At 45.2% G+C, this 135,043-nt stretch overlaps 3 protein-coding genes across 10 annotated transcripts; 1 reads left to right on the top strand and 2 right to left on the bottom strand.

The window, feature by feature from the left end:
- Positions 1–13,626: 13,626 nt before the first annotated feature.
- HLF (HLF transcription factor, PAR bZIP family member) lies at positions 13,627–49,328 on the top strand. 2 transcript variants are annotated; one of them, XM_075110947.1, is made up of 4 exons: positions 13,627–13,974; positions 15,365–15,700; positions 43,607–43,827; positions 46,908–49,328. In XM_075110947.1, exons 1-4 carry the CDS (start codon positions 13,869–13,871, stop codon positions 47,121–47,123), a joined length of 879 nt encoding a protein of 292 aa, XP_074967048.1. In that variant the 5' UTR covers positions 13,627–13,868; the 3' UTR covers positions 47,124–49,328. The 2 variants fall into 2 exon arrangements, with proteins under 2 accessions (XP_074967048.1, XP_074967047.1); XM_075110946.1 differs by having other exon boundaries at positions 13,659–13,974; positions 46,905–49,328.
- A 14,234-nt stretch (positions 49,329–63,562) lies between these two features.
- Positions 63,563–111,001, bottom strand: MMD (monocyte to macrophage differentiation associated). 7 transcript variants are annotated; one of them, XR_012663423.1, is made up of 8 exons: positions 110,880–110,998; positions 75,348–75,429; positions 69,229–69,389; positions 68,330–68,404; positions 67,822–67,923; positions 67,134–67,203; positions 64,113–65,840; positions 63,563–64,010 (listed from the first exon to the last, which is right to left on the bottom strand). XR_012663423.1 is itself a non-coding variant. In XM_075111616.1 (8 exons), exons 1-7 carry the CDS (start codon positions 110,918–110,920, stop codon positions 64,127–64,129), a joined length of 579 nt encoding a protein of 192 aa, XP_074967717.1. In that variant the 5' UTR covers positions 110,921–111,001; the 3' UTR covers positions 63,563–64,010; positions 64,113–64,126. The 7 variants fall into 7 exon arrangements, 6 of the variants coding, with proteins under 6 accessions (XP_074967717.1, XP_074967719.1, XP_074967716.1 ...); XM_075111616.1 differs by having other exon boundaries at positions 64,113–64,174; positions 110,880–111,001; XM_075111618.1 differs by lacking the exon at positions 110,880–110,998 and adding an exon at positions 81,734–82,037 and having other exon boundaries at positions 64,113–64,174.
- SMIM36 (small integral membrane protein 36) lies at positions 110,974–111,273 on the bottom strand. The gene has a single exon (XM_075111619.1). It carries the CDS (start codon positions 111,256–111,258, stop codon positions 110,974–110,976), a length of 285 nt encoding a protein of 94 aa, XP_074967720.1. The 5' UTR covers positions 111,259–111,273.
- Positions 111,274–135,043: the final 23,770 nt, after the last annotated feature.

The following is a 135,043-nucleotide window of genomic DNA, read 5'->3' as shown; positions in this document are numbered from 1 at the left end:
GCCGGAGCTGCTTCAGCACGCGGGTGCAGTGGGCTGCTCTGCCTCCCTTTGGGGCGACACCGAAACACCTGCTAAAATACTGGATAGCCCAGAGAGGAGCCAATTATAGCTAATGCCTGGGAAGATCCCCAGCTCTACAGCGACATGGGTCCTAGCTGCTTTTCATCTAGCTCTCTCTCCCGATGTTTATTCATGAGGCAGGGTGCAGGGAAGATGAAAAGGCAGCTAGCAGACTTCTGCCTGGAGTCACCCCTTGAAATGGCACCACATTTCCAGGGAAGCCCTGCCTGCGTTCACAAGACTGAGACTCCTGGGAATGCAGCTCTCAAGGCAAGCAAACGTTATCCCTGTTGTCCAAGCACTGAGGCACAAGGAGAAGTCACTAACCCTAATCTACTTTGGTAAGATCCAGAGCTAGAGATAATGTAACCTCTATTGAAAAACCCAATGGCAACATTGCAACGGCTTTGCTTGGTGCCAGGCTGTTCTTCCAGTCTTTATGGCAGCCACATGAACAGCTGTTAAATAGTACCTAAAAACCAAGGGACAGGGCAACGCGGACTACTTCCACACAGGGCTCGAGCAGAGCAAAATGCTGCTGCAGGAAACCTGTCTGACACCTTTTTCTGCAACAGGGAATGGCAGCTATTGGAGCAGAAGAAAAACTGTGCCTGAACGAAAGCAAAGAGACCTTGGGGAGGCACAAGCTCGGAAGAGCTGCTGCCGTCCTTTGTGCCACCCTCGTTCAGTGAGCGGGGATGGCCAGGAACAGGCTGTCAGGGTGCGCGGTTCTCTGTACACACCATCCCCTTGCTAAGGATAGCAGTTCCTCCCCTGGAGCACCCGCAACCTGGAAAAAAGCTAAATTAGGCTGATTTTTTTTTTTATTTTGAGGGGAACTGTTACAAATATTGAAAAGAAACCACACCTGTTATCTATTATACAACTGGAAAGCTTAAAATTTTTTTTTTTTCTCAGCTGATTTGCAAGCTCTCATTAGTGCTGTCCGTGCTGATGCCTTACCATCAGGGCGTCTCTGAGTGCCGAAATGCGTAGTCTCTAAATGAACCAAAAGCGCAACATTTTGTGTCTGTAACTGCAATATTTGTTAGAGCTGCCGAATCCTCTCACACGAACTCACGCATATTTTACTTTTTGTTAAAATTCACACGCACCCTCAGATGACAGCAAATCTTACCTTTATAACAAAGCCAGCGTTACCGTTTCAGAACAGACGGAGGCAGGGACCACGACGGGCCCTTTCCTGACCCCTTTGCCAGAAATGCAGTGCTTCCACAGATTTCTTTGATTTTAAAAACCAGTCTATGTGGCAGTGAGATACAGCACCTGGGACATTTCAACAGCCTAGTGAGAGTGAGTTGTTTTAGTAGAGATTACTCGTGAGCTACTAATCTTAGCATTATAAAGCCTTTGACTGACTTCCAAAGGACCTCAGCGCAACTCATAAGTAAATGAGTCTTGCCTAAAAAGTAACCCAGAGTAACCAAGGGGTTTTCTGTGGGTCAGTCTCTTGCACAGGCTCCCTGTCCAAGCCAGACTGGAGCTGCAGCACACAGAGCCTTTGCCTCCCCTGATGTGCTAAGGATGGCCCGGCTCTCAGCAAGCACTCAGTGCCTGGCAGGATCAAACGCTCCAAATCTAACCAGGATCTGGGCAGTTCAGATGTCTTACGATGAGTAATATTAGACTGTCTGTGCTAGCAAAGTGCAGAAATCTGCAATAACCGAGATCACGACCGACTCTGTTACTAAGCAGATGCCATCTCCCAGCCTCTGAGCAGCTCATTAACAGGGCTTGAGAGAGCAACAAGAGGATATTACTGCGAGGTTCAGGGAAATATAATGTGCTGCTAAAGGCCTTATTACAGGAAACAAGTACCTGGCTGACATGTACAAGAGGTTTGCAATCTGTCAATGTCATAATAGACCTCATTACCTTATTTATATATGAAAACACACAGCCAATCCCTGCAAATATTCATCTGGGATACAGATGTTACTCTCTCAAGATCCTCCTACCTGCTCCTACAGGAAACAGGGACAAACAATGAGAGCAACAACACTGATAGAAACGGAGTGACTTGTCCGAGGTCATGCAGCAAGTGGTGGCAGAGGCTGGAGAGATGAGCACTGGTCACTAGCCTGGTGCTTCAACCCCTGTACTGAACTGTCTTGACAAGGGAAGGCTGCAGATCAGGTGTAAAGGTTTAAGTGAGATGAAAATTTTATTATTCAAACACAGTATTAAAAAAATGTTTCTGAACTTTTCCATCTGCTAACACAGAGAAGATCATTTCCAGTGATGAAAACTCTTGGACCGCATGTAAGAAAATCATCAGCTTCAGCTCTGTGCCTTTCAGTGTTGTTGCATGGCTCTTCCCACCCAGTTCAGGCCTCGGTCTCGAGGTGCCCTGTAGCTTAAAACCCAATTATAAGGGATTTTAAGCAGACCGAGAGTGAATGCATTTCTCAGGTCTGTGGCCAGGAGTACGGGACGCAGACAGCTGCGAGAGCCTGGCGCTCCAGTATCTCAGGGATCCCTGGGTCTGGCACCTACTGCTCAAGGAAAGTCAAATAAGGGGACAATACGGCACTGCTTGCAGAAGTGACAGTTTTTCCAAGGAAGACCCCACATAATATGACAGTTGACAATTTGGTTAGATAATGACCAAGCTAAAATAATGGCGCTGGACATCTGAGCAAAGCGTCAGAGAAACGTTCCAAGAATCTCGTCTAAATGTCTACAGCAGTTCAAGTTTTGTTTCTGTTGCATGGAAGCTTCTTGGCCGTAGAGGCATTTTGATGCTCGCTGGCTCCAGTTCTCGCCAGGAGAGAGAGGAAGGAGTGCCCCGAGGAGCAAAACAGTCATTCGGTTGTGCAAGTGCAAGTGCAAAATATTGTGAAAAGCTGATTGGACTTAATGGAGTTAGCGGATGAAATGCTGTATCCATGGTATCTAAGAAGGTGACTCATGTCACCGCTATAAATACTAACTTGCTTGCAAAGAGTATATTCCAGTAAAATCTGCATTTGCACAAGCAGCCTGTACTGAGGCTCCACTTCTTCCAATGTTAATAGCACGTGTCTCGGGATGAGATGCTGGTGTAAAATAGCTGAGGCTGAAAGAGAAGCCATGCTCCATATGCTCTCCCTCTCCTTTCCTCAGCTGCCAGCACGGAGGGCTGGCCAGCAGGCAGTCCTCCCCAGGCTGAGCATATTGTTGAGTGCATCGAAACGATGAGGAAACATCTCTGTGTACATCTTCTCTAAGAGCTTAATGCAGCAACTGTAATTCAAAAGGTTTGTTTCACACAGAAACAAGTCACTGGCTCCCTTCTGACGTTGGTTGTGCTTTCAGCGTTAAGAATATAGTGATGCCACCTGGAAAGAAAGGTAGCTGCAAACGGGGTAACCATTAAATAGCCGCATGCCATCTTATTGGGCTCTTTCCTGGGAAGCAAGAACATTGCAGCAGAGCCTCTGAAAGTTCCTAGAAAAAACAACAGATCTCATAAGGTAAAGACATCAGGCAGAGCTCCACTGGCAGTCTGGAATTCGCATCAGCAAATAGCTTTGGATGCTTGCATTTGGAGACCGTAACTTGCCTCCCTGGGACAAAAAAAAAAAAAAGAGGGGAAAAAGGCAGCCTCCCCAAGCTGACAGAAGCGCTGTTCACTTCTGAGCTCAGGAGCGCAGCTCCCCTGAGGCGAATGCAAAGATGGCTGTGGATTTCAGAACATGCTGCTCCCCCAGCAAATTTAATGAGCCCAGAGATGCACTCCCGCTCCTTTTCTGGCGAAATGTTGAGGGACGTGAGTAAATCAGTGGGGAAGAGAGAACTGTATTTGTGGCTGCTTTGTAGTCAAGGGTCTCAAAGTGAGAGAAATAGGACTTTTTTAAAATAACATACTGAATTCTTAATGATTTTTAGAAGATACAAATAACTTTCTCATTACAAGAACCTTCTTTGCTCCCCTTGTTTAAATATTCCCTAGCTGGAAAAGTGGAAGAAAGTCAGAAAGCTGAGTTGGTTCAACACAACACTACAAGGCTTTGAAAAAAATATAGACAAGCACTTCCCCTCCATCCACGGTCCCAAACCAGATGAAATCTAAGTTCTTTGGTAGGTTTTTGCATGTGTTATTGTATGTCTTGAGATTCTGATAAAATAGATAATCAGATTGGAATCCTATTATTCTTTACCTTTTGTAAGATTAGTAATTTCACAGTGTATTGTTTCCTAGATTAGTTTAAATGTGTAACAGCACTTCATTTAACAGCGGAGCATGGGTAGACAGTATTCCAACACTGCTGTCAACATCTGTTCTGAGTTACCAGAATTCCAGCTGAAAAACAAATATTTCCACTATAAATCAAATAAAACATTATCCTGAGTGTTGTAACAGATGCAAAACGATTCTGGCTCCCTCTGCCCTGTGGTTTGGCTTTTTCCGTAAAATTGTTGTGAATATATTTATTTACATGCTTCAAGAAACACACATTTGACATGGCTATTTAAGCTTACTTAGAATGAGACTGATGTTAGTTCAAAGCTGATGGTCAGTTGATAGACTATCTTATTAACTACAGATGCTACCAATTAGCATAAGCTCTAGTCACAGCCTTCCAGATAAACCTGGTATAGAGCTACACTTAAAGTCCTGCTCAAGTGTTCTGATTACTGTAACCCAAGGCTACTAGAAATGGTGACTTGGAGTTTGTGCAAGGGGGAGTATTTGTTTTGGGGTTTATTATCCTGTTCTGATGCACTTTGGTGGGTTTTTTTAATCCCCATTGTTACTGCTGGTATTCATCTTCAGTTTCATGAACTAAAACATTCAGAAGAGATATTGATTTAGCTGGAATAAACAAATGATATTTATTTACTAAACAGTGTGGAAGAAGGCTTTGCAAGAGACTGCCCAGTTTATGGTTGCAGTGGGTGAATAAAATGGTTTGTTTAGGCAGAAGAAGCTGTAATTCCATACTTTGAGGTGTTTAATTGCATTAAGCTGCATCTGAGCAACTCTGATTAAAGAGGCTTTCCTTTTTTGAAATATTCCATATGTAACGGATAAGCCAGACAAGGAGAGAACTGAACTATGGTAACGTAAACAACAACAAAATCTTGCAGGGGGGAAAGAGAAAAGTCCTTTCGGTTTACCCCTCTTTGCAGAAAATATACTTTGGGGGAAGAGGCAACGCTGTGTTTTGAGGATGACGCTTTGTAGTTGTTACTCAGATTCTGTCTTAAGTGCTTGGACAAAAACAGCGTGTGTAGACTAAATATAACCGTGCCTTTTGTGATGGTTGGGAAATGGGAGCTGCAGGCTAGTTATCCAGCCCACAAACAATAGGAACACATGGTCCCTCCAAAGACATGATGATGGCAAAAGGAGCTCTTAGGGGAAGGCCAAGGGCCCAGCTCAGGCTCCCACTGCGATAGCGGTGTGTGGCGCGCTGGGGTTTTCGGGCATCGGTGACCAAGTGAACAGAAATCGTGCAGGGGGTTCAGCCATAAGCACATGCGTTATTCCCCATCAGAGGTGCCAACGTTATAAAAGTCTAGGACCCCATTTTCTAAAGGTAATCTGTTAATTAAGGCATAACAGTAAAAAACCCAACGCTACGTATATTTAAAACTGTATACGAATGTGTTTTTTGTTCAATATTTCTATTTGCAAAGCGATTGAAACATTCTGTATGCAGTAGGCTGCATCCCTTTTATGGCATTAAGCATTTGCTGTATATATTGTTAATTAGACCTAATTTAGGCCTCAAAAAGAAAAAAAAAACTCATTAAAATTCTGATTAGTGGTGTTGGCAAGCAGCCATCTAAAAAGCCTCCATTTCTTCCTTTGATAAGTTTGAAACCGCTATAGCAAACAGTAAAAATAAGATCACAGCTTGCTTTCTCATGCCAATCAACATAATATGTTCTCCAGGTCAAAGCCATTTAAGGGAAAATACAGGAGGAGGACATCTTTATTGCCTTGCATACGTGCTGTCAGATGGCTATAGAAAGCTGTAAGTATGTTTATGCCCTTTGGAGGTTTAAAAAACAAAACCAAAACAAACCTGTCTATGAGAATGCTAGTTGGGAGCCTTCAAAAACAACTTGCTCTACAAGGAAATGAATTAAAAATTAATGGGAATGAAAATAATGCAAAGCTGGTTTAATATTAAACTAGTTATGTCTGATGTTTTCAGTATAACTTTCTGCCTGATGCTTTCAGTATAGTTTATACTCGAAATGCCTGGCCAGGAAAACATACGGACAAGAATATCTTTAGTCCAAATACAGTCAATTTTACACCCACGTTACTGCAGACCAGGGCAGATAACTTTAAAAGAAAACATGACGTTTAAAAAAAAATAGTCAAAGGCAGAATAAAGCAACAAACAATAGCAATGCTTCTACGCTTCCTTCTGTCTGCAAGTATAGCGAAGGGTTATTGTGATCCAGCTGCCAGCTATCATTGTATCCATCCCAATTAACTTAAACATTTCGCTTCAATGCATAAAAACGACTTTACAAGGCTGACGGCACAAAGCTGAACGCTGTTTGACGTGGCAAATACTACTCATCTCTTTTAGTGTACATCTTTTCTGTACACATCTGTCCTCAGAGGAGACGCTGGCAATCAGTCTACTCTTTCCAAAGATAAAACGGGGAGCAGGACTTCTGCAGAGCTGCTGACTCCAGCGGAAAGGGGAGGTAGGAGGACCCATGGTTTGAACGCTCCAAATGTGTTCCTTTCCCTGGGAGCACAATCCCCACGTGCAGCTGCTCCATCCTGCGTCACAGCACACGGCGGCCCTGGACGCTGGTAAGACAAAGCCAACGTACGATTATGGGAAAATACCTCCTTTTCCTTTTGATAAACACAGAGCCATACGCCTGAAATCAGCTTTGGGATGCTCTGTATCAGTAAAGCTGATCCCATGCTTGAATATACATTTTTAAAAATCCAAGTTACTTATACTCTGTTTTTTTCCAAGCCCTTTAAAATGTAATCTTTAGCGATCTAATCAGACTTTCTGTATCAAATAAAGCAGGGAGACAGACGCACGGAATCCAGGGTACATTTGCCTCTAGAGACAGCGCTCGCTGTTACTGTCTCTATGTTACATTACGATATTTGCATAAGGAGGTTTCCAAAAACCTGGGAAGCCTGGTACGCTGGTATTTAACATATTCAATGTGCGTACTGTGATACTGAGACAGCAACTAGTTTCCAGCTGAAATTTCTGATGAGAGATTTAAAGAGAATAGAATGGGCCGCAAGAGAGATGATAATTTAGCAGAATCCCCCCGGCTGGGCTAAGGAAGGGTGCTGCAGGCTGACACGGGTATCGGGAACCTGTTCTGCTGCTGCGTATAACTGGAAGTGGGAGTACATTGAAAAGGGGGGGAGGGGGGCAGGAACCAAACCAGTCTCATCTGCAAGATTTAATGAATCTAAACCTACAGCGTAAACTGCATATAGATCAATAATGTGTGTTTCTGCACTACTTGCTGCTCTTTTAAACTATGTGCAGTTGCAATGACTCTTTCATAACAAGACATACCATGACTTTAATCCCTTTATGTTTAGAAGCCTGATTTTTCTGTCTGTAGGAATTTTCCCAGTTTTCCGCAGAAGGTCAGGCTTTCTTACCAAAGATCAGAGGGGTTTACCATGTTTTCGGGTTCTTAATAATCTAGGCCCATGCGATTAAAAATTAGTTTGGGTTTTCTGCAATTTTTTTAAATTTCCCAGGGAAACCTGGGAGCAAGGTGGATGTCACAGAACTGATCACAGAGGTACGGGACAGAAAGAAATCCCACGCTCGGGGCAGCCTTGCAAGACGGAAGCCCAGGGCACTAGTCACTTCAGTGACTTTCACAGACCTCCTTGAAGAATGTGGGTTTTCAGTATCAAGTTCTACGGATCCAGATCTGATGAGCCTATGCATTCAGAATACTCCAGGCTAAATTCTGCCTGACCTTCCCCAGCACCATGCCTCCAAGCTCCCTGAAAACAGCCATTTGAAGTCAGAGAAATGTGGGTCATTGACTTCAATAGAAGCTCTGAATGAGGAGGAGATGCTCAGCTCCTGCACCTTTCACTCCTCCCTTCTGTCACAGCTCTGCCTGGGGATGGGCTGTTTCATTCCACGCTCGTGGGTGCTCTTCTATCTCCGGTAAAACCAATGCCAACTTCCAAAATCAAACAGCCTGAGCATGTAAGAACAGCTATTTCTAACTGTCTTTCTGCAGCATGCAAGCCAAAAGTGAGAAAGGGAGAGGAATGGAGTGCAGAGGAATAAATGGAAGGATCAGGTTGTTTCTCCCATTGGCACCAGCTGGGAGTTGCCCTTATTCAGGGGAAAGTCTGACGGCAGAACAGGCCAGCTACCCCCTTATCGCTTGTCTCAGTCCAGCTCTGTCACCTGGCTGGTTACACCTACTGGGTCTAAATACTTTGCCAAGGCACCGAGGGCACTATGTGCTTGAAATGGGCTCGAGAGGCTGGTTAATGCTTTACAAGGTTAAGGGCGCTTTAATAAGCACAGCAGAGTATGTGTTCCAAAAATGCAGTCATCGCTGAGAGTAACACTTGCGGAGTTCAAACCAGGTCAGCTGCCCAGGCAAGTACATGTATTTGATCTACTGTCATGGTAAAGGCTGACTGTAAACTCTGGCAGAGAAAATTACTAATCTTTCAACCCGTAGCATATAAGCAATGCCTAGTAATACCTATTTTTCTGAGAACTGGAATGCCTTTTGGAACCACCTCAGATTACTTAAGAGAAGTTCCTCTGCCATCACCCAAAAGCAGTTCCAAACCTGTCTCTCCCACATTCAATTAAACCTAAGAAAAAAATTAATTGGAAAAAAAAAAAATCAAGGCGGGGGCAGATCATGGTTCATTCAACAAGCATTTTTCCTCTTGCGAGGAGCCACAGCAGCTCGCTCAGCTGCACACCACGTGGACAATAAACATCAATTTTTAAGTAATTCAGTGCTGTTGGTAGCGGTTTTCACTCGGAAAGCCAAGCCAAGCTACTTCCAGAACCTCTGTATCTTCAAGTTCTCTCCTCTGTGGTTTTTTTGTCCATCTCACTCGATCCTTTCATCCTTTCTTTTGGCTCCGAAAGGCCTGAGGCAGGGATTGCTCTGCCGATAAACCTGTAGGTATTTAAGGTACTGTAACCATTTGCTTTTCCAATGTCCTGTGCCTTGACCCAAAAGCCTGTTCTCCTGCATTATTTATCCTCTCTCTTCACCTCAGTGCTTGATATCCTTCCCCCCTACTTTCGCAATTCTTGTTTCCAGACAGAACGTACTTAAAAGAAAACAACCCACTGGAGGAATTAAGCGAGGCTGGCCGTCCAGCTGCAACCTGCTCAGGGGAAGTTTTGCTCAAGTTCAGGAGAGTTCTCAAACTGCACGTGCAGTCTGGCTCCGATTTAACCCCAAGACAGAACGAGATGGTGAACGAGCTGGATTCCTCAGACCAATCTGCATGGAGACGCGTAGGGAGCTCTGGATCACCAGCCAGGCATGGTACACCTGCCTTCCAGCACGGGCCTGCCTATCTTGCCATCTATCGGCATCGATGTTTATGCTGAGCTGTGACCATTGCACGGTCCCCCCGGCCCGCTTTTATCTGTGTTTATGGAGGAAGTACAAGCAGGTCCCAGGGACGACACTGGTTAGGTGGATCCCCAGAGAAAACTCACTCAAGCTTTTGGTGTGGGGAAGAAAAACCGCAATCTTGTTACCAGATGCCATATCAGAACAGAATTCCCAATTACCATTACGAGCAACGCAAACGCAATAAATAAGAGAACGGGACCTGCAGCAGAACAGTGGGGAAAACACATTTATCCACTAAAGACTTTTTTTTTTTTTTTCACTTAAACCAAGCAGTACCTCCTTTGTGAAGTGTGTTTAAAGTAACTTTAGTGGGAAAAAAAAATCCCAAACCTCTATTCAGGTTTAAAAGCACGGGTAGGAGCAGGTTTAGAACCGAGCGCAGGCTCAGCCGCCCGCCGCCAGCGGTTCCCGCCGCCCCAGGGCGGGGCGCCCACGCCGCGACCCCGGTGTCGGAGCCCCCGGGTGCGCACCCTGCGGGCCGGGGGGGGGGGGGGCCGCCGCCCGAGCACCGGCGCGTGCGGGCTCGACGTGGCTGCCCGGGGCATTCGGTACCCCCGGGTCCGGGGCCCGCCGCTAGCCCCGCCCAGCACCGGGCAGCGCGCGGGGAGGGCGCGAGCCGCCCGCGCCCCGCCATTGGCCCAAAGTAGGTCAGCCGGCGCGCTCACGTGACGGCCCTCGCGCTTCTGCCCCGTGACGCGGGGGGGGGGGGCTGCGTAGGTTCCCCCCGCCGTGCGCGGCCCCGCTCGGCCCCGGAGCGTGGCGGGCGGGGAGGGGTGCTCGGGGCCGCCGCGGCCCATCCCTGCCGCCGGCGGTGCCCGGGCCGGCCCTTCGCAGGTGCCGGACCCTGCTGCGGTGGGTGTGTGTCCCCCTCCCGGGGACAGAGCGGGAGGGGCCCGGTCGGTCACGCAGCGCGCCCAGCACCCCGGGCCTTTCCGCCCTGAGCCGCCGGGCGGGGCGCGGTGCGGGGGTGAAGCCTTGCAGGTGCCTCTGCGTAAGGCTCCTACGCAAAAAAGAAAACTCAGTCTGTGAACTGCTGTGCGTTCGTCGTCGCAGCCCGGTGGTGCTCGGGGCGCTGCTGTGAGCTACGGAGGGGACGCCCGCCTTGGCCGGGCGACCCCCCCGGGGTTGGGATACGCTGCTGGTCCCAAGCCCGGCAGCGCGGTCCTGTGCTGCCACAGGGGCCTCTGGTGCTGGCACGCCTGGCCTGGACGTGGAAGAACCCCTTAAAAATGTAAAGGCTTTTTTGAGTTTAAAACTGTCTTTACTGAAGAAAAGAATTGCATTTAAAAAAAAAAAAAAGGATGAACTTGGAAAATGGTCTGTTGTGTCATGTACTTGGTTTGCAAAAAATAGGATCTTTGGGCCATAAAACTGATCAGATTTCTGGGATGGAAACACCAGGGGCAGAAACACAAACGGTGGCTGAGATACTTTTTTTTAATGGGGGACCAATCAAGATGTTTTCTATAGAGAAAAGAAGCTGTCATAGCCCTTTATGAGCCATAACACAAACGTTTTCAGGGGGACTGCTAAACTAAGAATACACACCAACAAATGCTACTTTCGTCAGAAAAGGTAGAAACCCAGTTAGTGAATCATCCGCTCTGCTTTGGTGTGTGAGCCTCACCTGTGGGGTCAGCCGGCAGCTGGAACAGTGTGAAGGAACTGGGGACACCACCACAAAAGCGTAGCAGTAAAGATCGGTAACGCGTAGGTACACACAACGCTCCTCTTCAGAAACAGCGTGGTGTCCTGACAGCCGGGCAATTTGGGCTACTTGGTACAAAACCCGCCTGCGCGGCAAGGCTGGGCTTAAGCTGGGGCTCCCGTTGCAGCATGAGACTGGAAACAGCAGCCTGAGCACTGCACTCGGGTCCTTCGCTCAGCTTTTCTGGCTGGTCTGGGTGGCAGGAAGAGCCAGTTCGGCTCTCTCGGCCAGGAGGTCTCCAGCTCCTGCGCCTCGGGAGTGCTGGGTCTGTAACTGTAAGCAGTCCTCAGTGGCTGGGTGCTTCACTTGGTTCCATGCCTGCACAGATCGACACGTAACAAATCCTGTTCCATGGCCAGCAGTGAAACGGTGCAGTTTTCTGGTCATTCTGCGGCACTGAAAATGCTGTTTCTTTCTGTCGAGTATATTTTGTCTGTAATGGTCAACAACCATAAAAACCTGCGCTTTCATTACATCTCCAACCGATCCGGTTTGTGACTGGTGTTTCCCAATATCCCCTTTACTTTTACATCTCTCTACCCTCCTTTGTGGCTTCCTAAATCTCCTAAACATATCTTTATCTTTTCTTTATACTGCATAGCAAAAACGTTCTGTACCCCATCTGCATAGGGGTTGCCAATCGTTGCCCTAACCTTTACGTCACTCGCTCTGTACCTCTGTAATTAAAGGTTTCCAGTAACTAGCAATTTGTCCGTCTGAGGCAACGTTGGTCTGTGTACGATCATTTAATAATCCAGTGCTTTTTTTTTCCTGGTTAGGTGACTTTAAAACTGCTGTGCTGCCACTAACGCCCCCCTGCTGGAAGCCCCCCCCCGGCACGAACCCTGCTGCCTCACTGGCCTTTGCAGGTTCTCCTGGGACCCCTCCTCAGTCGTGCGTAAATACGTTAACATTGTGCTGTCTCTGGTTCCAAAGGGCCTGACAATTACAGCTGTTGGCCTTTGGGTTTTGGTTGTGCCAGAGCCATTTTATTGATTTGAATGTACTTTGGGCTTTGATTAGTTGCTTGTTTTAGACGGATCATTTGACCAGTTACTGCTCAGTGTTCTTAATCATGGATATGTAAGGGGAGAACCTAACTGCTCAGGGCAGATTTCTGTGCCTCAGGCAGCTTTTATTTCTAAATACTGGGCACTCCAGCTAAAAGTTTATGCGCATCATTTACCTTTATTTGCTTACAGTGAGTATTTATGATTATTTATATTTGTTAATGGTAAAAACCTGACTTCTGAAGAAAGAGTAACAACTAAATATGGACGGTAAAGCTTTGCAAAATGCCATCAAAAAAAAAAAAAAAGACAAGAGGCAGGGAGATACAAATGCCTACAAGCACCTGAAGGGTGGAAGTCACTACAGCAAGACTGCACTTCTTGGCCGGACTATGCAGGTAGGGCTCAGTACCTGAGAGGGTGGCTGAAGGCCTAAGCAGGGCGAACATCAGTCGTACTTCCAACGAGGAGCTTCGCCAGTAGAGAGAAAAGCTCCCTCACACAAACTGGGACAAGATACTGGGACCCTGCTAGCGGTGACAGCTATCTTGATAACTGGTGAGAGAAGCAATCTGCTTATGGCAATGAGGCCTATCAAAGATCTGCCGTGGCTCTGGAACTAAGTGCTCACAAGCCCAATAACCGGTTCCCTCAGAATTGTATAAGGATACCATTAGTCTCGACTCCTTTGGGCACCAGGGTAGTTCCCCACCGGGCTCCCCCGCCACCATCCTCAGTGCTCCCGGGTGGGCCAGGTGGGACCCGCCTCCCCTAACAGAGCGGCACAGCCCTGGTCCCTCGGACTGGCGGTGGTGGGTGCCCACACTGTTCCTGCCCCCCTGAGGGGTGCCACCCTGCCCCCCTGAGGGGTGCCACACACTTCCGCTCCCCTGAGGGGTGCAGCCCCGCTCCCCGCTGCCCTCACGCTCGGATGCACCGAGCGAGGTCAAACATTCAAACTCATTAACATTCCTCCCGGTTACCGGGACGACAGCTCCCGGCCGGGCCTCGCCAGACGCGGCTCCAGGCGGGCGGGGGGAACAGCAGAACAGCGCTCCCCGCCGCCCCCCCCGGCTCCTCACGTCCCGACCCGGGTAACGGCGGCCGCGCGTGCCGGCGGGGGGGGGGGCGCGCGGCGGGAGACTCCCCCTCGGCGGGGCGGGCAGGGGGCGTGGCCGCCCGCCGCTCTCCCCTCGCCAATGGCGGTGCCGCGCTGCGCCTGACGTCAGCGCCGGCAGCGCCTGCACATGGGCGCGCGGCCGAGGCGCGCGGCGCAGAGCGGAGCGGCGCTGGGCAGAGCGGGCGGCGTAGCTGCGCGGCGGAGGGGCCTCTCCCGCTCCCCTGCTCCGGCGGCCTCCAGGCGCCCCTCGCCAGCGGGGCGCGCCTCGCCTCTGCCCCCGTCTCACCGCGCTTCGTAGCGGCGCCGCCGCGAGAGGAAGGGGAAGGAACCGCTGCCGCGCAGCTGCCCCGAGGGAGAGCCCACCATGTCGCGGCCGCTCCCGCTGAACCCCACCTTCCTACCTCCCACCTACGGGGTGCTGAAGTCCCTGCTGGAAAACCCGCTCAAGCTGCCGCTCGCTCATGACGACGGTGAGGCTTCCCCGGGCAGCCCCCTACCCCGCCCCCCCCCCCCCCGGGATGGCTCTGCCCCCCGTGCCCTCTCCAGACCCCCTCACAGCCGGCCCGGTGAGGGCAGGCGCCCCGAAATGGCGGCCCGGTCCTGCCGTCACTTCAGGGACCGCTGCCTTGCTTTCCCTTTCCCCCGCTCCCTCCGACCCCCTACCCCCGCTTCCCCAAGGCGATTATTTAATGGGACGGCTTCGGCCCGGGCGTGAGGCGGGGGTCGCCGCCGGCCTGACCTAACAGAAGGCGTCTGGGTTTTCCATCGCCGCGGCGGAGCCACCGTGGGGTCGGCTCGGCCGCCTGCAAACATCAACGGAAAGGGCGCGATTCGCCTCAGGGCGAAGCGGTGGGTAGAGGCGGGGCGCCCGGGGTCCCCCCAGCCTGAGCTGGGGTGCCGCCGCCCCCTCCCCATCCTTTCACGCCCTTCCTAGAAACCCGCTCCCTTGTAACTGAAAAGCGTTTCGACAGTAGAAAGTTGCAACTTTTCTGGAAAGCTGAGGTAGTGCGGACGTAATTGCACCTTGTATTTCCAATTAATCAAACGCACATTAAAAATCAAAAGCCTATGAAAGGTCTTGCAGAGCCAGAGCTTTTTGTATCCTCAGCTTTCCGAGTTTCGTTGCAAAGCGACTCGCAGGATTTTGCCGGGGTTGTTGCATGCTGTTAAATAGAAAATGTTAAGGAGGCATGGTAGTTTACAGAAAGCTTTATCGGTTCAGATTGCTGCAAATCTTTTGGAGAAACCAAGTGTCTCCCTTCAAAAATGTGTTGAAATCACTGCGTATTGTAGGAATGAGTAGGAAGCATAATTTTAACTTTATTTTTTGCTTTGCTTTGCTTCTACTTTTGGGTTTTTTGTTAGCTCTTCCCCGCATCAAAATACGTATTCTGTCAGACTTCACCATCGCTTTAAGTTAGTAACATTAAGAAGTACTGAATTTGAGGACTTACTTTCCGTGTGTAAGGACCAGCAAGACGAGCCTTAATTTATAAGTATGAAAGGATAATAAATTACAGACATTTTAGGTTAAGATCATTCAGCAGAACACAACAATATCTTCCAGTTTGCTGTAAGTTAAATACTCACTTTTAAGTCTGAGTACTTATTGAAACTGACATTCAAAGCCATGCATGCAGTGGATTTGTTACCTAAAAATAGAGGAAAATCTGAAAAACATGGTTGGATCCAGCAAGGCTGCTCAGTTGGCTTGACCCGTCAATTAGCTACCAAACTGAGTGAATCAAAGGAGTTATTTTCATGAAGGCAATATGTGTTTGTTACAACCACAAGTGCAGCAGAATTAGCTAATATTTTAATTACTGAGCTCTTATATCTTTATTATGTGTTTTGTTAAAGCATTCGGTAAAGAAAAAGACAAAGAGAAGAAGTTAGACGATGACAGCACCAGTACCACAGTCCCTCAGTCAGCTTTCTTGGGCCCAACATTGTGGGACAAGACACTGCCATACGATGGAGACACTTTCCAGTTGGAATACATGGACCTGGAAGAATTCCTCTCAGAAAACGGCATTCCACCCAGCCCAAACCAGCATGAGCATAGCCCGCACCAGTCAGGTCTCCAGCAAGCTACCTCAGCATCACCTTCTGTCATGGACCTCAGCAGCAGGGCTTCTACTTCAGTCCATCCAGGCATGGTGTCACAGAACTGCATGCAGAGCCCGGTCAGACCAGGTAAATCAGACCTAAGAACTTCCTATGGATTTGGGCATGAGCCCTTCTCTCCACTGTAAATAATGACTTCTTCCTGTGTGGTTGACAGGCAGCTTAGAGAAGAGCCAGTATGACCGAAGTCACTCACACTCCAAAAAATAAAAATAATAGCTCTAGTTATTGCTAAGTTGCTCCACAGGGATTTTTGTTTTAATTATGTAAGGAAACAGTGGGAATTCCAAGGAAACTTGCCTGTCTTCTTTTTTTGTTGATAGCCTAGCTATATTAGCAAGTAAAAAGACCACAAACACAATGGTAGTGCACAGATGCCATGGTGTTAGATGCAAGGGAGAAGGACTGTGAAAGAGAATATTCCTTTGGCCAATATTTGATATGAGAACGCAGGAGTGGGCAATCATTTTGAAGTTAAAGACAATACTTCCTGTCTGAAATTTTGGCTGTAATCTTATTTCTTACTGAGCAAAGTAAAATTTGCCACAGTACACAGGGCAGGAACTAAATTTTAAAGCTGCATTATAGTCTTGCTTATGTTAGCATGAACTGAGTGTAACTCTGACCTGAGTTGATAAATTACATCTATAGTCACCCTAAGCTGTAGGCAAAGAAAACATCATGGAATCCAAGGTCTGATTGTAATGCGTGATTCTAAGCCGTTTGATGTCAGTGGAAGTCTTCTATTAGTTTCTTATCACTGGAAGTCATCCCTTTAAAGACACTAGTATGAATCCAGAATAACTGCGCTGGCTTGACACCAGCATTGCTGAGATCATGGTCAGTGGAATAGTGTCAACATTGAAGTTTGGAAAATGTGGATCTTTGCCTTTTTTCTTTAAAAAAAAAAGCCAAAACAAAACAAAAAAAAACCAAACCCAAACAACAAAAAAACCCAAGGGTGACTTCTTTATTGTGCTTTTCTGCTCACACAAGGTTTGCTAGAGCAAAGTGTGCTCTTTGGAGCAGGAAACCACTCCTCTCCCTTCTGCTTGATCGTTTGCCATGCTCAGTGTGCGAAGTCATTGTCAGAATCATCTGATAAGGCGGCAAAATAAATAAATAGAAGGTCAAAAGTTGTGGAGCAGGGTGAAGTAGAAAAGTCTTACAAGTCTGCAATGTTCCTTTCTCATTAAAAAGAAGTAAAACACCTCCCAAGACGCCCCAAACCTGTCAACAGACTCGTTGGCCCCGAGTCAGAAGTGTGTGTTTAGTCGTGGATTTCATTTACTTGCTTTTACTTTATGTGGATTTGACTTTGATTTGTATTTCAGTTTCAAGACATTTGGTAGTTAACTAATAACTTATAAACGTTTCCAAAGTTAAAATATATTTGGAGCTGGCAAGAATATAAAAAACCCTTGCTTTTTCTGAGCCAGTTTTTAAAAATAGTGCGTATGTGCTACAGCATTTTCTGTTGTGTATGCACATGTACAATTAAAAGCAGATAATCTGTCCTCATTCCTTTTCAGAGGAGCTTGGTTATGAGCCGGGCTTTTAATGATCACCTGTCAGAATTTATTTGTAATCAGCTGTCTGCATGACTTTTCAACTCATTGATTTTTTTTTTTTGAGCTTTTCCTGAGCCATTTGCAGCTCAGGGTTACAAACTTTTCTCACTAGAAACTCTATACTTTTTTACTGTTGTAAAAGAAGTCATGGTTCTTGGGGTGCGATAAAACATCAAATTTGCAGGTACTTTTTCCCCCCACCATCTTGCCTTAAGAATAATATAATTTTTTTGCGAAATGTGTTGTTTAAAAGGGAGTTCATTCCATTTCTTAAAATAGTATTTTCTTTTTCTCCCCTATTACAGATAGGTATTATAACTTAGTTCACAGTAGTCTGATTTATCATGAGGTTGTTGTAATTTTTACGTGCTGTTGTGTTAAAATCTTAGTTTGACAATCTGTTTGGAAGAGAAGATAAAGTTTAGCATTTGAGCAAGTTTTAAAAGAAGACAGTATATACTTTAAAAAAAATTTTTTTAGTAAAAGTAAAAATGAGTATTTAAGGTTGTCATAAAAGTGCCAAGGCAAATGTGCTGCTCTAAAATATGGAAGTTGGTCTGGAGGTAAATGTTAAAATCATTGTAATGGAGCCTTTTGGTTAATGTATCTTCAGACTTTTAAAATACATTTTTCTTCAAACTGTCACATGAAGAAAGTTGTCTTTTTAATTGGTGTGAGGTACCATTTCGGTAGCCTCTGCTGTGGTGATTTGTATTCTTGTAAGAAACCCAAGAACAAATCGTATGAATTATGTAATTCCAATAAAATTAATTCCATTTGATCTTACTATTTTTAGGGAAACCGAATTGTTCAGGTGATAGTAGTTGTCCCAAAAGTATTTCGTTGTTGTGTCCTCTGAATCTTGTTTTACAATGGAAGCCTGCTTTAGCGTGTGGACTCAGGCAGTGCAGGATTTGACCCTGTCTTTGGCCAACATCCCTACTTTAAGTGCCTCCGCAGCATTTAGCATCAGCGTATTGTGTGCAGTTGGTCAAAACTCCTGTACCTGCATGTGCCGTGTACGGGGGAGGATGTGCACGTGGAAGGCCAAACGTGATTCACATAAGTGCACAGTCTATCTTCGACATAGAGGGTCTACAGAAGAGTGGCATAAGCAGATTTAATTTTGTGCGTGTGTTGAAATATAAGCTTTATCTGTCTTTAGAATTATTGCCCAAATACGTATTTTATACCATCTCTGGATGAGATCGGGAAGTCTGCCTCGGCATTCACCGAGAAGTGTCATCAGGCTCGGCAAAGCCGAGCTGACCCTGACTGCAAACATGACATTACAAAATCCTCATGATTATTTTTTTTTCTTAAAAGTAAAAAAAATAACAACAAAATAAAGTTTCCTTATAGATTTAACTTAGTTCTGTATTTCCAGCTTGGATTGTCTGGCTGATGGAAAAATGTTTAGGCTCACCAGTTTACCATATGTTCTCTGGACTATAACAAAGATCAAAGCAAGCACCTACTTTCCCACAAATTCCTGTTCAGGCAATGTACATATAGCAAATACTGGCTCTGTTTTTGAAGAGCAGGAACACAGGGCAATGGCTCTTGTGAGACTGGAATCTGATGTATTTCTTTTTCACAGTACCAATTTTGTTACGAAAAAATAGTATTTTTATTTTAGCATTGCAGACCACTGTTCATTATAATGTGCAGATGCATCTGAAACTCCTTTTCTCTCCATGTATTGGAGGCTGGTTAGTTGGTTGAAATCTCTCGTCTCCCTCAGAGAAACAGATTTTATAAAGCCGGCTTTTAAAGTAACCTGTTACTGCAATCACATCATCTTCGTTATTAATCTGTTGCAGACCTTGTGTTGTCTTCTGCCATTTTTTGGTGGAACATAAATCTCCATTTAACTGTGGAATCCTTGAAGGAAATGGGGAGTATTTGTAGCTGTTTGTATGTAAAGGGGGGCTCATATTTTGCAGGTAACTAGCTGGTGGTTGCTTTTGCCTGGCTCTTTTCCCTGTGTAGCCCTTATTTGAGTGAATGGTGCAGCTACTGTAAAGGATTTGAATAGAGTGAATTGGAGTTCAGAAGCGTCAGCTAAGTCTGGTGGAAGACCCTAATTAGAAGGTTTTGGGGATTCTGTGGTTTAGATCTGAATTTTCTGCTGGCCCTCAAAACCTTGGATGTAGGGCTGTGTCACGGGGATGCTGCTGATACAGTGATACCCCATGTTTTGTTACCACCCTGCTCCTTAAGCAGGGTAGGGCTGTCAGAGGCTTTGAAAAGACTCTCTCATTCTTTGTGTTCCTGTGACAGTGGTTTTCAGTCTGTTGCCTGGACGGCTGGTGTCTTAGGCTACTTGCAAAGATCTGCCAAAGATTATTTAAGGGAAGAATAAAAGAAAAAACAAGCTTTGTAATCTGCTGTGGAAATACATATACGTGCAATATCTGCGAGTCTTCACTTCGTTGAAAAAAAAAAAAAAAAATTTAGGGGTATGTTAATCAAAAAGCTGAAAACTGTTTCCGTGTAAATTGTACTTATACCTCCTATCCCCCAAGAACACAAAGATTTTATTAAATGCCATGTTTTCTTTATTCAGCCAAGATACTTCATCTACAGTACAGTATCCATTACCTTTTACTTCTTACATAGATACTGAACTGTAATGATTCACACTAGGCGTGATTGGGTTGTTTTCAGCATTTTCTTTTTACTCTTGTTTGTGATAGGCACGGCAGCCAACTGGGAGAGGTTTGTTCTTGCTCCATCCAGCTCTCAATCACATACTGGGGATGACTTGATGAAGGGGGCAGCCCACAGAAGGGTGTGTGTGCAACACTCCCTTATTGCAGTCTTCCTTCCCCTGTGTTTCTTAATGTGACCTCCTCTTCCACCACAGCCTTTGTAGTGTGAAAGGCAGCATTCCCAGCTGCCAGCTTGTATGTGGAATCCTTTCCTAAGCTTTAATCATTGCTTACAAGCAGTTACTAGGTGTTGCACGAGCCACAGCGTGAGCCCCCTCTCTTAGAGTCAAAGGACTCTACCTGCAGCACTGAGAGGAGCTGGGAGTTTCCTGACCTCTGTTCTCTCACGTGACAACATGGGAATGACCAGCTAAACAGTCAGGCAGGCTGGTACCGAGAGCTGCTCTTCACATTGACTCTCACGTGAGGCTCTGGGTGGCTGTTGCCTGCATGACCATGTGCTTTAGGCACGTGGCAGTCCCCTGTGCAGCCTGCTCAGCATGGCTTTTGCTAGAGCAGCAGGCACGCACGCACGGCTGTGTGCTCCTGCCATCACCAGCCGATGCCGAAATTGCAGTGAAATGGAAAAGCCTCGCTCCTGACTGCAATGGCAAGGGAAATGCAATATGCAGACAAGCCTCACAAAACTGCTTTCTGGATCAAAGGAAGATGCAAAATATATTCAGGCAAATATTAAAAATAGCCTGTCACATGGTAACGGGAAAAAAGTGCTGAACGCACAAGTCTTGTTAATGCTAGAAGCAAGAACACCGTGTCTCCTTCGAGAGATCTGATTTTAATATTCACTGTTAAATGTTGATTATTGGTTAAATAATTGCTTGACTGCATGAAAGAACTTGATGTTAATTCCGAGTGCAAACAATAAACAGCAGGAAACATCTTGGGTTTTATGTGATACTTTTAAAATATACTTAGCCTGACTCTTCAGTTCTCATTGAGAATAGTCCTTTCCACACAGATAGAGCTACTTAAGCAGGTAAGGGCTATCCAGTGTTAGGAAGAGGATACACAGAGGAAACAAGTAGGTTTTTTTTTTTGGTCCACTTAGAAAGACATTTCAAGGGTGTCTGAGTGTCAAACTTGTTGCAATTACCTAGAAAAAGTACAGTGTCTTTCTCGGAGCCTTGCTTCCCATCTCAAATTGTATTGGAGAGTATTTGATTGAATGATTCTAGTGCAGTGATTTGATTTTTAAGAAGCAAGTACACCCTGAAGTCTTTCATAAAACAATATGTTATAGTTAAGAGAGGAGATGTCATCAGGAGATGTATACAAAGAAGACATTGGTGTTATCTGATTAGATGAATGCAGTAGGAAACACATTAAATTGTTTCAATCTCTAAATATTTAGATGACAGTAAATTGGCAATTGTGGGAGCTAGTAGTGGCTAGATTCTGCCCAATTAATCTCAGCAATTACTTTACTCCTCATGCGGTCTTACTGATTTCAGTATTGCTCAGCAAGAGAGCAGCTTGGTGACTGCTCTCCAGGTGGAGGAGCAAAATGTCGCCATTCACTCTCTTGTCATTCATCTTTCTGGATTTTTTTTTTAAGGCGATGAGGGCTCTCAGTGCACCAGTGGAGTTTTCTCAGGATGAAAGGATATATTCTTCATCAGTAAAGAGGACTTTAGAGCATTAGGAAATCAGAAGCTTGGTTGGCTGGTAGTACGCTAAAGAGCTGTTTGGTGTTTGTGCAGACATGATCGTAAGTTTCCTTTTTTTTGAAGTCTCACTTCCATAACAAATAAATTATGTTTTCAGTATTTTGTTTGAATGCCATAGAAGGCTGGTGTGATCAGACAAGAGTATTTCAACCAAGTAATATCCAAGAAAACTGGTTTGATCTATTCTACATTAAGTAGATAATGAAAGCTCTGGAAAAAAAAACATTTACTTAAAGCTCAAATCTATTCCATTTAATGGAGTAAGTTATACATAATGAGTTAGTGTAGAAAATGAATGTAAAATGCATGACTGTCAAAATGAATGTATGACAAACACATTTTGTAGCTTGTGGTGTTTTGTGTTTTTTTTTTGTTATGAACAAATGTCATTAAAGAAGCTGGCTGTTTATCACAAAGCTGAATTTGGTCCTGAGAGCTTGAGAGCTGACATGGGTAGGTAAGGCAGCATGTGTTGCAACATTTCTGGTTTTTTAGTTTTGTTTGTTTGTTTCTTTTCTGCTAGGGCTCTTCATAGCACTTCAGCTTTGCATAACTGAGGTGCTATCCATCAAGTTTTAAACTAATACAAGTTATTGTTCAACTTCTCATTTCTGACACACTTGAAGCTGTTGTACAGTTACAATTCCTTGTCCTGGCCTCTGAACTGAATCTTGCCAGGACTAAATTTGGCCCATCTTTTCACTGTACACCATCCAACACCATTGCTTTGCTTCTCTGATGTGACATGCTCTTGCTTCAGGGTGCTCTGCTCAACTTTAAACAGCTCTAGCTCTTCATCTTACCAGTAGTGTTATCTTGTTCATATTATTTGTCATTTAATGAAATGTATTGAGGATCTTAGAATCATGGAATGGTTTGGGTTGGAAGGGACCTTTACAGGCCATCTAGTCCAACCCCCCTGCAGGGAGCAGAGACATTGTTAACTAAATCAGGTTGCTCAGAGCCCCGTCCAACCTGACCTTGAATGTTTCCAGGGATGAGGCATTGACCACCTCTCTGGGCAACCTGTGCCGGTGTTTCACCACCCTCATTGTAAAAAATTTCTTCCTTATATCCAGTCTAAATCTACCTCCTTTAGTTTAAAACCATCACCCTGTGTCCTATTGCAACAGGTCCTGCTAAAAAGTTTGTCTTGAAGCTCTTTGCTTGTGTTTTGGTGTATGGCTGTTTTTAGGAGGAGATAAAAAATCCAAATTGCATTAGGGTCCTAGAAAACTCAGGTCCTTATTAACTGGAATGCAAATCTAGATTATTATTGAAACAGACCTGACAGGAACCCACAGATGGATGTATTAGCATGCATTTACTACAAGCAGAAGCTAGAGTGAACTACAGTAGTAACTCGTCTGTAACAAAATGTCATCCTTAGATATGTAGGTGTATAAGTGGAGAGGCGAAAATACATAGTTTGGCAAAGATTTGTTGAGGATGGAGAGTGGTTTAAATAAAAAAAGTGTTCTTTTCCAATTAGCCTTAGGGAGCTCAGCTTGCCGTAAATTCTTTGTTCTGGAACATGGTTGTGGACAATAGGTCAAAGATTAAGTAATTCATTACAGAACTGGTTGGTACTCCTGAATTTAATAAACAAATGAATGAACAGGGTTCTCCATCCACAGCAAGATCCATTACTTTGTATGGCAATGGTTGGATCTTCACATTTTTTTAAACCGCTTGCAAGGCTCCCCACTTACTTAATTCTAGTATGTGGACATTGCTATATTTGAGGTAACCTGGTAACTTAGCAATCATGATACAGGTGAAAGCACTCAAAACAGAAATTAAATGTGGTCCCACAGGTAACTGCTCATAATTTGAGATTCTAAGGAGGTGAGGAAGGAAACTGTAAATTGCATTTTGAAAAACTGAAGGAAAAATGTCAAATGTCTAACCAGAATACTCCTGCAGAACTCGTTTGATGGGGCAATCAATATTTTTAGCACAGCAAGATTACTGAAATAATAGCACTAAATCTTGTTGGAAGAGTATATTATTCAAGGCTGCAGAATATAAAACACAGGCACAAAAAAGTGAGAGGTCTGCACTGAAACAGAGGAGGTGACTTAAAACAACTTAGTAATTTTTACAAACTTTTAATTTCAACATTTGGAAATGAGCCCTTCTCCAGCAAGATGGCTGCTTAAAATACAGCTGTGTGCTTGGCTTCTAATACTTAGTAAGTAGAAACTAGGCGCTCAAAACGAAATCCTGTTCCTCATCAAAACAGAGAGGGTTAAACTGACTTAATTCAAAGGACCCTGCAGCAATCAGACATACCACTGTTCCCTCTTCCTTTGTGCTGCATGGTGGAAATAGAGATGTTACTGACGTCTGTAATCCCTGCAGCTGCGGCCCCTCATTGCAGCGTGGGGCATGCAGCCGTTTTATGTATGTAGCTCTGGCAGCTCTGTTGCTTGCTGTAATAGATGACAATCGGGGTTTTTTTTTTTTTTGCCAGGTTTACTATGAAAAGAAACCATATCCAGTCATGCTGGGTATGTGGCCTCTTGCATGTTCCTGATTCATGATTTTTTAGTATAGTGGCTGATTTTAACCAAATGTGACAAGAAAGTTGTGATTCTGAAAGAATAATTACATTCCTAAAATCTCATGAAAACAGATGAGGGGATAGGAAGGGAATAAGTTACTGAGCAGGAAGACCTGTAATGTAAATGTGCGTTTTCTGCATCAGAGAATTTACATGGGACCTTTAAAATGCCTGATCTGTGTGAAATGCCTCTGGGAAAGCTGACGCCTTTCTAGACACCGTGAGATGTCAGTTCACTCTGAGAAATGAATCTACAAGAAACCAGGTTTAATTGGTTTAGTGTGTGTTGAGGGGGGATGTCACAAACTTTTTTCCAACACTAGTCTTTTAAAATCCCCAGCTCCTGGATTCTTGTGATTATATGAGACTCCAAAGTTTCATTTTAAAAAGACAAGTTAGAAACCCCCCTGTAAGGTTTGTAGGCAAGGTCTTGAATGCACTGAACCCAGGCAATGGAACGGTCCCAATCATGTCCGAAGTCAAGCACAATTATTTTACATAAAAATTTTCTAAACTTCTACAGAACCTTGTTACATGCTGTTCCTCTTGTGCTGCAGAAGCAGCCCAGCTCTGCTGCCCTGTTTGAAACTACCTTGCAGTGAGCCAGCTTCAAATTTGAGGCCCGTTATCTTATCACAATTATTGCAGTATCACATGAGGGCAAGCGTCCAAGTGACCTTGTGTATGTGTCTTGCCATTCATTCTTCACAGCGCGTTTCAGTCGGGGTGCTGTGCACAAAGCTGCCTTTTGCGGCTTGCTCTCGTCGGCGTAACTTTCCACTCTGCCACCAGGGTCTGGGGTGGGGGCAGGTCAGAAGTGAATGAGAAGCAACGGGGCAGAGAGAGTGGGCTAAAAATGTTGAGGGATCAAAGAGGAAAAGTAGGTCGTGGCAGGGTGTTTCTGTTGGGATGAGGAATAGGGGGAGCACAAGCTAGGGGAAGGCTTGTTTTCCTATTGGCTTTTCAAAGTTGTGCAATTTAAGAATTGGATTAACCTGATATGACTTAGTTTTTCTGCCAGATTAGATATGTGGAGTTCCTTGGCATTGTGAATTGTACAGTACATTGTGTGCTGTAAATATGGGTGTGTCGGGATAAAGCTGTAATGACACAACATGCTCGCAGTATAATGCAGCACGGCTAGGTGGACTCCCCTGCTGCCTTCGTGTCCCGTTCCTTCTACCCCTGAATGCACATACTTGTTAGGGCATTTAGAAGTTTGTTAGAACCTCTCTACCTTCCTATGTTCTGTTTCCAGCACAGTATCAAGACGTTTTGATACTCTCTGTGGTAAGGTAATGCTTATCTGAGGCCCGAAAGCCTGTTTGGTCTGGTAGTGGCATGTGCTATATGAAGTGTCTTTGTAAAGAAAAAAAACAAACAACAAAGAAAACCCAAACCAACCCCCACATGTATGTATGTATGAAAAGACACTTAAGAGTTTCTTCCTGCTTTCTCAGGATTAAGTTGGAGAAAGTTTACTGGGAAATGTCGCAATTTAGTTTTTCTTTGCCCTTTTTTTTTTTTTTCCAGACTGCTTGTAAGACACTGCCTTGAGCTTAACTTTGGAAGGATAAAAAAAAAATTGGGTACAGATCTGAAATGGCTGCAGGTGCTGAGCTCACTGCGGCCTGAAGCACACCACGGTGGCATATGGATGACAAAGTAAAATTTTCACAGCAGCATATATTTGCTTGCTGGTGGCTTTTTTGGGGTTACATACATCCTGAGATAATTTAATTTGGTGTATCCATTTTAAATGCTGGTCTAGCCCCACAGAGTAGCCCAGTTCTCTTTGCTTAGTGCAGAGTGAGGGTGGAGTAATGAGTGACTCCAACTAGGTAGCTAAAGAAAGGTGGCCAAGAATCAAAGCCCTGTTGAGCTCGGTTGTCGCTGCTCTAAAGACTAGTAAAGAGTGTGCAGACTTTGGAGAGTGAAACTAAGGATACGTTAGGGCACCTTTCTTTAATTCCCACTCTTGATTTCCAGGCTTCTCCAGGGACCACATCTACCCAAGCAGGATAGTCACAAGGGGTTGACCATAGTATGGCCTTTGTCACCAGCTGTCTAGGGGCCTGCCCTCTGTATCCATATATCTACACTGAAAAATGAGGAATTAATTCCCCTGCCTGTAGTGAAGATTGTTTTTCTCAGAAGAGCATAAATAACAGATAAGGTTAATCCGGCAGGTATCAGCATTGTGTCATGTTCCTTAGCCATATGTTGTTACAATGCCTTGCTGACATTCACATAAACAAAAAAATGAGGCCTGCTCATTAGATGAAGGTTTTTCTGAAGTGGTGGTAGTCTGACAATTGTGCTGTTTTTTGAGAGTAACACAAATTGATTAAAATGGAGCAGGAGGTTGACCTTGTGAACACCTGCGTCATTCAACTGTATACTTAAATGAGAGAATTGGGAAAGTGCGGCATATTTGAAGTTAACCTGCATATCTACCTTTTGAGGTTAAACCACAAGCCTTCAGGTACAAATATTGGACAGCTGTGGTTGGGCATCTACTTGAAAGACACCTTAGCTGTTGGTGTCTCAGCACTTAAAAAATCAGGGCATGGCTTGTCCAGACTCCAAGATTTGACATTAATGCATTCGTAATCACATGGCTGCTCTCTGAAAGGCTGATCTTTCTGTTGGACTGGACTCATCACCAGATTTAAGAAGCACTTTTCCAAACTCTCTTATCTGTTCAATTTTCCCAGTGCAGCATGGTCGAAGTCATCGTTGAAAATTGTAGTCTCTGCTTGGAAGCTGTCCTGAACATGTGAAAAGAAATCATTAGGCAAATAGAACAAAAGAACTGCAGGTGTAATTGTCAACTCGTGTGTGTGTCTGATTTCACCAGCTGCTGCACGTGTCTAGGTTATAAATTTATTTCTGTTAGAAAGTAAACAAATCTCACTTTTCTCATGTGCTCTCATGACTGTTTCATCTGAGTTGCTCTTATCTGTAGTGGGGATGTACTTCTGAGGTCTTCTGTTTGGAGGCTTTTCTTTCTGCTGCCACATGTAACATGCTCTGACTAGGCACGTGCACCTCTGATGCTGGCCATGGATGCTGTTTGTCTCTTCCTAAGTCAGTTATTCAAAAGCATCATTATCACTACTATCAAAATATAGTGTCTTATCATCAGGGCAGTTTTTATCCCATTAGATCCTGCATGTTTTTGGATTGAATCCTTTGGCCAAATTCTGTCTCACTTCATGAATGTTTCTCTGTGTTCAGCAGTGCTACTTGGTGGCTATTTAAGTAGCATCAGCAGAATCTGAGCCATAGGGGATATATACCACCATCAGAGTCATACCCTTCCTGTACTGGGCCACATCCTGAGAGGCCTAGTATCTCTAATTCTCCTGAATATAGAATTTGAAGTAGTTGAGTGTTTTGCATTTTTGAGCCACTGATGGGAAGACCTCATAATCCCCTACAATGAAGAATTTGCAGTGCCTTTTCCAAATCTGGTCCTTTCTGCATCCCTGAAGAAACTGATGGGATATAACTCCAGCTGAAATCCAGGTGAATGCCCAGTGCCCAGCACCCTTGCCGAAGGCGCTCAGCCCTGTGACCCCAGTTAACACCTTGTAAAAACACAGCATTGGCAACACTAGCATTTAAGCAAATTCCTTAAGTAATTTTTTTGCTGACCTTCAGTTTATAGCCCGTGGCTTGTTGTTTCCCACTTTCTCACGTTTTCCCAAAGCCGCTGGTGTGTACAGTCTGAAGATCACATTTAACCAACACAAGGAAATCAGCTTGGCCCGACGGGCTGCTTTATCACGTGGCTGAGAATGTGTTCACTCTGTTCTGCCAGACTATGGCTAGCTGAGCAAAATACAGTGAAGCTCTGGGCTTCTGGCCAAGCTTTTATTTCAGTTTGGAGCTTACAGCCACATGTTTGCTATTTGGCAGGACATCCACTGGGGTATATTTGGATAGTAATCTAGCATTGTTTTGCTGCTTTTTTTCTTCTCTCTTTTTTTTTTTTTTTTCTTTAAATGCACACAGATCGTATAATCCCAACACTTACTTTGGCCAGTCTATACAAGATTTCTCAGTGTGCACCGTTATGTATGTGCACTCAGAACTTGTAGCCATGACCTTTAATAAATAAAAGTCAAAGCAATTAACTTACTTTTATTGAAAAATTCTGGATGTCCTACTCTTTGCCCCCTATGTGCTGATAACAGAGCTATGTTGTTACTCTTTCCAAGATCAAAAGCTTTGTTAGGGTTTGATTGAAGTCCAATTATGGAAGGAAGTAGCTGTGCTGGAGCTCTGAAAATAGCAATAATTGTTAAAATAATAAAGTGTGTCCTTGTGTGTCTTTATAATCTTTAAAACTTCTTTTGGGGGGAAGCGGGTGGCTTTCCTCTACTTTTAAAATGAAAATATTAGCAAACGTCTTGGGAAAATAGGAGTATGCTGTTAGAAATCCAGAGAGGGATACTTGTTCCTCTTTCTTCAGTTCTATTCTCCACCCCAAGTTTGCCTTCCTCTGAAGCTGTTTGCATGCAGCCTGACTCATGCAGGAAAATAAAGCTGGATTTGATTTTTAACTGTATGGGAAGCTTTGGGTTTGGGGGGATAAAGACTTTATGATGCAAACTTATTTATTTCTCTGTGAAACAAAAATGGGCTTTTTAAAATGAGCATGTTTCGGAAAGTTGGCTCTGGGTTTGAAACCCCAACATTTCTGAGGGCACCCTTGTATGAAAAAATAGTACAAAAAGACAATATGCTTGGGGAGGGGGTTCAAAACAAGCAAGCAGTAGTGTGTGAGGAGCAGTTCCTGTTATTTATGAAGGGACATCTCTTGAAACATGGGGAGGGATTGGCTGGTTTGTTCTATATGGACAGTACTGAGCCTGGAAGTCTGTTTTTACGGTAACTTTATCAGACACTTCAAGCTGTGTCTGAGCAGATCAGTACTGGCAAAAGCTGAGATACTTTTCCCCAAATCTGTACGTAGTTCTTTAGGATTTAAATTTACAGTTGCCTTCTCTTAGTCTCTCCTGCATCCTCAGAGAGAAGAGAACCCGGGAGAAAGAGGCTCCTGGCTGGTGTCGACTGACAGAGCTTGAGGAAGGCAGAGCTTGGTTCTTGATGTTAAAACTCAGCATGTATAAACATCCATTTGTCATTTGCAGTGTTTAGTTGATCGAAACGTCAAGTTGAATAAATAGGAATGAAGATACCAGTATGGGCAGTGTTAAGTAAATATTTTCCAATATTGATTGCTATAGGTGCTGCTTTGGTGACTATACAGTTGTGGCTGGTTTGAATTTATAGCAAGATTTTACTGGGGTTTGTCCTTGTTTTTCCTTCTTTTCTGTTTTAAGCTCATGTGCTTGCACACACGTCTGATATGGGACAAGATAATCCCTGTGTGAAAATCAACCCTTGTGTTCATTCTTTTTAGCCAGCTGGACTCAAAATCACTAATTACTTGAGTGAAATCTTTGCATTATAGATAAATGGTATCAAGTAATAAGCCCAGAGGATTGTACAGATCCAGTGAAGCCCTTTGATTTGTCACATGAACCTTCAGAACTAGAATTTTCTTTGCCCCTTAAATTAAATTAAATTACCCGTTATTTATTCATTTGAATCTTAATGTTATGCTTTCTCCATTGCAGTGAGAATTATTTAGTCTTTCTTCATTCTCTTAAACGTTTTTTAAATAATCTATTTATTCTGACCATAAGACAGCTTTATGTATATAACATCTATAATATACTCTGCCTAAAATAGTTCAGTTCCGTGCTCTTACTGGGTTTGGATGGATCTTCGGTGTACAAACTGCTTCATTGCCTTCTGGAAATGTTAGCTGTCAAAAAAACAACCTTAGCGAGGGGTACCCTGTTGGTCGGCTTAAAGATGTTTATACAGTCGGCAGCTTTAGCTGCTCTCAGGAACAGCCTTGCCTGATCTCTAGGAGCCGCTGAAACTCATCAAGCAGGTTCCTGCTAACCAATTATCCACTTAAGCAGAAAGAGGAAAGGTGTTTCTCTTGCTTGTTTTTTCTTTGCTAACTTTAACCCATTCTTCCCCAAGCTTCGGTAATTGTGGGCGTTAGTGACACTGGAATAACATCAGTGGGAGTAAGAAGGAAGAGGGTTGGAAGGGATCTCTGATCTTGCAAATACGGATCTGCGTGTTAGTGTGTATTCCTCAAGTGGGCAGAGACAGGCAGTTACCAGCATAAATGTAGAGCACTCTAATTCTTAGCTATGAGTCCTAGCCAGTGTTCCTCACCTAGCTTTTTGTCCTGCATTTTGACAAAATCTTTTTTAAAAAAAAAAAATAAAATTCCCCCTTCCAACCAAACCCCTCCCTAACCTAAAGCCAGTAATGAATGTTTCATTGCTCCCAGAGCAAATTTGTTGATTCCCAAACACTCCTACTGTGTCTTGGTTGGAAGACTTAATTTACTTGCATAATAAATGCTGTGGATAAGAGAAAAAAGCTCTTTCTAGTAGAGCTCTGGTTTTCACTACATATTATAAGAATAAATAAATGCTCAGATGATACCAGACAGCTGGCTTGTCCACATCTGACTTTTCTACATTGATTTTTAAGACAGCACGTGTGCATGACTCTTTTAATGGCTATCAATACCAGATGTGTCTGTGTGAAATTCAGAGAGATTGTCAAGTGGCAGTGCAGTTGTCAAACAGTTTTGCTTGTGATTACTGGAAATAGTAAATGAGTGGGTGGGATAAGGTGAAAAGATATTCTCAATTCCAGTAGAGAACAAGAGGATTAAGTGTCTTTCCTGACTGCTGTAACAAATAATAACTTGGTGAATACTTTCCTTTTTTCCTTCCTACTACCTGCCCGAGGAATCGCTTCCATGAGCAGCAAAATCTCAGTGGGTTCTCTGATGTGCAATAAGGTTCCTGCAGCCTTCCTTCAGCCACAGAGTTAAGAGCTTCATTCATTTACATTGTTTTCACAAAGGTTGTTAGTAATACATGTCCATACCTCTCTGCCAAATTTGTTCAAAATCGGCCAACAGTTTCAAAAGTTGTTGGGAGAGGGCTAGACAGACATGAGGGCAGCAGGATTGCACAAAACTAATTTCTCTAGGAAATTGAACTAAAGAATAACTGTCAAGTACTGGGGCGCTGACATGAAGTTTGCAAAGTCGTTGAAAGAACTGAAAGGCCACTTGGTATCTTAATTGCATGCACAGCCTTTAACCAGGTTCACAGCATACAGTTCTTGCCCACAGATTAGATCTGTGCGGGCAGATTTCCATCTGCCCAGGGCCTGTCTTTGTGAAGTGTAGTTTGGTGACTGCATTGATTGTTTTGGAAGTGACTGGAAATGCTTAGGAAGAAGCAGATAAAAATATTTACCAGCTTAGGCTGTAGCAGTTCTCGATCTGGTGGTCTGAGCTGTGCTAGCAGCTGAGTGGTCTGTGCAATAACCTTAGACTACAGATAGGGCTTTCTCTCCTTTCCTGAGTAGCCTGAGGGTGTAACTGAATATTTACTACTGTTCTGCATTTTTTTTTTAAATTTTTTTTAAGGAAGATCTGTGAGTACACGAGTTGGAATGCATGTTAATAACAAAAACGTAATAGAGCTTTTACATCATCAGGATTTTACCAAGTTTTGCATGCGCATGGAGTCCTCAAAGACCTTATCCAGGCAGCAAAATGGAGGCAAAGGAGGTAGAGCCAAGTTCTCGGGTTACTGACTAAGGGAGCGGCAAAGCCGGGTGGCAACCTCATCCCTAGCAGCTAGGACAAACCTGCTGAAACAGCTAAAGATGGGCTGAGGCTTCTACTGCTTCAGTAGATGCTTCTGCAAGGCTGCAGGTTAAGCGGGTGAGGTACGAGGTTGAACAGCATGTTGAGTGCGGTGGATGGGCAGCATCATGTAAGCTGGGTGTGAATTGTGTGGAATGTATGTAGATAAATGGCCTGGGCATGAGGAAGCAAGATGTTTTCACCTGTGAATAGATGAGTTACTTCTGGTGAAGTGCACCAGAACACAGGGATAGCTTCTGTAGGAAGAACACATCAGGTGCCACATAAAGGTGGCACGAAGCATCTTTATTGTGAGACCAGTTCTTAATTTATTTCTGAAACTCTGGCTTACCATAAATCTTGTCAATGCCGTTTTCTTTATTCCTTCTGCATTTGTAAAAGGAGAACAAATAAAAGTGCTCTGTAAGCTTTGCTACCTGTTTAAAAAATATCATTTATAGGGCATGGCTCTATTTGGTGTAATTTTTTATAACCAAAAGATAGAGGGCTTCAGAACAGAAGAAGAAAAGCTGCATATCTGAGTTTAAGATAAAATAAGATGATCTTTGTGACAGAGACAGCAGAAATGATGTGATATGACAGTTGCTGTAGCAACACCACCTACTTCATGAAAATCAGAGTTAACAAGAGTGTAAAAGGTAAAGCCCACATAATTTTCCAAGCCTGTGAATTGTTGCTGCCCTCAGCTTGCCGTGCTTTCCAACTCTGCAGTGTTTCTCCTTTCATTTGGGCACAGATACACCTTTTTCTGCCTTCTTGCAGACCTGATGCTGTATTCAGCAGGGGCAGTGAAGGCTGCAGTGTCTTTGCTTACAGGTGACCTGCTGAATAACAGGAAAATAACACGAAGGATTGTGTCATGTCCCATCTTCCCCCCAGATCCTCTCAAAAGCCTTGGATGGTAAAATACTAAAAGGCATGTACTGTCTCACAGGTATCCCATATAGAGAATGGGATGACCACTGTTGTAAAAAGGCAGCCAGACCAGTCAATTTACTTCTGTGGGAATCAGCTTTTAGTAAAGCACTGTTACATTTAATATGAATTGCAAGTGCTGTAGAAACGGAAGGTGTCAAAGGTAAGTACATTGGCACTTCATCCCCCCCTCCCAGGTAAACCTGAAATAGCGGTGCTGCATACCAGTGATACATTACCTATGAAAGTAGGAAAACACATTGTTCATGATCAGAGTGGTGCTGAGCTGGTTGTCTGGCTGCTGGGAAGTGCCGGGTGCAGTGCAGCACGCAGAGGGCTTTGTTCCTGGGTGGGCAGAGCCTTCTACGAAATTTACTGTATTCAAAGGGGTAGAAAGGTCTCTGTTCAAGAAATGCTTCAGTGCCGAGATATTGTTTGAAGGTTACTTGGTATGTCTGGATTGGCAATGAATTTTGAAATGTGCAGCTATGGTTACTGGAACAAAAATACCCTATTAAAAAATACAGTTACTGTATGCTGGCTGCCATTGGCTTACACTTTTCTTAATAATAATTTTCAGTGAACAGAGTCCTCTGTGTTTATGTACATTTATAAAATGCAGACAGGTATGTTTAAAAGCTCCCAGATGCAGTGAATTGATAAGTGGTGATTTGCCAGTTCGTGTTGGTCTCGAGGTTACACTCAAATATATTTTTGTTTAATGTATTGAAATTTTTATTTTTAACATATTGACTTAATTTGTTGATAATACTTTTAACGTTGATTGGCAGTGGAGAGCCATGCTGTGTATGATAGTAAAAGTAAAACCTCTATTACTTGCGAATTGGGGGAAGAGAGTTGGAAAGAAATAGCAATCTCAAATGGCAGTCAAGTTTTATCGATCCAGTTTGCTGAGGTGCCTCCTGAAGCCATCACAATAAATGCACTACTCAGTAAATGGAAGGAGGTTTGACTTTGTGTCATGAGGCATTTTAATTTCATTTTTTGACATCGTTCAAGATCATCTCAGGTTCTGCATGTCTGTTGTATCCAGAACATGCATATGTAGGGTGTTCAGAGTTTCAGTTCAGGGCTATGGACAGTTTGCAGAGGAGGTCACAAGAAGGAAAATAAGTGTTAAGATTCCAGGATTTCATCAAGAAATATTCCATGGCCCGCGTTTTTCACTGCTACTATTTTTAAAAGATAAAAACTTGAAGATTTTGGGATAGGTTGCTTTTTCTGGTCACTTTTCCCTGAGATTTTTTGCTCACTTTACCTTCGTCTTTCTATATAAAGATGTGACTACTGTTCATAGGTGCAGAAATCTCTGCAGGGATTAGTTTGGTTTTTGAGACTCCTCAGCATAGTAGTTTCTTGTAATTTTCTGGTGCTCGATGGCTCTCATGTTTGGAAGTGAATTTATAAGACAATGTCTTGCCTAGTGTTCAGTGTCATCATTTCTTTTAATCAGGAACTTGCTTTTGAAGTTCCCAAGTTCCCTGTTTTTGTCTGTGCCTGATGCGCCATGAAAACCTGTATTATGCAGCAGCTGTAAAGAAGGAGTTACGGATACACGGGTAACGTCCGTATGCAACAGTTCGTTCTCCTGGAATTTTCCCTGAGCTGCAGTTATATCTTCCCTTCCTCCTCTGACCCATTTTTCAGACTACCCGAGACTGATGTCTTTGTATACCTTGTAAATGAATATATTGATAGAGAAAAAGATACAACCACACACCCTTGTACTTTCTTTGTGTGCACTCATTGAGAATAAAACTACTATCTAGGAGGATATCAGACCTTTGCAGAGATTGGGCTGTAACAAACCAAGTACAAGTTTTGGGGTTTTGCTATTTTTGTTTCCCCCAAAACATGTTAGAGGGTCCTAATTTAAGTCCGAAAAGAGAATGTACTGAGTCTCAGAAAGTTATGGGAACAGTGTGTCCCCATTCTGGCATCTCTACTTCTTAAAATGTGATTGTTTATACAAATCATCCTCTATAAAGCATCAATTTAGTTTTGTCACATAAAGAGTGGGCTTTGTTTTAGTGAACAAAGAATGTAAAGTAAAAATAAAAGCTACTTCAGCAGATAGTTCAGATTTGCGTGTACAGAACAGATCAAAAGAGAAGGCAAGATTTGCAAGCTCCTGTAACTCTGCCCAGTGACCCCTTTTTGTTATATCCAGAGAGCAGCTGATAGCATCTGTTGTCTGTCTCTCAGGCTTGCCATTAGCTACTGATTGGGAGGTAGAGGAAATGTACCTGTTTCACGTGGCTTTTCCATGCCTGTTTGAAATCTCCCTTGGCTGTGTTTTGATAACACACCCAAGCAAGATAGGCTTGGGTACCAGAACTGGGTGATAGCTACATGAGTCATGGGTGGCACATGCATTCAGGATTACACGATGGCTTTTTGCAAGACCTGTTGACTGACTGTCCTGGATGTTCATTAGCCAAAGAAATAGAAAATGTGAGAGGAACTTCCTTGGTCTGGAGTCTGGCAGAGGGCATTGGCAGTGGCATGAATACATTCTGAAGACAAGTGTTGTCTTTATTTTGCATGGTATTCCACATGAAGGCATGTGTCTGGATGCCGTATGAGGCTGTTACCTAAAGCAGGGGCTTTATCTAAAATCTACTGTTTGAGATTGGTTTATTAAAGCTGGGTATGTAATTGTCCAAGGAAAGAAAAATGGATCTTCTTGTCTCCTTCAAAACAGGTTAACAATTCTGATGCTTCTCTGGAACCCTCCCTTTAAGAAAAGAAAGGAGGATTGTACTAGTTGAGGAACCTTACTGTATGTGAATTGCCAGTTAACAAAAATATACACAGATATGTGAAAGGATGCCAGGAAGCTCTCATGCACCAGAGACTATCAGCATCCTGAAGTGAAATGTACTTCTGAGCCAAGTGTAAATCAAAATACCTGTCTGAACATTCCTCCCTGCAGCATCTCTTCAGGCCCTGTCCCCACTGAACGCTATCTGGTCTGCCTTTGTGCGGAAAGCAGCACCCTATTAAAAAAAAACAGAAGAGAATTTAAGAGGTCTGTGGATTTCATGCTTTTCAAGAATTCTAAAATCCTTCTGCAGTGTCCCCAGGAGCAGGTTAAACCTGTCACTTTCCGCATGTAGCACAGCTGCAAGGGAAACGTTCAAAACAGGAACAACTCCTTTTGGGCCTCTTGCAGTTTGGTTGTCAGGGGCTGGTTTGATTTCCTGGTGGCTTTCAGAAATGGGGCCTCACTGAGCCAAGTGATGCCTTCACACAGGCGAAAGGCAGGGTAAGGTTTTCAGAGTGGGATTTTACAGAAGAGTAGACAGTCTTAGTAGTAGGCAGTCTTAAGTCCAGTAGACATAGTGGAAAATTTTAACTGGTGTCTCCTCATATTTGTTTGTTTATTGCTTTTGAAGGGCAGAATGTTACTGGCACAGCAGGCATAGCATATTACATGTACGTTATGCTAACCACATGCAGGAGTTGCAAAGTCAAGCTCTCAAAAGCCTGCACTCAACTGAAGGCCACGTGTGCAGCTTCGGATAGCACACCCCGCTCCCTTGTCTGCTTGGAGATGCGGGCTTTAATTACATTATATCCTCTTTTTCCCCTTTTTGAATGCAGAGGTCAGACCAGCTCTGGGTTGAATCAGGGCTGTATCAGGAAGGAAGCTGTTGTCTGTAGGATCTTGGATCTTGACCTCATTTACTGCAGATGTGAGAGGATGCGGAGAACGGTAGGAGGAGAAGGGAAAATCTGGCAGGAAGGACGGAACGATTTTGTCTAGAGAGACTGGATTTTGCCAGAAAGTTTCAGCAGAATTATGAGCAAGTCACTTGATTATGTGAGCTTGTCACACTGCATGTTTGCTTGCCTTTTTGCGAGGAGCCCAGTTTGATACTTCGGGTGGTCCTCACTTGTGTCGGCGTACAGCCCCCAACTTGCAACAGAAGTCAGTAAGAGTTGATTTGAAAGGCAGACAATGCCTATAATGTTAGCTAACCCTAGAGGCTGCTGCGTACTTTGGATTTAAAATGTCTGTACTTCTGTCCATCAACCTGCAAAAAGGAAGTGCTGCCCCTTCTTTCATGGAGTTCTTGTGGGGAAAAGAAGTTGTTTCTGTGAAGCACGCAGATACAGTTGTCATCAATGCTGGAGGGAACTCCTGAAAAGTTGCTAATGTGTCTCTACAGGAGGTTGGAATAGTTTGTGGCAGGTAATGTATGGGTCCATTTGGGTAAGTTAAAATGGGTGAAACAAGTGAGTGAGGAAAGAATCTGGAAAAAGTAGGATGTGGTTGAAACTTTAAAGATTGTTGCAACCATGATAGTGCTTTTTAAAACAACTCTTGCATTTAATTTTAAAAACAAATTGAAAAGTCAGCCTGGATTCTCTCATGGGCCACCCCTACAACACGCGCATTGGAAATGAGTAGGAATGGACCTGAAGCACCCCACAGCATCCTGCTGCTTGGACTGAGTAGAGAGCGACAACTTATTCTCACCGTAAGGACCCTGAAGGGGGAAACAGAGCTTTGCCAGTGCACTTCATTATTTGCTGATAGCAGTGGACCTGTGGGACTGAGGAATCTGGAGCTGCACCTGTACCATCAGCACAGGCACCCGCCTGCCCTGTTGCCTTCAACAATGTTGTTCTGCTGAACACCTTCATTCCAGCCTTTGCTGAAGCAGCCTTCCTCTTCTACACACTGCTGCTCGCCCTTCATCTCTGTCTCTCTCATCCTCATCTTCCCCACTTCCTTGCCCCCTTCTCAGCTTTCAATCCTAATCACTTAGTCAAATTGCCCCTGTCTCACCCAGCCTTAGCATGCTTGCAGTAGCTAGATTTTAAGGTGGCAAACGAAAGGGAAATGACACTGATTCAGGAGCTGCCCTCTCTGCCAGTGCACCAGCCACTAGCACAGTTGAGTGAAAAGTTTGCCAGAAATTTTTTAACAGGTTCAAAACAAAGTATTTTTGCTGAACCTTTTTCAGGAAACTGTAGAACCGTTTTGGCAGAAACTTAATTAGTGCATACAAATCCAAACAGAATGGTTGAAACCTGGCAAAGGTCTAAGGAACTGGAGACAGCATCCTCTGATGGGAAGTGTCAGGCAATCTAATAAGACTACCAGTCCTGCCTGTAATAATACTGTAGAGGCCCAGAGCAGGAGGCACACAATGCTGAGAGGGGAAATGACAATTCTTTTGTAATTAAATGCACAAGGTTTGTAAACAATGCTGGTATCTTTTAAAAATACACTTTTAAAAAACACTTTTGTGTGCCAGTCTTTTAGTGTGTGTTAAGAGCAGCTAACATGTCGTAGTTGCATTGGATTAAGATCCTTCTTCCCGCAGGAAGTGTTTGCAGTCACCCCATGTTCAGCAGCATCGAGTTTGTGTAAGATAAGAAATAGAGGAATGTCTGTGCCAGGGTGGAGCACTGGTCAAAATACACTAGTCTCTTGTTGCTTCAGAAGAAAATAAAGCTCCTCTAATAGATGCTTACATAAATACACCAGGGAGTGCAGTGTCACCTTCACCCCCAGACAGAGAGCGGTTGGTTTTGTCTTGCCATGTAAGGGCTAGAAGATCATACAGCGTGGCTTGTCACTCCCTGTAGTGCTAGATTGTGGTCTTACTATTCATGTAAATGTTTCAGTTTCTGGAAAACACTGAAATCCTCATAGTAGGGCAATTAGATGATGTTTGTAATATTGTAACTGAGAAGTTATAACCTGACAAGATACTGTCCTTAGATAAATCTTGGCTTCCAGAATACGCCTTTTACTTTACTGCCTGTGGGGATTTTTGCCTGTATGGATTCCTGTGCTGAGATAACTTTTCCTAGAGGCTGAAGGAGTTAATGCAGAAATAGATGACAGATTAGTCTGGGACAGGCTGTGATTTAGAGTAAGAGCTATCGTAACGAGCTGGCCAGCCGCCAAGCAGATAGATGATTCGGAAGACCTATCGGCAGAGCCATGGAGTTCTCTGGAGCAGCTCTGGGTGAGGATTACCTATCAATTTAACTGCTGTACTGTATAGTCTGACATACCCAAAGTGCCTGTAGCTCATATAAAGGAAAATGATTAGCAAGCACATATTTTATCTCTGGGCTGCTAATAAATTGAATAAGAAACTCCTCTTTTCTTTCCCCTCCAACATATGTGTATAAAATAGGGGAAAATATTTTTATTAGAACACTTCCAATCCCTTTCTTTTCTTTTTCTTGTCACTGTTCTCCAGCCAGCTGTTGAGCTGATGAAAGTGTGGAAGGGCTGTGTAAAGGGAGATTTTCTGAAAATGAGGCACATTTCTATGGGAGTTGAATAATTCAAAATTGAGTTCCACATAATTCACCAGGGATCTCTTGCAATATAAATAAGAAGTCTGTCAAGCAGCAGTGCAGTTGAAGAGGTTATTTCCATCTTAACTCTCCTGGGCACAGCTGGTGGGTGGGATGTTTCAGAAGGGGGAAATTAAGAGTCGGGATATGGTGACTGAGCTCCCCACAACAGCAGGCCAGCATTTTGGTTTTTGTAGGTACACAAAACACATAGGCTACTATACTTTTTAATAGTGTGTTTTAATTATTGCAAGTAATTAAAAGCTGCTATTTTTTTTACCAGCCGTTTGGTGACCTAGATGACACAAGTGAATGGCCTCAGTCCATTTCTCTTTGAACAAGGAACCACACTGAAAATTACTGCCATTACGTTGGACTTCCTCACTGGCAGTCTCTGCTGGGAGGAGGAGGAGGACCAAAAGGGTTAGAACAGCCAACTTTCTTTCAAGTCCTTCTTTCTGGAAAATTTTCTGCTATTGCTAATGTCTGCCAGAGCAACAGCAAGAGCATTAGCTAAGGCAAGATGTTGGGGCAGCCCTAACTGCTGGGGTTGTCAAAACCTGCTGATTCCTTTGCCAGGAGACACCTGGAGCTGTGTCTGTCCTGGCGTACTCGAGCGTTGCTTGAGTGGAGCTCTACAAGTGGGAAAGCCTCCAGACAAAAGGCCAGTGTTGACATAGTTGTGGTCTCTCCAGGCCATGGTTGAGACACATCACTGGGGTGGTATGAGGGGAAGTTTCCATTAACCATTGTTCCCAGCTTGCATCCACCACGGCTGTGGAGTTCTGCAGCTGGATTTCCAAAAGAGCTTAATGCTCAAGAGCTCCCATTTCAGCAGCTTAAATAGAGGGGCTAAGTTCTTTCCAAAACACTTGGCAATCTTCAGCCCCCATTGAGAACAAAGCTAAGCACATTAAACAGTCCAGCCACTTCACTGTTGTGAAAATTTGGCTGCTGTTGTGAGTGCAGAGTGTTTAAATAATAGAGAGACTTGTAACAAAGGCGTCTGGCTCCTGATGCTGAGCGGTGAGGTGCTTTATCTTCACCTGGCCTTGGCAGCTGGTGCTGTCGGCTTCCTCCTTGGCCGATGCCTTGTGCATTGCAGCCTCTGACCAGCTCTTTCTCGGGATGTTGTGACAGCTGTGAAGCTTGCTGATGTGAGGATTAGTCGGCTGCTGGGCACATGGCGTTCAGATTGCTGTGCTTATTTGATCTACCTCTGATTGTGAGGAATTTAGTGCATAAAAATAACACCCTGAACAAATCTGGCAGAAGGATGCGCAGCTAAAGTGCCATGCACACGCGGGGAGAGGAGCTTGGAGAGCAATGTAACGTGAGGCCACATACTGTACTCTTGCAGTAATAGCAGTGCCAAGTCCAGCGCAGCCCACGCTGTCGTCTTGGGTTACGATGAGCTCCAGTACCACAGAGATGTAATGGCCATTAGCCAGTAAACTAATGAAGACAGGTTCCTGGCTTGTATTATTGGCAAAACTTGATAGAATAAATAAAAAGGTACCATGTGCCAGGAGTTGCCTAACGTAAAATGCTGGACAAGGAAGTACTGTTTTTTCTGCCTGGGGTTTTAGACACCCTCATTAACTCTGTTATTCTCAGTGGAGCTCCTGATCACTTACAGGAACGTGACCGCAGGGAGAGTCAGCCTGTGTAGACTGATAGAGGTGTGCGTGTAGGAATATCTTACAGGGCAATAGTCTTCAGGCTCCTAGGTGATAACGCTTAGCTGTGTGCATGATTTGTTCAGGCTTTGCATTAGTGGTAGCATTCACCTCGAATGAGCTTTGCATTGGTACCAGGGGCATCTTATGTTTGCTGAAGGGCCAGGTCTTAAGTGGAGAGAGCATCTTAGACCAGGAGTAGTGAAATGTGTGCATGGAGGGAACAAGGCGGGATCTTGATTGCTGTAGATTGTCTTCTGAGGTCACCTTGGAGAGATGCATTGCTCTTTCCTTTATTTTGCTATTGCATTGGTAAGAGGTAATACCTCAGTTTCCTGTGTTTAAAAGGAGAATTTTTAGCCTTTCAGAGAGATTTTTAGCCTTTCCTTTTCAGAGAGATATTGTAAAATTTCTTGAGGCCAGTGATTACAAAGTTCATGTAATGGTGTAATATAGCATATTACAGATAAATGATACTTGAACTGATGTCATGTATCTAGAACTTCAGCAATATTTAAATATAGGCTCTTTTGGTTAGGACAATTAGAAAGCTGGGGCAGATTTCACAGTCCACTTGACTTTTACAAACAACCTGCATGCTCCCCAGAAATATTATACAAGTATTCAGAGCTAGTGTCTTGCTTCATTTTTATCTGTATTACAGAATTTGGAAGATTTGTACAGGCATATGTCTATGTACTTGTCTGCATTAAAAAAATATCTGGCTGCTCTGGTACAAGCGTACTCACATCAAAGGAAGCTTTCCCGCATTTAATCCTTTAAATAAGCCTGTTTCTGCCAGCCCACATATCTGAAATGAGATTAGCCATCCATTTAAAGCAAGGCCACGGGAATGCCTTGGTGCATTGAGCCGTTTGGGCTGGCTTTAAATCAGCCACTAGCCTGGGTTTCCCCCACCACCTTTACAGACATCGGAACGTTTTAAACACATGTGCATTAATCACGGGTATCTCCAGGGAGAGCTGAAGCGCCTGCTTGTGAAAACCTGCCACGCAAACAAAGCCGAGCAGGCTGTGTCCCTTCCCGCAGCCTTTCCCTGTGGTTCCGTTTGGCTCTGCTTGCTGGAGCACACGGGGCGTGGGCTGGGGAATGCAGCCCCCCACGACCCGCGTCCCACGCTGGTGCTGCAGCAGTCGGGCAGGCCGTGGTTTCTGATTTTATTAATGAGGCATAGCAGGAAACATCAAGTTTTCAGTAACCAGCTCTTGGCTGTCGGGTCCGGAGGCGGGGAGGAAGCGCTCTGCTGTTCGTGCGACGCAGGTAGCAGGAGCCTTTCCTCTTGCTCGCTCGCCTATAGATGTATATATATTTTAATAACTTTGATCCTCCTTTTCTCCCAGGCCCTTATTAGCCTTTCCTGGAAGCTGATTCTATCAGTGCTGTTTTAAAATATGAGTTACAAAAGACAAGCTCTCTGTTAGCAAGCCCTGGTTTGCGCAATGCAATTCCCCAGTGCATTTTCTATGCAGTTCCAATATTGTTGCCACGATCTTCTAGCTTAAAATAGAAGCTACATTGTTAACACCGGCCTTGGCTTGGAATTAGAAATGACATTTAAAGTTTACCATTTTGCACCCTAAATATTGCAGAAGTGGGCACAAATAAGGAAATATTATGCAGTCACAGGATGTTTGTGTAGTTGTTATGAAAGCTGTCATATCTCTAAAGTCAAAGTGAATTAGCTAATAGCCAAAATTATTAAAGAATATCTGGTTCAATCAGAAGTCCTCCCTCTGAAGTCTGAGGCTTGTAATTCTGAGGCATGTGAAAACTTCTGAAAATTCTATCCCCAGGGATAGCCCATGTTTAGGCAGCTGACTTTAGGATCCTATTTTTGGAACCTTTGGCTGAGATTTGAAGTTGGATTTTTAGTGGGAACGGTGCCTGAATTGGTGCTGTAGGGTCTTGAAGGCTGTATCTAAGATTAAAAAGGAAAAATGGGGGAGGGGAGGGGATATAGATAGACTCCTTTTAGTTAGATTTTATATACCATAAAAGAAAAATGTGGCATAAATAAGTGTTCTTTCATTTTTGCAGAGCATCTTTAAGTAGTCATTGTAGTCTTTCAGGTTGCTAGTTTCATCCACTGTCTTTTAGAACACCACCGGTAGGATTTCATAGAAAATAGCAGTCTCCTTAGCTGAGCGCTTCAGCACACCTTGAAGGTACATTGTCATGACGTTGTACATTGTACAATGCTGTACATTGTACATTGATTGTAAACTAAACATACCCTCAACACCATATATGAAGAAATCTGTGTATGAGAAAACTGGGAAGGATGACAGTGTGGTGGATAAATTGGAGCTAAATGACAGTGCTTGTGATTTGTTCCTGAAGGCATGATAATGAAGTAGCACGGGTTGGAGCAACATGTGTCCTGCCTGCAGCCTAGTGCAACTCAGTGTTGGATTCAGTGATCTTACGCGGGCATCCAAGATTAGCAACCAGAATTAGGAACCAATTCTGAATTTAACAGCATAAGCATGTTGGGATCTGAATATGCACCCCACAAAACGGCAAATCTAATATTTAGCAAGGGTAGATACCAAATTTACAGTGAAAGCTTAAAGAATTGTTGCTTGTAAAGTAATCAGAGATCTTTTAAAATCCATGTTCAGTGATATTATTTACATATTTTCTTCTAACGTGGCTGAATTTATCCTTTATTTCTGTAGGTCAAATCTTGCCAGCAACCCGAAACACACCAAGCCCCATTGATCCTGAGACTATCCAAGTTCCTGTCGGCTATGAACCTGACCCTGCAGATCTTGCTCTTTCCAGTATTCCTGGCCAGGAGATGTTTGACCCTCGTAAGCGCAAATTCTCTGAAGAAGAGCTGAAACCACAGCCGATGATTAAGAAGGCTCGCAAAGTCTTCATTCCCGATGACCTGAAGGTAAATTGGAACTGGTGACGAGGTTGTTCGTACAGACTCTATGAGATTAGTCTCTGAGATCTAGGTTTGGAGCATGGATCTGTTTTCTCATGTAGGGTCAATATGCCAAACTAAACATGACTTCGTTGTAGGATAAAACCGTTAACGGTTCTGAATGGGACAGAGGGGAGGAGGTCCCTTATTAGTTATGCAGCAGCTGAAATTCATGAGATCAATATTCATTTCCTTTGTATGCCAGAAACTTCCTGCGTGACCTTGGACAAGCTTACTTTGTCCCATATTTCCCACTTATGAAACAGCCTGATTATGTTTCCTTCTCCTCCATCCTCTGTCTGTCTCACCAGCATAGACTGTGAATTCTTCAAGGAAGAATCCATCTCTTACAGGGTCCATGGAGGTCCCTGATAATGACAGAAGGAAGTATATTGTATCTCATTTGGAAGTCGCTTTAGCTCTGTGTTTATTAATGAATGGAAACGTTATAGTAAACACTGCTAATCTAGGTGAAAGAATCTAGTTGTAGAAAAACAGAACAAAATTATTCTGCTGAGAATTGTATTTTAATACAATATTTAAAATATAATAATAATACAGTATTTAAAAAGAAAGGCCCCCCTTGTCTGTGCCTCTCAGTGCTTCTGAGATGTGAAGAGCAAAGTGCATGAAGAGAACAGAATAAATTGATCAACTGCTTCAGCTGTCAAACAACTGAAAATTGTCGTTATTTGCAAAATTCTATCCCCAGTCTGTCATTTCCAAGAAGACCTTTTTTATCAGAGGCAGTCAGTGCAGAATTTCATTCTGCTGTGGCTGTTGCCCCTCAAGACAGAGACTGAAAGCTTTTGAGTTGGCGGGAATCTCTGGCTGCTATCATTTGTGCATGCAAAGAGACTGGGATGCGATGTGTTTACACCAGATCAGAAGCATTAGGGAGAGAAGCTGATGCTGTTTGCTATTTTTATCCCTAAGGATAGTGTTGTGCAAGCCAAAAGCACAGAAATCACAATTCCATTAGCGTTCGGGTGGTACGTTGCTGTCACTTGGTCTGTGGTATCCTCAGCTTTCATTTAGAAAGGTTTATCTGCACCATACCATTACTTAACTGGGCAAATTTTACTACCAATGATGCTGTGTTGGCATTGCAGCGTGCCGAGAGGTCTGCCTGAAGAGAGGCGTTCGATGCAGAGATGGCTCTGCGGGCATGGGGAGGCTGGAGTTTGCCCTTTAGGGCCATTTGTCATTTTGTGGTATCCTTATTTGTCAAAGCAAACTTTTGCCGAAGATGCCCTTGGACTGCTTCATGTTAGAAGTGAAAAATGCCAGTGTCTTGCATGCAGCAGTGGGGGTCATAAGTTTTCAGCCTAAAGCTGAACTGGGAGCTCAGGGTCTCTCGTTTCACATTGGTTGCCCTTGACTCATTTCAGAGCGCTTGACCCAAGAGCTGCTTCTGCCCTGGCATGTGGAATGGCTGCTGAGGTCTGAGGGAGGGTAAGCAGATTAGACCAGTCAATCATCTCTGGGCTGCATGTGATTTTGAAATGCCAGCCTTACCTCTTTCAGGCCTGGATTAAGGGATTTGCCATAGCAATTTGTTAAAATAAAGATGGTTGAAGCCTAGGTGGCACACTAATAAATTGCTTAAAGCTGATTTTTATAGAGTGGAATGAGATGGGAAATTATAAACAAGATTTGGGTCACAGCTTTTTGCTTGGTTTTAAGAGGATTTTTGGGGGTCCCATCTAAGTACAGGTGAAGCAATTTAGAGATACACTAGCTCCAAATCATGGGTGCTGCGTGCCTCATTAAGCTAAACTAATACAAAGCAGTTGTAGAGTACTTCCAGCAGTTGTTTTGCTCTTGCTTTGCCTTTGTGCAAGCAGCAGGAGAAGATGCAGGGCGGTGGTGTTAGGTCTGGTGTGCTTCGTGCTGAAAGGCAGAGGAGAGGAGGGGTGGGGTGCCTGTTCAGTGCAGCGTAGGAACGGATGGCTCCCGGTCCTTGTGGTGGATATGGAACTGTGCTACCGTGCTTGGTGGAAAAAGAAAGGCACACAAGCAAGTGTAAGCATGTAAAAACGGAGGGATGACTGGGAGGGGAAGTTTGAGCTATATGACTTGACCTGGCACTTTGAGGGTTGAATGGCTGCATCACTCTTATTCTGCAGGGGACTGAATTTCACGTTTCATGAGAGATTCTGCCTACTTTTTATTTACTGAGTTGTTCCAAGTTTCTGGAACTCTAATTCAGTTTCAAAGTAACATTGAAGCTGCCATTTCAACGAAGGCTGCTTCATGTGAAGTTACGTCATGACTTTAGAGCCATTGATGCACCAATGCAATAAGGTGATCTCCTAGAGGCAAGTGGTTAGGGATGATGCTTTGGGAATGTGTTAACTTATAAAACTTCAGCGGTTAGTGGACCTGTTTCTGGCAAAGGCTTTTTTCCCACAGTCAAAGCCTACTGTACTAATCTCTTGGCGGACGGTACCAAAGCAGCCATGCTGGTTGTGCCAAGGAGCCCTCTTACAGTGACTTGCCGTGGCAGGGTGCAAACGGGAATGCTTTGGGGCTCTGTGGAGAAAGAGCTTTTAAACAGAGAAAAAGAGCCAAACCATAGATGAAATGGATGATACCAACAGGCAGAGCGAGCCGGGTGTTGGCTGGCAAAGATAAGCGGGGACATACAAGAGGTAATTAGTACTGCTCCAGCAACCGGTAAAGAGTGAGTCATCGCATGCGAAGGTGGATGTGCTAACTAGGTCAGCATAGATGTGAGATGAATTGTGCCACTGGAATACTGCTTTGTTTTTCCTTGGAGGAATTCACAGTCAAGAGGATGAGGGAGTTAGCGTAAACATTTTGACACAAACATGTACAGGCATCTGTGTTCCCTGGGTGCATTATGCCACGGAAATCAGTAACTTCTGTCCCAGCACTGTCAGGGCTCGCTGGGCCAGGCAAGCAAACCATGCGGAGTTAAGTCAATCCCAGCCCGGAGGCTGCGGCTAAGAGCACATCCTGGTGGCCGTTCAGTTTACTGAAATCTAATATCATGTTCGTTTCTTTCTGTGTTTAATGAGCAGGATGACAAATACTGGGCAAGGCGCAGAAAGAACAACATGGCTGCTAAGCGATCGAGGGATGCCCGCCGGCTGAAGGAGAACCAGATCGCCATCCGCGCCTCGTTTCTGGAGAAGGAGAACTCGGCTCTCCGCCAAGAGGTGGCTGACTTACGGAAAGAGCTGGGCAAATGCAAGAACGTCCTGGCAAAGTACGAAGCTCGACACGGCCCCCTGTAAATTCAGGGCGGGGGAGTGGGTTTTTTTTTTTCTTTTTTCTTTCTTCTTTTCTTTTTTTTTTTTTGTTGCGGGTTGGCATTTGACTAGATGGACAATGTGTTTCCTGTTTGATAGCACCACACCCAAACCAACCTTTCTGTCTTCAGCACTTTACCAGAAGCAGAAACAAAACTGACTTACGTTATTTTTGTTGTTGTTGTTGTTTGCGTATGCGTGTCCCTGCGTACGTGTGCGCATGTGTGCTCGCGCGGCTGTGTATGTGTGTGCGCGCTTGTGGGTGTGCATGTGCGTGGGTGGGTGTGCGTGCGCACGCATCTCGGCACTTCCCATTTTTAGGAAGCCCTCTTCAAAGGGTGCCACATTTTTACCTGGACTGTTGAGAAACCGCCATAGTAAGCTTTTTATTATATTTTTTTCAGTGCTGCTTCAGAGTAGGGTTTTTGTTATTGTAACCAGTTCCATCCTCCTGATTTACTTGGAAAGATCCCAGTATAAATTATAAAAAAAAAAAAAAAAGGGAAAAAAAAAAAGAAAAAAGAAAAAAAGTAGATCTCAGTTTTCTCGAGAGTAACAAGCTATTGTTTAAGTATGTCTAATCAGAAAAGTTAACATGCTAATAAAGTGCACAAATAATAATTTAGTACTACACTGCAGAAATATTAATTTATAGATTGCTTTTGTTGTATTTTAAGTTTTGGTGATAATTGTCTTCAGATTTAAAGTGCTGTTAGACTGAGTTAGCTATACTCATCATAGATCCCCTGATGGCTTCTCTAGCTGTTAAGGTTCCTTTCACTCGCACAGACCCCAGGTAGGAGTACTGTTGCTAGACCACAGAGTGTGTATTTTGCACTGTCCGTACCTGAAGCAATAATCCTGTTGTACGCTAGCGCGCATGCTGCCCGGGTGTTCCTAGTGGACGTAGGATGGTTTCCCTACCCGACAGGAGTTTTGATGTCTTTAACAAAGAGTTAAAAAGTAAAAGACACGTTAACGTGAGCATGCTAATTGTATCCCTGCTATAGGGAGCGCATGTATAAGAAGCAGGATAATTAGTTGAAACGAGAACAAAATTAATAGTATCGAATCAGATCCGATGTCGAAACCAGAGGGGCTTTTCTGTTTTCAGTTAGTTATGCATTTCTTCAAGTTCCATTTTGTGACTACAAATGAAATAAATACCTACATTCAGTTGGTTTTTTCCCATGTTCTGTAATATATTTTCTGTGGATTATATCTTGCTGTTTTAAAAATCACTTTTATTCAGTTAGAAGTTGTCACTGGTTTGCAAAGCCCATTTTTCCTAGTGATTGTTGTTCTGAGTGTGACATGAACTGATGGTTCTGAACTTTGTTGTTTTAAACTCTATTTGCTTTTGAACACGTATGTTCTAATATAAAGTGGACTTCTGAAAAAATGAATGTAAGAGACACTGGTGTATTTCAGAAGGGGATGGTGTTGTCATATACTGTGGTTAATCCAATCAATCTAAGTGTTTACTATAGACCAAAAGAATAGATATTATAAAATGTATAAAGTTTATACAGAATAATTATAGTATGTTCGTTTTGTACAGTATTTTTCAAGTACAAATACTGACAATGTATTTTGAAAGACATATATATAGCAAAAAGAAAAAGCTATTCCATGTTTAAAATATATAGCAAAGATATATATTCTCCATTATTGTACAGAAAGGAAATGCTTAGGGGTTTGTTGGTTGTTGTTTTGGGTTTGTTTTTTTTAAAGAAAACTTTAATATTTTAAGGCTACCACTGGCACACCGGCATGTTCTGTGCTTTAAATTAAATCTTTATGGAGGTAATATGGCTTTCCAGGATGTTCCATATTACTGAAAAAGAGCCTATTATTTTCCATCAGAAACACACAAAGAAACTGTTTAATAGGGACAAAGCACAACATGGATTTTAATCAACTCTTGATTGGACAATACAATATTTTGTAAAGGCAGAAAAATAATATATAACACAAAAAAAAACTCATCGTCATTTCTAATCTGCTGCTGCTGCTAGAACCTGTTTCCAGCTGAAAATCTTTTATAAATAGCTCTGTTCATGTATACAGTTGTACGTACTGCATACGGTTATTAACGTGTGAGGAAAATATGGTGCTACATGTCTTGCTCACAGTTTTCTACGTGTTTTGACGTTATTTTCAAATAAAAAGGTTGTTCATTCCATTAAATCATCATTCATGCTTCAGGAGATCGTTACAAAGGACTCAACATTTTGTGCAGCATTAAAAATATCCTCGCATCAGTGGCATTTTTCCAGTATTTTTCCTCAAAAATACCCACCTTGTCAGCGTCCCTTACCGTGCAGTACTTGCCTGTGGACCATTTATTCAGCAAATTGAATTTCCATGTGCTGCAGCAAAGTTTAAAGCATAGTAAGGTATTTTCTAAAGGTCAGTATAAGCACTGGATGCATGGGTAGAGAAATTAGACTGACCGACTGGCACCAGTCGGGGCATCTGCTATAGCCACTATGAAATAAACTCTACTTTTTTTTTTTTGCCTTTGGAAGAAGCGTGACTGTGGCAGGGCTCGGCCAGCCATTGCTGTGGATACACTTTTAGCAGCAACACAGCAAACCGCAACAGCTAATTGCCCTCAGGATGATTAATCTCGGGGTGACACCTGACCAGCAGGAACGGTGCGTAAGAGACCAGCCGGTACGTACCTAGCCAGGGCTGTCGCCGCGTTGCTTGGTGACCACAAAACTTTCTCTGAAATGGGAAAGGCAGCTTGGAAAAAAAATACAGATAATTCTTTTGTTTCTTTTGGGCAGGGAAGGGGGGGAGACGCTAATTTTTGTAGGATGTCACAGATTTATTGTCACGGCCGCAGGGGAGCGCAGCGGTTCCCAGCAGCTACCTCGTCCAGCAGCCCCAAAGGTGCCCAGATGCCTCCTCGCCCCGTCCGGCCGCGAGCAGGGCCTGCGGCTGCCCCGGGGCTGGAAGCGTGCCGGGCCGAGCGGGAAGGGCAGCTCAGCGGCAGCCGGCTCAGCGCGGGCTGCCCTCTTCCCGATCGGGGCAAGGGCTTTCCGGGGAGCCTGCGGGGCTCGGGCACTCACCGCTCGCCGTGGGAGCTGGGTACCCTGGCTCCTCTGAAAAGCTCGCCCCTAAGAAAATTTAAGAGAGGAGAGAAAAATAAAAGGCAAAACATGTGGGCTAAATCTTGGTGGGGTAAAAACCCAACAGGTTCTCAAACCAGGCTGTCTCCCCAAAATAGCAAATAAATAAATGAAAGCTTAGCTCATTTTCAGTTCCTGAGGACAGCGTAGCTGGGCGCGTCACACCTCTGATGGCTTTGTTGCTCATGAAGGAGCTTGTAGGTATATGAAATTGTACTTTTATAAAAATAGAAATATATATTTGCAGAATAATTAATAGTGTGTCTAAATAATTCACTGACCTCTATTAAACCGTAAGCATTGGTAAAATGCTTCTTTTTTTTTGTTGTTTCGCTGTTTTTGCTGAAACTCGGAAGCAAATTCTTTCTTTTTAAAAAAGAAATTTAAAAAAGAATGCCCTCTAAAAAGAAACCAAATTTCAGACACGTTTGTGAATACGAGCACCTTGGGGCTCTCCGGGGGAAGCCTGTGGCGGCGGGGGGCGGGGGGCAGATTATTTTTTTTTCTCTTTTGAACGGCGCTGAAGTCACCAAACCCAGCGCCATGGAAATAGAGTTCTGACTTGAATCCACACAAGCAAGAAATTCAAAATGCAAGGAAGGCGCGGGCGCGCGGCCCCCGCTCGGCTGCGCAGCTGTGCTGCGCGGGCGAGCCCACCGCGCTCCGTCGCCGCGGGGCGGTTCGGTAGTGCCGCAGGACCCCGGCCTTGGAGCATCTTGCCTCTGTGGGTTTGTAATGACCCCGGTTACTGCTTTAAACCGATCTTTGCGTGTAGTTTCCACTAGAGCTGTGCAGTTTATTTTTATGTCATTGACTTTTTTTATGTGAAGGAAAAAAATTGTATTAAAACTTACAAGTGATCAACCATCGTATTTCTGGCAACACCACGGGACAGCATCTGTTTAAATACAAGTCTAACAAATAAGATCAAATTAGCTGTATGACACGAGATGGATTGCAGCCTGTATGCTCTTCAGCCCAAATCGTTTGCTTTTGGTTTTTTTTTTTGTCTGTTATTAATGTTTAATAAACTTTTAAATTTTTCTTCTCTCACCTGCGTGCTTACTTTGGTGTCGCGGGGGTTGGGCCCAGGGCTTTCGGGAGGGTGTATTTCCGTGTCTCTCCCCGGCACGCGGGTGCGGGGGGGCCCGGCCGGGGCTGTGTCCCCCCGGGGGGGCCGGACCCCAGGTACCGGGGCTGCAGCTGCCCCCCAGCCTGCCCCAGCCGCTGCCAGGGCTGCGAGCGGTGTCTGCTGGGTGAACCCATTCCAAGGGCGTACTTAGGTTAGCTATTTCTGGGTGCAGGACGTTTAGAACGTATTTATATGTATTTTGCTTAATAAATATTGCAATTGTAGTGTATGTTGTGCATCATTTACGTACTTACACTTGATTTATCATAAGATGTGATCAGTTATTAACATACAGTGCACAGGGAGTAATACAGCCATTAAAATTCTGTATATTAGGGAGTGTTTTCTTCTTGTTTACAAAATAACGCGTTACTGTTAATCACCATTAGCCTTAATATTTTGTATGGAGGCGATGGCAGCTACTGCACGCTTTTAGGCAGTTGGTACACAACACGTACAGCGAGCGGGAGAAATCCAGTAACATTTAGACAAGTTAGTCATTGAACTATGTGACTGCGTGTCTCTATAGGTACAGGTATAGCGAGTTCATTGTGGTAAATGGCTGTTTTTAATAGTTATGTTATGCATTTTGCAGAAAGCGTGTGTGCGCGCGGGGTCACTCGCGCTCTGCACCAGCGCGGCCGGGCGCTCGCGGCAGGGTGCGCCGCACACGCACAGGGCAGGGGGGTTCGTGTAGGGTACAGCCGACGCACAAAAATGGACTTTTAAGAACAGGGCTAGATACAGGCACTTGCTCACTCTTCCCCTCCCCCCCACGTGCGTGTGTGCGTGTGTACGTACACACATTCCTGCCTTAGGGTGTTTTCTAGCGATAGATCGATATATGACGCAATATCAATGGCTACATTTTATACGCTTACACATGGCCATATACCCAAAATATATGTGTATATAGAAAAAAGTTTTAAAATTAAGTTTTATATACCATATTTAGCAGAATTTCTTTTTAAAAGCTAGTTTTATAGTTCAATATTTATTTGTAAATAGATATAAAGTAAAGGCCTGTCTTCTAATATCTGAGACACAAAGTGTATTAGTTTTAATACCCACATTTACTCTCCCCCCCGCCGTGTGTACCTGCACGTGCGTATGTAGCGCTGCGTGGCTGTATGGCTCGCTAGCTCCCTACAGCTATAACCCGAATAATTACACTTTCAGAGCACATAATGCGATTAATAGAGGTAGCTTGTCTCACACCCCTGTGTACACACGCTTCATGGCTGTAAAGGGCCTTTTTTAACGATATGTGTAATAGCGACACGCACATGTGCACACACACACGCACATGGACACACAGACACCACCGCCCACACAGACACCCACTCTCCCCTCCCCGCCCGGGTGTCAGCGCGCGCCCCTGCCCTGCGGGCGCTTTGCTCTGTCTCACGCCATATGCCTACATAGCTATCAATTTAATAATTCTATTTCCTATAGTCCGTTGATCAGAATTTACTGCTTAATGTACCTTTTTAGCAAATACATGTAAAAATAGATTTAATTGTTGTAAAGCTCTTGTACAATAAATGCTGCGTGGGCTGCCCATTTGGCACGCAGGACATGGGCATCGGTGTGCGCGCGCGCATGTAGCTCTGGGTGTGTCGGTGCCGCTGGACGCACAGCGCGAGGCACGGCTAGTGCCATGGAGCCTATGTAGCAGCATTTAATAAGCTAGGTTGATACCTTATTGATCTGTAATTATCTATTGCTATAAAGGTCTGGTTTAACTATACAGTACATCTTGTGCTCAAAGTACATTAGTAGGTTATAACACACACGCACACAGAGACATGCACCCGCACCCTCACTCTCGCTATCCATATCGAAATTTAATAATTATATTTTTTGTATAATATATGTAATAGTATTTACAGAAGGTTTCTTTTATTTTCATAGAAAGGGACATACAACGATAGTCATCACTGATATATAAAGGTCTGTGTTTAAATATATAGCACATATTATGCACAAAAATGTATGTTTTATTAACATATAAACACACCATTCTGTGTGTGCCCACGTGCACTCGTGAGAGAGATTTTTAAAACAGTATATTACATAAATGTTTTAAGAGTATATTTTCATACAGCATATTTAGCAGCTTTTAATGTTAAAAGCTAGTTTTATACTTTTATATTTATTTATAAATGTAGACAGTTTTATTAACATAAAAGTCTTTTTTTTAATATATGTTATATTAGGCATAAAGTATATTCATTCTAATACAACCCCCGTGTGTGTGTGCGCACAAGCGCGCATGTAGCTATATATCTACATAGCCAGCTATAGCTATAAATTTAATAATTATACTTTCATGTACCATATTTAATAGCATTTACATAATTAATATCGCTTTAGATCTTTTTGTATACACACGTGCGCACACATTTCATTGGTAAAGGTCTGGTTTTTTTTGTTTGTTTGTTTATTTATTTATAAAAACATGCACTAACTGTATTTGCCGTACTACACAGGCACACTTGCTCGCCTCCCCCAGCCTGTGCCTGTGCGTGCACGTGCGCCGTCGTATTGCGCAGTCTCTCGCTCTCTACCTATATAGATATAGCTACGAATGTAATAATTATATTTCATATATTTATAACTATTTACTCACAATATAGCATTGTAAATTTTTTAACATAGCTATAAAGGCGGAGTTTTGTGACCTCTGCTATATATTATGCGCAAACTAGATGGCTCATGAGCGACGCGCCCCTCGACGCCCGTGCACTGCCGCTTTCGCGCGTGTGCCGGCGTAGGGCTAGCGCTGCGGCGTGCGGCCGTACACAGAGACACACGCTCAGCTAGGGGTTCATTCAGCATATTTAGCAGAATTTAACTGTGGTTGTATTTATGGCTCCGTAGTTATATAGCCTGTGTTTAATACACATTCGAGGTTACGCAGGAAGCGTGTATGTGCCAGGGCACGAGCGCACACTCCGTGCGTGTGCAGCTCTAGCGGTAAGTAGCTATTAATGCAATGGTTTTTCAGCAAGCATATGTAACAGGCTATTTTTAATAAATTCATTTGCTATGTCTTTATATTAAAAAAACACATTTCAGTGATATATAAAGGCAAGCTTACACGAAAATAATTTTTTAAAATTTTCCTGAGGCCGTGCACCTTCGTCAGCGTTACCCCCCGCCCCGCGCCCCGAGGGACCCAAGCTGTGCGGGGCACCAGCCCCCGCCGTACGCTAAGCTCAGTCTAAGCACACAGTGCACGTGTGTGCTGTGTTAGCTGGTCCTTGGTTAGGTGTAGTATTAGCTGCTTTTTATTATTATATTTTATATAACATAAAATGGATAATATGCACTTTTGGAGATATTTGTATTTTTTATATACAGTAATAGTTGAGACAAGATTTTCACATACATTAGTCATTATCATACACCTGTACATATAAAATCTAAGAATTATTACAATATACTATACTAAGTAGCATTTAAACATAACATGTAAGTACATAATCTATTTTAGGTATATGATGTAGCTTATGGTAATAGAACTTTTCAATATGTGTGTGCATATATATGCATAAAATTGTATATAGAGCTGTGTTTAGCAATATACACGTACAAGTATTGGTATTTACACACATCAGTACCTATGCACATACACACATGCGTGCGTACATATATATGTGTGTGCACTTTTAAAGCAGACCTGCTGCAGGCCACGAATGGGGGGTGGGGGGGGTGGGTGTGTGTGGTGTGTATGTATGTCTGTCTGTCTGTGGCCGGTGCCCACCTCGCTGGCTGTGGTGTCGCTCCCCCCCGCCGGTGCCCGTTCGCGCCCCCACCCTCTGGCAGGCTGAAGCCCCGTCCAAGGGCCGCCGGCCCCGCGCACCCTTGGTGGCGTCGATGACATGGCACAGGCCGAAATGAGGCGGGGGTGTCGGTGCGCGTGGCTCCGTGTGGGGCTCACCCGCCATCAGCCCAGCTCTTGGGGCGTGATGAGCCGAGACGTCCCCCCCATGCTTCCGAGAGAGACCCCCGTGTGCCCAGCTCTGAGCCGAGCATCACCATGAGGAGGAAGACCCGGGGGGGGGGTGGTGTGGTGGGGTGTGTGTGTGTGTGTGTGTGTGTTTCTCCACTCGTGTGTGCAGTTGTGCTTGTGCACCACGGGCTGCAGCCCGCCGGGCTCGCCCTTTTCGGCTGCAGCAGCCCAGCTTTATCTTCTTCCCCCTCCCAGGCCTGCGTGCAAGGCGCTGCCGGGGCCCCGCGCACACCGGCTCCGCCATGGCGTACGCTTGGGCTGACGCCAGCCCACAGCCTGGGCCCGTGTCCCCCCCTCCCGCAGCCCCCTTGGGGCAGGTCGGGGCACGCCGCTGCCAACATTAAATAAAGGACAGCATTAAACAGGCACAATCCCTCTCCCCAGACCATGAAAACAAAGTTGACAGTAACCCCCACCAGTGACAGACGCTGACCGGATCCATGCACCCACCCGGGGGCCCAACATCACCCCTTTGCTCAGCAGGGCCCAAAGTGGGGTTCAGCCCCCTCAAAACTCAGCACACGACCATGACCCCACCCCACCCCCGGGCCACGCTGCCCCCAGACACCACAGGTGCCAGCCCGGACTGCACCAGAGCCAGGGGACACCGGTGCCCAGCAAGGCGCAGCTGCCTGTGCTGACCATAACCCAGCCCCAGCTCAGTTAAGGCAGCTTTTAATTGAGTTTTTAATCCGCCGGTGCCTGGTGCCCTCTGGAGGCCTGTGGCCCAGGCCGGCCGCCCGCAAGGAGGTGCCGACGGAGAACCCCAGGACTGTAGCCCCTCTGCTCCCACCCACCAGCCACCCCACGCCTCAGGCACTGAAAATCCGCCATCCTGCCCACGCCAGGCAGGATAAAGACATAAAATATATCATCATATTTATAAAATCGCCTCCAGAAACAGCCCACGTGAAATTGCTCAGGCAAGGCACTGCGGGGCTGTAAATCTCAGCACGGGATAATGGGTCCTGCTCTTCCTAATGAGACACAGAGCGAGGAGAGGCCGGCGCCTGTCACAGCCAGGTTTTATCCCCGGTTCCAGGCTGAGCTGGGGATGGATGGCTGGTTTCAGCCACTCGCTTTAAGCTCAGTTTGGTGGAGCTCCTCTTCCAGCACGGAGCCACTCGGGCACTGCCTGACAAACGCCACACGGGCCCGGGCACACAGCGCCCAAGAGCAGCCCCTCCCGCTCATCCTCTCCCCCGCCAGGCCCAGGAGCTATAAAACAAACACATCTTTTCAAGACGCAGAGAACATGTTTCAGCTTAGTGGCATCAACACCAGGTGTCACTTATTTATAGCGTTGCAAGTGCTGCTTGCTGGCAGGGCCACCAGGCTCCGTCGCAGCTGAGGCTTCGCATCACTTCTGCTGTCTATGGGTGAAGTCCTGAGGGCTGCCCAACTCTGCCCACCATAAACCAGCTCGTCCCGGAGGTGTCCCCTTGGCTGGGCACGGCCCTGCGCTGGTGAGGGTCTGGTCTGCCGCTGGGCGCATCCGGCAGCTCTTCCAGGTCTCTTCTTCTTTTTTTTTTTTTTTTAATGGAGCCCCAGTTTTCTTGAAACCGGTCAACACTTAATAAGCTTTGAGATGCTTTAGACCTTCTATTAGGCTCATCCAGCTGCTTAAATTATTTGGGAGAGAACTAAACAGGCCGCTGTACCTACAGCACGCATGGCAGCTGTATTGGCCACAGCAAGTCAGCAGTTAAAAAACCAAAAGAGCCTTAAAGTGGTATCGGAAAGGAAGAAACAGGACTTGCCTTCATGCCCAAGTCTGACTGGTGTGTTTCGGCATCTCATTTCTAAATGTACTCATCCCTTAAATGTAAATGTGCACGAGAGACCCGGGAGCTACCTGTGGGTGCGCAGGCAGAGCCGCATTTCTCCAACCGCTGCAGCGAGCCCAGCTGCACGTGTGTGCTGAGCCCCATCGCCCTCGCCGTGCGCCGCCAGGGCCCGGCTCCCTCCGGCAGCGCCGACACAAGGGGTCACGCACGAGCCACGCGTGGCTCCCGACCGCTGGCCTCATCGTGAAACCACCATCCCTTTCGTCCTCCTTGATATCGAGCTCTCTCCTCCCCGGCGCGTTTCTCCCGCCGTGATGCTGCGGCAGGGTAGGAGACCCTGTGAAGCCGCTCGGCCGGTGACTCACCTGACCCTGTGGTGAGGGGCTGCGGGGCCAAAGGCCAAAATGTCACCAGGGGTCAGGGATCAAACACAGCATCACCCCAGCAGCACCACAGCTTGGCCAGACACCCACCCTGACCGCAGCGGCTCACCTGGAGCACCCCAGCGTGGGACATCGGGGGTGTAACCCCATGGGGTGCTTGTGGTGCCCTGAGCAGGGGCAGCACCTCTCTGAGATGCTTTGGCTGCTATCTGGGAGTGTAAGACATACCTGACCTTAAAAGGATGATGCGCAATCATTTTGCATATTGGTAGACCCAATTTTAGTTCAAAAATCTGGGAACTAGCCACACTTTTACAGAGCAATCAATAGCCAAGTTTCACCTGGGACTGATGAAACAAGCAACTTCTGCCCAGCGACCTCATTCCTCTCACCTGTGTTTCACTTTTACCCCTCTGCCTTTGCAGCCTTCAGCCAGAAACACAGCCGTGTTCACCTGCCCAGCCCTGACGCGCTCTCTCAGCCCTGGACCCTGCCCCCATGCTGCAGGTGAGCTGTCGCCCAGTGCCGAGGCCGTGAGGTCCCAGTGGCCCCAGCAGCAGCGAGGTGGGATGTCCCACGGTGGCGTGGGCAGGAGAGGCAGCGATGCCCAGGCAGGGAAGGGACCTGTTGCCCTGCCCTGGTTTTGCAGCCCCTTGGGCCCTCCCCTGTCATTTGCCCCCCCGCCTGGGGGGACACGGCTGCAAAATGGGCTTGCCAAGGCAGTGCAGCCTCGTGGGGGTTTGCCGGGATGGCCCAGAGGTTGCAGCCACCTCAGCTGCAAACAAACAGCAGCTTTGCCAGGCACGGATCTGGAGGATCCTGCTGGGTATCAGAAGGTTTAGCAAGGAAAAGTTAGACCCAGCACGCGGTGGGTCAGCCCAGGCTCCTGGCCCCGGCACTGCTTATTTCCAGCACCCTGTGGCACGTTTCTGTGGTAAAGGGTCAGATCTGCTCCCCCTCGGCACAGAAATGATGGACAAGGCGCTGCCCGCCTGGGCACGCGTCCGCGCTGGCCGGCGTCACCCTGTGCCAGCCAAGGGTGAGTGCTGGCGTCTCCCCTGCTCTGAGTCACCGGGGCAGGAGGCTCAGCCACGCTCGGGCCACCGAGGACAGACCCTACTGTACGTGGGACGGGTTATTTGCAGTGCGGCAGGTACTTTGTTGCCGGACAACAGCTTGTGTCTGGTGGGACCCGAGCACATCGCAGCTGGGGTGCAGGAGACTGTCCTGGAGACGCTGCTGGGAGCTCTGCAGAACACAAGTGCAGCACTGGAGCTGGGGGAGGGATTGCATTAAAATACTAAAAAAGCAGCCCAGAAGTAAAAGCAAACCAGAATTAGTTTGTGAAAAAAAAAAACAACACAAACCTACGAACCAAAAAATCCCCACTCACACAACAGCAATAAAATAAATCAATAACCAGAACAAAACCACTAAGAAGGATGAGGAAGGGCCGCTATCCCAGGATGCCGTGGGATGGCAGAGCTGGGAGAGGAGTGCTTTGGCTAGAACAGGACCTGGCTGCGGGCACGCCGTCCCTTGACAGGGTGTGATACAGAAATTCCCCAGCCCATCATCACATTGGCATCACGGCAGCCAGCGGCTCCCTAGTGGGTGCTGAGCACCCAGGTCCAGCCTTCGCCCTTGCTGGTGCACCTTTGCCCAGCCGCAGGGTGCGCGGCCCCACGGCGCTCACCTTCGCCCAGCCGCAGGGTGCGCGGCCCCACGGCGCTCACCTTCGCCCAGCCGCAGGGTGCGCGGCCCCAGGGTGCTCTGAAGGCTCCAGGGCGTTTGGTTCCAGCTCCGGTTTCTCTGATAGGCCCCTCACGGCCAGAAGCCGTGCCATACCCCTGCCCTGCAGGCTGATGCTTTCACTCTGCCCCAGTTTCATGGAAGCCAGCTGGGTGACGTGCAGCCCCCTCCCCAGGCAGCACCCCTCCCTTTCCTCCCCAGCCCCCCAGGGACTTTCCTCCTTTCAAGACGCTGCTGTGCCTCAGGAGGGGCCAATTTCTCCTCCACAGCGGTTCCACTCTCAGCTGGTTTCTGGGGGATTGGTGGCCCCAGGCTCCCTCCCCTCTCTCCTGAAACACGGGATTACAGCTCCTGCTTCCCCCTCTCCCTCATTTTGTGCTGTCACTGATTTCTCATGCCCCTGTGTCACGTTATCAGATGGAAAAATTGTGTCTGAAGTCATTCTGGAACAGCCCCTGACTCTGTTTAACGAGATGGCCATGAAGAAAGACTGAAGGGTTTGAGTTTGTTTAAATCTAGGGGAGGAAAAAAAAGCAAGGGAAGTGGCAGCTTCCAGCTCTATCGAACCTGCCTGTAAGGGCTCCTCTCTGAGCCCACTGCAGGCAGGGCAAGGAGTAACGGGCTGAAGTCATAGCAAAGAAAATACTGCTTGGACAGTAGAAAGAAGTCTAAGAGGGCAGAGGGTGAAACAATTAAATATACTGCCTGGGAGGATTGTGAAATCCCCATTGTTGGAGGCTTTTTAGAACAGGTTGGACAAGCACATCAGGAATGACAGGCAGAGTTCGTCCTGCCTGCAGGCAGAGGATGGGCTAAAAATATCCCAGTCCCTTCCAGCTTTATTTTCAGTGATTTAGCAGAAGGCTGATTACGCTGCTCAGCACCACCATCAGCTTCAAGACAAAAGCCATTTTCATTGTCAAACATGTTCATATATGAAGACACATACTTAAAAAAATAAAATGCATATTCCTTTCCTAGACTAATCCTCAGCTTGCCAAGTGCATGGGTTTTAATTTGAGAAGATGGTTGAGTTCCCACAGCAACGATGCGCAATCCTTCAGCGTTTACGACGCTACTAAATCATTGCTGGTTGAAGACAAATGTACCACAGGTTCCCTGTAGGTGTTGTGGGTTGGGTTTCAGTGTTTCAACATCCTGAATAACTACATCTCTCCAACCAAACATCCTGCGGTCTGGCCTGAACGTCCTGTCGGAGACGAGGCTCGGTCGCTGGCTGACCATGCCGAGGAAGCCTCACACTGGCTGGTCACTGCCTGCATGCCAGACCTCTGCGTCACTCCTGGCAGCAGGCACGACCCACCAGAAAGTGAGACGATGCCTGCTGGAGCTGAACCCACTAATTCAGTAGGTGTCTACTAACAGCTATTTGCCTATGTGACAATTTACGGGAGATTTTCAAAGGCACCTAAAGGATTTGGGCGCACAAATCCACTGCCAGCAGGGCTCATGCTGCTAAGCAACAGAGATACCCGAGTACATCCTTCGGAGAGCGCACCAGCCTCATCAGAGCCAATGGCGTCACTTCGGTTATAAAACTGGAGCTGGCCTCACTGCTAGCCTTCTGCAAGAGGATTTGGGTTCCCCGGTTCCCTGGGTCTACAAAGGGAGCAAGCATTGCCACCCTTACTGCTCGCAGTCAGGCTCACCACCAACAGGCGGAGGATGCCCAGAGTGAAAACAAGCTAGCAAACAAACACCCACCTCAGTAACAAAATGTCAGGCTTGTCAATGTCAAGATACTACCCAAAGGGGAATTTGAACACTCTTTTTTAAAGAAACCCATCCTTTCCCTAGAGGTTGGGCCCCTAAGACTGAACTACCGCATTAGGTCAGGCTGTACCTGGCACAGATGCTCCAAAGGTGCTTCACCTCCGATTTCTTTGTGGTGAATTTTCAAGTCCGGCTGCAAGCACATCCAAAACCCGCCGCCGAGCAGCCTGGGGATATCCAGCCCCAGTGTTACCACGACGCTGCTGCTTGTACCACAGCTGGGCAGCGCCAGCCCTCCCAGCACTGCCAGATCACCAAATTAAAAGCATCCGAATGCTTCCAAACAGGCACTAGCAAACATTTCAGGTGTCTTACGTACGTTCCTCTTCCAGACTATGACAGTGCTTAGTAGATTTATTGAGACAAATGATGAACGAAACACTTTCAAATAGAAGAATGACAGCGAGCTGCCTCTAGCTGGTGAAGAGCAACGGTCCGTGCCGCAAGCTAAGCAACCTACTCAGTGGGACAGGGAAGGCACAGAGGCCCACAGCGCCCGCGCTGCAGAGCCGGCAAGCGTCCGCCTTGCCATCCTGGTCATCCTTTGTTAACATCAAAGCTAAAAGTAGCTATGACACCTATTGATGGTGAAGGCAATCAACAAGCAGAGACTAGCGTCCTGCTTTCTTTTAAAAATAGCAAAGCACAGAGAAAAGACTTAGTCAAGCACATGATGGGAACACGGCAGCCTTAGCCTCCAGAGGAATCACTAGCTAAGTACACCAGACCTAAATAAAGAATTGTGTAGGTGACTAAGAGGTTTCCAAACAAGCGGTGGGGTCCTAAGCATGAGGGACATTCAAGCAAGAGGTTAACAGAAGAGCCTCTATGAAAAACTTTAGCATCTTCTCTAACTTGCTCGTTCCAGCCCGACACACACACGTTTCACCAAGCAGCAGCTCTAACGATGCTACGACACCTGTGAGATTTACAACATTCACATATCCGCCCGTAAGATTTCACCACCAGCTGTGAAAATCATGGAAGACACTGGACTGCAACTTGTGATTCCCACAGCAATAGCCCCGAGCCCCAGAAGTGCGATCCTCCGTCCAGCGCCCTGCCAACGCTGTGGAGCTGCTGCTCTGCGGAACAACCAGGACACGCCTGCCCGACGCAGGCTTGGCGCTTCAAACCAGGCAAAGCCCGATTAATTAGAACGAAACAGTAAAAACACGTTAAAAGGAACCGTCTTGCCTGTCTGCTAACACTGAGCACTTCTGAAGATCCGGAATTTAGGTAACTTTAAAATTTTGGTAAACAACTATGTTTCAGAGAGTCTTTGAAGTACCCCGCTCCTCCACCACACCCTCCCACAGACACAGCGAAGGTTGCCTAAACCATGTTCAGACACTCAAGCCTCCTTTGAAAGGACTTCATCGCTCACCTAGAACTGGAAGACAGCAATACGATTTCTTACCATACTCACAAGAAATTAAGAGGCATGCGGGGAAGACAGAATTGGAAGAGAAGCCTGCTTTTATGACTGCTTTTTTTAACAGAAAGGAAAATTAATGCTTCCTCCGAGCGCTCCTTGTCGCTGTTGAATTAAAAACCAATACAATGCAAAGAAGTAATGCACTCTAGAATAAATCCTTAAATGACTCCCTCCAGATAACTGAATTATTTTTTAGATGCACACAATACTGCGTTAGAAAGACAACCTACAAGTGACAGGACTGAAAGTATCCAGTATTCAAAGCACCTGCGGCATCCCAGACATCCTCTGGAAAGGTCCGCCTGCACAACTAAAACCGCTTCATGTTCTCACCGCTTCATTTAAACTCAGCGTACTCATTGAGCTTCTGAAACCTAGAGGCATAGAAAATACAGAAGCAAGTGCTCTTAAAAACATTTGCTTCGGGAAGACAAAGAAATCACAACTCTGCTACTGCAGCAAACGTTACTGGAAAAAGCACTACTGTTACTCCTGGGAGGCATCAGCCTGGAGAGCTGCGACTGGGGCAGGGGGAGAAAAAAGGCTAATGACAAATATGACATACTTGGTTTCCAGACAGAAATGCATTTTTAGTTCAGCTTGTCTATATTTAATGCAATGATACCCCTATAGGGATAGGAGCAAAACGATGGTTTTCAACGCTATATAATTGAAAAAACAGAACCCAGTATATAATGGTATAAGAAAATTGACGCGGAACAGCAAAAGGGAAAGCAGCAAGTTCCCAATATTGACCAAAATTTACACATAAATGTACTTTTTTCCATACCACAAATTGAGTAATTTGGATTGCAATCTTCCCTACTGTTTTTATTTCATGAGTTGGCCGAGCAAGCATGAGGGTCATTAGGTTCAACCCTGGACCTCTTGTGCCAGGAGTGGCAACACGGTGTTAGTCCCTTGCTTTTCTGCATAAGGGTTGGAGGGGAAAGATACCCCAGCCACCAAGAACACAACCATTTCCAAATTGCACAAAATGTTTATTGTTAGTCTAGTACATTCAATATCATATTGACTAGAATACAGTAATTCAAAATATTTCTGATGAATTGAAGTTTTTAAAAACCATTTCAAACACTCCAAAAAGCAATGCCATGAAAAGTTAACTTAAAATTAAAACATATTCAAGCAATAGTTTCACTTTTGACTACAGAAAACAGTTACGTGTATTTTAGTGGTTTTAACAGTACTGCGTTTAAACAAAATAAATGAATTCACAAAAAGTGGAAAATATTAAAACAGACACAATGTTAAAAAAATGGAGGCATCCAGATGTGCGAGACTGCTGTAGCGGGCATCACCCGCCCAGTTGTTCCGTTTGCTCTCTTCCGGGGCAGTTCACAGCTCGGCTGTAGCGGTGCTGTTTCTCCGGTCGCCTGCCAACACCGTACAGCAATTCTTCAATGCCTTGAATTTAAAGTTTGCCCTTCTTGTAAATTCCGTATACAAATGTGTATATTCTAAAATATGCAACCCACTGGCAAATCTAGGTGCAATATTAAATGGTACCTTGAAAAACTTCCCTATCTTGCTACTAGTTGTTTGCAGACAGGCAATATCCAGAACAAAATCTGAAAAAGGCAACACGTTTTAGTTTTGTTTTTAAATACTGTCATGAAAAACCGAGTAAATTAGAAAAAGGATAAAGTCAATCTTAATATAAGACATTCATTATATAGTGGGACAGGATACAATTATTGGACAAACAGTATTAAAATGACTCTTCTACATCTGGTCATTAAATGCACGTGTTCTACAATCACGACTTGCTACCACATTTGGTTTTCCTGTACAGAAAGACAGCGATACAATTAAAGACCAGTTTTACTCCGCGTTAAGTCCCAGAACGACAACTGACACTGCATCAAGTTCTTCAAGCTCTTCTCCCTGAAAGGCTGTGCTTGTGAAGAACCAGTAACCGTGAACTCGAAGCGCTCAGCCATCGCGCTGCGCCTGCTGCTCTGACCAGCGCTTCCCAACAGAACGACCCGAACGAAATTTAAATCCCTTTGAAAATCCAAGCCTTAATATTACAGCACCGATACACGTGTGTGTATTCTGGAGAAATGACTGACTCTCGGGTTTGGACAGGGCAATATTAGCTGCCCGCCTTCCTTAATACTGCCAGCCTCTGCAAGTCAGCTTGCCTCCAAACTGCTGCCTGGCCGGGCAGCACGGGGCAGAACCGGGAAACCTCCACGAGAAACTCCTGCGAACCGTTTCTTTTAAAGCGCTTCGTTTCCATCTCGGATAAAGCCCAGTTAAGGTGCTGTTTAAGTGGTATTGTAGATGAGCAGAACAGTATCATGTTAAAACTCAGCAGAATCACATTTAAATTGTTAGTTCGTAAAAGTGGTTATTACAATTACACCTGTAATCCAACCTTTGGGAGAGGTACAATGTCTGCTTGTCAGTACAGTATGTGGAATGTAACTATTCCTTGCAAGATTTTGCAACATGAGTAACTGCATAGATGACTGTTGTGTGTTTTCAGTTCAATAAATGTACTTTTAAAGTTTACAAAAAACACAAAAAGTTTCTATAAAAGTCGCATTGTATCAAGATAATGGGTGGTAAAAGTAGATTATTTGTCTGTGATTCACATTTAATAAATGACTAGCAGAAAGGTGGTAGAAACCTATTTCAAATCAAGAGTTACATTTTCGCTATTGCACTGACTTCACTGTTTGAATCACTAATTTAGAAAAATTCACGTAGTTAAAAATCGTAAAATTAACCTAGAATACAAAATTTCTTTGTAAACATCAGGTAGCCAGTTCTACTAACATGGAATGGACTCTTAGTACTGCAGTACAGTATCTTGGTTATTTACAGCACTTGCCATATGACGGGCAACTGCAGGACACACACAACATCCGTTCACAGTAATTGTGTTCAGAGAACTACCAAAGTCAGTGCAGATTTTCTGTGCAATTTTCCGATTTCCCCGAATTCCTTAAGTCAAATAATACTGTTACAGAGGCCACGTGCAGATTATTTTTTATCTAGATATATATACACACACATATATATATCTCATAAGTGACGAATTATGTCTGCAGGACTTCTGTAAAGGTACTTCCAAATGGCATAGTAATGAACAGCAGCTGCTGTGGCCACAAATACGTGCCAGATGGCATGGGCAAACGGAATGACTCCATCGCTCTTGAAGAACACCACACCCAGACAATATATCAAGCCTCCCCAGGCAACCTCCTGAAGTCCATCGGTGTTGCTCTGTCAATTAACAAGGAAAGATTAGGGGTGGGGTGTAAAGGAGGGAGAGGGCATTTTAGGCACAAAGTGCCACCTCTCCCCCCTCACCCCCCAAACGCTGGCCGTCATAGCTCAGAACATCTTGGACAGGAGAGATGGAGAAGTGAGAAACCCAGTATATAAGAATTTGGATTACACTTTGTAAGATGTAATGTATTTATATATGTCTCAATAGCACTATAAAAGTAATAGCAGGATAACTCAAAAATTAAGGCAAGTCTGATGTTTTTCTTCATGCTCATTAGCAGAGCAGACAAACATGGAGAAAAAGAAAACCCCGTTACTGTGTGTGAGCATGAGTTTAACGCAACTCCTGCTAGTTGGCTGAAGCATCCAGAAAAGTTCTGGTACAGCACAGCATTCATGTGGAATAGTTAAGTACAGTAACGGGCATTACCTTGTAGAGATGTCAGATTTATATTAGCAGCAGAGAGGGTTATTCAAAGTATTTAAAATGTGTAGCTAAATAAATAACAAAGTTTTGAGGTGGACAAGACAGTAGTATGGCTTACAGATGCACCAAGAAACCTTTTGCAAAAAAACAAAAATGCGTCACCTGCCGAGAGATCAAGGATCCCGGATACAGTGCATCAGTTTGATACAGGTCAACAACCTCAACTTTTCAACTTTTCCCTGCTTCACTGATAAAAAGAAGCCTTCAATAAGAGACAAAATAGTCTAGCTTTGTTGCCCCTAAGTAATTCTGAAAGGAGCAAGAATCAATTTGCTTCCCCCACCTTGGTCTAGACCACAGAATCAATTGATTAGATTTTCCAGAGAGGTCTTACATAGACCAAAAAAAAGGACAGCAAGTTATCAGAAGTCCATTCCACTTTCCTAAAGAATAAGCTTCTTTCCCAATTTGTAAGCAGTAAGTGGGCAATAAGTAAGTTCAGAAATAGTAAAATCCAGAAACATTCTTTGACAGGCTAAGGTACTTCACATCTTTATCATTTTTACTAAAATGGAAGTAATTGAGTTGTTACACCCAATATCCTTTCAGAAGTGACGTTCAGAACCTAAGCTCTTTCCATTTCAACCCTGTAGCCCAGATACATCGAATAAGGTGGCATTTCACTGGATGTAAAACTATATCCAAAATATAACTGACTAAATTTGGTTCTTCCGTAGAGAACACTTACAATTATAGTGGACTAAAATTAACATCTTCGGAGAAGAAAGAGCTGTCCTGGAACTTAAGCTAGTTATAAAAGGAAAGTGTATGTTTGCAACGTTAATAGTCACATTCCTTACCATGGATGTCACTACCAGAGCAGGAGAAAATCCCATCGCTAAATAGAAAAAGAGTTCAACGATCTTATACCTAAAAAGGAATGATTTGAGTCATTTAAGGAGCTGAGCATTCATTTGCATTAAGTACTAGTGAGAATAAAACATTGAGACAACTTATATTTTCTTATTTGACAAGAACTTCAGTAGCTCATCTCCAAAACAAAAAAGTTGGGTCTTGCTCCCTGAGAGTAAGTAACGAAAGCAGGCTCAACAGTTCAGATCTGGAACTCAAGGACTCACACCTCAAAAGAAAAACAAGAAGGTAGCAGGAGCCAGTATGCACCAGTAGACAATATTGCAATATAATCTATACACAATGCTCTGTAAATTAGGCGCATAAGAAAGCCATTTCAACTGGTTTTTTACCCTACCCACTATCAACTGCTTTCTTGTAGCAAAAGTTAGTTTTTAAAAGTGGATAACTTCCCTCTGACCCCTTTAAAAGAAACAACATAGCCTAAGACATGTTATAACAGGGTGAATACAATTGTCTTCTGACAAGGTTTAAGTTCGCATCACTCATCACATGTTTCCACGTATCAAAGCCCTCATTTCAATGTGTGAAAGGCTGGATAGGAACACTCAGAAAGCAAGAAAGCCCCCACCTTTTAATTTTGTTTCAAAGTTAAATGCAAATAATAATTCTTACTTCTCATGGTAGAGAAATACATAAATAGTTCCTCCAGCAGCCATCAGCCAGATAAACCAACGCATGTGAGATGCTAGAGGTCCAAGCTCACGCAGATTTAACCTGGAGGTACAGAGATTTCAAGAGACAAAAGTGATGAATGAATGGACCATACTGACACAGGAGTAGTAAGGCTTGATAAAAATAAATAACTATTCAAAGCTACAATTTAGGCACAATGTGGGAAAGACACTGGGACATTCTATATACAGAGACGCAGAAGGTATGCTTGCATTGATGTGAGGGAAGCATAAACTGGGGCTTGTGGCATATAAATAAATTATTTTCTGCTGTTTTCCTATATTAGTTTCTGTTCAGCAAATCTCAGATCACATTATGTTGCATTTCACAATGCAGAATGTGGTCAACTGCATCTAAGAAGATAACTATAGATTTTGGAAAGCCACAATGATAAACTCTTTGTAATGGAAAAAGCTTGAATTCTGGAGGTGGGTGTCATATTTCTTACCATGGTGCATATGATGCTGCAATAAAGACATAGATCATCATTCTGTCACACATGTGAAAGCAATGTTCCATTGTCCTAGTAAGAGAGAGAATAGGTCACCAAGAGAGATTTTGGAAAGACTTTTGTATTGTCTCAGATTCCTCACACACTTTGGGATTACTGTGGGGAAAATACCATCAGCTGTGTAACCTCTTAAAACCATCTGGACAACTGTTCAGCTGACTTCAACTTCAGGAGGCCATAAACGAGACGAGCCCTCCTCCATTCCTCTCCCCGTCTCCACCCCATCACGCATCCTGCTCTCTGGCACAGAAGCAGAAAGCTGTCACAGCAACTCTGTCTAATCCAGAAACCGTTACTATTTAGTGACTACTGGTTAAATCCAATTTATGGCTCAGAATTATATAGGAATCAATGGGGGGGGAAAAACCCAACCAAAAAAAAAATAAATATCACATCTTAGTTTTGCTATTGCTGCCTTGCCTCCAAGGAGGCTTTCTGCTTGTTAACTGTGCATGGTACTAGAATTCTCTTGGCAAGCTCTGCATTCCTCAAAGTATTTGAGCATGCCATAGTCCCAGACAGTGTTCTCATTTCTGCAATGGGATTATATCCATCATACATGCGCTTAGGTTAGGTTTTTCCCATCCAATTTCTGGATTAAGAGCCACTAGGGCATAGAACAACACATTATTTTCCTTGTGAAAAAGCAGCAGGCATTAAAGTTTGTTTGTATATGAGCTTGGCTCCCTATTTCTTCCAACAGAATCAAGGGTGTTTTTTAATGTTTCAGTACAAGGTACCACTCCAGATTTATGTAAAATCATGTTTTTGACTGGGAAACACAATGGAAAAACATCATAGAACCTGAAAATAAAACATACATCTTATAGCGATACCTTAAGTGGCTCTTTTTCCAAGAAACGATATGAAATACTGTGGAGACAATGAAGAGCGCACAGAGCCCTATGCCATACATCCATGCTGTTATCTTTTCCCATCGATCATCTGAAAGCCGGTGGAGAAGGGCACTACCCACAATCGCAGGAACAATGAGGAACTAAGAAAACAAAAGGCCATTGTTAAGTCTTGACCAGCAGCCAACATAGTAGCACCCACAGCACAGCAACAGAGACCGTATGTATGACATCGGATGCCGTGCTCCTAACAGGAGGAAGTTTTTCATTTAGGTGTGTGTTGACACACGTGTTAAGCCTTTGACAAAGTCTCAGACAGCTTACGCCCGTTTGTGGTAAGTTTCTCCTCACATGGTATTCCAGTAGCAAAAGAATTTGAGAAGTCTTAGCAGTGTTTTTATTTTCACTTGTGTTTTAAGAAAGTTTTGATCTTTCTGTAGGCATGGATCTAAACCACCTCCTGTGCATAGAGGCAGAGCACAGGACAGACAAAAATAAACTTCAATACCGAATGAAAAGATAAAGCATTTCGAAGTATGCAGTTAAGTAGAAGACAAGAGAATTAAGGGCTTTGCAGAACTTGGGTTTTAGATATTATAAATAAATTAGCTGCAAACTTCTTTTATGAACAGATTCTTAATGCACAAAGACGATGTTCTTTTAATGCAGCGTATCCAATTCTGCTTTCCTTACCACTTCCCTCTCAAACAGCTTTAATTCAGATCTTCCAAAACAACCACTGTTAGAACATCATGATAGAATTAGCATGCTCACGTGAAGTATCTAAGAAGTGGGCTCCAGGCTTCATATGCATTTAAAACTACACTCCTTCCCAGAATAAATTACATCATGTACCTTTGCTCACTCAGGAAAAAACAAACAAATAAATTGGGGGTGGGGGAAGGGATGTCCAACAAGTAGTTAAAGCAAAGAACCTGCTGGCTCAGGCATTTCTCCCCTTCCACTGTGAAGTCCTATCTTTGTCAGGCTTCTAAGTCAAAAACTCTGCACAAGTTCCCTTCCAGCCCAGTGTGTCTTAAGATGTTAATTCGTTCACTTGAATTGTAAATTACCTTCTTAGGTTAAACTCTTCGCAGTTTAACCCAAGTCTCACATGCTAAAAAATAAAGCCAGGAACCAGTAATGTTTAAACAAATCTGGCATCTCTGTTTTGCCTTACAGGTTTGATAGCTTAGAGCGCAAAGATCTGGTCTAGCCTGCACTGCCTTTGTCCTTCATCTGCTTACAGACCAGAAGAAATCGAGGCTCTGATCACAGCTACAGTGCAGAAGATGCAAAGTATACCGAATGAATCAGAGTTAAAACAAACAAAAGCAGCTTTTGCTTCTGGCTTTTGACGTACATCAACTGTAGCTTCATTACTATTATATTTTCTTCCTTTTTGCAAAATTTAGTACATTTACGCCACAAGCTGTAGAGCCAGGGAAATGAAAAGTACTACATTCCTGTATCAATGGCATTTGGACCAGAGGTGAAAACACTTTCTGAGTTTTGTAATGAGGCTGTGGAAGTTGACCTCATGTACTTTAAGGCCAAAAATAGTCTGCCAGTCTGGCTTCTCATTTATCACAGACCATAAATTTCCATATACATATCCTGGACAGCCCCCAAATTCAAGAAAGGTTAAAGTGTTTCACTCCTCAGGAGATTAGTCCCTCCTGTTTTCCACATATGGCATACAGTTTAATGTGTGGCTGAAGCCCTTGAGATAGCAAGGAACTGATGAGATGTGGCAGTTGTTTCATTTAGCTTTTGCTGGAGACAGGAAGATGCTAAGCTCCAGAAATAGCTTTTTAGCCGTGATTCTTTAAGCTGTGCAGTCATGCTGTATCCACGTTCATCGGTTTCCTTCCCAATTTTGGGTGCAAATTTCAGGTTTGACTATATTTGACAGAGAACTAAAAGGTTTCAGAGAGATTATGTACGCTCTTTGCACCTTCAGAATGAAGAATACAGCTACAAATGAGTACATGGATGAAGCGCTGCATTAATCTCTTTTCTGCTTGTCCTGGCTCTGAAGAACCATTCTACTTCTCACAGGGAACAGCACTATACTAGCATGAGAAGGATTTATTGTTTTTTCTAAGTATTCTATTTGGAAACACTTTCCCTCTGTGACTGATACACACCATGGGAACAGATAGACTAAACAAAAGATGTTTTATTACTCTTTTTCTGACCAAAAATAGCTAAATTAAAAATCAGAAGTGATACCCTGCTGTTCCAGCCAACTGGATAAAAGTTCTTTAGATACTAATGCCATACAAGAAAACATATGATACAATGGACTTCTTTATACCTAACATCCATCTTACAAAGTAAATATAACTCTCCAGTCAACAAACCAAGATGGATTTTCCCATGTTCATTTGAAAAAAAATCTCTAGCGTAAGAATGGCTTTTTAATCTTCAGAATGGAGAAGCAATCAATGAGTCCTTTAAAAGGAGGGTTATTTACCAAAAAAGTAGCCAAAGAATCAGAACTAATACAATGAGTGTGATTGTGCTGGGTCATTTTCCAGCAATGACACAGCATTTCTAAGTTGCCAACATTCCTAGTAATAAAACTAGCTAGAAGTCACAAAAAACTTTGCCTGTTTCATCATGAAGTGCAAGTCTTCCAAACGAATATCGTCAAACCCACCAACTTAATGTTCTGTGGACAAAGCCAGAACATGATGCTCCGATTTACTAATTTTAGCACCTTCATTAACACTTGCTAAATCAGAAATGGGGCTGGTGGAGAGATTTACAGAACAAGAGAGCAGGCAACAGTTTCACCAAGTTTTCTAGAGAAACGCCAGAACAAAATGAGAACATGACGTTATAAACCCCTTTACAATAAGAAGGAAGAAAAAGGATTAAAATTATTTATAGCTAGAGGCAGGAATCTTTAAGCAGAGACTTGGGCACAAGCCCCATGTGATGTATTTTGGGAAACCAACTACCACAACCCCTACTGTCACAAACAGCAGCCACTGCAAAAAGCCGTAAGCACAAAGAAAGATGCTGAAACAGTAAGCTGTAAACCTGATCAGGCATACTTCAGGGAAATTAAACTCTCTGGTTACTAACTTATAGCGAAGTATCTGGTACCTTCCATCTATTTGGGGCTGCTTCTTTCTGAAGACAATCTCTCCCATAAAGAGGTTTAAAAAAATCTGCTTAAAACTCTGCTTTTAACATTCATGCCAAATTAAGTTATCTTCTTTGCACACAAGGCTATGCACGTCATGTAGTCAGCAACAATGACCTCTGATGCACAAGCCATGGTGTTATTGTTGTGATCTCACGTGTCTTTCATTGAGAGGGAACACTAACAGCATAAAGATGGTCCCTGCACTTCCCCTTTGGAAAGGAAGGCAATGGAAAGACCAACAAAGCAGCCAAATTCACACGTGACGCTTAAGAGGGAACGACAAAGGACTGCATCCATCCATCTCAAGCTGCCTGGCGAGCTCCAGCAGTACAGCCCTGAAGCCAAGTACAGCATCTCCCCACTCATCAATTTTCTCAAATAAGGCATGGTGGAGTGGGAAGCGTACTGGCAACTTGAGCTGTGCGATACACAGAGAGCAGAGAAACTGCTAGTATCAGTCAGCTAGAATGGAAACATTTTCATCATAAGAGCCCTTCTGAAATTTTGATGACCCCTTCCTCTATGCTCAAATGGCCTGGTAAATGCTCCCAGCCTCACTTTTGAAATATTTATACTTTTTTCCATGCACTGCACATCCCAAGACTGGAATAGAGAGACTATTAACTTAATAATAGTTCCTCCTTTTAAGGCAGTTGGGAAAAAAAACTTTTAGAGCAGTGCAAAGTAAGCCATGCCTAAATTCTGAGGTTTTAATATAACAGAGCATGTCTTTTGTCTGATAAACCTTATGTACACTAGAAAGCTTCATGATGAAAGAGCCATTTCCCCCCTTTAGATTTCACTTACCTTATAACTCAAATTCTTACGACTCCTACTTCTCTCATACACTGTTTCCTTCCTGTTCTTCTAACCACAGAGCAGTCTTTTCTGTCTCTATATTCAACTGCTTAGCTGCCCTTCCTGTCTCCTACTGTCTAAAAACAAGTCAGTGCTTCGTTTAAAGCTAAAAAAAAAAAAAAAAATCAAGACATTTTAAAGAGCCTTACTAGTTAGAAATTTGAAGATACCTTACTATGCTACACAAAGTTAGCTTTTAAGTATTGTAGCAAAAAGCTATGCATGGGATTCCGTATCCCCATTTATTAATTGTTTTGGGTTTTTTTTTGAAGCAGCTGAAGCCTAAACTGACTACTGTGTCTTTTTAAGTCAAAAAACCAGGTGGGATAGAAGTTGACTACTTTCTGAATTATGAAAGCTTTGGAAAAAAATATATGGAGAAACATTGCTAAACTCTGTTTTGTAGAAATTACATCAACATCTAACTGCAAACTCAGCCTGTAATCTAGTGGCAAAGCACTTGGCCATCTAACATTTAGAGAAACAGTCCATAACACAGAGGAGAAGCAAGCATCCCCCCCAGCTTGTTCTGTATAATTCATTGTGCTTTCCCAGATTAGATTCCTGTTTCAAGGCTTTAAATTTCAATTAAAAGTTATTTACTGCATACAATTTTATTTAGAGTAATAATCCCCCTTTTACACTACACTTCATTTTTTTGACAAGGGGTACGTTAACATTGCATATCCCCGAGCTGTTAGCAGTTCATGGTAGGTTTAGCATGTAGCTTGACTCTTCAAAAAGTAATTCGACAGCTTGACCAGAAACTAGCATACCAGAAAATACTGATATGACATCTTGGCTGTAACCTACTGCTAACAGGCAGGAATAAGACATGCCTGTTTTTCAACTAGATGAAGGCTAGAATTGCAAGGAGTACATCAACTTCTGCCAGATATTTTGAAATCTAACTTTTTGGCCAGAGTAAACAAAATTTGTACAAGGATTATAAGATAAACTACATATTTGTGCTAACTAACAGAATGTTGCTTCATTCTCTAGAGAAATAAGCATATATTTACATAATGCTGTACATGAGACCCTTGGCTTAAAAACACATAAGTTTCAGTTAGCTTTTCTATATGTAAACCAAGATGATTGTTTTCACCAGCAACACAGAGCTGCATGCTGGTCATTTATAAAACACACACAGATCGTGAAGAACAGAGCTCTTTCTAGAGCTGAAGAGTCCCATGCACTACCTTGAACATTCATAACTGTAGCTCACTCAGACACACTGGAGATAAGAGCCTAAGGACAAAGTCAAACATACTTCAGATGTTTGGAGTTAAACAAGGGGTTGAGGAGAAGCACGAGCTGCTTTTATAAAAGGGCAAATGCTATCTTTAAAAACAAGCACGCACATTTTTAAGTCCTTTTTGAAATGCCAGACAGCAAATTAAACTTCCCAAGTACTTAAAAAAAAAAAGGGGGGGGAGCACGGATGACAGACTGCTTTCATTATTTTGTGTATACCATATATTCAAATCTAGTATGGGTCCATATATTATGAAAATAAGGACAGACTAGGATTTCTAGTAGGGCTGTCAGCATTATTAGCGCCTCTTTCAAAATAGGAGATTTCTTGACAAATCAATTCACAGATACGAAGTATCAGAACTAAGTCATTCTAGCTCTTCTGGCTAATACCCACAGTATTCCGCTTCCAACATGAATAAGTCTTTTGTATACTTCCAGTATGCAGTATCCAGCATGACACCATGTGAGCACAGCATTCTGAAATCTGCCTTGCAAGACTAGTATAGAACTATATTCACTTTACCACAGTCATCCTCTGACTGGGACAGAGGAAAAGCGTATAAAGACATATAACTTCCTTTGGTGAAAAGGAATCTTACGAAGCATCTGGAGCTCCTAGAGATTCAGATCAGGGACCAGTGATTACCAGCCATCTAACTAACATTACATTTTCTGGACTGCTATAGCTGAAGCTTATATAACAAAATCAAAGAGGCTGTAAATATGAATACACTCGGGCAAAGGTAAGCATTTAGCCATCCAAACCCACAAAAATTTACTGAAACATCTGGTTTAAAAAAAAATCCAAAGGAAATGTACTTACTGCATGTGTGTAACAGTTAGCAGCATGTTCATAGCAAGTGGGTTTGTAGCGGCTGTTTGCTGGAGCTGGGTGGTTCATGAACCTGTGGAAAAATTAAGAGGTATTTTTAGGAGAGTTAATAAAAAATTTCTTTGGAGCATCATGAAGGAATCCCTCCAACCTAGCAGCATTAAAAATTATAAGTACAGACATGTTAGAAGCAACTGTTATTTAAATTGTAAGTTCTCCCAGAAAAGTTCTCTTAACAGAAACATATGTTAAATCAATTTCTGTGACTGCCTGATGTGGTGGATGGTTATCTTTAATCAAGACTTTGCATACAGAAGTCAGACTCCCTCTTTTCTGACAGCTTGGTTGGATGAAGAATGAAATATTTCCAATTTAAATTCCATTTAAATGGACTCAAATTGCTCTTGAAATACGGACTTCTTCATAACTGCCAAGGGTTACTCTTCTTTTAAGGAGTTCTTGAAACTATAGCGATATTCCAGTTCTATAACACCTCGGAATAAACCAACCTGAACACTGACTTTTCAATTCCTATAGCAAGCAATATTTACGTTTGGAGCATTAGATGGCTTGATTTGAGGCTACTCCTATCTTCTGTCTGTAACTAAGATCCAAGTTACACAGGGATGAAAAGAGACTCTAATGGCTAACTCTGAAGATAAAAAATTTCAAGGTCCTTACCATAGAGATTCCACCTTTTTCTCTAAGAATTTTCAAATATTACCTAACAAACAAACAATCACCCCAAACACAGCCTTTGCAAGCCAAATGAAACATGATGAAGCTTGAGAAAGCTTTGGAAGAACTTGCCAATACAAATGTTGCTTTTAACTACACTAAAAAAAATGCAAACACTTGAGTTGCTTCTGTGAAACTATACAATTTAAATCTGTGTATAAAAACCTCTAAAAGACAGCACACATTTATATGCAGCCAGACAGTCAAAGTTACTAACTACTCCTGCCACAGTACCGCGTATGTCACCCCAGCACAGCATAATATCACACAAAAGTGGTTCTCTTTCACTAATGAATTCCAGTTTACTCCAGACTATTATAAAACTATGCATTGACAATTAGTCAGGTATCCAACAAGCCAGGAACAGCTTCACAACAAATACAGAACATGCCTGTATGCTCAGAACTGAGAGCAGCTTTGTTAGCTATATTTATATAAAGAGCTTGTTAGACAAACTTTGGTCCTCCCCCATGTCCCTCCTAGTTGAAGTCAAAACCAGTCCTATTTTTATGACATCCATAAAATACTGGCCGATCTCAGACCAGGGAAAAACAAATAACCAACGAAAAAAGCCCGACTGGAACCTTATAGTTGGAACAAGCAGCTCCAGACTTCTGAGATACAAACCACTTGGTTTTCTTGACTGATTTAAGTGATTTGTAAACCATTTTTTTTCTAAACCCATATATGAAAATTTAACAGCATTGATTAAATAACACTGTGTCATGATCTCTCTCCAAATCGTCGCAATTTCAAAGAACAGTTTCAACTGTTACCAATACAAAGGATAAGAAAAACGTGAATTTCATTCACAGATGCTGAGGATAAATGGTTGTTAGCAAATGGATAATTCCATGGGAGTTAATAAACTATTAAACAACGGCAATTATTTTGTCAGTGACAAATGACACCTTGCTCTCACCTCCAAGAGGATAATGACATTGTAGTCATATACACAGGCTCGCAGAACATTTGGGAAATGATTTTATTGCCCATTGCGTACAGGTCTTCAACAGCTGCTGAAGGCCATTTCGGCAACCTCTACAGATGGAACATTCAGTTTACTCAGTTCTGCTTCCAAGTTAGGAAAACATTTAAAAATAAAAGCATCTGTTGGCTCAGTTGAGTGACTGGGATTAGACTGCCTTTGCCCAACTCCATAAATTCAAAGTCATGGGAAACCTTTCACTGATTACATCTGGAATACTATTACGTTTCTCCAAAGGCCATGGTGGTACCTTGGCATTCTCACAAGAAGCAGGAGGACAAAAAAACCAAACCAAACCAACCCACCAACCTTCCCCCGCCCTGAACAAAAAAAACCCCAACTACTAAAGAATAAGCTCATCCTCGGTACTAGCTTTATAATTTCTGTTGTTCCAAACATCTATATATTATCGTCATCTAAAAATCTATAAATAATTGAGGGTAGGCTGCTAATGGGACCTTCTATTATCTATTAGAGGATAATTTTTTCCCCTTTTCATTTATATTTATTTAGTAGAAACGATAGTGGATCTTTCTAAAGCAGTTGCAACAGAGCCTGGATTAATGTCAGATTTCAGAAAGAATTATGAACAAACACTTCAGAAAAGACCATTTATTATTAGGACCTCACAGCACTATTCTAACTAATTTAAAGACAGTGTTGTTAGTAGTAAAACAGAACACAAAGACATTAACAAAACTATCCCTTCTCTGTTATCTGCACAAAGGATTGGGGGGGTTTTCCCCACCTTGTTTGAGCCAGCACAGGAATGAAACATGATTTGTTTGTCTGAGGCAACTTTAGGCTGGGGAAACAGACAAGCATCAGGCTTCAGAAAACTTCACACTTACAAAACACTTCAATCATTTTCTTAAAAAAAAAAAACTTCAACTCCAATTATTTCATTTAAAACAACAACAGACATGGTTAGTAGCATGGCTATTGAACAGAAAGCTTCACTGGACTCCCACAACAGCTGAAACTCGCTTTTCTTCCACCAGAGAGAGTTTGAGCAGAACCCCACCGTTAGCAACACTTCACTCGTCCCCTTCACCTACGTGGTTATACTACTAACACCACCACCACTCGTGTGTTTTAGCAGGAGAGGAAGAGTTAGACTTTACCTGTGCCTTAAAGAAAAGGATCTCTAAACACCCCAGTATCTAATTTTGCTGTACATTTGACATGCCTGTACCTCTTCTTTCTGCAAGGTATCGACTGCAACGGCTGTAAGGCCCAGACAGCAAATGCTGGAGCATGTTTGCTCAGGTCACACTACCCACAGACAGCATTTCCAGTAAAGCAAAGCTTCAGTTCCCTCCCTATGCCTTTTTACAATGCTATTTATAAGCGTTATCAGGAACAACTTTAGAGGAAGGGTCATTTAAAAAGTGGCTGAATAGGGCAAAAATTCCAGCCAATGCTTCTCTTGAGTTAATTTCATTTCCAGTTTGACAATTTGTGTTTAACACCTTAAGAAACAGACCTGAAGCTTGAAAATAGTTGCTCACGGATACTACACCGAAATACTCATCATAACCAGGAAAAATTATTTTGACCCATGATGTTAAAAAAAGTCATACCCTCCTGTAGTTATACATATGAATGACATCGTAATATAAAGGCAGAATAATTTGGTTGCAGGCTTACTCGCAGTCCGGAGGCAAAAACTGTTCTGTTCTTTCTTAAAGATAAATAAATAAATAAAGCCCACATCATCTCCAACAACAGATGCTTTTTGTCTTCTGCCACATGAACACTGCAACACAGGGACATTGTTTTTCCTCCTATCTACAGGTCAAGTTTGCCTCTTCTGAAAAAGATAAATGCGAGGAATACAACCTCACCTTCCTAGAAGTGGAAACTTGATATATAGCATACAGATGCTGTTTACTCCTACAACTCTCTACAAGATAGAGCCCTCTCTAACACAACCATTAAGATTATTATCAAATGCAGGACAGTCTCATAAGGCCCCACTGAACACGACTGCAGTTTACAGGAAACATCTTTAAGTGAAGCCTTTTGATTCTCTAACAAACCTATAATGTACTCTTTAATAGGAACTCTAGTGAAACCAGAGTCATTTAAGCAGGGGGTACGCAGCACTATCTCATGAGAACACGTAAGTACTTCTCCATTTAAGATACTGACAATCCAAGATCTCTAATATGAAATATTAACTCCTTCAATATCAGAATTTAAAATTTCTGAGATTAACAGACTAATAACTACTTGCAGCCAGGCATGAGAGCAGAACGCTTTTGCACTGAACTGAGTTACGAGTTCATTTTCACAATTTAAACTCATTCTTAAAGCTCAAGAACTACTTGAGGCCAAGGAAGTCCAAGCTTTATAGTTTCACAGCACGCAAATATTCCCAACATAAGTGGAAAAAGGATATTGAGAAAGACATATGACAATTTAAACCAAGAGAGAAGAAACTCATAGCCCTTTACATTACATGAACTTTAATCTTCAAACACTTCAGATATTTAAAGTGTTAAACATATGGGTTAATCCATTCTTTGTGAGAGACCCCTCATGTTTCAAGTTTCTGTTCATGTCCAAGGAGCAGATGCTGTATGTCTCATAGTGATTCCAGAATTGAGATCATAGTATCTGGGAGAGAAAGGAGGAGGAAAACCTGAAGGTTCCTAGCACTCTCTCTTCTCACGCAAACCCAACCTAGAAAAATAAATATGGGGGGAATTGGGATATCCTCAAAAAAATTTGGGATAAAAATCCCAAATCTATCGCAAATATTTGGATGGCATTTGCCTGGCATCACAGCAAGCATATAACAAAACTTCAGAAGAGAAAAGCACCTTTCAAATCTTGCCTTATTCTTAATTCTAATCTTCTGAATGAATTATTATTTGAAACATGAAGTAAAACGTCAGTAAAAACAGCAAGTGCTGACAATAGCTTCAAAGATCTGGATTTTTTTAGTCTTTTCAGGAAGTACATTTCCTTTATTAAGCTCAAAAGGCCTCATACTTCCTTTTATCAGCTTAAAAGCACATCACCCCTTTTTGTATCTTTTTCTTCTTGTGCTCTCCAGCAGCGGGAGAGGCCATTTAGACCTAATATGCCACAAATAACAGCATATGAGAAACTGCAACAAGGTGGGGATAACTCCACAAAACCAGCAGTAGCATACGTTAAATGGGGTTACACATTTAGATCCTGAAGCAATTTTTATGTTATCTGGGCTCTTTGCTCTCGAAAGAAAAAACAAAACCAAAAAAAGCACAAGCAGGTCAAAATAGATCAGCGCTACGTTTTCATGATGACCGCATAAGATTTTAAAGATAAATGAATTGGTTTATAAAAAGCTTGCTTGCTTTGACCAAATTGGCAGATATTTCCTCTTTATGAATTCAGTCCACTCTGTTAAAAATAGGGCCATATTCCTCCGGACTAGGCACCTTCCTTCCTGGATTAGAAGGGAGCTAGTTGTGGTTTGTACCTGTTCATATAAGCTTTACTACCACTGAGCAACGAGTCACAGAAATAAGTCAGATCAGTACGGAAGCACACCACTTATTTAGAAATATCAGTGAATTCACACAATGTGTAAAGGTTCAGGTACTTACCACATGGTACTAAAGATAAAAACGAAATCTGCGATACTCTGAGAATCCATTAACAGTTGCGGCATCACACATAGATTAGGTCACGGAAAGCAGAGTCTGTGCATCCCGCTGACCTCCCAAAAGGCTCCTCAACCTTCTGGCAAGTGCAAAAGGCAAAATTTCAAGCAAAGAGCAGGCAGCGAGCAGAAGTCAAACCAGGTGCTGTCGCCCGCCCGAGCGCAGGGGCAGGGCATCAGTCAGCCTAACAGCCTAGGTGTGGGCTAGTACAGAAACTGGGTCTGACCACACTCACGTTTTCCTCTCTTTTGGCTCTTTCAATTGCATTTCCCTTTTAATACTTAGGCTTTGGTTTCTTAAGCAAGTTGGTGAAAGGAGAGCAGAGCAGCCCTGCAGCAGTGTACTTGCTGAGGGAGGCCACTGTGGAAACGGGTCTTATCTAGGCGACAGACTGTCACTCAACAGTTATGGCCTTGCATCTGGGCTTCGAGCAATTAGGTACCTAAATTAATTAGGTACCTAAAGCCCATGCATGTTTACCCGAGAACCTCGACCGCCCCGCGAACACCAGCAGCATCTTCAATCCGCCCAGTGCCTCACCCGGCCCGGCCCCGCGGCGGGCAGCGAGCGGCACGGCACCGGAGCCACAGGTCGGGCCCCCTCCCGGGGCCGGGGCCGGGACACGCGGCCGCATGCGTGATCCTCCACTCGTTCAAAGAAAGGGAATAAATAAAAATAAAATACATGCAGACATCCCCCCCCTTCAACACACACACACCCCGGCGGGACGGCGCTGCTCCCCGCGTCCGGCACCGGCGATGCCGCGGGCTCCCGGCCCCAGGCAGCAGCGGGGCCGCGGAGAATCTCGGCTCCCCCCACCCCAGCCCTCACAGGACCCCGGGCCCCGCCGCCATCGCCCGGGGCCCCCAGCGCCAGCGTGCCCGGCCGGCCGGGAGAGAAGAGCGGGGGGGCCGGGGGGTCCCGTCCCGTCCGTCCCTCAGGGCGGCCAGGGGGAGAGGCGGAGGGTCCCCGCCGGGGCAGCGGAGCGATCTCACCTCCTGAACCTCTCCTGGAGCCGCCGCATGGGTCCGGGCCGCCCGCCCCGGCCGGGCGGCGGGCGGGGGGTCGGGACGGGAGGCTGCGGGCGGCTCCTGAGGCGGCGAGGGCCGGAGTCCGGGCCTTCATTGGCGTGCGAGCCGCCGCGGCGCGCAGCGACGGCCGGCGCCGTCCGTCGGTGTGGCGCGGGAGCCGGGCGGGCGGCTCCGGGCGGCCGCTTTAACCGGCCTCTCGGCTCCTCTCAGCCCGCCCGGCCCGCGCTTCCCTCCGCCCCTGCCCGCCCACGGCGGCCCGGCCCGCCGCGGCCCGCCCCCTCCGCGCCGCGGCAATGGCGGGAGGGCGGCCCGGTGCGGGGACCCCCAGCTGGGCGGGGGCAGGCCCGCCGCGGCGGCCGCCTCTCCCCCGGGAGATGGGGCTCGGCGGGGGAGCGCCGGGTGGGGGCCGGGAGCCGCGGCCTGGCCGCGGGGTCGCGCCGAGGGTGGCCCGGGCTGAGCCGGGTTTGCAGGGTCGGCCTGGAAAACGACAACAGCAGCAGCGTCGGGGGGTGGGGGCTCCCCGGGGGCCGGCGCTGCAGCTCATCCCCCGCAGCCCCGGGAGGGGCGGCCGCGATTTAACAGCACGGAGCGACCAAGAGATAGTGGTTGAATTGCCATTGTCTCAACACATTCACCCAAATAAGCAGATGGGTGAGGACTTGGCGATTTCAACACGCCTCATTTTTAAAGTCTAGAAGCTGAAGGAACCCTCCCACAAGGGATAGAGCGTAGGCTGGCCGTGGCGCTGGGCTCTGACCCACTGTGGGGTCCCCACCCTGGGGCCAGACTAACGTCGGGGGTCTGATGAAGAGGGGTTAGCCACGATGAGGCTGAGGTGAGGGGCAGAACTAGGTGAAAACTTGGTCGCCCCATGCTTAGCCCCCAGCCCCAGCTGTGCAGACTCCAATACCATGCCTCTGCCACTCCCCACACGGCTTACCAGCTGCTTGGGCCTAAACTTATATCAAGAGCCTAAACAGTTTCTAACAGAACACTCTGGGAGATGTATTTAAACCAAATCAAGAAGCTGTCACCCACTCCCAGCTAAACACTAATCACAAGCACAACCCGTGCTTGAGGGTTTAGTTGTGTGGCTCCTTTAAATTATAGAAACATGATCGTTTTTGCTGACCCATAAGGCCTTCCTCCCTCCTCGCTCCTCATTTACCTACCCAAACAGCCCCTGTTCAGCTCCAGGAGTTGTAGCAGGGTGTGCTGCGGCAGCTAAGACTCTGGGTACAAAGATATGTGGGGGCTGGGGGCTTCACACCAGCTATAAAATCAGAGCATGGGAGTAACTCGGGGGAGCTCCCTCTCAGCTGGCCTGAGACCCCCACCACCTTTGACCTTGCCACGGGCTGCTGGAACACCGAACAGGTCATATTCCCCTTCCCCCAATTTCACGTATCTTGCTCTACCAATTTCTGTCATATGTATTGGGTTTACTACATAGGTTAAAATAACTTGCTTAAGGACAGTGGAAAATATAATAAAATTGCGGTATAAGTTAACCGCCTGGCATCTCGTCAGCGAAGCACGTTAACAGGCAAAATCTATCTCGCTCCAGACAACAATCTGGGAACGGTGCATGACACCCGCGGCGCAGGCCCTGGCCCCGGGGTGCCCTCACCCACCCACGCAGGGGGGTCTGCCCAGCGTGGCATGGGAGAGCGTGGCTAAATGCTCCTCTGGCAAAGCTGTGGCTCTGCTGTTGCATAAAGCTGTGCGTAGAATAGTTTACTCTGCTCCAAATCAAGGTTACAGTGACTAGGCTGTTTGTGATAACTTGGCTAGCTATCTTCCTAGTTCCCTCAGCTGTAAGCCACAATCTTAGCTACTTAAACCAAACTTTTCCAAGCAAGGGTTATTTTACCTGAGTGAAGAGAGAGTGTCAGGCATGTTTTGGTAACATGAATGTGGTGTTGCCTTCTGTAGTACAAATCATGGCATGAATTGGGAGAATATTGTTCAATTCAAGCTTCTGTCTTCTAATCTAAGATCTTGTTTACAATAGGATTTTGAAGAGTTCCAGCCCTCAGCAAAAGCAATTAGTATAGGCACACCAAAGCAAACCACCAGTTTAGACCAAATAAACTACATCTGGCATCATCTTTTATGGTAGGACAGAGACAGATGGGATCTGCTGGCTGCTGCTGCCATGGTTTGTAAGTCACCTCCCCAGCTGAACGTGCCGCCTCTGCCAGGTAACCACCTCCACCACAGGCAGCAGAAGGGAGTGGGAGCGTCATGACTTGGCTGGCAGTCAGGCTAAATCTGACTTTTCATGGCTCTCAGTCCCTTTTACTAACTCATCCTCCATGTCAGGAGCAAGCAAACAATCAGGTGGTAACAGCTTTGTAAACTGCCACGGCAGGGCTTGCCCCTCGGATTCTCTAGTTTCAGGATAGAATAAGCTCTTCTGGTACAAATGGCAGATTTTGGTCTCCAGCAGGAGCTTGCTGTAAGGATGGCTGGGGCTGGGCCAGAAGACCACTGCGGACATTGGGTTGCTCAGCTTTGCTCAAAGGGGAGGGTAGAGCTTGTTGCTGGAAAGGAGAGCTCCTGAAATGCAGAGCCAGCTAGTTGCCCGCGAATACTTCCATTAATCTCAGTGAGGTATCACTGTTAATAAGTTGGTACGATGTGTCATCTAATTTTACAATGTCACTGCTAATAAAATTTCATATTGCTTATGTTATCTGTTAATCTAAAAGGAGCAAAGTTTGAGGACACCACTGAAGAACCCAGATACACACAGAGCTGCATCTGAACGTTTGAAGCTTTGGTAGTGTCCTGATAGCACGGCTTTTTTGTGAGGTAGAACTTGTGGTGGCACAGCTGCTTTCCTGCTCGATACCACACACCCATCCTTGCATTCCTCTACGGTTGCCCCAATAATTCACTCTTTCCGGCCATAAAAACGTTCAGGAACGTGTGGCATTATGGACACCGTGACTGGAAGGCCGGCTTCTTTGTGGTTCGGGTGAAAAGCTGGACTGACTCCTGTAAAATGAATCTGCCGAGACCTTCAAAGGTGCGCACAGAGACATTGCATTTTGTCTCCCTCTTTTCTCACTCCCTCTGCTCCTCTTCGACTCTTTCTTCTGTCTCTTCCCAAGCCACTCTTGTTTTCATTTCCTTCCCTGCTGCCTTCAGCATTTGATCTAGAGTCTACTGGCGCATGTGTTGCAGAGTTTTTCTCCTCACAGGTTTCACAGCCTGTTTTTCCACGTTTGTTCTGAGGTCACAGATCTCACAAATTGTGAAATCTTTAAAACAATTGGTTCCTGTTGCTGGAGCATCAAAGATTTACAGATTCAAGATACAGTTAAAAAAAAAAACAAAATCACAGTTTCAAACTTACGTATTTTGAATGAAAATGATAACATTCAAATCATGAAGCTTGACAAGAGGAACCAGGTTGAGATGACCACCAACCATCATGACAGCAGCGATGAGACTGGAAGATTTTTAACTGAATGTCTGTCTCTCTTAAGGACACCACTAAATTACTCAGCATACGTACGGTTAGAGCGGTCCTGACCAATATGTTTTTAGTACCAGTGACTCTTGTTGAACTCATCTCTGTAATTGCTTTTTATGATCTAATGAATCAGAATGCCTTTAAAAAAATCACAACAAAAGAAACCCCTTATTATGGGCCAAGTAACTATCAGGTCTAAATATAAAAATGGGCATTAAGCATATAAAATTAACAAAGCAAAAACCTTATTAGTGTGATTACTCTTATTTACAAAGTATGAAAGAAAAAACCCCTTCAAATACCCAATGTCCATTTGATTAAAAAATGTTCTCAAGACTACAAATATGTTATAGTGGGTTTAGCCAGAAATATATTTTAATAGATGAGTCAGGGTTACAGGAAGATGGAAGAACTAACTTTGCTGAATGCATCCCTGCTGTAGTGCTTTTGGAGGAAGGAGCAATATATTAAACAAGGGCTTACTGATAAGAAATTTAACCTACTCTTTTTTCATTGGGCAAAGAGACCTTAGTTCTGATCAGAGCTCTGAGGTATTTGATAAAATAGATTGTCCAAAAGGAACAAGGCAATCCCAGTCTGATACCTAATAGATGCCCATTTGACACCTAATAGAAGGGGGTTGCATAGCAAATCTGTTACTAATTGCAATTCTTGACAGTCTTAGTAAAGAAGTCAATGAGTACCTGAGCTGTGTGGTTTGCCCTTGTTATTTCTAGGTCAAATTTTACCAGTGCAGAATCTCCTGCTGGTCCTTCCTGGGCGCTATCTGCTTGTCTAGGGATGGAAGAGTTTTTACTCTTGGACTATTTATGAGCATTATATTGACACACACAGACACATGTAATTTCTGAATCAGACATCAAATGCTTTTATAGGATTATGCAAATAGGGACAGAAAAGTGGGGTCTGTAGTTACAGTAATGGCAGTATTCACTGCATTGAAAAATGTCTTGGGTGGAACAAATCTATCAAACGAGTAGGCAGGACTTGCTGAAAGCTTCCTTTTCCCCACCCAAGATCAAATTTTAAGTGCCATATGCGATGTCTCTGGTGAATGAAATTCTATCAGGAGGTTATATAAATAAAACTAAACACCTCACACAAAAGCTGAGTTTCTTCTAGCCGTTTGGCACAGACAAGTTCTTATTATAAGCCTGCACAACAACTGGTCTCCTGATTTGTTAAACAGATAACAGAGAAGCAAACATTCATAAGCAGCTTCACGGTTGCCAAAACGGATGTATCGGTGACAAGACATTGCTGATGTTCCCAGGCGCGGACTTTTTGGAGTTGCCAGTGGTGACAGGCTGACTTTGGAGGCAGCAGGGCAGCGCACTACGGCTCAGGAAGCTCTTGGCCAATGTAATGCAGCACGGGGCCCTTAATGAGGCACGGGAAACAAGTCTGACAGGTGAAACTCCTCTCCACTCCCAGTCTACATGGGAGAATAAATCAAGCTTTTCTGGTAAATAAGGGTGGAGAAAAAATACCCTTCTGTCTTCTTTTGACTTCATAACAAACAGAATATGAGGATCAAGCCTTCCTCTCTCAGGGGTGCACATGATAATGGAGGAAGGTGATGCTTTCACTAAGGTTTGTTTAGGAGCTTTAGAGGCAAAGCTCTTTCCCTTCCTTAGATTTAGAGAACAAATTCTGAAGTAAGTGTGTTTGTTACTGAGTGCCTGCTTCAGATGTGTGTGTGGCTATCATATACATTCTAAAAAAGATCTTATTGGCTGGTAAAATGTAACCTACTGATGCAATTTTGGAAGGAAATTCTATTTCTTCTTCAAGTTTCTAATAGAAAGCAGTTTTGCAATAATGTGGACTGTAAGACCAGGACAACAGTAGGTCTCAGGTGAGCCCGAGATGAAGCGCTGTGTGCTCCTCTTTGGGCACAGGCTCCTGCTAAAGTGTGAGCTGTGGGGTGCTCTGGGGGAAAAGCTTGAGGTTGTGCTTCCTCTTCGCATGCCCTCAAACACATCTCTGCGGTACAGATCAGGTGGGCGAATCAACCCAGGGCCCTTCAGAGAAGGACTCGGGCTTTCTCAGTGCATCCGAGGACACATGGCAGCAGAGCTACCCTGTAAAAAGTTTCGCTCTGGGTCTGAACCAGGACGAGGGTCCTGCAGGCAGCATGGGTGTAGCTCTTTTTTTTTTCTTGCTGCAAACTGACCCAGATTTCTGCTTTATCTAACAGTCTTTTTTTGAGCAAAGTGCGAAGGAGAAGCATCTCTTACTGAAATGCATGTCAACGGTCTTGTGAAATGAGCGCCTCTCCCTCCCTCAGCCTTCCCCCCAATCTAATTAATAAGGTCATCCCACTGAAGGCAGGTTTATAAATAGCTTTCCAAACACTAATGGAATTAGTTCTGGTCTGGACAACTTTTCCAGGGTGATACAGGTACCTAAGAAGGCTAGCTCCTTGGCATATACAGCCACTTGCAGTGGAAATGTTGAAGCATAAACATTTACCTGATTTCACAGCGCTCTTGCTGCCAGCATTAACCTGAAATGGGATTACAGCATTACCTAGTAATGTAATAGAGAAGATTTACTGCAAGTAAAACAAGTGATTTTAGAGGGACGTGCCTTGTATTAGATTAGATTGGGTTAGATAATGAAGTTTGATATTCTGCTGGAGGTTTCTCTTTTGTCAGTATTTCTGAGAAACGTCTATTTTTTGTGGCCACAAACCCACAAGATTTTGTGGGGCCAATAAACAGTTAGCTTGCGGAATAATACAGAAGTACTGCAAGTCGATAGGAATCTTTAATATGAAAGCAATTAATGGGAAATGAGTAGTGTAGCTATAAACTCTCAGAAGAGAGTGATATTTTAAAATTATTTTACTATTTTAATAATCTGTGAACTGAGCCATTGAACCCCTTTGAAAGCAATGGCTGAATTATTATAATTTTAAAATTTGGTGTGAGTCTGGATTTTTATAATAAAAAAAAACCCAAATATGTCATAGAAAATGTAAGCTCCAATTGTTCAGAAAACTTAAACCAAATGCAGAAAGAATATGTGTTGGCTGTTCACTGATTTAGAGACTTCAAATCAGTGAGAGTTAAGCTCCTAAACAAGAGACATGAAATTATAATTTGATTATCTATGTGACTAATGAAGTTTAATTGCATCTTCAGGAAAATAATGGAGAAACATTATTTTGCAGTCGTTTGGTTTGTATATCAAATAATAGTCCTGGCACGTATTGCATTTCCAGGGGTAACGAAAATTACATAGATTTCAAAACGCATATTAGGAAAACCAAAGATGATCAAATTTGATCTTAATCTATCTTTTCAAACAAAGGAAAATATGAAAAGGTCTTTTTTTGAAAGTGACTAAGGTCTCGTGGCATACTTAATCCTCAAAACACATCTTCTAACATACCAGTTGTTGAGACTGTTTCAAAAACACTGATATTTTTTCCTTGTTTTGATTAGAAAACTTGGGTTCATCTGGATTCATGATGTACCTCAAGTGTATTTCAATCAGTAACATTTTCTAGTAGGATCACACTGATTTATTTGTTGCAAAAAGAAGTTCCTGTGGGAGTGAAAAATCAAGTTCCTCCTCGTTGCGTGTTATACCTTCAACCTTCTCCTTAGACGAAGAGGTTGACACAAAGGCAGGAGGTGTTTTGTGTAACTGAGACAAGATGGCATCTTTAGAGAAGGAGAGAAAAGCAGCACTCATCAGTCTCCGTACTGGCCTTGGACCAGCTGCACAAATTCTGAGTCATCTGATGAATCAAGTCTGTTAATGACTGCAGAGAACTTCTACTTTAAAAAATACAGAAATATCCTGCTTTGAGATATTGATTCTGTAGCGTTTCCTTTGAGAAGCTGTAGTCGTAAAGGTACCAGAATTCACGGCTTGTTTAGAAATAACAAATATCAGGGTTTTTTGGCTTTTAGTAGTTGCACCATAAAAAAGATGATCAAGGATTTTAACCTGCTGGTTATGGTTGAGTGGCCCACAGCCCTTGGAATATCTATCAGTTCCCCCAAAAGAAATCAGTACGTAATTTAAAATAACAGGCAAATAGGAGTTTATCAAAAGGCAATATAAAGGTAAAATTCACTCATAAAGAGAATTTTATACAAAAGGCCAAATCAGGACAACCTGACTTGGGAGCTAAGCAGCTGATGTTGTCTTCCAGGTCAGCTTGGACTGTACCCCTGGAGAACCCCTGAAAAATCACTGTTCAGTTTCTTAAACCAGAGGAGTTAGAGAGTCATGAGACTCTGTGTTGTGGCCTGCCTTGAGGAAGTCTGCAACAGAGAATAGAGAGTTACTCTAACTGTATTATAACAACATGTACTTTTGGTGTCAGCAGATCCTGGGAGACTGAGCCTCCCACCCAATCCTCCAGTTGCACTCATGGGGTCTCATTTTCTCTGCAAAGAAAAGCATCACCACCAGCTGCACCCCACTCTTGGGGAAAAAAAGAGCATTAATTGCCCTCTCACAGATGTTGGGTTTTGGCATCAACGCTAAGCCTCCAAAAGGGGAGGCTTTTGAAGATTTTTCTAGCAACGTGTTACCTGTGCAGGGCAAATTATATGTCTTTGGCCCCAATATTTTATTTATCTACAATTTTTTGCCTTTTCAAAAGTAAATGAAAAATGTTGACACTTGTACCAAAGCCAGAATAAACCAGTTCCGTGTTTAAATCCCTTTCCACAGGCAAAGTGGACCAACGTTAATCGATCTTTATGACATTGACGTGCAAAAACTTTTGCCCTCCTTTTTTCTTCCCACCATTGGGTTTTTGCTCTGTGAATGTGTTTGCCATCCATAATCATTCTTAATACCTCATTTTTGACATCACAATCAATGAAGTGAAATAAGCTGTTACTTAATGGGTCTGGCATAAAATCCATTTAAGTTAACGGAAAGACTCTCATTGTTTCCTATCAGCTCTAAGTCAAGTCTAAAGTGAACAGAGGGGGGGAATTTAGCCCGTTGTTTGTCATCTGAGAGGAAATGATTTCCACATCCCATTTGGACTGCTTGGAGATTTTAAACATACTTAGCAAAAGAAATCAAATTGATTTCTTGTCAGTGGTTAAATGGTTGAAATTTTACTCGGATTGGGTAGTGTCTCATTTTGAGATTTTTAAGACACTTGCTTGAATTATGTTTTTTCTATTATTATATTTTGCCTTAAAATGGTACCTAGCTTTTTCAATAGTTTAGAAATAAACCAATACAGGAGGTAAAGATCAAGATGAGTGGAAGTCAGCTGAATTGAAGAGGTGCCTGACTGCCCTGCGTGGGTCATGAAACACCGGTGTGCGCAGGGGCTCAGCCTCACTGGCAGGGGCTGCTCGGAGCCAGGCAGCCTGTGAACTCACTTTGCCCTTCCTGCCAGCAACGTGTGGGGCTTTCTCACAAAGCATCTTGCTGACAGCTTGTTAGATTTATTTTTTTTTAGGTTCCTTAAATACATTTGGAAAGGGAGAGAACACCCATACTCCAATGCACAGCATTATCTCAGGTCTTCTGGGTTTTATAAACAGACTTAGTAAAATATGAATCCATTTTTCTCTATTGCTTACAAATGAAACTCAGAAGCAAAATGAATATTTTCTTTACTAGAGCCCAACAAACATCAGACACACTGTCCCTGCCATATCTCCCGATCTAAATAACACTTGTTAGCCTTGGCAAGAGGGGGCGGAGGGGCTGGCAGGGACAAGAGCCGGGTGATTGTCTAACTTGTGATTCCCCTGATACGTTGAGAGACTTTTTTTTCTATTGTTTATGCAGAAATAACTCATGGGATTCAAGGAAAAAATCCAGACGCTCTTCTTGGTTGTGGTATGTTACAAAGAGTAAAACAAGTTCAGTTTCACAACATCCCTTCTGGACGACAGCGAACTCGTGGTATGTACCATTTAATTACTGGTGGACAGGCTAAGCTGCTGAGAGGTTAGAGGACTTGCAAGAGACAGTGGCATCAAGAGCTTTGATTCCAGTGCAAATTTGTCTACTCAGCTGGCAAACAGAGTGGTTGCAAAACAGATGTTGCTACCATTAGCAACCTTGCCTCCAGCATCCATATATTTTTCACCCCACCCTTGAGATAGAGTTATAAATTGTGTTATCTTTGGTGAAGGGATAAGTTTTCAGATAGTCTTTGACCTGACTTCTCTTTCTGTTGTGGTGGATGAAAGTCTACAGCATTCCAGTGATGTAACTGAGTGATTGGACTGACACTGATGAGACTCTGACCCATTGCGTAACTGTTGGAAAGCCTAAAGGGGAAAAAACCCTAATAATTGGGACGTTTTTAGAGGCCAGTTGGATAGCGAGTGGATAAACAACAATCCAGAGGGGCACAGGAGTCCCTCAAGCTGTTTTTCAAGATTGGACCCTCAGAGAGCAAATTCCTGTCCTCCAGATTCCTGGGTCTGGAGGCTCAGCTGGCAATATTTACAAGGAGAAGATAAATTGGCTTAACAAAATAAAAAAATAAACAGACAATGTCCCTGATGAAGAGCTGAAACAGCGGTGTCTGTGTGTGCGGAGCATGGCTTTTCAGGAACTGTCACTTCTGGGCTGCTTCCTGGTTATCCAGAGGGAGGAGCGGGAATCCTCACCGGGGCTTACCTTGCTCTGCTGCACTGGACGTTACAGCCGCCTTCTCCATAGCTTGTGGATGCAAAATTGCGAGGCCACATTTTTGGGATGGAACCCAGAGCCTTGGAGGAAGGCCATGCTTTCAAAATCTGTTTCCTCAGTAGCTTCCCCAGTGGCTGGGACGTGGTGCTGGCAGCAGAGCAAAGCCCGGGAGTTCCCGCACTGAGCTTGGACCATTCCTCCTGGCTGAGGTCACACCACTCTCTTCCTTTCTGTTTGCTTTTAGCAGGATCAATTTTAGAAATTACAGGGTGAGATACAGCCCTGGTGTGAGAGTGAGTCTGGGGAAGGCGTGCTGCTGCTCGCCTGTCGTGTGGCTGGCGGTACATGTCACACACTAACCACTGCGGTGGCATCTGCCCGCGCCCTCGCTGGCCCCTGGCTGGCAGCTGTGCCTGCACTGCTGTTATCGACTCTACGGGACTAATTTCAAACAGCCTCACACCTAATACAAGGACGAATGGTGGTGTCTGAATTGCTACCAGTTCTTTGTAATTTTACTGGAGTCCTGTCGTAGTATTTTACTCAAATACTAGTTTTTTTCAACTGTAGAAAAGACCCCCAAAGCTCTCAGCTCCCTTGGAGCTGGGAAGACGCTCTGCAGAGGTTTCAGTGAAAATGACAAAAGTTTATATCAGGGTTTTCTAAAGCCCATTTCAGTTTTTCAGTGGAAATTCCCATATTTTGGCAGGAGCTATATAGGGTACATTTGAACTAACGTTAACTATTTAAAAGATCTTTAGTGTCCTTCAAGACTAAAAGGAGGGAGTCTCCTTCGAGGAAAGATGCCCCTCAGCAGAGGGCAGGTGATGCTCTGGAGGAGCCCATTTCTTTCCTCCTGTTCCAGAGTTTGGGGGAGCAGAGGCCCAGCCTTTGGACAGTGACATCAATCCCATCCAAACCGAAGGGTACGCTATGGCTCCGCTTGCATGGCTCCAACGTAGGAGGTTAAAATAAATGGTTGTTAAACTACAGGCTGCGTACTGCAACAGACGTTAGTGCTGCTTTAGTCATCAATATATTGCTATTTAAAGATGACTGATACTTTTAAATCTCCAGATTATTCATATTAAAAGAGTGTTTCTTTTGTGTTTGAGATTCTATGCCGTCATGCAGACATCTCCATAATTAAATGTGTGCTCGACTGTCTCCAGTTAAGTAGACATTAATGGGGAACTTACTAAAAACAACTGCCAGGTATGTTCCTGTACTTAAACTTCAGAAATATTAATATCAAACTGCAGTGATGACATAAGTCCGATGTGAAATCACAAATGAAAATTAAGGCTAAATGTTTTTTGAATCATCTGAGATAGCTCGTTCAAATGCTATTTTTATTACAGTTTTCGACAGGCACAGCAGAGACCTGTGCTCCACCACACAAGGGATGGTTTGAAAAGAAATATTTTTAAACACAAAATGTCTCCACCTACAGCATAAAAGAATAGTAGTAAAGCTGCAAAATCAAAGGCCTTAACATTAGGGAGCACCAGGAGTAAAGTCAGCTCTGGCTTAGTCTTTCTGCATATGCCTGATACGGCACAGTATTTATTGCCATAATCAAACAGTAGTTTTCCTTTAAGAAAAAAATCACACACTGGATACTATGTACACACAGCACGTTCACTTTGGGAGCAGCTATTCAGTATTTCATTTTCTCTTTACCTTTCAATATGTGGCCTAAGGTTTAAGCCAAGCTGGGAGGGAGAGGTCTTACACACCTTGGTCTCGATAATCTGGTCTGATCCTGGGTCATTTGCAGAGCAGTCCTAATCTAACTTGTGCACTGAATCTGCGTGCTAAAATATTTCCTGTGAATTTTTTTCTCTCTAGAATTTCTTTTTCTTATGGTAAGAACAGCATCTTCTGAGGCAGTGATTGCAGGAGAGGGAACTGCCTGGAGCAGCCAAGTCTCACTGGGTAAATAACCACCTGCACTGGGTACGCTGTTGCTTGGATGCTTGCGGCTAGATCCTGCGCTCACGGGGTGCACATGGATGCTTGCAAGAACTAGATACAGATAGAATTGTACTAGTGACTGAGGATCCCAAAAGTGCCCTTTCTACAGCCACTACCGAGACCAAACCTCTTCCCTGTGCAGGAGGATTTCCATCGTTGCAGCATCGCTCTGTCAAGACTCTTGCCTTTATTCAGTGCTACGGAGCGGGGGCTGAGCTACACGTTACACAACCTACAAAACAAGCTGAAGGTCCATGACAAAACCAAAATTGGATCAAGTATTTTGTAACAAGTGAGTGGGACCTTAAATGGAGATGTTGTTTGTACTCATCCCTTTGCTGCTAGGGAGCAGAGAACAAATATTTGTACAACCACCTTCACAAATCCAGTTCACATAAACCCTGTCCCCTCCCTGCAATAAAAAGCTGCCGAAAAGGTTGGCTCTCCATTTAACTTTGCTGCGGGTGATAAACGTGCCTGCCTCCGAAAGCAGTCCTGCACTCAACGCCAAACATGGCACGACAGGAATGAACCAGCCGTTCTGCTCAGCTTCAAGGGCAGACCCTCAGCCACTCTCGAGAGCTGTGACTCCAGCGCAGCCGGTGTAAGCCAGGGCGCCTCTCTGGACCCTTGCTCTGGCTGATGAGCTGCACAGTTTTACATCCCAAATCCTGCTTTTTATACCGAAATGTGAAAACACGAACCAAGAAGTTCAGAATCTCTGTTTTGGTCACAGTTTACCCACTGCAACTAGGGTTTGACGGAGGAGGGATGGAGAACAACGTCATGAAGGCACCAGCCCTGCTTATCAGCACTTCAGTCTTAGCATGGTGAAGGACTGATCAGCCCATGAGGGACTGCGTCCCAGTCATCTGCTACTGGTTTTGAAGCTTTATGAGGATGGGCCCCAGCAGGGACTCTGACCCCCCCCACACGCTGTGCACCCGGCTGCTGAAAAAAGGCTGGTCGCAGCGTGGGCTATGGTGTGGCTATGCCAGCTGGAAAGTTTTGCATGCTGGAGAGAGTTCCCAGCTTGGAGGGGAATGGGATGATGCCCATCCTTCCTCTGGTGTTCACAAAGCGGAGGTGGTGAGCTGTTCTCTTTTGTTGTCAAAAAAGGGCATGATAGCAGGGGACATAGCCTGAGCTCGAGCTAAGCACGTGGGAATGTGGGCAGCCACTCTGTGTGCCTGCCCCGGGGAGCTCTGCCAGCTCACCTCCAGCCCTGACCTCACGTAGCCCCTGCTATTCCAGCTCCTGAGGCCAGCTCTAAGCAGCGGCTTTGTCCTCAGCGCAGGAGAATGGTTTGTTTTGACGGCAGGATAATTAATGTGCCGCAGTTTCATAGCTGTAAAATCCCTGGGGAGACGAGGCGTGTGTAATTTTTACTGCGCCACAGCTAGGTGAGCATAACACAATATTCCTACTTAGGGATGACCATGCTTAGCTACCCGACTGTAAAAACTGCAGCTGTTTTCCTCATTTTATAGTGGCAAAGCTGGTGTCTATTAACCATCCCACCTGGAAAAATAACACCCAGCTCCCCAGAGAGGCCACAGGCAGAAACTGTCGGCTACAGCAAACTTTTTTTTGACATGATCAAAGAAATTGCAATCACTTTCCTTATGCTGGGACTTCAGGCAGCGTTGAAGGAATAAGCCCTGTCTTCTGCTGCCCTGCAGGTGAGGTAGTGTAGCTCTTCTTTTTTGTTATAAAAAATGGGCTAAAACCAGCATAGGTTAAAGCCATCCTTAGGCAAAGAACCCCTTGGCCAATGGCAGGTCTGCTCTGTGCAGAGAAGTCCCATCCTGGCGCAGCATCACTGCGAGACTCCTGTCGTGATTTAAGGCCTAAGGGAATCTTATATATGCACATACATCCCTTCATATAGCAACATCCATGTTTACATAGAGCTGCTCCTCCCAGATTTTACTTTGATTGCATAAACAATAATCACTGTCTTTTCCTCCTTGGCTCTCCTTGTAGCTGAGCTATTCAGTTCTGGTTTGGGAGCGCACAGCGCTAACATTGGATAAAAGCAGCAGTAAGGAAAGGTTTACTGACACTTCCCTGTTTCAGTATGGTTTATTTTTTGTTCACTTCACCATCTATTTGTGCTAATCAACTGCAAATATAAATATGGACTCATACTGTTTTACCTGTGTATTTGACATTGATAGAATAAATGACCCTTCCTACAAATTCTCAATTATATATTGGCTTCTGTTATGTGCTGCACAACACCGACACGAGAAGGAAACATTTGCTGTTACCGCCATTTGCAAACACGGTTCTCTTTCAAGCTTTCCGTCTTGCTACTAAATAAATATGTATGCAAGATAGCATGTGTATTACTACAAAATACTATTATTTAAACAACATCCAAGCTTATACAAATTCTAATGTATAGTTCACACAACAAACATATTCTAAGACATGGAGCTGCAGTGGAACTTCTATACAGCTGTGCTCACGCCACCTCCAGGACCAGAAACCCAACATGCACAGCAGAGACCAAACCTGTGTTCCTCCCACTGAACCTTAAGCATCCAAATGAAGTGCCGTGTCACCTTCGGCTTTCTCTTGGAAGAGGCAAAATCCAACTAAGATCTGAATTTCCTCTGGAGGCGCCCATCCCTCTCCCGACTGTGAAAGCGGACTGGATTTCTAATCAGGCACTCAGGTTAGTAAAAGAGAGGAGGAGTGTTTCCATAGCCATGAGCTTGGCCTTGAAATCGATGATTGACCCCATAACACTAGTTCTGGAAGGAATTATCTCCCCCAACAAAAAAGGTAAAATAAGGAAAATGTTCAATACCCTGAAACGCAACGAGATGCCTGGCCAGTTTTGAAACTTTTTGGTAAAAAAAAACCCATCCAGCTGAGTTTTTCGACTGCTGACAAATATTCTGTTTTCCTTTACAATCTCCTGCAGGCAGTGGGTACTTAGTCACAGACCATCCCTCTAGAAAAGCAGCAGTCGCCCGTCCCTGAAGCAGAAGTCAGGTCCCAGCCAGCGTGAGGATGGCGCTGCAGACTGGCTGCGCTTCCAGGTGCTAGGCTCTGTCTCCACATCACCCGCGGTTCATCCCTGCACGTGGGCACGGTTCAGAGCCCACGTGGCCAAGAACAGACCCACAGGGAGGGAATCGAGCAGCTCCAGGGATCCCTCCATCTTCCCTTGGGAAAGAGGGAAGCCCTGAAATCATCGTCTCCTGCCCTCGGTCTGTTCTTACTGTAATTTCCATTTAGTGTGTTTTCTTCCATTTTGCTTGTGCAATTGCATTGTCAGTTTAGATGCAGCTCCTGGAAGCCTTGCAAAGATGCGTATATATATTGCAAATGTGTGTTCGTGTTTTTATATGTGTGTGTACATATATATATACACACAGAGACAGGTCACCCATATTTTGCCATCTCGATTTGACCACAGAAGTGATAGAGAGGGGAGCAAAGACTGTCATGATTTATACCGGCTGAAGATCTGGTCTATATGTTGCAACATACCTCACACAAAGTAAACATTGCCTTGCATCATAAGCCATAGGCTGGAGCCAAGAAATAGCTCAGCTAGAGAAGTCACAGAATAAGGAGAGCACAAGCCTGTTCAGGTAAGAGAGCTCTGTATCTAAAAACATGTCCTGACGTATTCACAAGAGGAGGCTAGGTACTTGTGAGGCTGTGGTTTTTTTTCTTGCAACTCCCCAATCCTCTGAGCTCATTAAAATGAAGACACTCTAATTTCCAGGAGTGGCCAAGAAGGAAAGGTCAAGGAAGGATTTCTTTGTAATGTCGATTCTCAAATTCCAGCGAGAACAGCAGGGTTTTCATTAAGCCACTGTCAAGTGATAAATTACTGCACTGTGAAAAGAAAGTAGGACTGCTTTTACCTTATATGCAAAAGGTAGTGAAAGAAAAGACCTGATGATTTATAGCTTGTGTACAGGTCTGCCTTCCGTGATGCACAGGTCATTATACAGGTCTGCCAGAAATGAGATCTCAGGTCGACAAAAACAAGGGTCTTGTTACCAGCAGCTGGCCCGGGCTGGGTGAGGAGCAGCCAGCGCTGCCGTATCAGTAGCGTTACCCATCCCCTCTGCACGGGAGGTTTTGCAGGGTTTATATCAACAGGACTCCAGTTCTGAAGGTGCAAAGCTGCTCAGAGAATGAGGTGCTTTGCCAGATACTAAAGTCGTTAAAAGAAGCAAAGCAGCTATTTTTGTTATTGCACCAAACCTTAAATAATGCAAGAAAGCCTCAGGAACACAGTGAAATCTCTGCTGAACAGGACACCCAGTCTCTTAGGGAGGGACTGGAGTTTTACATCCAGATCTGTTGCTTGCCACTTTGTAGTTTGTGTTTGCTGGACAGACGTCAGAGGAAGACAGTCTGATTAGACCAATTATTTTAGGTAAAATGGAAACAAATATTTGATTTCATGCGTCCCATCTCCACTTGAAGAATGCCGTCTGTCCACTATGAAGCATCCTGACTGATGACTTAAGAAAAAACATTGCTTGAGGCCCTTGAAAGGAAAACACAGTGCAGTGCTCTGTCACCCAGGCGCACGCTCTAATGACATGGTTTTAGGCTGTTCATAGCTGTAACTGCCTTTGCTTCTCAGGAAAGCTTTCCTCAAATCTATGGGTTGGTCTGAGGACCAAGATACTGTCTTTTAACACATAATTAGCTGGAGCAATTAGTGGTCATGTTGTTGTACAAAGAGCAGCAAAGGGAGTGTGAAAACTGACAGCCAGAGAGTGGCTCGACCTGAAACCACAGACGATGGCGGAAACGCTCAGGCAGCAACATCCAGCAGCCAAATTGTGTCTTGACACAGGCTCCACAGCACGGCAGCCAAATATTAATCCTGGTTGTACCCATGCAAATGTGGACCTTCTCTCCTGCATTGCACCTGCACTCATGTCGCCCCTGGGTATTTCCACTGAAATCCTGTTGAATTACCTTGAGTAACCTCCCGCCGACAGCAGGGAAAGGGAGAGCAGAGCGCAGCCTGCCGGCTTTGGAGCCGGTCCAGGATCACGCCTAAGTCCCAGAACGCAGAATCTGGCCCCTGCAAATCCAAAAACTGGAGCATGGAAAGACCAATGATTTGTGGGGAGACAAAGTGCACACAGTGGGCTGTACCTGTATCCCAGAATGTGCTTTTTGGAAAGGCGATGCTTAGGACAGTAGTTACACTTTATGCAATTGACTTTCAAATCATCTGCCCTGTCCCATGAGCTTCTGGAGAAGATAAAGAAGGCAATCTGAGGTGAGGTGAAGAATGAGAATCAAGCTGGGATGACTGCTGTGTTGTATTCAAGATACTGTAATACAGGGTTAAAATAGAAGCACCTGCAATCTTTATACAACAACCTGTAATTATGTGCACGAAGACACGTGTCTCTACATGTGTAGGTGTATGCCTGCATTATTCATTAATATGGGCATAACAATCAAAGAAGCTGATATAGTTGCTTTTCTTTCCGTATTATCTTTTATTAGGAGATATGCATTATGATTGTTTCCATTTTTTAAATCCATGGCAAAACATTAAAGCATTTTCTGACTTTGCCATATGTCCCTTGCAGGAGCCTGTGCTGTGCCAGCAGCCAGGGCTGTACCTACAAACCTACTTCTCTCTCTGAAGTGTGGCAGCCTTATCCTTCTCCAGTCACTTTGGGCACTTGCTGTCCCTGCCCCAGGTTGAAGTCACAATCAGGCACGCTGCAAGTTTTAAGCCCAAAGGGCCCCTTTGAACTCAGAACTTCTCTGAGCCCTTGTTGCCTTCTGGCAGGTTATTCCGCGAGTTTGAGACAGATGTGATCTGGCTGGCAGAGGTTTATCCATTAGAGGCAGAAAAGCTGGTGCCCTGTAGGAGCGGAGCTAACCTGACGGGGTAGCACTGAAGTCAAATGGGAGCGGTAAAATGCTTCTGACCCAAGAGGCTCTTTCAAGCCCTGCGCTGAACAGGGTGTGGTGACAGGAGAGCGCCCCGCGCTTGCAGCATCGCTACGCACTGCTCCAGCTCAGAGCCGTGCCCCTGGCAGCACACGTCCCACCTGGCCCTGCTCAGGATGTGCATTGCTGCAATCCTGGCGAGGTCCGGGCGCTCATCCTGCGGGGTCTGGCCTCTGAGCCAGTGCAGGTGGCTGCTGAGACCCAGCTTTGGCTCCACCCGTGCGCATGGGGTGGGAAGTAGCTGGAGATCAAAGGGTGCCCTCTGCATGGCAGACAGGTGAGAGTGCTGCTGTACACCTGCCTGGAAAGCAAGCGATAGCAAAAAACTGGACCTGGTCCAGTCCAGGTAAGAGCAAGACTTTGCTAAGTGTAGAAACAAAGAGAGGTGCTTCACCCTTGTGCGATGAGGGCACAGCCTGGCCCTAAGCCATTTCCCTTCAACATTTTCATCTAGTAAGCATGCCTTGACTTCTGCTCTAAAAAAATGGAAATGATCTGGCTTCTCTAACGTTTGTTACTCCAGGTTACCCTGTGCGCTTCCCGGTAGAGACGGCACAGACAAACCACGGTCACAACCTGCCTCCTCCCAAGCAGCTGTCAAACAAAACAGGAAACCGCAGCCCTACAGCGTGACTGCGCTTTGAAGTTCTGCCCTGCGGGACAGGCTTTGGTAACCTTTGGGGGAAGGTTTAACAGGCACCGTTTGGCCTTCCCAGTGCTGGAACCTTTCTTTGCCCTCTTACCACAAACACTGCTGCCCGCTCCTCTCGGGTGCTATACCCGGGGCTTGGGGATCCTCTCTTCCACTGCACACTAACAGAGCAAATAGGCAGCGAAATAAAACCACGCATTTACCTTAAGCAGATAAAGAAGCAAAGCATTTTCTGTTTGTAAAAGGGGAAGAGCAGTGAGTCCGTCTGCAAAACTTGTTTTCCATTAACCAGCCCGTGACAGTATCTTACATCCTCCTAATGGCGGTTTAACTGTCACCCCAAGAAGCAGATGGACTTTTGTAATACTGAGAACGCAAAATCACAAGAGGATGGAACCTGCAGGATCTGCCACATTGCAAAGCTGGCGAGACGAAGTTAGTTGGAGGGAAAGAAAAAGGGTTCTTTGTCCCTTCAACTCCATAGAGGTAATAACAGGAGAGCAGCCTGTGTCCTCCCAGGCCAAATAACCCTGCCAAGACAGTTGCAGAAACACAGACTTGACAATGATGAGCCATATCTTCTCCAGTTATGGCTTAAAGCTCCCACTTGTCCAAGCAGTTCTCTAACCTCTGCCACAACGAATTGGTAAAAGGCTCCATCGTCCTAAGAAACTCTTAAACACCAGCACGTTTCATAAATATGCGTCCCAAGGATGTGGTGTTAACACTTCACAATTATTTTTTCCGTGCCAGAACGAGTTAAGGTAGGAGTCTCTGTCCTGGCTTCGAATTTCCTGGCTTTCCCCTGTCTGCGTCACGACATAATTCTTTCCAGCCAGCCTTTTCCTCAGATGTTCAGAGTTAGCATTGGGATCCCTGCCAGCTCTCCTTCCCAAAACAAACATGAAGCCTCCCGATGCCAAAGATTTGCCTTCTATTCAATACCCCAGGGACAAAACACTTGGCTTTACAAGCGCTGCCCGATTTTCAATTCTGCAGAGGTATATAAATAAAAATGCAGCTTTATAGAGCCTTGTCTGCACTAGAAAAGACTTGATGGCATGTCCCTACAAGTTGTCTCCCTCCTTCAAATGTAAATACAGCTTCAATTAATTAAGGCGGTTATTTGCCAAGTTAGCACACACAGTTTCAGCAAGCAAGATAAGGCTTACTGTCAAATTATGTTTTCCCGGTGTAATCGTGTCTCATGCATTGGAGTTTTGCTAGTGATAAAAACACCCACCTATTATTAAATCACCCTGGTTCCAGTGTAAACCTGGTCTAAAACTAATGCCCTGAGAAGTGATAAAATACTATTCCCATCTCAGTAAAAAGTTTTTCTTTCCCTCCAGCGTCCCTGGGTTCACACCTTATCTGCCATTGCAGCCTGCGTGCTTTGCCTGGAGGGCTGGGAACTGCAGAGCTGTTGGTGGTTGATGAGAAATGTTGCCATCACGGAAACACAGTGGGATGACTCGCACGACTGGAGTGCTGCAATGGATGGCTATAAACTCCTCGGAAGGGATGGGCAAGGCAGGAGAGGCGGTGGGGTAGCCCTGTATGTCAGGGAGTGTTTGGATTGTCTGGAGCTTAATGATGGTGGCGATAGGGTTGAGTGTTGATGGGTAAGAATCAGGGGAAGGCCGAGCAGGCAGATATCGTGGTGGGAGTCTGTTACAGACCACCCAGCCAGGATGAAGAGGCAGATAAAATATTCTACAAGCATCTGGGAGAAGTCTCACAGTTGCTAGTCCTTGTTCTCGTGGGGGACTTCAGGTTACCAGATGTCTGCTGGAAATACAGTGGAGAGGAAACGGCCTTAGGAGGATCCTGGGGTGTGTGGAAGAGACCTTCCTGACACAGCTGGTGATGGAGCCAACTAGGGAAGGCACCTGCTGGACCTGTCGTTTGTGAGCACAGAAGGACGTGTGGATGATGTGATGGTTGGAGGCTGGCTTGGGCACAGCGATCACGGAATGACAGAGTTTTTGATTCTTGAAGAAGTAAGGAGAGGGGTTGGCAGAACTGCTACCTTGGTCTTCCAGAGGGAAGGCTTTGGCCTGTTTAGGAGACTGATCAACAGAGTCCCCTGGGAGGCAGCCCTGAAGGGCAAAGGAGTCCAGGAAAGCCAGGCATTCTTCAAGGAGGAAATCTTAAAGGAGCAAAAGCAGGCCATCCCCGTGTGCCGAAAGACAAGCCAGCGAGGAAGACCACCGGCCTGGCTGAACAGAGCGCTTTGACTGGAACTCAGGAAAAAAAGGAGAGTTTATGACCTTTGGAAGAAGGGGCATGCAAGTCAGGAGGAATACAAGGACGTTGTGAGGTTATGCAGGGAGAAAATTAGAAGGGCTAAAACCCAGGTAGAGCATAATCTGGCTACTGCCATAAGAGACAATAAAATGTTTTTACAAATACATTAGCAACAAAAGGAGGGTTAAGGGGAATCTCCATCTTCTATTGGATGTGGGGGGAAAGATAGTGACAAAGGATGACTAAAAGGCCGAGGTACTCAGTGCCTTCTTTGCCTCAGTCTTTAATAGTAAGACCAGTTGTGCTTTGGGTACCCAGCCTCCTGAGCGAGAAAATGGGGAGCAGAATGAAGCCCCTGTAATCTAAGGGGAAACTGTTAGCAACCTGCTACGCCACTTAGACACACACAAGTCTCTTGGGCCAGGGAGGATCCACCCAAGAGCACTGAGGGAGCTAGCAGAGGTGCTCACCAAGCCACTTTCAATCCTTTACCAGCAGTCCTGGCTAACCCGGGAGGTCCCAGTTGACTGAAGTTAGCAAATGTGATGCCCGTCTACAGGAGGATCCAGGGAACTATAGGCCTGTCAGTCTGACCTTGGTGACAGGGAAGGTTATGGAGCAGATCATCCTGAGTGCCATCACATGGCACATACAGGACAACCAGGGGATCAGGCCCAGTCAGCATGGATTTATGAAAGGCAGGTCCTGCCTGACTAACCTGATCTCCATCTATGACAAGGTGACCCGCCTAGTGGATGAAGGAAAGGCTGTGGATGATGTCTGCCTAGATTTTAGCCTTTGAAAACATTTCCCACAGCATTCTCCTGGAGAAACTGGCTGCTAATTGTTTGGACAGGTGTACTCTTCTCTGGATAAAACAACTGGCTGGATGGCAAAGCCCAGAGAGTTGTGGTGAAGGGAGTTAAATCCAGTTGGTGGCTGGTCATAAGTGGTGTTCCCCAGGGCTCAGTGTTGAGGCTGGTTCTGTTTAAAATCTTTATCAATGATCTGGACAAGGGGATCAAGTGCATCCTCAGTAAGTTTACAGACAACACCAGGAGTTGATCTGCTTGAGGGTAGAAAGGCTTTACAGAGAGATGTGGACAGGCTGGATCGATGGGACAAGGCCAGCTGTGTGAGGTTTGAGAAGACCCAGTGCTGGGTCCTGCACTTGGTCCACAACAACTCCATGCAACACTATAGGCTTGGTGAAGAGTGGCTGGAAAGCTGCCCAGCTGAAAACAACCTGGGGGTGTTGGTTGACAGCCAGCTGAGCATGAGCCAGCAGTGCCCAGGTGGCCAAGGAGGCCACCAGCCCCCGGGCTTGTGTCAGCCCTGGTGTGGCCAGCAGGAGCCGGGCAGGGATGGGGCCCCTGTGCTCGGCCCTGGGGAGGCCCCACCTCGAATGCTGGGCTCAGGTTTGGGCCCCTCGGGGCAAGAAGGGCCTTGAGGGGCTGGAGCGTGTCCAGAGAAGGGCAGCGGGGCTGGGGCAGGGTCTGGAGCACAAGTGTGCTGGGGGGCGGCTGAGGGAGCTGGGGGGGTTTAGCCTGGAGAAGAGGAGGCTGAGGGGAGCCCTTCTTGCTCTCTGCAGCTGCCTGAGAGGGGCTGGAGTGAGGGGAGGGTTGGTCTCTTCTCCCAAGTAACAAGCGATAGGACAAGAGGAAATGGCCTCAAGCTGCATCAGGGGAGGTTTAGATAGGATATTAGGAAAAATTTCTTCACCAAAAGGGTGTCAAGCACTGGAACAGGCTGCCCAGGGAAGTGGTTGAGTCATCATCCCTGGAGGTATTTAAAAGTCACGTAGATGTGGTGTTTAGGGACACGGTTTAGTGGTGGGCTTGGCAGTGCTAGGTTAACAGTTGGACTTGATGATCTTAAAGGTCTTTTCCAACCTAAATGTTCCTATGAAAATATATGAAAATATTGATGATGATATAGGTGATATCATTAATACAAATAGAGGTAGATGCTAAGCATATATTCTTAGCTCATGCTAAAAGTCCACTGTCTTTTTAGGGTAACAAAGAACTATCCTGTGAGACCAGTAAGCTTCAGTACTGAAGGAATGAGAAATGTGGGTGCTTAAACAATATGTCCAAGTCTCCTACGCACTCAGGAAGAGACACTAATATATAATAACTCATAATTAACAATATCTCTATAGCACTGCCTGTGAAAGGCGCTCATGTTCCTTCATAAATATTAATTAAATCAACCAACACCCCAGTTGCGTTGCAATTATTACTGCCATTAACAGATGGAGAAACTAGGGCACAGTTCTGTTGCCCACACAGAGCATCTGCTGCAGATCTAGGAAGAGAGTGACCCAGCCACAACCTGGGATGAGTGATCAAATGCTGGACCCAGATGCCTCATGACAAGTATCTGTCTCCAGAAACTGTACCTGAATTGTCAGGTCAGGGTGGAAGTGCTTCTTTGGAAGGTTAATGTCAAGCAGCGTCATTATTAGAGTGAAACAAAGCAGCAGCGTCTCCAAGGAAACCAGCACACATGAGAGGGAGCAAGCAAGGAGACAAAACTGGTTGTTGGAAGAGAGCTAGAGATGGCAGCTGTTCCGATTTTCCCATTTTTTATATTTCTGGTATGATTTTCTCTTGATAAGTTAGATAGCTTTCTGCTGTGAATGTCAGACCAACTTAGTTATAAACAATTATAACTTTCTGTCACTCAAGCATGAAGGACCAGATTTCCACCTTGGAGTCCTTCCAGCTGCCCCAGGAGTCCACCTGGGCATAGTGCCATCCTGGGCAGCAGCAACCACCAGCAGACTCCAGCGTACATCCCCCCGCACTTCACACTTTTCTCATTTGTATCCTCGCTACGGCTCTGGCTGTCATTTCATCCTGAAATGCAGCTATTTTGGGTACAGGCTGCAGAAGCCCCTTAGGGACATCAGCAGTACACACACATTTGCTTTCAGCACCCAGACCCGACACGATGGGACAGATTCGGCACAGGGAGTCAAGCACTTGGGAGAGTCACAAAGTCGGTGGTGCTGGAACAGGACCAGGAGACACAGGTCAATGCTTTGCCTTATAACAAAGGTAGCTGTTGAGCCTTGGGCTCGCAGTTTTTAACCCACCTAAAAGATGGCATGCTGGGCTATAAGGCTCCCCTAAGCATGAAGCAGTATTGGCTCATGGCTGGAAGAGCAGTTTTTCCAATTAAACACTCAGTATCAATTCTTACGTCTTGGCATTCCCAAAGCGCCAACGTTACACAAGCTGAATAGCGGATAACGGAAGGTGATGTGGTTCTAAGGCAGTAAAACTATTCTTAGGCTCTTCTTACAGCCAAGGGGTTTGATGTGGACATGTTACTGCGCTTCTATTCTTAGCACTATCAGAGGATGAGCATTTGCACCATAAGAACAATGTGCTAATAAAAGATGAGAGAAGATTTATCCCTATTCAAATTAAAAAAAAATTCACTTCATGGGAAAGAATTCTCCCTTGTGAATATGGGTTAGTCTGTCTGGACTAATCCTCTCTTCATATGTAGTGGCTTATTAGGGATTTGAAAAAAAATCTGAAGGCTTAGACAGTATATTTACAGTGGAACAGGCTCACATGAAAGATGTATTTTCAGTGAATTTAATGACACGTTTGACTTGAATTACTGTTGGAGAAATCTAGAAATCTGTGGGTTTTTTCCTGTTATTTCTGTGAAACCCTTTAATAAAGGCTTTACAGAAGGAGTAATACGTAACTTTAAAAGGGCACTAAAGCCAATTGAAAGCAAGCCAGTGCCGACTGAATTCCCGCTTCCTGCCGAACAGCAATAAATCCTCCCACCACCACTCAGTTCCCTTGAAACCACAGAGCTACAGCTCGTCAGGCCGGCACAATGACCATAGCTCACTCAAATCAAGTGTCTTAAGGCTCTATGTCCATGGCTTCCCCGGATTTATCGTGGCTTGTTCATTGACTTCTCCGCTCCACCCACTCTGGCCATTTTTTGTTAGAGTATATTTTATTTGGTTTTCTTTGAACCTGCTGGGGTTAGTTCATAGAGTGAAATTCAAGTGCAGCCCCTGCACGCCAGCCGTGTAGTAACCTCCTTATGAACCGCACAGACGTCCAAGAAGAGAGAGAAGTCTCAGTGCAGAGGGCCGAGAGCAGAGAAAATTAATGCGCAGCAGAGACACATAGAGTGAAGCGCAACGGGAACGTGAGCTGCCCAAGGATGCCCCATAAGCCAAGCACAGAATTGGGAACAGAGCATATTTCCTAAATCCTTGTCTCTCAATCCAACGCTCTCCAACTCACATTGCTTCTGAATAAACTTTAACACAATTTTTACCAACATCTTCCTCATTTGCAAATGTCACCTACTTCAGAACACTATTTATATGCTAGATATCCGGGCCTTAAAATACTACCTAATTCTCTAGGCAAAACACACGTCTACATAAGCACAGTTAAGGTTAAGCAAGGCACAAAATCACGATCATCTGAACAGTGATGGAAGAGCCAGATACAGTGTGTGCAAAGAGCTACAGGTGTGCTGGTCCACTGCAGCTGTAGATCTCGGCAGCGTAACATCCCAGCGCTTTCCCCATGCTGCCAGCTGTGGGCCAGAGCTTGCAAGATGCTGCAGATGTCTCAAAGGGGATTCAGTTTCCGCAGAACTCCCCTGCGCAGCTCGGGGTATAGCCGTCAGCAAAGCCCGTTTTCAGGATGCTTTTTAGACCATGTGAACTCCAGCAGGGGATATGCCTCTTACACCATACAATCCAGGAAAAATAGCCACACTGCTGTGAGGGTGTTTGTGCCCATTTTCTTGCAATGATGCAAAGGATATGGCAAAGGACTGCAGGCACTTGAGGGACTGTGGCTTCGGGGGTGATTTCCTGCCAGCTTGGCCTGATAAAAGCCCATTTGCATGCATTAATCCTGCCACAGTCATTAAGTAAAGTGTGGTAGCGGAGACCTCCACAAAGCGGTAGTTTCACTCGCATTGACTTGATTACTTGCGATTCTCTGTACATACCCAAGGGCTCTCTCACTGCTCTAATACACCAGTATTGTTCTAGTATAGACAAAACTAAGAAAGCCATTTTATTTCCACTGGGAAGGCAAAGTCCTGATGGACTTTAGCCTCCCATTTTGTGGAAGGGGATTTTACCCACTGTTTAGAAATACTATCAGGAGGAAAGTATCCTTTGCTGCTGTTACCTCCACGTTTCAGGGCAGAGTCCACCAACTCTATCACAACTGATAAATTTCCTTACAAGTGTGCTCCTAGAAACTGCTCCCCTGCCTGCCTCCCCCCCGGCACCGCCTGCAGCGCTGCAGCCTGGCTTCCCAAAGCTTAAGGGAGAAAACTTGACCACACCAAAATCAACAACTTTGCCGCTGAGTTTCAGGGAGCCACAAGTCTGTGGTTGCTGTACGGAAAAGGTTTGCTGTTAGAAAAAACTACGTATCTGGAGGATTTCAGCTATCTAAAAGTATTTATTAACATAGCCTTGCAAGTCTCTATCTCTGCATGTGTTACATAAACAAACACGGTGGCAAAGATACAGCAGATGTCTCATGGTATCATTGTGTTATTTGCATGACCATCAAAGAACTGCAGAGCTTTTCTGCTGGCATTGTGGCATTTTATACAACATCTCACCGTCAACAAAGAAAACAGCTCTGCTATGCACTGATATTTGTGAGCTCTTTTTAGTCCCCCCAAGTTCTTCTTAGCAAAGATTATTACTTCTGTTCCCTAGCACCAAGGATGCCTTGTTACCGAGAAGGCTCCTAGCATGTTAGATGATATAGGAACACACAAAAAGCTTTAGAGAGCTTACAAGGTGAAGATAAGGCAGGTAGGAGAGCCCAAGGAAGGATAACACTGGCCTACGTGGGTGACGGTGGCCACAACACACCAGCAGCTTAGTCACTGCCAAGTTTCTTCAAAGCCGCTACAACTTGCAGCTAACTAATTGCACTTCTTCAGTGCTAGATAACTAAAACAAGACATTCAACGTAATTATTTCAGTATGATATGTGGCAGAGGATCATGCCACCAATTTCTGATTTATTACCAGTTTCATCACATCCAGGGCTTTACTCAAGCCCACAGCTCTCAGGAGCCTTCCTTCCAATTCTGGCTTCCTTCCAAAGCCAGGCGTATCTGTAACTCACAGGGGTGCAAAGGACAGCTTGAAAACAAAACCTCACTTCACCCTCAAGAATTCAGAAACCAAAGGAAAAAACCACTAACCATTCTGGCTGCTTTTTTAAAAATACAGATAAAAAAAAGATACTCCGTATCTCAAGATTTCTTTGCCAGTGCCAGGATCCTCTGCCAGCTGGTGCATAAATCAGCACGTCTGGGGCTGTAGTGCAGGCAGCCGGTTACTTCCCAGCTGGAGTACAAACCATGCAATCCAGCCAACAGCTTTGTTCAGTTGTGGTTCGAATTCACTGCAGTTGATTTCTGGAAGTATTTAAAATGCCCATCCTGAAGGCATTGGGACCACTGCATCCAGTGAGTCATCCCCAACACCGGACGTAGACAGGTAGTAAATCTCGCCATGCTTACCAAAGCTTTCTATAGGACCCTGTGGGTACTTTGCATTAAGATGATGTAAAATAGCATATGGGACTGACATCTGCAACGCTGTGGGTCCAGTGCTGGTTTTCCCCTAATAACCTGTTAAAATCCACCAGTCAGAGTACCATACACATTAACTCAAGCACTATCTAGAGGGACACAGTAACCTGGTGTTACGCATCCCATCTTAGGATTCCAGAAAACAGATTTCAGCTTTTTGCTCAATCATGGACATGTTTGGGTAGGACAAACCAACTTAAGCCATGAATTCCCTGCAGCCAAATGAGTTTTTAAAAGCTGGTTTGGCCACCAGTGAGAGAGTGTCTCTCCCAGCACAGAATGCATCAGGCACCAGCCAGGTCTCCCCAGTTTCTCAGGTGGGTTTTGCAGCCCAGGCTGATGGGGACAGAGCAAGACCTGAGCTGGCTGTGCTCAGGAACATCTACACTTCAGTGGCTACAAGACCAACGTCCCTCTTGTCTCTGTGCCTATGTGCTTCAGCTGGAGGACAAAAAAAAAAACCAACAAAAAACCACCCCAACAAAAAACCAAAACCAACTACCCCAACATTTCCCCTCAAACCAGCAAGACATGGAGGAAACTTGTTAGCCAAAAAGGCCTTTAACTTATAGCTTCCAAATTACGGGACGAATAATGGGACCTGATGCAGATAACATTAGATATACTGGAGATACAATATCAGCCCTCGTGCGGCCCAGCTGGAACACGATACAGCTGAAGGAAGGCTCAGGGCCGAGACGCAGGGTCAGACATGTGGAGATGCTCATTGAAAGCCAGGCTGTAGGTTGCACTTGCTACAAAGGGTCAGAAATTCCCGTTTCAGTGGGGCGGCCGGCGGCGGTGACTCACATGTATCATGTTACTGGTAAATTTACCCTGGTTCACTATTTCCCTTGGGCAGGAGGCAGTGTACCCAGCTTTTCCAGGAAGCATATTGTATCCTGTCAGGGGATTTGTGTGGAGCAAGGGGTACTCTGCCCCGTAAGAGCAGAGTTCACGTTCTACCCGTGGAAAATAAGCGCCAAGACAGGCTTGGCCCTGCCCTCTGGGGACCTTACAGACAAAGGACAAGTATTAAATTCTGATGGGAGCAGCAGCTGGCTTCTATCAGAAAGGCACTATCTGTATCCTTTTAAAATCCTTAGCGTTTCTTTTCTCACTGGAGAGATAAACAGCCTACCAAGGTCATTTGCACTCTGCTGGCTAAGGAAGATGTGCCGAGGCTGCAGGGCAGCGCGGCTCAGCCGGTCAAGGATGGGATGCTTTGAACAACACTGTGTTCCTGCAAAAATGATGGTACCAAGCATGACTCGAGATTAAACCAAGGCCCTTCTTCAGTGCCTGAGCAGATAACAGCGTCACTGCTTCAGACTGCCAGTGGGCTGCCAGGCAGCAGCAGCGTAAATGGAAATTAGTCTCTTTGGATGGCAGACAGGATTGCAAGCCTGTATCAATGCAGAACACAGCTGAACACAAAATGACCCCCTTGGCAATGTCACCAAATCAAATAAATCAGCATCTCAGCTTACCTTGTGAATGCGTTTTCCTTTTGCAAACGGAGGGTAAACATAGCGGATGAGGCAAGCTGATCGGCAGAAACTGGAGCTCCGAGGCAGGGTCCCCTTACACAACAGTAGTCCTTTTCCCCGGCAGGTCAGAGGAGTTCCCGTAGGCAGAGACGAGCCCTTTTGCCCAGCAGGTGCTGGGGGAGCCCTGCTGCATCACCACCAGCCGGATTGGAGGCTGGGTATCTGCAGGGACCTCAGGAGCATATTCCTTGCTGGGATCCTTCCCCCTGCAGTCATAAAGCACACAGGAGATCAGGAAGACTAGAAGCAAAATAACATAACTGGCTACCAGAATGATGAGATTCAAGGTAACAGGGTCAATCTCCAAATAAAACTCCATTTGGTCCCATGCTATTGAGTGCAAACCCAGAGAATGAAGTTTCATACGCACGAGTGGGCAACCGCTAACAGATCAGAATAGATGTATTGGCTTTGCGGTAAAAATACATTAATCCTCAGGTCTCCTGTAGCAATGGATTTCCTCGAACTGGATGATTAAAGCAGCTCAGATTAATAACTTAAGCTCCTTCTTTTAATGCCACGTTGCCTACAGTGGCAGAAGCTAAATTTGAATGCTATATTGACAGGAAAACATCCCCCTTGCTCAGGGACTCTCTTTCCTTGATGGGCAGGTACCAAACTGGGTTTCCTTTAAGGGCATTTTGCAGAATTTCCCTTCTACAAGTAGGTTTGGGCTCGTGGGCTGAAGAAAACTGAGCTCTGTAATTAGTAAATGAATACAGAGATGAATTAGGGAGAAAGTAATTTGCAAAGTAACTTTTCTCAAAATCTAATTTGGATTTTGACTAAGACCTTTTTGCCCTGCCCTTGTGCTATAGAAGGGCTTTTAAAGTGAATCAGAGAGACTTATTACCCAATTCCAGATCAGGATTACTGGGACACGTCACACCACTGTATCACACGCCCAGCCAGGCCTTGCACACACTGGGCTGTAGGAGCCAGCTCTCCGCAGGCTGCTCCGTCCCCTTGGAGTCTCCCATGTGTGAGAAGGTGCAACATGACCGGAGCGTTTCTGTGGCCTGGGCACCTCCCATTTCTTTTTCCTGTGTGGACCCTCTGCTTGCTAAAAAAACATCACCTTTGCAACGTGGCTGTCCCCTGCCTGGGAGCAGTGCTAGGCACAAAACCCACAAGTACTTTTTGCATCTTCCAGATTTTCATCTCTGAAGCAGATGAGAGAGTAGGGACCCGCGTATAGGTGCCATGCATTGCCCACACAGTGCTTGCTTGTTTCCCTGGGAAACCATGCTAGAGAGACTAGCCCTCCTCCAAAAAGGAGAATTTGTACCGCTATATAAGATACCAGGAAGGCAGACGGGAAGGGCAGGAGGTGATGCCGACAAGCGCCGCATACCCTGTATCAGAACACTCACCGCTTCCACGCAAAACTCCAAGGTTTTGGTCAGCATTACAGCACAGGGTGGTTTTAGGAAGAGATTAGGCTGTCCCAGCTCTTAGCACTGCCAGAGCTGTGGAAAAGGGCTTTACATGTCAGTGGGAATCTGATCCAGCGCGTCTAAGCTGTAAGAAATATGTCATGGGGCCATGCTGCTGCCACAGACCTCGACACATGCCACTTGTTTTAAGGCCAACATCATGTGTGTCCCCCACCGCCTGCCCTCACGGCTCTTTAGCTGAGAAGAGGTTTTGTATCGAGAAGTAATCCCAAGCCTGGCATTGCAAGAGGTGCATTTAGCACGGAGAAGGGAACCCCACAGCACTGAAGATGCACATTTGCACGACCCTCATGTTGTGTGTCTGTCGTGCATCATGTGCCGCATCTGAAGTGGACCATGCATCTGGCTGTTCAGTGTGGTTTGGATGAGGCTGAGATTTTTCAGGCCAGGCTAAGGCTTTGGTTATGCACTTCCCCTCCAAAGCAATGATGATGGGAGCCAGAATTTGGTTTCAGTGCTCGCTGGGAAGCCAAAAGCCTTTTGAAAATTCCTCCAAAATGCCTCCGAAGCACAGGTGCCTTTGAAAAGCAATTGGGTTTATGGTCTTAAATTTCAATCATGTTCTGCTGCAAAAAAATTTGTACCAAAGTAGTAAATACTATATAGATCCCATGTTGAGAGATATATGGGATTTTACGTTAAAGTCTTTGAAACTAGCCCTCAAGTGGCAGCCTGGATTCTGAAAACTCAGCACTGTGTTTGCAAAAGAAAGTTTATGGGATTTTTATCCCTTGCATTTATTTAGTACCCGCAAGTTTGCCAAACGTGAATTGTCTCCTCTAAAGTCCTCCACACTAATAGCTTGGTTTCAGATTTCTGTCTAATTGCAGCTGAGAGATACATGGTGCTAAGTGTTTAATTTAGATAGGCATCATGCCAGCTTTTAGGGGGACTTTTGAAGAGGTAGAATCAGGGACTAAATTACTGCACCACCTTCCGCGTTGCTGCGGACGTCCTCTCTTGGAGAGAGAAAAGCCTCCACACTTCTACATCTCCACAGCTTCTCAACACACTGCCTTTGAGTCAAAATATATATATTATACTTTCAAAACACCTCCCAGAGGCTGTACCCAGGGCCTGGTTTGCAGCAAGGAGATCGCGCATTTATGCTTTTGTTGTACTCTCAGGAGCCCTGTCCTTGAGCCGGAGCTGCTCACAGCAGCCCGTGTCTGGAGTCAGTGCGCTGAAAACTGAAGTCCACAAGGGGATTTGGCCCCACTACTATTACTTACTCCTTCCTCCCAGCCCACATCCAGGGCAGACTGTAGCCATTCACTGTGTGATATTCCTGCGCCCAAGGGTTGCTGGGGTCTGATACTGCCTGCCAGCACCCCTGTCCCAGAAGCATCACACCGCCTCAGGAGCCTCAACGGACGTGCGCTGGGCTTTTTGTAGCGGATCCTCACTCCAGCAAGCTGGCAGTACTCACAAGGCCAGCGTCAAAGCCCTGCCCTACCTGACACTGCTCCCTCCTGCCTGCTCTGTGGCTGACCATCCCTTACCAGCCTTCACCACTTCACCCTCCTCATGCCCTTTGTGCCTGCACACTTTTCTTAAGGAAAATCTTTCAAATCCCTGTTTGCACCTGCAGTGATGGAGCACTGGCAGCTCCCCCGGCTCTGCAGTGAGCGGGTACACATTTCCCCCGGGCAAATGAGAGTCTCTGGAGGATCAGGGGAAAACTTAAGTGAGTTGTGCCTGTGCTGCCCCAGGCAGTGCTAGCAACCTGGCTGATGCTCAAGGCCTTGTGCAGGCTGGCTCTAGCAGTGACAGGTGAGGCAGTGTCTGTGGGGCACATTTTCCTCAAATGTCCAAAATTTATCTGTGCTGTAAGCGCTTCAAAGGCCAGATCACCTCTGCCACCAGCTGTACCAGAGTGCAGAGATGGTGGCTTGCACAAGACCTCTAAAATACCCTCTAAAAGTGGATTAACAGGAGTCCACTATTTATTTATTCCACTATTCCATTATTTAATGCTTGAGCAAAAGCCTATCCTGAGAGCCAGAGCTCCTGCCTGCCTGGAGGCTCAAGGCCACCAGCTGCCACTGATGTAAGTCCACACTCAGTTCCTCCCTCATTTTTTTTCCTCTTATTTTGTCCACCTGGATTGATAGACACTTCTGGACTAAAAGCACCTCTTCTTCTGCAAGGAGCCAGTTCAACTGGGATGAGAGGATAAAAGGTACATTAAAAATTACATTTTTTCCCCCATAATTTTTGCTTGAAGCCATTGTACAGTGAATTTTACAGTACAAAAGTTCAGAGGTTATTAAAAACATCAAAGAACTCTATGATCAGAGGAAAAACAGATTTTAAAAAGAAAGTCATGGGAAGAGGTTCTAATGGGAGAACACTACAAGTGCTCTGTTTTCAGAGCAACTACAGCGCAAGGAGCAAAGGGATTGCAGGCAGCAGCTGAAGGAAAGAAATCAGTCTGCAGGAAACTACAGCTTCATCTCATCTAATGTGGGAGTTAATGGGCCCCTCCTGTGCTGGCTCTTTTTGACTATAACTGGTTAGGGCTGATCACACAAACATTTTGCCTGGCAGACCTAAGCCTCAGCAGCCCCGAAGCGTGACTGGTCACCCAATGCATCGCTGTGGATGTACACAGCGGAACACCCGAAAGGGACCAGGTTCTGCTGGACTCAGCCATGTGGAAGCAAAAAGCCATTTCCAGTCCTGGTGCTTCCCAGATGAAGCCTGAACAGTCAGAGTGCCAGCGGAGCCTCACGCACTGCGGAAAACGCTGCTCAACATGCCCAGCGTGGCTGCCCCGATTTCGGCTGGCTGCACTTCGGAGCTGTGACCCAGTGAGATAGCCGTCACTGCCGGGCTTGATTGGCTTAAATGTGGTGTCATTGCTAAAAATAGACCCTGGGAAATAAACCTCTTCAATCCTGGTGCAGCGTGAAAGAGGGGAATACGGACGACAGCAATCCCAGCATATTTCACACAGTGTAATGAACAGACTGAGATGGGGTATCAGAAGGGACAGACCTCCTGGGTAACACCCTGTCCTGCCTTGTCTCTGCAGCGCAGGACAGCGAGGGTGGATGCTTGTGGGCTGCAGGCAGCTGCCTTCCTCACATAAGAGGTTGTAACTTAGGAGGGAAGCTGTATAGATTTAAGGGCAGTGGGGAGAAACCTGGTGTGACCAGGACCCAAACCATGGTTACTGCAACACCTGCACTCCAAATCTCGAGTGCCCGGAATAAATCCAACGAAAGCAGGTTTGTTATGCACATCGTGCGCAGACACCAAGGGCAGAAACGCGGCCACTGAGCTCCTCCTTGGGGACGCCTCTGGGTGCTGCAAACACCTGCTTGAACAGTGTGTGGCGTTTGCAAAGGGGACACACAGGAGCGTGTTTAGCCTGTGGCTTTTGGGGTCCTGCCTTCCTCTAGCACAAGCTCCGGGTGTGAGAGGGCTCGGACCCCCCTTCCTTCGCTACGAGGAGCCGCTCGCTCAGGTCTCCCCTGCTTATTTCCATAGTGCAAGGAGCAAGTTGTTATATTTGAGAACTTTGGTGAAAGGGGACCGAGATTAACCAATGCTACTGAAAATAGTGGGACAAGGGCTAGACAGGAGCCCAGCAGCACGCAGGACAACGACGTGGCACCACCGTGCACCTGAAGTCCTGGCAACCGAAGCAAAGCACAAGCTGTGTTTAGTATAATGACTTTATGCCTGTTTTCCTACTGGCGTCCTTCGGCTGAGGTTTAAGATTACGGCACGCCTAGGCCGGGCTGGCCTCGCATAGGTGCTGTTGCCTTCCCTCGGCGGGCATCGGGCACTGCCGAGGGCTTCCAGCCCACTCCGCCGTGCAGGACAGCGCCGCGTGTTAGGAAGGAGACCTCTACCTTTTTTAAGCTCTTTCGGTCAGTGGTGTCACTGTTTTACCAGCATCTGAAGAGAGAAAGGAGTTTCCACTGTTATTGTTCAGGGTTTATACCGAGGTCTTTCTCAGGAAGCCTCTGAGTGCAGCGGTTAGACCACGTCCTGCTTTAGAGGTGCGTGTGTTATCTATTTGATCTCTACAGCATTAGAAAATAGCTATTAAAATGCTGCTTTTGAGAAACGAAAAGAAATTCAAGACAGAAGATGAAAAGGGGAAAATACTAAAGAGTCATTATGATACAGAACTAGTCTATTTAATTATTTGTATTGCAGTTCCCTCCTGGGACATTAAATCCACAAATACATTAGTCAATGAAATGTCTGACTTTGAGACTATGACTGGTCCTACAGAAGTGAAAGAGACAGCCAGCACCTGAGGTTAAACTTATCCTGAATCATGCTGGGGAAAAAAAAAAAAAGAAAAAGCCAGAAGCTCAAAACAAAGACTGAAGTCTTACCATATTAAGCATTGCTTATGAATATTGCCTGTACATCTTCAGCTCCTCTCCCCAAAAAGCTTAGACACCATTGCTACTTCATTCACAAAACCACTCCTCACCTACAGTCCCCCATACCCAGCAGGGCAACATACTGACTTAAATCCAATTTTCTTTATCTGCAAATCAACTTACTAGAAAAGTCACAGCTGGAGAGGATTTGGTCCTCAGTGAAATATAACCAGCTGCCATAAGGTGGCAGATGCTGATCAGCTATTTTTCTGATTGCTTTTTCTTTGTCTCAGGGCACCGGGTGAGATATAGCCTTCAAACCCATCACCCAGCTGAGATGTATCAAAGAGAAATGGGGTGTTGGTGTTTGCTGCTACCCGAGCTCCCTGCTGGAGAGCTCTGCTGGCGTTAGGGCTCTCTGTTTGGTGCTGCAAAACCCAAAAGGATCTGATTTTGTGCTGTGACATTTGCTTTTGATATGGATTTTACAAGGAAAAAATTAATTTTTGTACAGAGGAGTGTGCACAAGTCCAGGATGATGCGTGATAAAGGGACTGAGGGGTTAGAGCGCTCGACCCTGGCCAGTGGGTTCACAAGATGTGATGGTCAGCCAGCACTCCTTCTCATGATCTCCAGTAAGATGTAATTCAAATGATGTTGAACATTCATATAAATAGTTTAAAATGGAATTATTTTGTTAACCAGGAAGACAGATTTGATGTAAAAGGTAAAACCCATTACTTGATTTTAGAAGTGGTCCAAATCTTCATGTGGGATAAATCTCTATAACTTTATCAACATAACTGGGCTGGTACCAACTGGGCATGGGTGCGTTTTAGTCAGCGCTACTCTGTACGGTGAGAGCCTATAGAGGAATAATACCTGAAGAAAGAGAGCATGCTTATTTTTCATCTCTAGGTAACTTTCTAATGAAAGCTCAACTACCTCAAACTGTAGCAAATCTAGTTTGAAGTGCTGTGAAATATTTACTTAGTCCACTTGTCTTCGGCTGCTTGAGAAGCATTTGCAAATGTAAATGTCTTCTCATTATTAATGGTGAAATGGCTTAAAAACAGGAGGAAGAAAATGAAAATGTTTGATATTGAATGCAAGTCTCCTGGAGTGGGTCATGCATGGGTAAAGCAGACTTAGACTGGGTTTGATTCTGCTGGAGCTGGGCTGCTCGCCTGGTTTGTCTTCTGTCCATAACATATCTTCTGCAAGAGCTAATCAAGATAACGCAGATGGAAAATCAGAATGATACAGACATGGTTGCATCGAATTCAGTGAATCTCCTTTTGCTAACCCCATCTGAGTTACTGTCAAACTCAATACTGTGCTCTGTAAGCTATCCCATCCTTTCCACGGTTCTGACTTGGTGCTGCACAAAGAACTTTAGCCAGGTCTTTAAGGATACACTTCCCTTATTTCCCTGGCACTGCAGTACATGCTTTGCTGAATTGGGATGGATTTAGGTGCACACAGCGTTCAGCTCAGGCATGTGTGTTTAGCTCAACTTGGGCTATTAACTACATTGTGGCTGCCAGAAAGACAATTATTAATGTAGGTAGTAAAGCACTTAATATGAGAAATCACAAAGTGAGAGCCATAGCTTCTGGTTTTAGAGCGCTACAGCTTCTTGTTTCATTGCTTATGAAGATTAAGGGCTATATTCTTTCCTACCTTGTTCCCAGTAAATCAGAATTTTGCCAGCCTGGCTGGCTGCAACCGGCACAGGTGGGAGCACGTGAGCCAGAGGCACTTGGTGTGCCAAGAGCTGGGGGTTTGCTGGGGATAGTAAGCTCTTCACCAGCACAGCTGCAGCCTGGAGGAGGAAAATAGGTGCTGGCACCTTTAGGTGACCTAGAAAAGACAGGTGCTGCAGACATACAAGAGAAACTCCAGTACCCACGCTGAGAGAGGGATGGTCAGGAACTGAAGGCTCCAACTTTCGGCAGTGCTGCGCACCAATTTTGCCATTGCAGGTGGAGCTGCTGCACAGTTCCCCAGGTCTGTTTGGCACAAAATCTGTATGTCTCTCCTCAGGGTGATATATGTGTGTTTGCCTCTCTTTCTGTTTGCCTTGAATAAACCTCCATGGGGTGGAATGTAAGGAATACATCACTATTCTTGGGGCATGTTTGAGGGCTGGTGTGATCATGTTACAAATCTGTGGGCAATAAATCAGTTTTGCATATGAATTCAATCCGCTTTTTCTTGATTTGCTTTCAAGACTCTACTACCTTGGGACAGCTGGCGACACATAGCTACTTTCAAGGAACCAGAGGACTTTTATGAGCTGGGGATAGGTACAGGCTTTTTGCCCAAGTGTTTGCAGGCAGAATAAAATGCAAGAGTCACCATGGTTGTGAGCAGCCACTGCTGAAGTGGCTCTGCAGAGCCAGTGGTCTCCAGCTCTGACTCCTGACCACTGCTTTGCTGAATATGATCTTGGGTGAAGAGGAGAGAGAGGAGTTGGATGATGAGAAGAAGAGCTCTCAAAAGCAACTTGGCAAAATCTGCCCGAGAAGGTCTTGCAGAGCTCTCAGCTCGATTCAGCTGGGGTGCAACTGGAGAGAAAAACCCCTGAGGTTTCCTGAAGCAGCTTTTCTTGTCTGTTTTGATTTTTCAGGCCTCTTGCTAGGATCTCTGCAAATCTATGTCACACCATGTGTGAATGCAGCAAATAAAGTGAACCCTGAATTTAGCTTTTTTAGGGTTTTTCAGGGAATACAGGCCTCCCTCAAAAGAGGATACTCGAATACCAGTCAGACACCTGGCGAACAAGCCAGCTGTTCACAGCTGTTCTTTCCATCTCTCTTCTTCATTGTTTGAAGAAACAATGAAGTGATCGAGGACTAAGAGGGTTGAACTGACGAAAAAGAGAGACGCAAGTGCCAAGCTCTTTAGTGCTCTTTGTAAAACCCAAATAAATGGAAAAATAAATCAAGCTTAGACATCAACAGGAAATTGAAAAGTTACATCAATGGAAGGACAGAAATGTATACGTCAATCATTTGGCTGGAGATGTTGTGGTTATAAACAGATTTTTATCACATATAGGCCCCTATTCAAATAATTATGTCCTAGATTTCTGTTGTAAGAGTACAAAGAGTACAATTTTGCCAACAAGCCTCTGGCAACAAATATGAAAAATAGAGCAAGACTGGCTTTGCTGTCCCTGATTTCAAGTTCACAAAGTTTTTAAAGCATCAGTTTAATTCAGAAAAACAGAAAAGGCTTATAGCTAATGCTCAGTCAAGGCTGCAAGACTTGTTTGATGCCTGCAGCTAGGCACACGCCTACATGGGGGTTGGACTAGATGACCTTTAAAGGTCCCTTCCAACCCAAACCACTTCTCTTTTCCCTCCTTTGTAGCAACCCACGTTTCTTTTAGTTAGTTAATTTGCCCACAGAGAAAGGTTAAATGTGACAGCAGCCTGTCACCGACCCGCGCCCCGAGCTCCTGTTCCCGTCACCGCACCTCGCAGCTGACGCACAAGGTCAGCCTGGCGCCACCTCCATCACAGGGACGTGGTCCCTCGTCACGGAACCACGCTGCTGCCAGCCGCCCTCGGGTGCAGATAACCGGCCCTTGAGGACAAAGCCTTTGCCTTCCTTTTGAGATGGAAGATATCAGGATACAAACAGTAATAAATAACTGATGTGTCAGTCTGAACTGAATCCTGTTCCCTGCCTCACCCACTTCCACTCTGTTTACCACCAGCCTTTTTTTTGCCCTTTCTCTGCTTCTTCCACACCCACCTTTTTATTTTGTATTCCCTCGGACACACGCGGGACTCCAGTCTGTAGCTACGGTCTTTTTCTGGAGTTTTTCATCTCTGACAAGGAGGGAACCATGTCTCCATGCTGTTGGGAGGGTTGGGCCTCTGATCTCCTCCTTCCAGCCTTGCTCCTGGCACTTGGCCTCTCCCTCTTGTCTAGACCCATCACTTATACTGCAGTCAGTCCTGCCATGTTCCTCGCGTTTCTTTCTTGGCGCCAGGCACTGTTTTCTGCTGCAAATTTAGCGCAAATCATTTTTGCATTGTTCTCTGCCAGCGGCTATCTTATCATTGCTGCATTGTTCCTTTTTGGCTTCCTCTGCTGTTCCTATCGGTCTTCTGGCTCTTTGTGTATCACTGCAGGCTTAGCTTCAGTAAGTTTTGACGTCATTCATCAGACATCTTGTTACTGCTAATTCATAACATTCTGGTTTCACTCTGTTCCTGTTCTGGTTTCACTCTGTTTCAAGCTCTCTGAGCAAAAACTCAGCTGAACTCAAGTCAAATGTATCCCTTCGACTGACCAAAAAGCCCTGAGCTGAAGTGGAAGTCAAGGTGGTGGGAAGGTGACCATGAAAATATTCACAAGCACAACATGAAACGGGGACTTGTTTGACCTGAGCTTTCCGCAGAGCCATGGAGCTGAGCCCAGCTTGACGAAACCACTGAGATGCTCTGCAGACCCGTTTGTGAGAACTCCTGCCAAAATATGGCTCTGTTTTGAAATCCAGCTCTGCTTAGCGTTTTACATGATCTGTTGAAAATAAGTTCAGTAGCCATAGTTCTGTATTGGTAGGGTACAATTGAGATCTACTCCAGTCTGGAACTGAATTTGAAATGTAGAGATAAAAAGTAAATTATGACCCCACAAAATCATTGCCAGATGTCTACATCAGCCCACAAGTCAATAAACTAGCTTTAAAGCGGGGAGCGTGTATGGATTGAGCCATGCAGGTGTGCACTTCCTTGTCTCTGTTGTCCCTCACTGCTCTGGTTGCAGCCAGAGGCTCATGACTGTTTTCACTGGCATTTACTTCTACTTCACTGCTGTAGAAAATCTTGTATGGAAACACTATCGTGTTTCCTGTCTCCAAGTGACTGCTGAGGTCCTGGTTTGCCAGATCTTCAAGGTAATGGCCAACTTGATGCAGATGTGAATAAAATGACTTCTCTTAATTCTTTCAAGTAAGTAATTAACTACCCGGTAGCACTTAACTGTGTATTGGGTCATTCAGTGGAGACAAATCAGAAGCAAAACTGACACAAATACATTATATTCTGAGAATGGTTTCAACAATTTTAGCCAATTGCTCAGCAACTACTTTTGATTAGCAGCACACTTAATCTTCATGTAGCAAAGGTGGCCAAAGAGGAAATTTTCAGAGCTTAGGCTTTAAATCCTCCAGGCATTAAATCCACCATTTGTGTCAGTAGTAGGTCATCCTGTGAAACGGGAGGATGATACAGCAATTCATGCTCTTGGGCTGAGCGCTGTGGCGTATAAGGATGTCTATTTCCAATTTAATTTAACAAACCTGTCTTTTGTGTAATGTTTAGTGGCTCTTGGTCACACTTATCCTCAGATAATAAATAATTCCTTGGGACAGAGATGGTCTAGTCAAATTGTTATCTATGTGCCATCTTTGACTGCGAGTCAATGATGCACTCCAGCAGCTGCAGCCAATGTGAACCAAACCAAAGGAAAACTTTGTGCGATGTGAGACTGGTACATGCCAAGCTCTTCTCTGGTGTCACTTCACTGATCACACTTCAGTTATATGGAGGCTACATCTGGGCAGTGATAGCTGAACCTCCTGATAGTCTGAACTCCATCATCAGTATTGTCCTGGTTTGGGCAGTACCTCAATAAACTAAGCACAGCCAAGTGTTGTTTTCATTCTTATTCTGACAGATCAGCTAGTTAGAGTGCAAAATAATATTCTCATGCTTAGCAAATCCTTTTGACTTTGAAAGATTTTTTTTTTTTTTGCTTAGACAACATGGAGACTCAGTGCTAAACTACACAAATTAAATATCCAATTTCAAACAGTTGGCTCTGGTCTGGAAGCACTTCAGTTGATTGCTGCAATTCAAAGGAGAAAAAATATTTCATTTTGAATACTGTAATGCTTTTTAAATGGCAAGTGGCTGACCCATCCTGGGTCAAGACCTCAAGAGCTTCACATACATGTTTTTTGAAAGTAAGGTTTGTGCTTTGCCTCATCAAATGGGTGCTCAAGCTTCACAGCTGCAGTAAGGGGAGAAGAGCTGCCCATCTGCCCCTTGACACTGTTTCAAGGGAGACACACAGAGGTCTCGAATGACCCACGTTGGCGCGTGATCCCAACCCGAACCCCAACCGCGTGGCCCAGAACCACAAAGCAGTGTACAAGAAGCCCCAGAGTAGACATGGACGGTTCTTCAGTGATGAAGGGAATGGCTCACTTGTATGAGTGTGTGTGTCTGTGTACGGACTTAAAGGTCACATTCGTGTGGAAAAAGCATGGAGGATGTATCTTTTTCACAGATACAGCAGTTTTGCCTTAGGTCTTTCCATACATCCCACCACTTTCTATAGATCCTCTCTCCTTTCTGTTGAGTACATGTTTGAGATGGTTTTTTCTAAGGGCAGTGGTCAGTCTCCCTCTGACAAGCCTGCCTTGCCCCTGCTGTTGGAGGAGCAGGGAAGGAGAAGGGCTGAGCCACCACTTGCTGGGACCACCTGCGCCAGAAGCTCTTGGAGATCCCAGGATAGCAAGGAAGGAGTACACTGCTCCATGGGTGGTGGGTTTATCTGGGTCACCCAACCCAGGCCATGATGGCAGAGAGACAGATCAGCTGTGCTGAAGGCCACCACAAGCGACAGTGCTTAGTGACACCTCAGTGTGTTACATCTCCAGGACTTCTGTGCTGATATCTGCCGTTGCTGCCATGGGAGGCTGACTGAACAAACCCATCCCTTCGGGCTGGATTCACACCAAAGGCTTAAACCTCCTAAGAAGCCGCAAATCCTCACGGCTCAGGTGGCAACCACCAGCCATCCCCCAGTACCGGTCCTTCAGCTTCACAAAGGGCAGAATTTTAAAGCAGCAGCCCCTGGCTTTAGGAAAAGTCTTGGGATGTAACAGGAGGTAAATGAAACGCCTGATCCTGCAGTGGAGATATTTGTGCTCAGAGGTGTGTTAAGTTTCACAAGAGTCAGCACAACACTCAGGCTCCGTGTGGACCACCCAGTTGCATGGCAAGAAACCCATTTTTCTTGTGGTTTCGGCCATGTCTTTGCTGGACTGCTGCTTTTACAGATCTCTTGTTTTCCCAGCTGGTTTGTGTGCCTGTGATCACGTCACTGAAAGCAAAGGGCTTGCTCAAAACTTGCTCAAGTTAAACAAAAGCTCTTTCAAGTTTAAAAAGAAGAAAAGAGAGAAAAGCCCACCTGCAGGGAGCCCCCTTCTCCAAGGAGGAAGAGGTTGATTTGGAGGACTTTCTCCAAGAAATCCAAGGCTGAGCTGGTCCATGACTAACACTGCCAAGGTGTGTGTGTGGGGGAGATTTGACTGTCTCTTTAAGATAAGAGAATTTCAGGAAAATACTTCAGCCACAGAAATATATACCCAGGATTTAAGACAAGGGATCAGACCCCTTTCCTGATAGACAGACATCAGGAAAACTAAGAAGGACATAAGGGACTGGATAAAAGGAGATTGATACTCAAATGGATGGGTCCAGAACATAGAAGCTCAGTTCCCACCTCAGCCAGAAACTTCATGTGTAATCGTAAGACTTAGTCGCTGCGAGAATGAAATCCAAGCCTGGCTGCAAGGTACCAGGAGCTGTTAAGTCACCTGAATAACAGAGGGAGAAGGGAAGAGGGAGAAGTCCACCTGCTCACAGTCCCAGCTCCAGTTCTCCTCCCTTATCCTCACTTTTTTTTTCACTGAATAACTTGGAGAGCAAAAGCAAAGATGTTTCTCTCACAGTTTTGTTTTTCTTGGAATATGGGTCAGGCCCCTGCTCTGTGGGAAAATAGAGACAGGCCTATCTTGCACTGGCCTACAAGGGTGGTCCCACCCCAGACAGCTGCAGACTCTCACAGATATTTTGGGAAACACCAAAAGTAACTGCTCTGAGGACCAAGGTGCACACCCCGGAATTGTGAGCAAATCACAGCCAGCCAACAAAATACACCCAGCCAGCGATGTAACCCCTTCTGCCCTGCCTGAAGGCAGTCAGGAGGCAGATGTCTGCCCCAGCATTTCCCAGCCCTGTCATCCTGAGCATGCTCAGGCCACCGGTCATGGGAGAGGACCTGCAGGATATGGTCCACGAGAGGAAGATCCGTAGCACACCATCCCCAAAGGCAGATGTGCCTGGGCGTAGGGAGGTGCCAGCATGAAGTCCCATCTGTCTTTCAGGAGGTACCACCCACCCTGGTGCTATCACAGAGACTTAAAAACTCAACCATGAGCAGCCACAGGTGAAAAACAGCCGCAAGTCCCAGTGGGGCAGCCATCTCCATAGCATGGCTGGGCTGTGGCGCAATGAGGGGGAGCTAGCTGCTCAGAGGAGATGTTTCCCTGGGCACATAATAAATGCTTCCAGTTTTACTGCTGGTCAGATTTCCAAGAACCAGACACTGTAATCAAGTCATTCAATGGCAGCTTTTTTTTCTCCCCCATGGAGCACAGCAATCAAGACCCCTGTTTGCCTGGCAGGAACCAAACAGGCTTTGAATGAATCCAAATTACTGGAGAAAAACATACAGGCTTTAATGGTTTATGCAGAACACCAACAACTGGAAGTGCTCTGTGAGCACACCGGGGTGTCATACATCGATCCCCTGATATTTTATGTCCGTGTAGACATACTGTATTGATTTTTAAACAACTGCAAGAGCAGAAATTTTGTTCCCATGGAAGCTATTTTTTATTACACTCCTAAACCTAATCTTAATTCTTCCAAGTGTACTTTGGACTGTGGCCAATCTGTGCACGTGTGGTGGGAAGCCGCCTCGCACAACTCCCTGCAAAATGGGACAACTGAGAGTGGCTCCACAGGCTGCCGTGGCATCCAAGTCCATGAGGAGCAGAAGGCAGCAAGAGCGGCTCGGCTGGTGAGGAGATGGCGAGTGGCACCCCACAGGGGCCAGGGAAGAGGCTGGTGTTACGGTAACGGGGTAGAAAAGCAACATGTAGAGACTGAACAAAAAAAAAAAGAGTGAGCTCCTTTGATAGCCATAGCATCACAATCAGGAGAAACTTCCTGGCCTCATATTTTCCATATAAACACTCTCCACTGGATAAAGTTAATGGTTCCCTAACTGCAACGCAGAAGGGCTTGATCAGTTCAATTGACGTCACAGATGAGTATTTTAATGAAATGTGCTGTGCTTCCCCCATTTATATGTTTGACCCTAACCTTTCCCAGATGTTCGATTCATGCTCACTCGCACTGTGTTTTGGAAATCTGAAATGCTGAAGTGGAAATAAAATCCTCTGACACGAACTCTTTTGTTTGAGCTGCTCCTGCCACAGGCAGCAGGCTGCGCGGAGGGCTCTGCGCCACTTACACAGGAGCATACCCAGGAGAGATGGGGCAAAAAAGGGCCAAAAGGGTTATACTGTGCACTGCCTGCCTATGCGGGAGCGTAAAGGAACCACAACTCTCCCCTGTACCCCTCCCAGGCAGTGGCCCTGAGACCAGCTAGGAAAGGTGAGCGTGTGTTGGAGCAGAAAAAGAGCTAGAAACCCTGAATTTAGCATTTGGCTCTGTCGTGTCCCCTTAGGCAAACTGTGTCTGCCTCTGAGCCTTGTTTCCCAGCCATAAAATGGGACAACATCCCGTTGCGCAGTTACATCCTGGGTTTATCAGGGGCAGGGCTGGGCTGGGGAGCGGCTGCGTGGCTGGGACAGCAAGGGCTCACTCGTGTCCCCTGGGACAGCCCAGGCTCTTACTTGGGTGTGAGTAAACTAGTATCGACACCGCAGTCCCACTGCCCCCATGTTGCTCCGGGTGCAGATCTGCTGCATGCTGAGACTGCCCCCCCACAGTCACACCTCCAAAGTGTGTCGCTGAGCTTTGCAAAAAGTGAAACCAGCTGGAAATAAGCCACAATCAGGGAAAAAAAAGCACATAATCAAAACATATGCCATCAAAAGTTTTCTGGTATTTGATACTAATTTAGAAAGTCTCCTGCTCATTCCTTCTGCAAAGACAAGATAAAATGATGGAGCAAGAGAGGGTTAAAAGGAGATCCACGTTCCCAAACATCAGCTTTAGTTTTTGATCACTTCATTTTAGATAAATTGGAAGCTGGACCGAAGCCACCCTTTAGTTCTGGGTTTGGGTTAGCAAATTGAAAGTCACTGATGAGGTTTTGGAAAACCAAACCCATATCCTCCTTGGCCTGCTCCGAGCTGAAACTGAGCTAGCCCTTCGCAAAAATAAGAGAATCACTCCTTAAAACACATGCCCCAAAAATGCTGAACTCAACAACCACAAACAGAGAGAAGGAGCATATTAAAGCCTGTGCAAGGCGCTCATTCCTTTTAACCCAGGAAAGACTGAACTTGCAACACCAGCACTTTGCAACAGAGTAGACAGTAAAAACATTTGGAAATGTTGAAAAATAAAAACTAATAGTTCTGTTTTTATCCATGCACACATATAAAAACTATGTATTCTTTGGCCAAACAGTTTGCATTTGTCCCCGAGCAGATGACAGTGGCTGTTAGCGTGGCAACCTCAGACCTGCTCATGTTTCACTTCAACATCAATCCTGCAAATGCAGTTCAGTGGATTGAATCAAAGTGAATCAAAGGGCCAAGGTTTTCCTGGCCCTGGGGTAAAAGCAAGCGACGAATGGAGCTGCCCTGCCTCGAGCACACCCCTTGCTGTTACCCAAAACAATATCCAGGTTTTAGGTAAGCCTAAAGCATTGATTATTTATTGAAAGTCACAGCTACCTCTCAGCCCCATCTAACTGCAAAGGAAATCTCCCTCCTGCCCGTTGTGGCCAGAGGATGAGGAGATGCTCACGAAGCATGAGCCCTCCCCTGCCCAGGTGCCACAGGGCGATACACAGGGACAGGACCACTCGGCTGGGTGCAGCCGGTGTGCATCAATGCAGAAACCCAACCTCTGGCCGTGGGCTGGTTTCCATGTGCCAGAGGAGATGCAGCAGCACCCTGGAAGCTGTGGGTGAGGGTTTGGGCAAGGGCTGCGCACCACCACAGCGATGCCGCTGCAGCACTCCCTGCGTCAGCAGAAACCGCACCGCCAGCCTGGGGTTTTCTTCCCAGAAGTTGCAAAAAGAAGTGGGAATTACACAGTAACTGAAACCACACTGCAGAAAGCAGAGGCTCTGCCTGCAGGTTTGCAGCCGAGGCGCTCAGGGCTTGCTGCGGGGTGTGCACAGTGTCCCAGGCCTGCGTGGCCGCTGCAGCAATGCCCCCTTAATCCCGTCTCTTCATCACAGGCCCATTATAACACCACCACACTTCTATTAGCAGGAAATTCTAAATCCAACCATCAAGATGTTAATGTAATTGCAATCTGATGAAAACAGCAGGTAGGGCCTGTCTTGCACCCCTGAGGTGCAGAGGGGCTCCTCTGAGTTCCCAGATTCACAGTAAATACAACCTGAGCATCAACAGTTAAGAGCATTTTACCAGTGGCAATGAGAGGGGTTCAAGCAGAGTAGGAAATAATAACATCTTCCTTTGGATCGGCGCTGCAACCAGGCTGTCTTCCCTGCCGTAATTTACACGTCCCCACAGACATCCATATTGGAAGTGATTTTTACAGCCAGCCAGGAGACAGCCACACAACCCACACCAGCTCTGGTAGGAATCACACGCCTCAGTCTCCTACATGTGTCTGCCTCTCTGGTAAGAAGAATGAGGAGTGTTGTTTTTCTGGTATCCCTTAGGCCCATTCGGTTTTATTTTCCTTTGCTTACTGGCAATAAATCGTTCCATTTCTCTTGCTCACCGAACACTTTTCTTTTTATTGTGGGGTTTTTTGTTTGCTCATTTGTTGCGACAGGAGCGATGAAAGATTCTGTTTGAGTTTGCCAGATCATGCACCAAAGCTAACATGGAGCACACAGCTTCTTTAGAGTCACTTCTTAAACTCCACTTTCAGCTCCTGATCCCAGCCCACCCCCGAGGGACAGAGCGTGCTGGATGATGGCTGGACCCTGGACTGGCTGGGCTTTCCTGCTTCCTGCCTTCCTACACACGGCTTTTCCACCAGCCCTTCACCCCAGTGAGGGCTAAAGGGCTGATGTATCTTGTAGGTGCTCACCGTGCAAGGATTTGTACCCCAAGGGCAGGAAGCTAAAAGGGAATTCTGGCTTCCCTTTCTGAGCAAAACCACTTATTGAGGGAAAGGCTCTGTCCTGAGGTGCTCTTCTGTGAAATGTCAGCTGTGGCATGGTCTGACACAGTGGGTTGGAGAAGATAATTCAAGTATCACCCCGTGTGCGTTGCTTGGAGACCAGTTTCCCAGTTTATGTACTTTTTCCCTTGATTAAAATTGATAACATGTAATACCAAAAGTGTCAATCACAGAATCAATGTCCTGAGTTGGAAGTGACTCACAAGGATCATCACAACAACGACAAATTCACACCGTGTCTCTGAGGGCCTTGTCCAAGTGCTTCTGGAACATCGCCAGACTTGGTGCCATGATGCCTCCCTGGGGAGCCTGTTCCAGGGCTCCACCACCCTCGGGGGGAAGAACCTTTCCCTAATGCCCAGCCTAACCCTCCCCTGGCACATCTCCCTGCCACTCCCTCGGGTCCTGTTGTTGGTCACCAGAGAGAAGAGATCAGCGCCTGCCCCTCCTCCTCCCCTTGGGAAGGAGCTGCAGAGCGCCATGAGGGCTGCCCTCGGCCTCCTCCGCTCCAGGCTGAACAACCCAAGGGACTTCAGCCACTACTTGTACGGTTTCTCCTCCAAACCCCTCAACTCCATGGCCTCCTCTGGACACTCTCTAGTAGCTTTGGATCCCTAATACGCTGTGGCGCCCAGAACTGCACACAGCCCTCAAGGCGAGGCAAGATCAGAGATGTGCTGATCCCAGTTAATGCACAGCTCCTCTTGCAGCAACCATCTCCCTGGATGGCTTAACTCAACTGCAAAAGGAAATTGCCTCAAGTGAGGGAAAGTGGAGCCAATGAAGCAGACAGCATAATAATTTTTTTTTTTCTGTTTTCACAACTGGGCACAGAGGACTGACAGTCTGGTTTTATGGTAGGGTTTACAGCCTTTGCTGCCTCCTAGCAGCAGTTGTGCAAAATAAACCACCACCCAAACCAAAAATCACCGAGTCAAGAACACTCCACCTGAGAAGAAAAAGTGCAGGCACTTCTTAATTAAATTAATCATTGATGATAAAATATCCAAGACTTCACCCAGCTCTCCCACTCCAGCTGGGGCTGAACCAGAGGAATAAACTAAGAAAAACATGGAGGGAAAAAGCAAACAGTTATCAAAACTCAGAGTGGGAGCCACAAAGAATGATCTGGCCTTTCTTGCCGGGTGGCAGTATCAGTTGCACCATGCAGCACCCAGGTCTGATGGGGCTCCCACGCAAGGCGTGCAGACCCTGCTCAACACAAGCGGCAATGCTGCCTGTGGCGTTTCAAGCCCTGCTCATCCAAAAAACATGCAGCCTCAAGCAATCAGAAAGACTTGGGGAAAAAGAAGGGGTGGGTCAATAGCATGGGTAAAAATAGGGTTGCTGTTAGGGTTAAAGCATGGTTTTCAGGACGATGAGTAGTGGCAGGGCCACTTCGGGGCTGGGCTGTCAGGAAGGTGCCACCAGCTCCAGCATGGAGGTGACAGCTGCGGTGAGTTTGGTGGCTCTGAACTGAGCTCCCTGGCTCACATGGGAGGGGAAGGCAGGAACGGGATTTGGATTGTTGTATTGGCTGTTGTATTGGATGTGCCGAAGACTGTTATTTTTAGGCCAGGGAAGAATGAACTTCTGTGTTCCCTGGTTTTCTTGGCTCCCACTCATAAAGGCACTTAAAAAAGCTGTCTATCTTCAAGTATGTGCTTAAGTGCTTTGCTGAATTACTCAATTAGCACATTTACTTGCCTGCAGTCTTTGCAGAAGTCAATTGAAAGCAGTGGGATTTTGATGAATGCTTTCAATGGCCTCTGGAGCAGACCACAGGTACCAAGTTACCCTCCCTGATCACACCTCGATAGCCTGCGGCAGCCCTGTCCTGCAGAGCTGTGGCATGAGCTTGGCTGCTTGTCTCTGTTCATCTCTAAGCTATATTGAGGCAATTTTTGTGATCACAGCTTCATTGTGTCATTTGCAAAACTCGGTGCCATTTGGAAACTCCTGGCTGCATGAAGCAGAGCTCAGTGTGTCCTGCCAGAAATGGGTTTAAATGCTTATGTTTGGAGTTTGTTTTTCCTGCTAATTGAGGCTCTGAACTCCAGTGATGCTTTTCCTTTGATTTAATTAAGGGAAGCTGTTTCCAAGGAATCATACATATAGCTCACATCAAAGACTTCAAGAGCAGTGATGCACCCTGAGATGCAACGGATGTGATTCACAGTGACTCACGGGCCGTGTCCAGCTGCCAAATGAGTCAGCATTTGCAGCAACCTCATCGTAATCCACCGCCAAAATGAAGGACCTGTGGTCCTGTGTCCGTGCGGGGTGGAAGGAGATGAGCCCCAGACGTCCCATCGCTCCTCAGACCACAGCACACAGCAGTGCCCCATCCCCAAGACAGTGTCCCCTGGGACCCGCAGCTCTGCACCACCATGGACAAACTCCCCCATGGGGAATTTAAAGTCTTGCCTCGCTCTTGTCTCTAGTTTGCTCATGGAAGTATATAGCAAAAAAGAGCTGAATTTCTGGTGAATATCAGGCCTGGGTGCAGAGGACCTTAAGTCTTCTCAGCTCATTAAAAGCCAGACTCGAGCCAATTCCAAAGGACCTTGTAGCCAAATGAAGTGCTGAAACAAGTGATTTCTTTTAAAACTTCTGCAGAAGCAATATTCTCACTGGTGCAGCCCAAGGGGAGGATCACAGTGCTGGCCCGTGTGCCCCTTCCCCTCTCACGTTTGCCAAACAGCAGCAAATAACGGATTTTTTTCCCCTTCCACGGAAAGTGTAATACAAATTCTTGCCGATTCTTGTAAAATTCTAAAGCTAAGCAAGCCTGGATTTTACACGCACATACCCGAACACACCCACCGTGTAATTTGTGATGCATTTCTGCAGATGCAGGGGAGGACAGCAACCATCTGTTTTTCTGGATGGGAGAGCGAAAGAGCCGCGAGGGAAGTTCTGGTGAGGTGGTTGAGCTTGGGGCGTTGATTTATAACTGTTAATACAACAAATCCTCCCCAATTGCCCTGGCGTTGCTCGGGAACCAGCATCCAGCTAACAGAGCAGGCTGAGGTCAGGAGAGTTCAATGACGACCAACTTGACTGGGAAAGCGAGGGAAAGGCCAGATAAGTTGCTGCCCTCGGCGCCAAGCTAAACCACTGCGGGCTGCAGCTCCACGGCCGCTGGCCCGGATGGAGTGATGGGCGCTGCCGTGTCCCAGCGGCCTTGCTCACAAACCCGGGCTTAAACTGCAAATGTTCATCCCGTGCCTCCACCCTCCCGGAGGCAGTGCCCGAGGCCAACGGCAGCGGTCAGCTCCGTCCTGGCGTGTGTCAGCGCAGGCTGCAGCGTCTGCACTTGTGAGGAGGGGGCAGGACTGAAATTTTATTTTGGATTGACTGAAAAAATAGCTCAACAAATCCAAACTTGTTATTTCAAATTTTTGGGGGTTTAAAATTTTTTCTTTTTTTATCTTTTAATTACTCAATTGGAGGAAATGGTGAAGCTATTTCCACCCCAAATAGGGTACCACCTTAGTTTTGAGAATGTTAGAAGAGGACATTGAAGTTATTTTTAGAGGAAAACCTAAAAATCTAAACAAAACTTCAACAAACACAACACAGGCTCAGAAAACATCCTGATGTCACCAAATCTGTACTTTTCACTGGAAAAAAAGATGCATGAGAACCATTTGCCTGTGTTTACAGAGAGCTGATGGGAACAGACTGGCTGCTGCCACCCCCCAGTGCCTGCTCCCATCCCGTCCCAACCTCCTGACCGTGCCCTCCAGACTGGGATCACCTCACATCCTGCACGCACAGCTTTTCTGCTGTAAATGGTGGCACCAGCATCGAAAAGGTGAGTTACAGGATGGAAAAGGAGCCCAAACTGCCTGAAGCTTCACCAGCCACTCTCCCTGAAGGCAGCTTTTCTTGGATACGTCCCTCCGAGGACCACGCGGGCTCCTGGCAGAGCATATCCTTTAAACCACTGCTGGAAGAAGTCAGCAGGAGCAAAACTGTCCTGTCCTTGGTGAATTCCCCGTTCAAAATAACTTGGTGTGTTATTTAGTTTAAATGATATATTTTCTTTTTCAGCAGGGCAGCATAAGTAAGGCAGAACTGGGATATCACACAAGTCCTCAAGCAGGGCAGTTTCACTGGAAAAAATGGGTTTTCCCAGAGCATTTGCCAAATGGCACCACAACACGCGGAGGTCCCTGGCTGGGGCTCGCTCGCGCTGCTGCAGTTGGGTGCTTCCCTTTGTGGCTATATTCCCCACAGGAGACAGTGCAAATAAATACTGATATTGAAACATCCTTGCACGTCTATGTGGGCACTGTGGGTGCCCGGGAGGCTGTAGGGATTTCCCAAGGAGCAGGACTGCAGGCACACTGCTAAAAACCAGCAAGAGGGGCAAAATCTCAGGCTTTCCTTGCCCGCTTCATACTCCCACAGATAAATCACTGCTTTTACAAGGCATTATTTTATTCCTTTCACACTGACCATCCAGCCCCTCCACAGCCATGAAGCAGACTGGCACAGGGTCGTCTCAGACAGGATATCCTCCAGGGAACAGCCTCTGCACAACATACAAACAATAGAGCCCTGCCTTTCAAATCATAGGCATTTTAAAAGATATACAACATGCCCAACCTCTCCTCCCCACAAACCTCGGATATGTGCTATCTGCTCAGCAGTCAGCACCACGATATCAGATCAACAGCGCAGTTTTTTTCCTGCTGTTTGTGAGCGATTCCCACCAACGTTAAAGGGAGCAGAGCGGGGCTCCGGTCCTGCACCTCTGCCCCATCCTTCAGATGCTGCAGGTTTCAAGAGCTCACGTGTTCATACATTTGCACACTGAGCTCAGACAGGTCGCTCTCCTCCCAGTGCTCGATGGCACGACAAAGCCACCAGCCAGTCTAACCCACGGCAATGGCTCAGAGGCCTTGTTACAACCCCACTTCCATAGGTACCTCAGTGCCTTGGGATCCAGCCATCTGCAGATGTACATAAACATCATGCTGAAGCCTTTCACAAGGTCTTTACAGAAACTGCTGGGCTGAAGCACCTTCTGATCACCTTATGCACACGTGGAGAAGCAACATTTACAGCGGTCCAGGTGGGTCATGGTCTCTCTGGTTTGGTCACGTGAAGTTGCACTGACTCAGCTGCTGTCAGCCGAGCTGCTGGGCCCTATTCTGCTCTCAATTATATAAATACAAATTTGGAACAACTCCACTGACTTTCACAGCATAACCTAATTTAATGGAGAGCAGGACCTGGTGTGCTTTCTAGAGTCATGCTGTGTAATAGGGAACAGACTTGAACCTTTGACTCACTAGGAAGGGAACATATATTGAAATTAAATTCCCAGTAGGTAAACATCTCTCCAATCCTATTTTTTTTGCCCATGTTGTGGAAACAGGGTGACTTGCTGCTGAAATGTAGCCTGATACCCACTGCCTGCAACACGCCGCTTCTGTAGCATTGAAAAGGTTGTAATCTCCTTGACAGAGTGAAACAGTCTCTTTAAAAGCCATTTCAGACTTAAAGCAAAGCCCTGAAATCCTGCCAGTGGGAGTATGTGCACCCTGAGTGGCCCTGACCGAGCAGACATGTCCAAGACGATGGCATGGCACTAGCAGCCCGCAGCGATGGATCTCAAGAGTCCCAGGGATATTTCCTCTGTGTGTATCATATCTCATTCCTCCCTAGTAAGTCCGCTGAAGCTGTGCTTGATTTATTAATGTATTAATCAAAGTGGAGACTGTTTACACTGGGCTTTGGGAAGAAAACCCTTAATGGAGGAACTTGCTACTGTGGGTCGGCTGTGCGCAGGGCCAGGTGGCTCCTTTCTGGCTGGTGGCAGCCTCTGGCACGTCCTTCCCCGCAGCATTCACATCTTTCACAAGCACATCAAGACAAACTGCACAGAAGATAGCTCCTGCAAAGCAATCCCATGCTGCCGGCATGAGCAGAAGGTGCTGCCGGGCGCCGGTGGTGCAGGCGGAGCCCTGGGGACAGGCTGCCCGGCTGCTGCTCCCAGCACCGCACTGCAGGCTGGCTGCTGCAGGGAACGCCCTGGGAGGAGGGTTTGGCAACGGAGCCCTAACTGGCTGAATATCACTTCTATCCAAAGGCTTGGCCAT

Source organism: Phalacrocorax aristotelis, chromosome 16, assembly GCF_949628215.1.
Source record: "Phalacrocorax aristotelis chromosome 16, bGulAri2.1, whole genome shotgun sequence".
In the NCBI taxonomy this organism is placed as follows: Eukaryota; Metazoa; Chordata; class Aves; order Suliformes; family Phalacrocoracidae; genus Phalacrocorax; species Phalacrocorax aristotelis.
This window is presented reverse-complemented; position numbering and strand designations above follow the sequence as displayed.

Coding starts and splice junctions, on each gene's coding strand:
- HLF (XM_075110946.1), top strand. CDS start 13,869: ATGTCGCGGCCGCTCCCGCTGAACCCCACCTTCCTACCTCCCACCTAC. Junction 13,975..15,364: donor GCCGCTCGCTCATGACGACG/GTGAGGCTTCCC, acceptor GTTTTGTTAAAG/CATTCGGTAAAGAAAAAGAC. Junction 43,828..46,904: donor TCATTCCCGATGACCTGAAG/GTAAATTGGAAC, acceptor GTGTTTAATGAG/CAGGATGACAAATACTGGGC.
- MMD (XM_075111613.1), bottom strand. CDS start 110,920: ATGTTTACCCTCCGTTTGCAAAAGGAAAACGCATTCACAAG. Junction 69,390..75,347: donor CTAACTGTTACACACATGCA/GTAAGTACATTT, acceptor TTGTTTTCTTAG/TTCCTCATTGTTCCTGCGAT. Junction 67,924..68,329: donor GCAGCATCATATGCACCATG/GTAAGAAATATG, acceptor CTGTACCTCCAG/GTTAAATCTGCGTGAGCTTG.
- SMIM36 (XM_075111619.1), bottom strand. CDS start 111,258: ATGGAGTTTTATTTGGAGATTGACCCTGTTACCTTGAATCTCATCATT.